This window comes from Cibotium barometz, chromosome 52 (assembly GCF_041138505.1).
Source record: "Cibotium barometz isolate CiBa-2024 chromosome 52, ASM4113850v1, whole genome shotgun sequence".
NCBI lineage: Eukaryota > Viridiplantae > Streptophyta > Polypodiopsida > Cyatheales > Cibotiaceae > Cibotium > Cibotium barometz.
Window position 1 is genome coordinate 3,550,708 of NC_141097.1, and position 144,179 is coordinate 3,694,886.

The following is a 144,179-nucleotide window of genomic DNA, read 5'->3' on the forward strand; positions in this document are numbered from 1 at the left end:
CGTGAAATAGTATATGGCCACCATGATCACATATTAGGTTTGTGAGATGGATGCGCAGCTGGACTAATAGGTCCAACAAAATCAATTCCCCATTTCTCAAAAAGTTCTTACAATAACAGGAGTAACTGGCATCCTGTCGGAATAGCAAATCGCTGACACTCTTCGCACCTTTTAACAAACTCCATGGCATCCTTGAATAACGTAGGCCACCATAGTCCTGCTTTGAAGCACCTTGTGAGCAGTAATTTCTCCCAACGAAATGTCCTCCAGCTATCCTAGAGTGTGCTTTATCTAATATTGTGACAAATTCATCTTCCTGCACACATCTCCTTAAGACATTGTCCTTACCTAGCTTGTATAGTTCTCAGCAATTAATTAATAAGGTGCAACCAAGTAAACAAGCTGACACATTTTATCTTTGTTCAAGGCTTGTTCTTGTGAAAAACCATAAGCTAGATAATTTGATATTTCTTCACTCCATTCGGGTACCATGTCTAGTTTGAATAAACAAGCATCTGGGAGTTCATCATCAACACCACTTTGTCGGTTCGCCATTTGGAATTCTCGACATATGATCGGCCAACGCATGTTGTGTTCCTTTCTTACACCATGACCATGAAGTTGAATTCCAATAGTAATAACAACCAGCATGTGATTCTTTCCGTGGTGCAAGGTTTGTATAATAAGGCCTGATGGTCCACAAAGAATACAAATTTATTGGCCAATAGGTGATGTCGATACTTCTTGACAGCATAAACCTTGGCCAACCCTTCTCGTTCTACGGTGGTAGAGGGGGAGGAGACACACACACATGAGCAAACCCTAATGTATATTGCAAACCCTAACCATACAGGGAAGCCATCTCCCTTCTCACACAATGCATAAAGCCATAATCCATAATACACAACACACACTATGTGTTGTGTCCACACACAGCTAACCCTAGCTAATGTCCACACACTATGACCAGTTGGACGCGGTCATTTATGTCTCACACATGCTGCTACCTAACATGCCAGCACATAGTGTAGCTGGCACAAGCTGACATCAAGCTTGAATCTCAACAGTCCCTCTCAAGCTCATGATGTACTGCCATAGATGAAGATGTAGATGAGCTTGGGCTATCAAAGCTCTCAACACTCCCCTCAAGATCACCCCACGTACTCCCAACATAATAGTACGGAAGTACTCAAACTTCTCCCTACTACGCTAAGTGGCTTTGTAAAGGTGTCGGTCTTCACATTCTACAAATCCACTGTACCATCCAACACTTTCTCTCTGACAAAATGATAGTGGACCTCTATGTGTTTGGTCCGTGCATGAAAAACTGGATTCTTGGCCAACTGTATGCTGCTCATGTTGTCACAATGAATGACAACCTTGCCATCAATAGGCTCACCCAAATCAGCCAAGAGACTCTTTAACCATACTCCTTCACATGTAGCAATGGCTACACCCCTGTATTCAGCCTCTGTAGTACTAGATAAAGCAACAGTAGGTCACTTCTTGCTACTCCAACTCACCACTGTACTTCCAAATGTAAAGGCATAACCACTAGTAAACCTCCTGTCATACGAGCTACCTGCCCAATATGCGTCTGTGTAGCCATGTACATCCAAGCCTTTACCATGCTCATAAAGAAGACCATAATGTGCAGTGGTCTTTACATATCGCATAATGCGTCTCACTACATCCAAATGAGGTTTTCTGGGGCTCTGCATAAATTGGCTTACTAGCCCTATAGCATAACTGAGATCCGGGCGTGTGATAGTCATGTAAATAAGATGCCACAACCATCTCCGGATTGCTCAATTTCACCAGCATTTGGCTGATAAATTGAATCTTGACAACATGCCCGCTCTACAATATATGATGTTAGAGTATCCTGGAATGGAAAGAGGGGTCTCACCACAGAGAAGGTGGTTAGAGACAAGGTGCTCGTTTTTTGTTTCACTGATGTCGGGAAGTTGCCACCACTTGTAGTTTGTTGAGGTGGATTTTGGTTATACACCAAAAAATCTTATATACAAGAATGTTGATTGAATGGATGTGGAAAGTCCACCCTTCTGGAAGCCATAGGGTGTCGAGAGCTCCCAATTCCAGAGCATATGGACATCTACCATTTAACTCATGAAATTGAAGCGACAGACTTGACTGCCTTGCAAGCTGTTGTGAATGTAGATGAAGAGAGGGTGAGACTTGAGAAAGAAGTCGAAATCTTGTCTGCCCAGAATGACGGAGGTGGCAAGCCTCTGGAAAGAATTTATGAGCGGCTGGAAGCTATGGATGCAACATCAACAGTAAAGAGGGTAGTTGAAATCTTGCATGGTTTGGGTTTCACAAAAAGCATGCAAGGAAAGAAGACCCGTGATTTTTCTGGTGGTTGGCGAATGAGAATAGCATTAGCTAGAGCATTGTTTATGAGTCCTACAATTTTACTTCTCGATGAGCCAACCAATCATTTAGATCTTGAAGCCTGTGTTTGGCTGGAAGAAATGCTTAAGAAGTTTGATCGTATCCTTGTCGTTGAATCCCATTCTCAAGATTTTCTCAATGGAGTCTGCACGAATATTATCCACATGCAAAACAAGGGGCTCAAGTTTTACACGGGGAATTATGACCAGTATGTGCAAACACGAGGAGAGCTGGAGGAGAATCAGATCATGATGAAAAACAGGTAGAGGGAGAGGAGACACACACACAGGAGAAAATCCTAATGTATATTGCAAACCCTAACCATAGATAGAAGCCATCTCCCTTCTCACACAATGCATAAAGCCATAATCCATAATACACAACACACACTATGTGTTGTGTCCACACACAGCTAACCCTAGCTAATGTCTACACACTATGACCAGCTGGACGCGGTCATTTATGTCACACATGCTGCTACCTAACATGCCAGCACATAGTGCGGCTGACACAAGCTGACATCGAGCTTGAGTCTTAACATAATTCACCTGTGTATCATTCAATTGGCGACTAGAGAAGCAGACTGGGTAGTCCAGTTTAAACTCACCAAGCTGTGCCAATACGCATCCAATAGCAAAGTTCAAGGCATCGATGTGTACATGAAATATAAGGTCCAAGTTAGGTGGTCTCAGAATTGGCGCACTGGCTAGTGTTTACTTCAATCTATCATATGCTTCCTAGCATTCTTCAGTCCATTCAAAGACAATAAGTAGCTTACATAATGGTCTGGCAATTTCAGCATAAAATATTATAAAGTGGCGATAATACCCAACGTGGCCCATAAATATATGCACACCTTTGTAATTAGTGGGTGGGGGCGATTCCAAGATTAACCGGACTTTGCCTTCGTCCATAGAGATACCGTTCTTAGAGACAATGTGTCCCAATATCACACCGTGTTTGACCTAGAATTGGCACTTTAAAGGGTAAGGATATACGATACAATCGACGTCGCTCAAACACTTTTCTCAAGCAAGCCAAATGGTCTATCCATCGAAAGTGTGCACACCGATCATCAATAAATACCTCCAACCACTTTTGCAAGTAGTCTTTGAAGGCTATGCACATTAATCAAATGTTGTTGGGACATTGGTGAGACCAAAAGGCATGACTTTGTAAGCAAACGTCCCCCACATTGTATTGAAAGCTATCTTATGCTGGACTTCGGGCGCTATAGAAACCTAAAAATCCGTTTAAGAAGCTGTAAGATTCTTCACCAGCTACTCTCTCCAAAATAACTTTTGTATAAGGCAACAGGTAATGGTCCTTCCTAGTAGCTGCATGTGACCTTTTTGAGATCGACATAGACCCTAAGTTTCCCATTCTTATTTGGCACTATTACGATTGGTGACAACCAATCTGTATGTTCTATCTCGTAGATGAAGTCCACAGCAATGAGTTTATCAATTTCCTCCTTTATAATTGTTGCATATTTAGGAATCATTTGGTATGGTTTTTGCTTGGTTGGTCTTGATTCTTCCATGATTTGGATCGTGTATTGCACCACTTCAAGTGGTACAGCCTTCATCTCTTTGTAGTTCGAGGCAAAACCATCCTTAAACTCCTTAAGGAGAGTAACAAGCTCCTTTTCTTCAGCCAGAGTCAAGTCCTTAGCGATATAAACAAGTTTGGTTTCCTCCCCTGGCTTTGCAATATCAATTTCCTTGACTTCAGCTGGGCCATCGTATGATGTGGATAACCCATCTTCCTTAACCCTTTTTGCCGTCCATTGGACCACTTTTTATTCGTCAATTGTGTATGTTTTGAAATGGTCTGGTACTGAAGGCAGGTATGGTTTATCCTCATCCTCACTTTTTGTTTTAGCCATCACCTTCTTAGCCTCTCGCTCAGCTTCTACCAAAGCTTTGTTTCGTTTTTGGCGCCTAGCTTTTGTAAGCTTAGGTGTTTTCGGTTCTCGAAGGGTGACTTGCTCCATATGCTTCCCTTCAAGGGATATCTTGCTCAATTCCTCACCCCAATTTCTTAGAAAACTTGTCGTGTACCTTAGTAGCTTCGAGGTATCTCAACCACCACTGGGCATCCATGGGTTTTCTTCGTAGTAGGGTATTTCATCGAGCGATATACCATTTCTGCTTCTGCCATCTTCTAAGGCGTTGGGCACTGTTACGGGCTTGTGATCCAGTCCCTTCTATGCTTGAAAATTCCTCCTCTGATTCCTCTTCAATGGGTTGCCAAATTGGCCATACAGACAGAGGTAGTGGGAACAGTCCCAAATTCAATGTATTGGGTTCCTCGAGGTTGCATCACATCTATGGTGGGTAGCACATGCATCCAGTTTTCACTGAAATCCGGAGGAGGAAGTGATGCATATATTTTCGCCTCTTCCTCTTTTGAAGCTTCCACTGTGGGCTGGCATATTTGTATGGATGTGGTTTGCTCGGTTGTGATCGAATCATTACCAAACAGCTGCTCTTCCATGCTGTGTGCTTTTCATGTTCGTAGATTTATCTTTAGAATTTTCGAGTTCCTTCAAACATACACATGGTCTAATTCCCAATCGTGCACCAATTTGGATTCCCTCATGAAGGGTCTCCCCAAGATTATGTCATATGAGTCTGGTTGGCGTAGAAAGTCCATTACCACAAATGTATGATGGTAGCAGAACATAAAGAGTTTAAGTTGCACATTCTCTAAAAGCCCAATGGGTCTTTAAGATGTTCCATCTGCCATTTTAACGATAAAATCTACTCTTTTTAAATCGAGTTTTTTCCAATTTTCCCAACATCGTTTTGTGATAATGCTGACTCCCTCTCCACCATCCAAGATAGCCAATGCTTGGTATCCATTATGATGAATTGGGATTGTAGCATTAATGTCGTCACTTTTGTTATAGCGCCCCAATTGATTAACCATTATTTTGACGAATCTAGGCATTCTTTCCCTTGCGTGTTTTAAGTTTGTTTCTGATAGAGGTGACTGAATCTCCTCTGCAGTGTTTGCTGGCTTTAGTCCGCTCTCTACTGAATCTCCTCTACAGTGTCTGCTGGCTTTAGTTCGCTCTCTACCCATTCTTTTATGTTTTCCCACAATGTTGGTGAACTGCGTAGAAGTTGTCTCAATGGCATTTGCACGGAAGTGGACAATACAACTGCGAGATTACCTATGTCTCTGGGCTCTCTAGCAAATGAGGGTTCCTTCCCTCTGTGCGTCTCATATCCATCCCTAGGGAATGAATGAATGGACTCATCTTGTGCAACCTCCTCAAACATTCTTGACATCAGGTTTCCTTGAGATCCTTCTTCTGACTCTTCTGGAATTGGAGGAGGTACGTCCAATTCTCTTTCCCTTGTCGGTTCGTTTTTTGGATACATTGTATCCCTGGCCCGGTTAGCCCATAATTTGGCTTCGTGAAATCATTGACACTCATCTACTAGGGCCCTGGCTTCTTCAAGTTTTCTTATCTCTTCTTTAGCATTTGGGTATTCACCAATTCCTTTAGGGGTTGATGGTTTTTCTCCTTGCGCCTCTTGGTGAGGCTCATTTGGTTTTAGTACTTGATCCCTCTCTTCTCTTGATTAAGAGGATCTGGTGTCGATAGTATCTTCTTCAGATCCAATCCTAAATTATGACCCTAGTGTCACCTTTACCCACTTTTTTCACCCTCCTCCTGCCAGTTCTAGAAGTGTTGGCATCTGCAGGTTCTTCCCTTTGTCCCCTAGTTGGGCTCGGACATTCAATGGCGTGATGTTCCCAGGTTGCACACTTATGGTCCGAACGGTGGCCTGGTTAGAGGTGGAAGCAGAACCACTTACGCGGTATGGGTAATCTTTGATCAAATGATCAATCCCACATTTAGTATTGGATTCATTAGGTGGTAACATTGTAGTGGACCTCTCCTCATTGGATTCATTAGGTGGTAACATTGTAGTGAACCTCTCCTCATATTTGCGTTTATGTCCTTACCTTTCCACTGTACCATGGTTTGAAACAAATGTACTAGTGTATTATTCTGTAAGACATAAAATTCTGGTGCAATCTCCATAGCTTCCTCATAGTAATCACCATTGATTTCTACCTCACGCACCATTTCAATATCCTCTGATGGCTCCTCAATCAGTACTTGGTTGATTTTAGCCTGTGGTGGTAGAATAGGTGGCGGCATAGGTGAAGTGTCCGACAGAGAGGAGTTTGGGTGCAAATTACTTATCCAGATGCTCCAAAATGATTGTGCTAGACATAAGGAATGTAATGCGAGTTCAAAACACAACCAATGGCTCCTTATTTTTATGATTCTTGTGGATTTTTTCAAAGAAACAAAAACAAAGTATCACCCTACTCGTTCACGTTCACAAATTTGGTGATACAAACATCAAAATTGAAAGAAAAAAACAGTGGAGCTTTCCTCTAAGGTCACTCCAGTACACACCCACACAATAAAAATGACCAATTTTTCACAAACTAGTTCCACTCAAACCTTATCCATTTATTCCATACACAATGCACTACCAGAATGCAAAGGCAATGATGAAACTGGTGTAATGGGAGCTGAAACTCAAAGAGGATGGAAGAAACAAAGGTGTTTCCACGGCAGTGGCACTAAAAATGTTATGGGCTACCACACCTCCAATAAGGAACTCTATGCATTCACCTTTGGAAGAAGAAGCAATATAACACAACTATCATAGGGAACTTACCAATGCTTCGAGCTTGTGTCCCTTGAGGTCTCCAAGTTCACTTGAGAAGCTCCAAGCCTCTAAGCTTCACCTCCACGCTGTCACCGTAGAGTTGCTCACACCACCACTCAAGGCAATCACTCTCTCTCACTCCTCCACACAAGCATATTGGCATACAAGTATAGAGAAGGCACATGTGCTAGAGTACTCTCTCTCACTATCTCTCTCAAGATAAAAGCAAGAACTCTTATAGCACAAAGGGGGATTATATCCATTCATATGAGAAAATGCCTTATATACAATTGGCCCTTATTCACACTTAGGTGCCCAAAACTTACTAGCTAAGGCCTTGGGTGGCCAATATGTCATAATGTACAACTTTTATAGTGCCTTTGCATGACACTTATTAATGTCCTCAAATGGAGGAGCATATTTGTTAATCCACAATGGGATTAATAATTGTTAAGAATAGTCGACAGCTTGCTTTACCCGCATAGTCAGGGAAACCTATGGCTTTGCCAATCCCACCAACAAGGCCTATGATTGCTATTGCACCTCATTTAGGGTAGCATCATGTATCCCAAAGAGGATTTTCTAGAGTTCTTGAGATACCTCTAGTGTTTTACCACCACAACCACCTCTCCTAAGAGTAACCCCAATGAACCAATTAACATTCAGTAATTTTCTAGACGCGATGAATAGGAGGGAGATGGATAAGAGACTGGATATATCAAGGGCTCCTAGATCCCCACCAACTTAGTGGCCATTACTATGTCATAGATGATGTACCCCCGCCATTTCCCATGCCATAGTGCAAACCAAAAGGAGTATGGATATCAATGATCTAAGAGCTAGCCATCAATGGTCCCTTGTAATGCCACCATTGAAAGGGACCTCACCGTGTGGCTGAGTGTTCCATCAAGTAATGTGAAAGGTATTAAACTTTTCGTCATACTTTTATTTTAATATTTAAAGAATATATATATATATATATATATATATATATATATATATATATATATATATATATAAAAACATTTAAAGGATTTACTACTCTCTATAGGGAGATAATATTCGGCATTATTGTACTGGCTTTAAAGCATTTACTACTCTCTATAGGGAGATAATGTTCATTTTTATTGTACTGGATTTAAAGCTTTATACTGGAAAAATTATGTGATCCTTTGTTTTTGGATATTATCTGTCGGACAGCAAAGGCATTAAGATATCCAAGGTTAACACAAAGGTCATCCATGAAGATACTCCTTATAAGTGTGCTACATGTCAATCTTTGGAACATCATAAGGGCATTTAATTTTAGTAACTTGTATGCATACATGTCCCATTTGGTTGTAAATGATGTATGTGTACCTTCCCCATTTCATTGTAAATGTCGTCGTATGCCAATTCTTAGGGTCTATCTCCACTTGACTATAGCCCAAAAATCCATTAAAGAATCTAGCTACTATAGGCTTCCTTGCCTTTATGAGGTTAACGTAAATTCCGATCGTCCCATTCTTCTTGGGCACTATCACTCATTCTATATGTTATATCTCATAAATAAACCTGACTTCCCCAAGCATATCGATTTCCTATGATAGATATGGCGATATTAATTTTCACAACTAACAAAGGGAAAAATTGTAAGGGAGGGAAATGAAAGAGGGGAAAACAAACATCGTGTTTCCATGTGATGATTATGTTTTGACATATTTGGATTATTTCAAGGTGAGGACAAAGTGATCCATCTAACATTCCCTCTTTTTTTATATATGAAGCCCCAATATCATATAAGATATGCTTGATCTTGTGTCACAAAATTCTAAAAGACCCACATGGATCTAGACTCTAATCTCTCTCATTCGATAATCCAAAGGACCCAGTCAAAAGTAAAATAAAATAGCTTAAAGAGCCCTATTTTGAGTCAAGAAAGTCCCTAATGTGTAGGATTCTTTCTTGCCTTCATCAAGGTAAGTTGCTCTTCCTACACACACAAAATTGGCACACAAATCTCTTCAGTGTGACAACAGAGTGGTGATTTGGATGAGGAACTAGCACATCCACACTTGGGAAGTTAGTTTGGTGGCTCTCAATGAAGTCCCCAGTGACACATGATTGGGCACAATTGAAGATGGGTTATCTTCATGGGAAAGGAGCATATAAGAATTACCACGACGATCAAACATCATCATGTTACTGATGTCGTCCAAAGGCTTCTTCCTAGGAGGCATTATCACAAGGTAAAGTGATACCTACAATAAAAGAAAGAACAAACAAAGGCATGATCAGCCCAAATAGAAGGGTTCTTTAAATAGGCCATATAATCTTTCTAGAAATAGATTCTAACAAAAATAGACAGAGCATAGACATGACGAGGAGCGCATGAAACATGTCGAAAAGCACCAATTAAAATTAGAGTTGAAAATAGAAATCACCTGAGAAGCACATAAACGTAGGAAAAGAAAGGAAGTTTAGAGAAGACCAACATATGACCGACAGATGCGAGAGACGACACCGCCATCTGCACCATAGCAAAGAAAAGCTGCAGTCGACGTAGAGCGGAGACGAAACCGACAGCACAGGAAAGAAAACCTGGAGGTTGCGTAGAGCGGAGATGAAACTGACAACACACCAAGCGCACGACGTGCAAAATCCAGGAGAGAAAGGCGCCATAATCCAGAATCCTTTAATCCAAAAAATTTGAGAATCATAAAAAAAATATTATTAAATTTGGAAAAAAGTAAAAAATCAAATCATATTAATAATATCAAGATGGAAAAAATTGCTTGACGACTGTGCCTTCTACTTCACTGCACGAAGGCTGCGAACCATCTGAGGGCCCTCGGGTGGTGTAACTATTCAAGGGCAAGGTGTATTTATTTCAGCTATGGGCACAGTCAAAATGGACGGGTTATCTTCATGGCAAAGGAGTAAAGAAGAATTACCACACGACGATCAAACATCATCATGTTACTGATGTTGTCTCCAAAGGCTTCTTCCTAGGAGGCATTATTATGAGGTAAAGTGATACCTAGGATAAAAGAAAGAACAAACAAAGGCATGATTAGCTCAAACAGAAGGGCTCTTTAAATAGGCCATATAATCGTTCTAGAAACAGATTCTAACAAAAATAGACAGAGCATGGCCATGACGAAGAGCGCATGAAACATGTCGAAAAGCACCAATTAAAATTAGCACATGAGAAGCGCTTAAACGTAGGAAAAGAAAGGAAGTTTAGAGAAGACTAACACATGACCGACAAATGCGAGAGACGACACCGCCATCTGCACCAGAAAGCGTAGCAAAGAAAAGTTGCAGTCGACGTAGAGCGGAGACGAAACCGATAGCACAGGAAAGAAAACCTGGAGACGATGTAGAGTGTAGGTGAAATCGACAACACACCAAGCGCACGACATGGAGAATCCAGGAGGGAAAGGCGCCATAATCTACAATCCTTTGATCCAAAAAAATTGAGAATTATTAAAAAAAATATTATTAATTTTGAAAAAAATTAAAAAAGTCGAATCATATTAATTAATTATTGAATTAATATCAAGATGGGGAAAAAAAATACCTAACGACCGTGCCTTCTCCTTCTCTGCATGAAGGCTGCGAACCGTCTGAGGGCCCTCTGGTGGTGTAACTATTCAAGGGCAAGGTGTATTTATTTCTGCACTGGAGACGATGTAGAGTGTAGGTGAAATCGACAACACACCAAGCGCACGACATGGAGAATCCAAGAGGGAAAGGCGCCATAATCTAGAATCCTTTGATCCAAAAAAATTGAGAATTATTAAAAAAAATATTATTAATTTTGAAAAAAATTAAAAAAGTCGAATCATATTAATTAATTATTGAATTAATATCAAGATGGGAAAAAAAAAAACCTAACGACCGTGCCTTCTCCTTCTCTGCATGAAGGCTGCGAACCGTCTGAGGGCCCTCGGGTGGTGTAACTATTCAAGGGCAAGGTGTATTTATTTCTGCACTGGGCACAGTTGAAACGGACGGGTTATCTTCATGGCAAAGGAGCATAGAAGAATTACCACAACGATCAAACATCATCATGTTACTGATGTCGTCCAAAGGCTTCTTCCTAGGAGGCATTATCACAAGGTAAAGTGATACCTACGATAAAAGAAAGAACAAACAAAGGCGTGATCAGCCCAAAGAGAAGGGCTCTTTAAATAGGCCATATAATCGTTCTAGAAACAGATTCCAAAAAAAATAGACAGAGCATGGGCATGACGAGGAGCGCATGAAACAACACCAATTAAAATGAGAGTTGAAAATAGAAATCACATGAGAAGCACAGAAACGTAGAAAAAGAAAGGAAGTTTAGAGAAGACCAACACATGACCGACATATGCGAGAGATGACACCGCCATCTGCACCAGAAAGCGCAACAAAGAAAAGCTGCAGGCAGCCGACGTAGAGCGGAGACCAAACTGACAGCACAGGAAAGAAAACCTGGAGACGATGTAGAGCGGAGATGAAATCGACAGCACACCAAGCACACGACGTGCAGAATCTAGGAGCGAAAGGCACCATAATCCAGAATCTTTTGGGAGGTTTGCATGTAAATTGGAATGGGTTTGCATGTGAATTAGAGACGTATCACTACTTCAATTAATGCAACCCAAAAAATTGTTTGGGGTGCATATTTGGTTGTAATTTTAGGAAAAAGTGACATGATTCCTATGCCCAAGCCTTGTATATATAAAAGCCTCATTATAATAGAAAAGCTCTCGGTGTGCTGTACGCCTCCAAATCGAAGCAATAGGACTGCCTGGTCGATCGCAGAAGAGCATCGAAGGGGTTATGGCAGGTGATTGGCACAAGGAAGAGTGAAGGAGGACGGCAGAAAACCATCCTATAGGCATGGCTAGGGTTAGGGATAGAGCTGGGACTGGAGGTGGAGCGGGCGAGATCGACATGGGCAGTTCTGCAGAAGCTTCGCAGGCCACTAAGATGAAGGGCGAAGAGGAGGAAGAGGAGGACGATGAGGTGTGTCGGATTTGCCGTACCGCCGCCGACATGCACAATCCGCTCTTCTACCCCTGCGCTTGCAGCGGCAGCATCAAATACGTGCACCAGGATTGCCTCCTCCAGTGGCTCAACCACAGCAACGCCCGTCAGTGCGAGGTACTTTGAGCAAATGACCCCAAATCCAACTTCTGCTAAGAATTTGTGATTAAAGCTAATTTAGGGCTTTTACTACGTTTTCTGCCAGTGATGGTCTCCATTCTGTGTTTTATTTGGGAATGATATAAAACAAAGCTGTAAGTGGAAGTATGAATGCCACAGTGGTACTATATTAACTTTATAATGTCTCTAAAGTTTATAAGGGTGGGCTCTAGCCTGAGGTGTGATACGTGCTGGTGGAGGGTTAAGAAACTGGCATCTGCGTATACATACACCAATGACGGAGCGCTCAGCATATGATTATGATGATTGGGCTACCCACGCATATATATGCGCCAATGCTATTTGTCGGTTTGTTTTATTGCTGTCGACTAGGTCCACAAACTGCCATGTTATCACCTGCACTTGCCCCATGGGCCTATCTTCTGTGTACCACAGGTGAGGTGTGCCACATTTTCCCCATTGCAGTTATCGACATCAAGTAGCACTGGTGCATATATATATGTGTGTGCTTCCACCACACTCTTTTTTCTATCTCTAAAAAACCCTAACACATAGGTGCAAGTGTTCTACGGTACTTCATTGTGCCACAGTCATAGGCAGTAGAAGAAGTCATCTTCAACATTCAGCCATCAGTCTCCATAGTCACAAGGGACGGGGGACGGGGACGGGGACGGGGACGGGACGGGGGATGGCCATAAGTAGGGAACGGGGATGGGGGAGGGAACGGCACTCAAAAAATACTTTTTTTTAAAATTTTTCTACTCTACACTTATTCTACTTTGGAAGTACATCAAAATGAGCACAAATTTACACTAAAATGGTAAGCTTTTGAGTCATATTAATAATTAAGTAGATACAAAATGAGTCATGACTCAAAGAGTCAGGAGTCAGGACTAAGCCTTAAGGAGGCAGAATACATGGACGGACTCAAATGAGTCAATGACAAAAAAGTGCTGAAGACTAGAGGCTAGAGGCTAGAGCTAAGTAGTAAGGCCCATGAATCATGATCCATGAATGTTCATCCACGTGAAGTGCTCGCCTCATGGTCATGGGTAGCTTGTGCCAAAGAAGCATCAAGCTCATCCTCAGTCTCATCCTCACTGGCATGCTGCTCCTGCACCTCATCCTCTTGTTGCTCTTCTTGTTGACTCATCTCCCACTCGGTGAAGGAATCTGCCTTCTTGGTCACGCTCTTGCAAAGCATTCGCAAGTTCGCGATGACGAAGACAAGGTCATTGGCACGCTCTACCCCGAGTCGGTTCCTCTTCCTAGAGGCAATGTGGCTGTAGGTACTCCAAAGTTGCTCAAGCAAGAGGAGCTGACGGCCTGGCTAAGTATGCGGATGGCAAGCGCTCCTGCAGCTCCGGTCCATCTGAACCAAAGTCCTCCCACCATAGAGCAGTACCAACTTTGGAGCGGTCAACCTGTGCATCATGACAGCCATAGGAGCCATGAAATGACCTGTACATCGAAAGCTGGTCCCTAATCTTGCGCCTAACCGATGCATCAGGCACAAGACGATCCAAGATGATCCTCCATCCAGCGCTCACCTCCCGGTCGCTCTCCTGCTTGTTGCCTTGGAATTCTGGGTCCACCACATAAGCTGTTGCATGCAATGGAGAGTAGTAGGAATTCCACCTTCCTAGATACAAGGCATGGATCTCCTCGTATCTGTCTTCGTCAGGCACGAAGTCTTTCAACTTCTCTATCATGCGATCCATGGCCTCGTAGACCTTGCCTATGCATGGTTGCATAGCGTCTACAATCCTCAATAGGTGGACTATGGGCCTCACCATAGCATCTGTGGTCTTCACACGCTTCCACCAAGAGGCGTCATCCGCCCGTAGCCTACACTCTTGGCCAGTGTTTGTGTGGGACTCTTGCATGGCGACAAACTCGTCGCTAAGGAAAAGCCCCCTCAAAGCACCGCTACAATCCTTCAACCGGCCCAACATGAGAAAGTTGTAGGCAAACCGGGTGTCGGAATATTTGAGGAGAGAGAGACGGGACCTCTTGTTGAACTCATGCCGAAGTCTTTGGTGGTTGAGGACAAAGGAGACCATGGTGTTGGCCTCCTCAACGAGCGGGCTGATCCATGGTAATGCCCCGATGTCCTTGAGGAGGTTGTTTAGGCAATGAGCCATACAAAAGGACACCGTGACATGTCCATACATACCTTGGAGAATAGCTCCCGCCGCCCTATTGGAAGGCTCCCCATCCGCAACAAAGCCCACCACATGCTCGGGGCCAACGATCTCCATGGTGGTAGCCCACTCCGCCGCAAGCACATCCGCGCTCTTCCCAGTGCCGGATGCATCATGAGATGAGATGAAGTACATCTCTCCGTGGGAATATGCAACCATGCTGTGAATACTCCTCTTGCGGGTGTCACTCCATCCATCCACAATGAGGGAGACTCCGTTCCTCTCCCATTGCCGCTTTGTGTTGTCGGCCGCTTGCTCTACAATGCGCTTCTCCTTCTCGAGCAATGAAGTGCACAAGCTCTCGGATGAGGGGGGCGTATAGGTTGAGCCATACTCCCCAATCTTCTTAACCATGACCTTGAAGTATTCCGACCTATTCAAGAAAGTAATTTACTAATGAGAAGGGGACTAGGATGATGAAAACATGAATGATGAATTGGCAATGATCGATTGCACTTACCTAGCCGCTTGAAAGGCAATGTGGTCGTGGAAGAAGAAGCGGGCCACCGCCATATCCACCACCTCCTTCAACTTGGGGTTCCAATTCTCCCCAAGTGTAGATTGTTGCCATGGGCCACGTATTGAGAGGCCGTGGAGATGGAGGGTGCCGGCGTTGTGGATGGAGTAACATTTCGACTTGATGGTGAAGGTAATGGTGTGCATGATCCCGATCCACCACATGACTCCATCGTAGAGGCTTGAGTTCCTCTCCCCATCGTCGCGGGATCCACGGCCACTCGTGGTGTCCTTCTTGTCGCTTCGACCGCTTCGTAGACGCTAAGCTTGTCAAGAAGTTCGTGTCTCTTCTCGGGCGTGACATTCGTGCAAAACCTCACCTCATGCCCACTCTCATGCAAGAGGTGGGCTCGCACTTAGTTGGCGCCACCCGTTCGCCGGTACGGGCAAAGCTTGCATACCCATGGCCAAAAACCGCCTCCATGAATGGATGTGGTGTAGTTAACCTCCTCCCACCATGTCCATCCCGTTGTCCTTCTACGAGAAGCCCCGGCACGTGAGGAGGATGCCATGGTTGAAGATGGCTTGACTCTTGAGCCTTGAGGAATGAGAGAGAGAGAGAGAGAGAGAGAGAGAGAGCCTAGAGGCTAGAGGCCTAGAGCCATAGTCACAGGGGACGGCGGGGACGGCGCCTAGGAACGCGGGGACGCCGTCACGCTACGGCGCAGGGACGGGGACGGACGGACGTCCCCTGTCTGGCGTTTCAAACCGGGGACGGCGCAGGGGACGCCGTAGGGACGGGGGACGGCTGTCGGGGACGGCTGTCGGGGGACGGCAGATAGCCGTTGCGCCGGCCCGTTTCTGGCCGTTGCGCCCGTTTCTGGCCGTTGCGCTTGCGTGCCGCGTGCCTGCCCCACTGTAGCCGTTTATGGCTGTTGGGCTTGGGCTCTACTAGCCGTTTATGGCTGTTGGGCCTTGGCCCTCTCTCTCTCTTGCCTATCTATATAAGAGCCCACAAGGCTACAAGCTGCCACACACAAGTTCATTGCTCATTGCTCATTGCTCAAGCTTCATTGCTCAAGCTTCATTGCTCATTGCTCATTGCTCATTGCTCATTGCTCAAGCTCTAGGGCCTAGGCTCTCACCTCTCCCTCAAGCCTCTTGAGTCTTGACTCTTCCAACTTCCAAGCCTCTAGGCTCTCTCTCTCTCTCTCTCTCTCTCTCTCTCTCTCTCATTCCTCAAGGCTCTCTCTCTCTCTCTCTCTCTCTCTCTCACACTCCTCAAGGCTCAAGAGTCAAGCGGCAAGCCATCTTCAACCATGGCATCCTCCTCACGTGCCGGGGCTTCTCGTAGAAGGACAACGGGATGGACATGGTGGGAGGAGGTAAACTACACCACATCCGTTCATGGAGGCGGTTCTCGGCCATGGGTATGCAAGCTTTGCCCGTACCGGCGAACGGGTGGCGCCGACAAAGTGCGAGCCCACCTCTTGCATGAGAGTGGGCATGAGGTGAGGTTTTGCACGAATGTCACGCCCGAGAAGAGACGGGAACTTCTTGACAAGCTTAGCGTCTACGAAGCGGTCGAAGCGACAAGAAGGACACCACGAGTGGCCGTGGATCCCGCGACGATGGGGAGAGGAACTCAAGCCTCTACCATGGAGTCATGTGGTGGATCGGGATCATGCACACCATCACCTTCGCCATCAAGTCGGAATGTTACTCCATCCACGACACCGGCACCCTCCATCTCCACGGCCTCTCAATCATTACGTGGCCCACGGCGACAATCTACACTTGGGGAGAATTGGAACCCCAAGTTGAAGGAGGAGGTGGATATGGCGGTGGCCCGCTTCTTCTTCCACGACCACATTGCCTTTCAAGCGGCTAGGTAAGTGCAATCGATCATTGCCAATTCATCATTCATGTTTTCATCATCCTAGTCTCCTTCTCATTAGTAAATTACTTTCTTGAATAGGTCGGAATACTTCAAGGTAATGGTTAAGAAGATTGGGGAGTATGGCTCAACCTATACGCCCCCCTCATCCGAGAGCTTGCGCACTACATTGCTCGACAAGGAGAAGCGCATTGTAGAGCAAGCGGCCGACAACACAAAGCGGCAATGGGAGAGGAACGGAGTCTCCCTCATTGTGGATGGATGGAGTGACACCCGCAAGAGGAGTATTCACGGCATGGTTGCATATTCCCGTGGAGAGATGTACTTCATCTCATCTCATGATGCATCCGGCACTGGGAAGAGCGCGGATGTGCTTGCGGCAGAGTGGGCTACCACCATGGAGATCGTTGGCCCCGAGCATGTAGTCGGCTTTGTTGCGGATGGGGAGCCTTCCAATAGGGCGGCGGGAGCTATTCTCCAAGGTATGTATGGACATGTCACGGTGTCCTTTTGTATGGCTCATTGCCTAAACAACCTCCTCAAGGACATCGGGGCATTACCATGGATCAGCCCGCTCATTGAGGAGGCCAACACCATGGTCTCCTTTGTCCTCAACCACCAAAGACTTCGGCATGAGTTCAACAAGAGGTCCTGTCTCTCTCTTCTCAAATATTCGGACACCCGGTTCGCCTACAACTTTCTCATGTTGGGCCGGTTGAAGGATTGTAGTGGTGCTTTGAGGGGGCTTTTCCTTAGCGACGAGTTTGTCGCCATGCAAGAGTCCCATACAAACACTGGCCAAGAGTGTAGGCTACGGGCGGATGACGCCTCTTGGTGGGAGCGTGTGAAGACCACAGATGCTATGGTGAGGCCCATAGTCCACCTGTTGAGGATTGTAGACGCTATGCAGCCATGCATAGGCAAGGTCTACGAGGCCATGGATCGCATGATAGAGAAGTTGAAAGACTTCGTGCCTGACGAAGACAGATACGAGGAGATCCATGCCTTGTGTCTAGGAAGGTGGAATTCCTACTACTCTCCATTGCATGCAGCAGCTTATGTGGTGGACCCAGAATTCCAAGGCAACAAGCAGGAGAGCGACCGGGAGGTGAGCGCTGGATGGAGGATCATCTTGGATCGTCTTGTGCCTGATGCATCGGTTAGGCGCAAGATCAGGGACCAGCTTTCGATGTACAGGTCGTTTCATGGCTCCTATGGCTGTCATGATGCACAGGTTGACCGCTCCAAAGTTGGTGCTGCTCTATGGTGGGAGGACTTTGGTTCAGATGGACCGGAGCTGCAGCAGCTTGCCATCCGCATACTTAGCCAGGCCGTCAGCTCCTCTTGCTTGGAGCAACTTTGGAGTACCTACAGCCACATTGCCTCTAGGAAGAGGAACCGACTCGGGGTAGAGCGTGCCAATGACCTTGTCTTCGTCAGCGCGAACTTGCGAATGCTTTGCAAGAGCATGACCAAGAAGGCAGATTCCTTCACCGAGTGGGAGATGAGTCAACAAGAAGAGCAACGGGAGGATGAGGTGCAGGAGCAGCATGCCAGTGAGGATGAGACTGAGGATGAGCTTGATGCTTCTTTGGCAGCTGCACAAGCTACCCATGACCATGAGGCGAGCACTTCACGTGGATGATCATTCATGGATCATGATTCATGGGCCTTACACTTAGCTCTAGCCTCTAGCCTCCAGTCTTCAGCACTTTTTTGTCATTGACTCATTTGAGTCCGTCCTTGTATTTTCATTTTGCCTCCTTAAGGCTCCTGAGTCCTGACTCTTGAGTCATGACTCATTTTGTATCAGATATCTACTTAATTATTATCTTTGACTCAAAATCTTAGCATTTTAGTGTAAACTTGTGCTCATTTTGATGTGCTTCCAAAGTAGAATAAGTGCAGAGTAGAAAATTTTTAAAAAAAATTATTTTTTGAGTGCCGTTCCCTCCCCCGTCCCCGTTCCCTACTTATGGCCGTCCCCCGTCCCGTCCCCGTCCCCGTCCCCCGTCACCGTCCCCCGTCCCTTGTGACTATGCCTAGAGCCTAGAGGCTAGAGCCTAGACTCTAGAGACTTGGAAGTTGGAAGACTCAAGAGGCTTGAAAGTTGAGGGAGAGGTGAACCGTGAGAGAGAGAGAGAGAGAGAGAGAGAGAGAGAGAGAGAGAGAGGCCTAGAGCCTAGAGTATTGGAAGTTGGAAGACTTAAGAGGCTTGAGAGAGAGAGAGAGAGAGAGAGAGAGAGAGAGAGAGAGAGAGAGTCTAGATTCTAGAATCTAGATAGTAGGGCGGCGGCCCGCGGGTCTTGTGTGAGAGCCTAGAGGCTTGGAACTTGGAAGTTGGAAGCTAGAAGAAGCTTGAGCCTTGAAAGCTTGAGCCTTGAGAGTTGTGTGTGCTTGTAGCCTTGTAGAGGCTTGTTCTTATATAGATAGGCAAGAGAGAGAGAGAGGAAAGCCTCAAGGGCAAGAGAGAGAGAGAGGGCCAAGCCTCAAAGGCTCAAGGCTCAAGGGCCAAGGCCCAAGGCCAAGCCAACAGCCATAAACGGCTAGAAATGGGAAGAGCAACGGCAAAAAACGGCGCCATTTGGACCATTTTCAGCACCATTTAAGGGTTGGTTTTGTTGTTGTAATGGCTGATTTACAGCCCTTGGTTGTTGTCCATGATGTCCATCATCATCAAAGATGACTCTGCCAGGCTCCTGTTGCCTTGCAGGCTCCTTATACATGCATGTTTCATCAAAAATGACATCATTGCTGCGTATAATCTTTCTATTCACTGGATCCCAAAGTCTATACCCCATTTCACCTCTGTCACCATATCCTAGGAATATGCATTTGTGAGACTTAGTGTCATGTGCATCATAGATGCCATGGACAATCTCAGGGCTAGATCCAGAGGGGGCAAACAGATAAATAGTATGAACCAGATAGAGTCAGAGTGTGGAGCACAAGATACAGAAGTGGCCAGGTTGGACTTGGAGAAAAACTAGGGGGCAGTCGGCTGAGTACAGGAGCTGTCGGCTGTACCAGGAAGCAAGGTGGCTGAAGGCGCATGATGACAAGGCAAGATAACCAAGTCGGCTGAGTTAAAAGTCATTTAATGTATTCAGAACTGGCCGACCAGCAGTCGGCCAGCTCCTACCTTGTCCAAGAATCTATAAAAGGCACCAAGTGCTCATAGAATTAATCATTCAATCCCACTAGGGGTTTGGATCCTTAGAGGTCCCATAGGGGACAGATTTTAGGGTTAACCACCTTTTTATGAAGGCAGCCAAGGGCTGCAAGATATGTACCCTTTTTGTACCATAGTATATACTGAATTTCCAGCACTTCTCACTCTCTCTCTCTCTACTCTCTCTCTACTTGCGTTTTTGCATCAGATGGTGCGTTTTTGCATCAGAAGGTTTCCAAGAGTGTTTAGGGCTGAAAGAAGACTACCCAGAGCTTCCGCGTGTTACATTGGTATCAGAGCATTAGGCTCAGCCAAGCTAAACACTGAATCAGTCCCAGATGATGGTGTACAGGTCCAAGGTACAGGAAAGTACACGGATTCAAAGCCCAAGGCAAGGAACACAGATCGGGAAGAACTCCCAGGAGGTTTGTTGGTGGTGTTCCACAGTGCTAGATGGGGATGGCAGTTCCGTGAGCCAGATAGGTTCTCAGGTAACGGTCCCAAGGGAGGTTGATCCTCCAAGGGTGATGTGAGAGTGCCAGACTTAGCTCCAGGAATGAAGACCAAGACGGTGTTCAGAATCAGGGCAGGAATGGATTGTGGACTAGAGGAAGACCAGATGCATAGATCTTCATCAGAGACAGAGTGGTTTGGAGAACAGGCCGGGTTTTCAGAGAAAAAGGTTTTGCCAGGGATGGATGATGACAAAGGGACTTCGGGACAGGATTGGGATGATGACAGTCATCCAAGAGCAGGTTGGATTCCCGTCATCAAGTTTAGCAGAGGGGGATGTCATGTGCATCATAGATGCCATGGACAATCTCAGGGCTAGATCCAGAGGGGGCAAACAGATAAATAGTATGAACCAGATAGAGTCAGAGTGTGGAGCACAAGATACAGAAGTGGCCAGGTTGGACTTGGAGAAAAACTAGGGGGCAGTCGGCTGAGTACAGGAGCTGTCGGCTGTACCAGGAAGCAAGGTGGCTGAAGGCACATGATGACAAGGCAAGATAACCAAGTCGGCTGAGTTAAAAGTCATTTAATGTATTCAGAACTGGCCGACCAGCAGTCGGCCAGCTCCTACCTTGTCCAAGAATCCTATAAAAGGCACCAAGTGCTCATAGAATTAATCATTCAATCCCACTAGGGGTTTGAATCCTTAGAGGTCCCATAGGGGACAGATTTTAGGGTTAACCACCTTTTTATGAAGGCAGCCAAGGGCTGCAAGATATGTACCCTTTTTGTACCATAGTATATACTGAATTTCCAGCACTTCTCACTCTCTCTCTCTCTCTCTACTCTCTCTCTACCTGCGTTTTTGCATCAGATGGTGCGTTTTTGCATCAGAAGGTTTCCAAGAGTGGTTAGGGCTGAAAGAAGACTACCCAGAGCTTCCGCGTGTTACACTTAGGATCAAGTTTGGTGCGCATTTCCTTGCGTATGTGCACGTACGCAACGCAACCAAACACTCTCAAGTGCTTGTAGGACGGAGGCTTCCCTGTCCATACTTCCTCTGGCACTTTCCCACCAAGCCTCGTGTTAGGTGACCTGTTTATAAGATGAACGGCTGTCATAACAGCTTCAGCCCAAAAACCATGAGGTAACGCAGCATGTGACAACATAGAACGGACCTTCTCCTGAATGGTCCTGTTCAGCCTCTCTGCTGTCCCGTTTTGTGGAGGATCATAAGGAGTAGAGAGCTCTCTCTTGATGCCTTTAGCATCACAAAAGTCCTGAAACTGTTTGGACATATACTCTCCACCATTGTCGGAACGCAAAGCCTTCAGTGTTTTGCCAGTTTGATTCTCAACAAGAGCAACAAACTTCTCAAACACTGAGAATGTATCACTCTTCAAACAAAGAGGATAAACCCACACCTTGCGTGTGGCATCATCAATAAAAGACACAATATTTTGCCCCTCCCAAAGAAAGCTGAGGCATCTCACATACATCTGTATGCACAAGCTCTAACTGAGCATCTTTCTGTCCAAGACTCCAAGAGCTTTCTTGTGGGGGCACTGGAGTTGCCTGCCATATATACAATGCTCACAAAACTGAAAACTTGAGACCTTTGGAGAAGGCAAGTAACCAAAACGAGACAATTGCTCCATTCCTTTGACACTCATGTGTCCCAACCGGCTATGCCACATAGAGATTTTTGGCAGCTCGGTTGCATTTACATTAGCATGGTGACAAACACCTGCATGCATAAAGTAAAGAGTGTCCACCTTAGAGCCTCTGGCAACAACCAGTGAGCCCGTACTAATCTTCCACTTTCCACGACCAAATGTGGTAACATAGTCAGCATCATCAAGCTGTCCAGTGGAAAGCAGGTTCTTCTTGATCTCAGGCACATGCCTGACATCATGGAGCATAAGCTGTGAGCCATCTGAAAACACAAGCCTCACATCACCTCTGCCAAGAATCTTGCATGCATGGTTGTCACCCAAATAAACTACGCCTTCATTGCCAGCAGTATACCTGACAAACAAGTCTCTGCAACCTGTGACATGAAAGGAGGCACCTGAATCAACGATCCATGAGTGCATACCATGACCATCTCCTGCAAGAAGTGAATGGGCATCAAGTGAAGACGTGAATAGGACTTCATCCTCACTGTCACCTGCATGTGACACATTGATTTCTTCGATCTTGACTCCACTTTTGCCCTTTGGCTTTGCATCTTTGGCTTCATCTTTGTCTTTGTCTTTTCCTTTGCCCTTTTCCTTTTGATAATTCTTCCATTTGTAGCATTGCTTTTTGATATGTCCCTTCTTGCCACAATAATGGCATTCCAAGTCCTTTTTGGAACGGGGCTTGCTCCTTCTGCGTTCTTGGCTTTTACCCCTTTGCTGGGATCTCCCACGTGCATTCATTGCATTGTACTTTCCAACAGAGTTGTTCTTCCTGTTCATCTCCTCTTGAAGAAGAGCACCCTCCACATCTGCATATGACAGCATAGCATTCGAATTGCTAGTGGCTGTCCTGAATGTGTTCCAACTCTCTGGTAAAGTGCATAAGAGAAAGGTGGCTTTGAACTCATCGTCCATTGCCAACTTTTGATTGATGACCTGGCTGACAACACCATTAAACTCATTTAGATGGGCTGTCATAGACGCCCCTTCCTTCATTTGAAGACCTATGAGTTTCTTCAACCAATACACTTTGCTTGAGGCACTTTGCTGGGCATACAAGTCCTGCAATCTTTGCCACATGCCCCAAGCTGTCTTCTCTTCACGAATGCTGAAAAGTAAAGAGTCTGACACAGACAACATGATAGTAGATCTTGCCAGCTATCCATATCTTCCCATTCTTCAGCAGTAAGAGAAGCGGGCATTACACTCCTTTCTTTGATGGGCTTGTGTTGCTTCTTCTGGAGCAACACATTATAGCACTGGGTTTGCCAAATGTCATAATTATGTGAGCCTTCAAGCTTCTTGATGTGAAGCAATGAAGAGCTCTCACCTGTGGTTGCCATAGCAATATGCAACCTGTCAATGCCTGACTCCCTGCAAGATGTGCAAACACTTCAACAAAAGCACACAAAGTGCTCACAGTTGTTCTCCCAAAGTTTTATCTCCCACTGCGGAAGCACAAATGCAACTCTACTCCCACTTTTTTTTTTTTTTTTTTTTTTTTGGGGGGGAAAAACGATCCTTCTATTAGTTAACGAGAAGACGCCATAAGGCTACAAAGCTCACCTCACAAGGAGGGATAATATATACAGTGAACACCGGAGCTCCACCCCCGTGGCTGGCCGCTCTCTGGGGGGGGGCTACCTAGTAGTACATGCGGGAGGTGAGAAGAGCCAAACTGGAGGCCTGTAGTGCCAAGTGACATCCTCGCCCCTCGCGGTGAGGAAAGGGCCAGGCTGCCAAGTGCGGAGGAACGCCTTGCGGCGATCTCTCATGCGATCCGAGTCGCCCTGAAGTTTCCCCCAGTGTCCTCTCAAGGTGTGAATGATGTCCACCCAGAGAGTCTGTATGACCTCCGCCGGTGGAATCGCTTGGCGGTCTATGGCCTCCCTGCATCGGGCTCTCCATATGTGCCAAGCCGTCATGTTGCTGATCATCTCCCATCTGTGCCCGTCCCCCCTCCTGGGAGATTGCCGAAGAGAAGTCTGGCGTCGGAACCACCGCCATCGCCCTGTCAGAGACCTGGATGGTCCCACTGCCAGGGACGTCCTCGTATCCAAGGGACGGGCCGCTGTCCGTGGCCCAAGCCACCGCACCCCACGTCACCATCATCTCACCTGGCGAGCCTGCAAAAACCATCCTGAGAGCGCGCTGCCAGACCTGCTCTGCCTGTGGGCAATCCCATAGGCAGTGCCGCTGCGACTCCTGTGCATGGCCGCACCGAGGGCAGGACGCTGGGTGTTTGCCAAAAGCTAGCCAAGCCCCCACAGCCAGTCCTCTATGCGCTGTAAGCCAGAGAAAAAGCGTCACCTTTCGGGGTCGGAAGCTGTTCCAAAGGCGCTGCCAGAAGTCCCTAAGGAATGCAGGGGAGAGCCCCTGTCGCCGCCAATGCGCGGCCGCCGCCGGGGTGCCCTCTATCCTGTGCCTCTGGATCCGCCGCCCCAGCCTCGCTGTGTACTGAAAAAAGGGGGTGCCTGGGCTGGTAGGGGCCGAATAGGGATCTCGCCAAAGCCACTCGCCTGGATCCCACTGAAGGCAAATAAGAGGCCTGCTGTCCCAAGCCCATAATCTCCAAGAATAGTCCTCCCCTATCGAGGCCGGTGAGGGGTCTACATGCCACTGTCTCCGATGAAAGCCGACCACCCGCACCCTCTGAAAGATACAACCCTGGAACTCATCCAAATCTAGTCGGGTCCTCTGAAGATGGCCTCCCTCTCCCACCTCGAAGGTGAGTGGGGCGACTCTCTGTTGAGCCGCAGACCGCTAGAAGGATCTCATGCCGAGTAAAGACGCCCATCCACTGTGGAGGTGGAGGGTCCTGTACTGGAGTCCGCCACTCCCGGGGGATGGCCGCCTCAATGTCTTGCCTCATCAACTCTCTGCCCCTCATCCTGCTGAGTCTCCTCTCCTGAACCTCTAGAGGCAGCTGTTGAAAACATATCCAGTCGTCTAAGGACTGGGCTAGGCCGGAGCTCAACGGGCCCCACGACACATGAGAACGCGATCCAACCATATGACCACTGGGAAGTCGGATCAAGGGGTTCCAGATCAATGGCTGCCTCAGGCGCTCCTCATCGGTGCCGGGGGGAGTCTGGAAGAGTGATGGCCTCAGATGCTCCCAGGCCCTCAGAAGGCTAGCTGCAAAACGCTCCTCGAAACCAAGGCCCACTCCTCTGGATCGCTGCTCTGTAAAGATCCACCTGATGCTGGGGGTCCAGGGGCCGCTAAGAGAACTCTACTCCCACTGTATGTGATAAAATCACCAAAATCTGGTTGCTGCAGATTTAGGACAGCACCTTAAATGTGCTCTGTTCCCCTTCCAAAGTACTGTACAACAGTACTAAGTGCTCACCAATGATGTACCAAATCTGTACCGGCAAGTACAGCAGCTGAAAATGAGCCTTTTGCTCACTCAAATCAATGTGCAGCCATGCCAAAACTTGTACAAAGCTGTACCAAATCTGTACCAGCAGGTACAGTAGCAATAAATGATCTCCTGGCTGCCCAAATGAGTGAAAATCAGACTTTTACAGTCCCCACCACTGCATACAACAGTCCCGAACAGAAATTGGGCAAAAGCCCCTTGACTGCAAGTGGATTTCTGAGGATTCAAGGCATAAAAGTCTTGCCTGCTGCTTTGCCAAGCTCAACAAGCATAAAATCTTGAAAAGCCCCTTGATTCAAGATCAATTTCTGATCATACATGGTACATTAACGCACATGAAGGCATCCAGAGTCTTCACAATGCTTCCCCCTGGCCACATATACATCCAATACATAAAAGCCCCTTGATTTACAGGCACATTGAGTGCTTGACAGGCATCAACACATTGCCCAAAGCATCAAATGCCAGTGCTTGCATGCAAATCAACCCAATCGGCACAAAAGCCCTTTGATTTGCACTCCAATTTCTTGCAATTTTGCCCCAAATGTGAGATTGCTCACATCATACAGCATGTATGAATGCCCAATGGCACAATTACATCAAAAACCCCAAATTTTGACATCCAATTTCTTGCAAATTGACTCTGAATGTGACCAATGTCACCCAATTTTGCCAATTTTGCTCAAAATTTGAGCAATTTGGCACCTGTACCTGCTCAATTGATGATTGTACCTGCTCAATTGCAAATCCCAAAAAAAAATTGAAGCATGTACCTCTGAAATCAGCTGATTTCTGTTGCAGAAAAGGGGGTGTCTTCGTATTTGATGATTCGTGTGAGATGCTGCTTGCTGCGTGAGATCGAGAGCAGCGGGCTGTAGAAGAAGCAATTTGAGCAGCGACGAACGTGGGCACAGTATCGCGAGGCAAAATGTTCCCGGACGGACGCTAGCAGGCGGAGCCCTGTTTGTTGACGCTGCCTCCGCCTGCGCTGCACGAGACTGGGCCTTCACGGGGACACGTAAGCGTGCCCTTTGTTACGCCTTGGCCAGCGCTACACGCGATGAGCTGAGCGCCGCCCGCCAGCCTGCATGCGCGTATCCGCCCAACGCTTGCATGCGCTAGTTCTGCACACGCAGCTCTTCGCCGCCTCCGCCTAGTAGCTAGCCGTCCAACGCCCAACGCGTTGCTGCCTGCAACTCCCTCTTGTGGCTAGGCGCTGACGCCCAATGGTTTGCTGCAAGCGCACGAGCTCAGCTGCGGTGACTTCTTGCCTCGCTTCTTGCACTTCCTTCTCTTGCAATGGGAGCCTACAAATACGGCATCTAGAGCCGTCAATTTTGCTGCCCTGCACTGGAGGTGTGTGAAGTGAAGGCGACAGAGGTGAAACCGGTGGCACTTGCTGTTGGCGTCAAAAATGCCTGTGGGCACACACCCTTGCTTCTTCAAGCAAATGCTGCAGTTGCAATCGCCATAGCTCTGATACCAGTTGAAGGGAGAAGAATTAGGGTTTCATGTGGGAGACATACACAGAGAAGAAGGGAGAGAGAGAGAGTTGTGGGGATAAGTCAACTCATCAAGTGTGAGTGTGTGACTCCCCTATCACACATGTATATTTGCTCCAGTACACACAGTGCACTTAGTACATTAAAAGTACTAAGTGTACTATGTACTATAACTTATGGGCTTGTACACACTACAAGGGTGGGCATTATGCCTTTACCCCAACACATGACAGCCGTGGGCAAGTCCACAGTCTTGGCTGTCCCCACCGAGCCACGAGCTGAGCTAACCTAGGTTGACATACCAACCAATCTCTGAAACCGATCCCGTCAAGTGGGAAAGACTCCGTTGGACACCCACATGCTTAATAGCACAACTTTAAAACCACAAATTTGAAATGGACAACTTAATACAACTTGAAATTTAAATGAAATGAAATGGAAAGATGGACACCAGCATTGGGGCCGGAACGGGCCGACCCCCCCCTCAATATATGATATATTTATTGGGAGTATTTAATGAATACAATGCTCCATGGGTTCCAAGAACCAGATAATGTCCATGTACATATGAAAACAGTACCAAACAAATAGGCTCGAATTTCGATGTAGGAGCTCGAAGCAGAACGACCACTAGTGTGGTCCAATCTCTACGGTCCTGTGCTTTCACTGGACTCTGCGGAGAGCGCCTCACTGGTGTTCCGAGACCACGCACAAACAGGCGCTCTCTTCATCTTCTTTTGACTTCCATATTGTTGTGACATGAAGATCAATCATCTCTTAGATCCCATGCATATTTTCAAGAATGTGGCAACAAATATTTGGGACCATTTAATTGGTAATCAGTAGGTAATTGGTCATACACCCAGCGATCCTGAGGTATGCGAATCCCATCTATAGTCACAGAGGTGTCGGCCCTGGGGGTACCGACGAACCAAAATAAACGGATCATCTTCAACTTCTCAATCCAACGAATCCGCTTTAGGTCGGTGGTGAGGTTCCCAATTCGATCTGCTCGGATGAAGAAATATCTCGGTCCACGACTCTAGAAATCTCTACCCCATCCTCTTTCAATACGAGATAAATGAGGGAGGGACATCTTCTCTAGTATCTGCACCATGGTGTCACGGAACTCGAAATTGGAGGAGTGACTTTCGAGTAGGCATCTTCCTCTTCCTACAATCATTCAAACATCAATTCAACTTATTTGTTTTAGTAGCATGTTTTTATTAATTAGCATTATGTTAGGTAAAACATTCATTGCAAAACACTCCTTAAATGGCAATTCCTAGGAGCTAAACTTGGCTCTGATACCAATTGTAAGGTTCCCCCTTCTAAAATAGGAGAAACACTTAAGATAGTCCACTAAGTCTTAACTTAGAGAAAATTTCCTATTTATCGACACCTTCACCATGTTGAGATTCAAGGATACGATTCATAGGAAAGACCTAGTTCTATCCCATAGGGGAAGCGTGATCTTCTAAAAGTCAAATCACCCATAGGGTAATTGAAAGCAGCAATATAATCTCTTCTCCCGCGCCCTAGCCTGGTCAATCAGACATCTCATAGTGAATATATGGTCAATAGTGGAGAAAGTTCGTCGGAATCCAGCCTGCCCTGGTGCTCGCAGTCCCTTCTTCTCTGCATATGAGCTCAACTCTGCCTCGAGCACTGCGCCATAAAGTTTGGCCAATGTATGACCAATCATGATAGTCCTGTAGTTGCTGGGGTCTAGGATGTCTCCCGCTTTGTGGAGAGGCACGATGGTGTGCATAGTCCACTCAGTTGGTAGGCCCTCCACTAGTGCCCTATTAAAGAGGTGAGCAACAAAGGGTCCCAGTGTGTCAGTTGCATAAATAAGATGCTCACTCTGTATACTTGTGTGGTCAGCCGATCTCCCATGCTGTAACCGGCGGATAGCTCTCTCTACCATCGAGGCGGTAAAGAAAGTAGAGGTGGTAGGGCGGGGTTCCTGTGGCTGTGGTATGGGCGGCTGTTGAGGGATATGGTAGAGGCTCTTTGCATATGTGCCATGTGTGTGGATCCTCAATCGGGGTACGAGGGCGTTGCTCTCTCATCCTGCGCCATGCAGTGGCTGCATCTCTGCTTATGAGTAGGTGGTATATATCCCAGTACTGTGCCGCCTCATATGCACGCCTCTTACGGCGTGTGAGGATTCTCATCTGTCGGCTCGCCTGCCTCTATGTAATGGTCCCCAGTGCTCTCTGGGCACGAAGGTGTCTATATAGCTCTCTGCACTCATCATCATACCACCGATTCTGGGGCATGCTCCCAGATCTATCTGTGTGTGCAATGTGTGTATGATGGGGGAAGCTGCGGGTGGCGGCAGTATGTAGTAGAGATGACAGCTGGGTGGTGAGTGTGTCTAGAGGTGCTACGGCATATGGAAGGTTATGATGGAATCTGTTCTGGAGTCCTACGACCTCGCTGTTCTGGAGTCCTACGACCTCGCTGATTTCGTCATTGTTGGTGTTCCACGGCCGGAAGTTGAGGAAGGGGAGTTACCGTCGACCCGAAAGGACCGGGAGGCTCAGACACACATGTGGAATCGTGTCAACGCCAGGGTCCGTTCGTTTATTTTCCTCAACTGCACACCACAGGTAATCAATCATGTAAAGCACATGACGCTGGCCAGAGGTATATGGCAACATTTGGCCTCACTTTACAACAGGGTATTGCCCATGAAGAGGATTTCCTTGGAAGTACAGATGCGGGTTATGAGCCCTGCAAAGTCGTCGACGATGCGGGAGCATATTAACAAGCTGCAGGCTCTTCAGCAGGAGGTTCTTCAGGTTGGGAAGGAGATATCGTCAGAGGACATGGCCATAACGTTGCTGTCACACGTGCCCTCTTCGTACTCAACATTTTACTCGTCTTTGATTACCAGTGGCAGGCTCAGCACCATCACGTGGGAGGAGCTTGTGCCCATGGTCGTGGACCAGGAGGAACGATTCACGAACCCTCCTCAGGGTGGAGGTTCGGAGGCCTTAACTGGCCAACGGTCGAAAGGCCGTAACTCGGGCAAAGGGAAGGCTTCATCGGAGAAGTCTTCTGAGAAGAAGTCCGACGTTGACCGCGAGAAACTGAAGGCAGAGAGGACTTGTAATGATTGTGGCGAGAAAGGCCTCTACTGGAGGCAGTGTCCCAAGTGGAAGACCGAGAAGGGTGAAGACTCCTCAGCAGCAATCATGAAGACTCCGGCTTTTGTGCACCTGGAGGTGATGGACACCGATGTTTCATTTTCTTTAGGCAGGGAGGAGATTGGAGGACTCTCCGCAACGGATACTCGGGAATGGATTCTCGATAGTGGTGCTTCCAGGCACATGACTCCTTCCCGTTCCGGTTTACAGGATCTCTGCAGGCTTTCTGGTCATATTCTTACTGGTGATACGTCCGCTATCCCAGTTCACAGTGAGGGCAGGATGGAGATAGTTCCCGATGGCAGAGGGGGGAAGCATTCCTCCCAGGTGTTGTATGTTCCGGCACTTGGTTTTCATCTGTTGTCAGTGCATCAGGTTTGCAAGACTGGCGTACGGGTGGAGTTTGATGTGCATTTTGTTGCTCTCCGAGACAAATCAACAGGCCAAGTGGTTTGGGAAGGCGGAGTGGAGAATGGAGTTTACAGGCTTTCAGCACTCTCTCTCCCAGGTCCTCAGGTTTGTGATGAGTGGCATTCTGGTAATGGCCACTGAAGTGTGGATACGCTGTAGGTGCGGGCTTTCCGGGACCAGATGGTGGATAGCTTGCCCGTAGATGGCAGGAGTTGGCAGGAACTTTCCAGTACTGATGTTGGTAGTTCTTGTATTCGTCAGTCAGAGGAAGCTGAACAGGTCACTTATGCTCTGATGTCTCGTAGTGTTCGGGACATAGAACTTCCAGTTGTTGAGGATGTTCTTTCCACGGGGACCTTTCGGAAAGCCAGGCAGGTGGCAGGTGCTTACTTGCAGAAGGAGGTGGTTTCTCCAAGCTTTGTGGTTCCGGATTCAGAGGGGGTGGTTGATAGGTTTCATCAGGTTTCGAGGACTTGTTTGTGCACCGTAACAGGTGTTGATCCTTGTGAGCAGTGTGATGCCTTTTTGACTCAGAAGTTGTATGGTTCATTGATCTGGTTGATGGACACCAGATTGGATGGGAGCTTCCTGATGAGGCTGTTGAGCTCATGGTTGCGGATGACTCTTTGGGAGGCAGGATTGCGTTTCCTGTGGTTTCTGCGGCATGCGAAGGATCATGGACTCTTGTACACAAGAGGGGGATTGTTGGATGGAGTCCGACTCCACGGTTGGAGTGACTTAGTTTGGGGAGGAGATCCGGACACGAGGGGATCTACTTCAGGCCCAGGAGCAGTTTTACGGAGCAGTTGGAGACAGTCATCTTTTGCCTTGTCGAGAACAGAGGCAGAGTACCGGGCTGTTTGTGAGGTGGTGAGGATGCAGTGGTTGCATAGCAGGTTTGGGCTTCCACTGGTGGAACCCATGGTCATCCAGAGGCACTTTGTTCGTGAATAGATCGTTGCTGATGACATCTTGCTGGAGTTCTGTTCGACGGAGGACAGTACGGTGGACCTCTTCACGAAGTCGCTCTCTCAGGATTTGCTCAGGCGCGGCACCCCAGCTCCCAGTGGTTGGTTTCACAGCCAGGAGCTGAGAGGGGGTGTTAGAAGTCATCTCCTGTCTAGATTTATACACCAGGGCCTTTGTTGTGGGTGTGTCCGCCCTTATCAGGTGTTTTATCATTTTTCCTCACTCCCCGCATTTTTCCCCTATTTTTTTCCATTTTTCTGTGGCTTGGGAGGCAGCCCATGTGCTGGCCGACTGCTGAACTGGTCCACGACTGCATCTGGGAGGTGGCCGACTGTTGATGATCTGGCCGACTGGAGATGTGTGCTGGTCGTGGAATTCTCAGGGCCAGTCGGCTGCCTACAGCAGGCCGACTACTGATGTGGGGGCATATAAATAGGCCCCCAGCCCCCATACCACACTTGTATCATATTCGGGATCTTCTTGTGTATATCAGAGCAGAGTTACACGCCTACATCTCTCTCTCTCTTGTGCTGTTTTTCTGCATGCGTTTTTTGCTCGTGTTCCCAGATCTGGTCATCATGTCCGCTGCGTATTTTGACATCCTTGTGTCCAAAGGGCCTATAAAATGCGCATATGCTCATTGTTATACTCATTCAACTCCTTTGAGTTGGGTCCTTAGAGTAGGACAGATTTTGGTGTATTCCACCTTTTATGCAAGGCAGCCTAGGGCTGTAGAATTAGGTATCTTTTTGTACCATATGAAATATATTGAATTTCCAGCATATCTTTCTCTCTCTCTCTACTCTCCCTTCTGTCTGCGTTTTTGCATCAGCATGTTCTCAGTAGTGTTTAGGGCTGAAAGAAGACTCCCTGAGCTTCCGCGTGTTACATTGGTATCAGAGCATTAGGCTTAGCAAAGCTAAACACTGATTTAGTCCCATATGATGGTGTACAGGTCCAAGGTACAGGAAAGTGCATGGGTACGAAGCCCAGGGCAAGGAACACAAGATCGGGAAGAGCTCCCAGGAGGTTTGTTGGTGGTGTTCCACAAAGCCAGTGGGGATGGCAGTCTTGAGAGCCAGATAGGCTCGCGGGCAACGGTCCCAAGGGAGGATTATCCTCCAAGGGGTGATGTGAGAGTGCCTGACTCATTTCAAGACCAAGACAGTGTTCAGAGTCAGGGCATGAACGGATTGGGGACTGGACGGAACAGATGCATAGATCTTATTCAGAGTCAGAGTGGTTTTGGATACCGGGCCAGGTTTTAGAGAAAAGGGTTGCCACAGAGACGGATGGATGAACGAGGGACTTCGGGAAGAGAGTGGGATGATGACAGTCATCCAAGAATAGGTTGGAATCCCGTCATCAAGTTTAGTAGAGGGGGATGTCATGTGCAAGAATTGCCCATGGACATTCTCAGAAGCTAATCCAGAAGGGGCAGCTAGAAAAAGAGCATTTAGAACCAGAAGTTGGAGCATAAGGTGCAGAAGTGGCTAGTGTGGACTTGGAGCAAGGCATGGAGGACTTGGAAGAGGCCGTCGGCTGCAGGAAAAGGTCTTTCGATTGGACCAGTTAGGAGTCGGCTATACCAGGGCTGCTGTCGGCTGTAGGCTCTGCGTTTTATGGAGAAGATGCCAAGTCGGCTGGCCGACCAGCAGTCGGCCAGCTCTCCTTGTGTCCAAAGGGCCTATAAAAGGCGCATATGCTAATTGTTATAATCATTCAACTCCTTTGAGTTGGGTCCTTAGAGTAGGATAGATTTTGGTGTTTCCACCTTTTATGCAAGGCAACCTAGGGCTGTAGAATTAGGTACCTTTTTGTACCATATGAAATATATTGAATTTCCTGCATCTCTCTCTCTCTCTCTCTCTCTCTCTCTCTCTCTCTCTCTCTCTCTACTCTCCCTTCTGTCTGCGTTTTTGCATCAGCATGTTCTCAGTAGTGTTTAGGGCTCAAAGAAGACCCCCTAGGTTGCCTTGCATAAAAGGTGGAATACACCAAAATCTGTCCAACTCTAAGGACCCAACTCAAAGGAGTTGAATGATTATAACAATGAGCATATTCGCCTTTTATAGGCCCTTTGGACACAAGGAGAGCTGGCCGACTGCTGGTCGGCCAGCTGACTTGGCATCTTCTCCATAAAACGTAGTGCCTGCAGCCGACAGCAGCCCTGATACAGCCGACTCCTAACTGGTCCAGCCGACAGACCTTCCTGCAGCCGACGGCCTCTTCCAAGTTCTCCATGCCTTGCTCCAAGTCCACACTAGCCACTTTTGCACCTTATGCTCCAACTTTTGGTTCTAAATGCTCTTTTTTTGGCTGCCCCTTCTGGATTAGCTTCTGAGAATGTCCATGGGCAATTCTTGCACATGACATTGGGTCTCTCTTTGGTTCCTAGTTTGCTCATTCTCATAGGCATGTTGCCTCCTGCACTTGTTGAGCATACATCTTGTCTATTGTTGTGTGGGAGCATATATTGATACCAAGTTCTACACCCACTATTGGGCACTGATGACGTTAGTGGGGATGTTGTAGTATGTAGTCCATACTATGCAATGTGCATGATGAAGTTGATGGTTTATTGTCTTGTGGATGACTACCATGAGGTTATAAATTGCACTTTCTTATAAGGTGAATTTGGGCATGTTCTTGGATTCATCTAGGTATATCTTTATGCTGTATTAGCGGACATGCAAATTTCACATTGTGAAGTTTTCGTCCAAGTTGCAGCCAGTTGATATTGTGTTAATTCTTTCTATCTTTAGTGGTGCATATGCCCTATCAACTACCTTGTTGTTGTAAAAATTCTTTCTATTTGTTATGATCCTTAGTGCTAGGCTTCATTATGGCTGAGTCTACCCTGCATCTCCGGAGCTTTGACAGAAACTTAGTACACAGACCTTTGTATGAATGTATGCTCTTATGTGTGTGCGTGCGTTGGAGCATATATTGATACCAAGTTCTACAGCCACTATTAGGCACTGATGACGTTAGTGGGGATGTTGTAGTATCTAGTCCATACTATGCATGATGAAGTTGATGGTGTAACACGCGGAAGCTCTGGGAGTCTTCTTTCAGCCCTAAACACCACTTAGAACATGGTGATGCAAAAACGCAGACAGAAGGCAGAGGAGAGAGAGAGAGAGAGAGAGCTGGAAATTCAGTATATTAATATGGTACAAAAAGGTACCGAGTCCTACAGCCATAGGCTGCCTTGAAGAGGTAGTGAGAAAACCCTACCCTAATCCTAGTCTAGACCCACACCCAAAGGGGGAGTGAATGAGTCTACCCTTGAGCACACATGCCTATTTATAGCCCCTTTGGACCCTTGGAGTGCTGGCTGACTGGTCATAAATCCATAAACGCTGAAGCGCCTGCAGCCGCCTTCCTCTGGTACAGCCGACTCTCCTCTGGTTCAGCCGATAGACCCCTTCATGCAGCCGATAGCATCCTCTTTATGTCCTTCTCCTAGTCCCACACTGCCACATCTGCACTTTGTGCTCAAAATCCTGGTTCTAGTCATCTTTTTCTTGGCTGCCCCTTTTGGACTAGCAGAATGTCCATGGCAATTCTTGCACATGAAAGATGGTTTATTGTCTTGTGGATGACTACCATGAGGTTATAAATTGCACTTTCTTATAAGGTGAATTTGGGCATGTTCTTGGACTCATCTAGGAATGTCTTTATGCTGTATTAGCGGACATGCAAATTTCACATCGTGAAGTTTTCGTCCAAGTTGTAGCCAGTTGATATTGTGTTAATTCTTTCTATCTTTAGTGGTGCATATGCCCTATCAACTACCTTGTTGTTGTAATAATTCTTTCTATTTGTTACGATCCTTAGTGCTAGGCTTCATTATGGCTGAGTCTACCTTGCATCTCCGGAGCTTTGATAGAAACTCAGTACGCACACCTTTGTATGAATGTATGCTCTTATGTGTGTGTGTGCGTGGGGTGTGTGTGTGGGAGCATATATTGATACTAAGTTCTACAGCCACTACTGGGCACTGATGACGTTAGTGGGGATGTTGTAGTATCTAGTCCATACTATGCATGATGAAGTTGATGGTTTATTGTCTTGTGGATGACTACCATGAGGTTATAAATTGCACTTTCTTATAAGGTGAATTTGGGCATGTTCCTGGATTCATCTAGGTATATCTGTATGCTGTATTAGCGGACATGCAGATTTTACATTGTGAAGTTTTCATCCAAGTTGCAGCCAGTTGATATTGTGTTCATTCTTTCTATCTTTTTAGTGGTGTATATGTCCTATCAACTCCCTTGTTGTTGTAATAATTCTTTCTATTTGTTATGATCCTTAGTGCTAGGTCTCATTATGGCTAAGTCTAATCTGCATCTCTAGAGCTTTGACAGAAACTCAGTACACAGACCTTTGCATGAATGTATGCTCTTATGTGTGTGTGTGTGTGTGTGGGAGCATATATTGATACCAAGTTCTATAGCCACTATTGGGCACTGATGACATTAGTGGGGATGTTGTAGTGTCTAGTCCATACTATGCATGATGAAGTTGATGGTTTATCGTCTTGTGGATGACTACCATGAGGTTATAAATTGCACTTTCTTATAAGGTGAATTTGGGCATGTTCTTGGATTCATCTAGGCGTATCTTTATGCTATATTAGCAGACATGCAAATTTTACGTTGTGAAGTTTTCGTCCAAGTTGCAACCAGTTGATATTGTGTTAATTTTTTCTATCTTTAGTGGTGCATATGCCCTTATCAACTACCTTGTTGTTGTAGTAATTCTTTCTATTTGTTATGATGCTTAGTGCTAGGCTTCATTATGGCCGAGTCTGCCTTGCATCTCCGGAGTTTTGACAGAAACACAATACGCATACCTTTGTATGAATGTATGCTCTTATGTGTGTGTGTGTGCGTGGGGTGTGTGTGTGTGGGAGCATATATTGATACCAAGTTCTACAACCACTATTGGGCACTGATGACGTTAGTGGTGGGGATGTTGTAGTATCTAGTCCATACTATGCATGATGAAGTTGATGGTTTATTGTCTTGTGGATGACTACCATGTTCCTGGATTCATCTAGGTATATATCTTAGCCTCACAATCATTCTCCAACCCTGTCTTTATCAAATAGGGCTCACAATGGTCACCCATCTCAGCTATTCTACCCTGTATGTGGTCTTGGTCGTCATAGCACATGCCTCTGAGGTTTGATGCATGGCAGGTAGGTAATGGAGCATGACGAAGTTGTGTTTACATTGCTTGCAAGTGTGGCGCAACAGACTGGTCTGAATTTTATGACTGATTTTCTGTTCTCATAAAAATGAGTTTCCGATGGCCTTTTGTATATGTTTAGGTGAGTTGATAGGAGGTTTTCATGCCAAAAATGTTTGACAATGTCGAAAAAAGGTGAAAACATATTTTTGGCTGTGTTTTCATGCAACTATGCTCCCGGTGGAGTCAAGCACTTGGAGCTGATTGCGTGACAATTTGAACTAATTCTGCTTCGCTTAAGATATTTGTGATTTTTCTAATGAAATTGTGATTAGAGTGTCTTGATGGGGAACTCAAATTTCATGTGTTTTAAGTAAATTTTTAAGTAAATTTGATGTTTTCTGATGGCAGGTTTGTAAACATCCTTTTGCATTTTCCCCTGTCTACGCGGACAACGCACCAACACGGCTATCTTTTCAGGAGTTTTTACTTGGAATGGTAGTTAAGGCCGGCAAAGGCATGCACTTCTTTTTCCGACTTGCCTGCGTAATCTCAGTGTGGTTGATCTTCATTCCTTTCACAACCTTCTGGATATGGCGGTTTACTTTTGTTCGAAGCATTTTGGAAGCTCAAAACTTGTTTCTTAATCGCTTTACACCAGTCTTACTCTTCACGGACTGCCTACATGGATTTCTTTTGTCTGCTGGTATTGTGTTCATATTTCTGGGTGCCACTTCTCTGAGAGAATACTTTCGTCACCTGAGAGAAATAGGTGGTCATGGTCTTGAAGGAGAAGATGATGTTATTGAGAGACAAGCTGGTGCTAGGGCGGGGAGGAGGCAAGGGCAAGGTGGTCCCGTATTAGGAGAAAGGCCTGTTGGTGCTGCTGGTCAAGCACAGCCTGGAGGAGGAAATAGAGAAGGCCAGGGCTTGGCTGCAGGCGCTGGACAGATAATCCGAAGAAATGCAGAGAACGTGGCTGTTCGCCTGGAACTGCAGGCTGCTCGTCTAGAAGCACATGTGGAGCAAATGTTTGATGGAGCAGATGACGTAGATGGGGCAGAAGATGTGCCTTTTGATGAGCTTGTTGGTATGCAAGGTCCAGTTTTTCATTTGTTAGAGAATGCCGTTACTGTGAGTATTCACTCCTTTAATCTCACTTTGATGATTGAGTGTTTGTATCCAATTTGTACCTTTTTTGAACTACTAAGCAAGGGTGTTTTGGTTACCTTTACAGGTTCTAGCAAGCAATGCACTTTTTCTGGGTCTCGTTGTTTTTGTTCCTTTCAGTCTTGGGCGCATAGTCCTCTCTGCTGCCTCTAACAAGATAAGTGCTGGCTCTTTCGGTGCAAAGCTTGCAGCCACAGCTGTTCTCAATGTCAATCACACAGTTCCTTTTGAGAATGTATCGGGGAGTATACATAATGCTATGCAAATTCTTACTACAGCAACATTGAAATTTGAGGGAATATCAGCTCAAGGCAGCATAGAGACCTTTCCAGGCACAGAGGTGGCTGCAGAAGCTTTGGCAGTGGCCTCATTGAAATTTTCTGATTCTGCCACTGTCGCAGTTGGTTACAGTGTTATTGTAATGGCCGTTAGTTTCTATCTTGGCCTCATAGCCTTAGTCAGATTGAGCAAGGGACAGCCTTTAACAGTAGGTCGAATCCATGGTTTAGCATCAGTGGTGGAGGCTGGTCCTTCCTTTGCCAGGCAGGTTATTGCAGGATTGAAGTATTTATTGACAATGTTCAAAGTTGCTTTTCTCTTGTTGGTTGAGCTTGGAGTATTTCCCCTCATGTGTGGGTGGTGGCTAGACATATGCACACTCAGTATGCTAGGAGGCAGTGTTGCAAACCGGGTTGCCTTCTTTTGGGCTTCACCTCTTATGAGCTCTCTTCTGCATTGGCTTACGGGAATTGTCTATATGCTTCAAATCAGCATGTTTGTAAGCTTGCTTCGAGAGGTACGATCTTTTTTTATATTTTCCTTTTTTAAGCGTTCGAAAATCTATGTGGTGGTTTATGTCTTCTGATTATTTTACAGGTCCTCCGACCAGGAATTCTGTACTTTTTGCGTGATCCAGCAGATCCAAATTATAATCCCTTTCAGGATCTTGTCAACGATCCCATTCACAAGCATGCTCGCCGTGTACTCCTATCATTGGTGGTTTATGGCAGTCTCATAGTAATGCTTATATTTGTACCAGTCAAACTTGCATTATGCTTTGCCCCAGCAATACTCCCTCTTGATATCAGGTATGTTACTAGTCATTTGGTTAAGTGACATTTCTTTTGAGATTTGAGGTTGGATGATGATGTGCATCCTTGGTGCAGCATTTCTGATCCCTTCACGGAAATACCAGCCGATATGCTTTTGTTCCACATCTGCATCCCTTTTGCTGTTGAGCATGTCAGACCCAGGGTCACAGTAAAGGCTATTTTCTTGCATTGGTTCTCGATAGTTGGCAGGATATTGGGACTCCATGAGTTCTTGCTTCCTGGTCCAGCAGAAATAGAAGAACAGGGAAGGGAAGCACAAAGGGTTGTACGGGGTGGTGCTGCTCCAGGCCTCAATCAAGTCAGGCTAATTCTACCTCCTGGTGTTCACGATGAGCTTGATGCTGATGATCAAAACAACTCAGAAGAGTAAGCTCTTTTCCCTGCGGAGGATTTAGTCAGAGCTATGTGGTCTGGTTTGTTTATATATCTAAATTTTTGTGGGAATGGTGATCAATAGGTACATGTTTGTGTTACGTATTGGCTTGCTGCTTTTTGGAGCATGGGTTACACTTCTTATTTTCAATTCAGTTGTGATGCTGTTACCTGTATCACTTGGGAGAGCAGCATTTGCATCCATTTTGCGTCTTCTAGCCGTTCATGGTGTTAAATGCAATGGTGAGTACACATAATAGAGTTTTTTTGGGTGAAACAGTAGAACTTATATCAAGTCTTTATCAAACCAGATACAAAATAAAAAGTCTATTACATTGGCCAGTGGCCAGTAAATCTAACCTGCTACTAGTACAGTAACCAAAAAGATACAACCATAAAGGAGCCCTAAAGTTCCTCCCAGTAATCATCAAGTAGACCTCTGAAGCCAAGTTGTGCATCTCTCCTCCAAGTGATTGTGAGTAGTCCTGGCCATGAAGACGGTCTACTTCCCAACACTGCCTCATTCTAGACATTGAAGCTTGGTACTGTCTGCAATTGGCTTCCATATTTGACATGTATTGACAGATTTACCGTGAGTTAACTGCGTCTGCAGTCAGCAGACCCGCCATAGCTCTTAGCTTTCCAACCATAGACCAAAGCATCTCCATCTATAGTGTGGGTCAATAATTCTTTACTTGGATCTCTGCAATCGAGGATTTCATAGGAAATGATTAGGGTGACCTAGAGCTTCCTCTGCTTCTACTTGTCTGCATCCTAAGTTGAAGGCGAGCCGCGAGCCTCAACAGAACAGACTTATTATTCTGCACCACTTCAAAATCCGTGATGGAGATGTTTGTAACACCACTAAAGATCAATTTTAGTGTTTTCAACAACATGAAAAATTAATGTTCTCAATAAAGAACATAAACCTGTGTTTGAGAAGTGTTTAATTCTAGCCGCAATAAGGATTAAATGTAATACATAATGGATATTTTGTAGCCTCAAACACTAGGGCATTTGTATGCAACCAGAGAGAGTAGCATGGCAGGCTACTCATCCCCTTCATTGGTACGTACCTAATGCTAATCCTCGGGATGAGTGGCCTAATCCGGTAGGGTTAGGGGAGCCCTAGGATTAGGAAAAGCAAGTTGATACATGCGGCTAACGCTCATGGTCAATAATACCAAGTATACTGGCTATTTATGACCGAACAATTATTTATAGCAGCAGGAGTCACTATATAAGTGAGACTTGGTTATTATTGTTCACAGAGTTATTCATTCTGTGGTCTCTGATGGACTAGGATTACCATCAGGAACATGATGGGATTTGACGGATCCCATATGGTCATGCTGAAGGCCTCAGCACAGGCAGGCGTTGGTGGTGTATGAGTGTTGACTGGCATGGTTCGTGGGATTGAAGCCTCAGCCTCCGGCTTGGGGGTGGTTCCGGATGGAATCTATGGTTGGGAGGTGGCTAGTTTGCACCCCTTCTATTTGGTACTAAGCTAGCTGTTCATGTTTAGGGAGATCTTGGTGGATCTTACAGTTGGTATTAGAAAAACACAAGTCCGTCAATCCTCTTGATGACCTGCTTTAGGAGTGTTGACAATCATAATAATTCTCCCCTAATCTCAGCACAACTGGCATATAGACTCTATAATTCCGGAACAATTAACCGTGAGCTTGGGCCGCTTGTAGCAGCTTGCTGTACCTAATCCTAGGGCTCCCCTAACCTTGCTAGATTAGGCCACTAATCTTGAGGATTAGAATTGGTACGTAAAATTCACCGAGCAGTGTTTATTAAAAATTTGCAAATGGAATTGGTCCTTGACAAGACCTTAGTATTCCAAGCCTCAAAATCCCATAGATCACACCCCATACTTGAACCCCCTTTTTTTGTAGACCATATGCCCTCTTTGTTGGGGTGAAGGCGTTATGCCCACCCTTATAGTGTGTACAAGCCCATAAGTTATAGTACATAGTACACTTAGTACTTTTAATGTACTAAGTGCACTATGTGTACTAGTGCAATATACATGTGTGATAGGGGAGTCACACACTCATGCCTCATGAGTTGACTTATCCCCACAACTCTCTCTCTCTCCCTCCCTTGCTTCTCTGTGTATGTCTCCCACATGACCTAACCCAAACTTTCCCACACAACTGGTATCAGAGCTTTGGTCCCTCCCTCTTCTCCTTGATGGCTCTTGCTGATTTCTGTCCTTCTGTTCTGGTCGTATTCAGCCCTGTCATGCTAGTCGCCTGCTGAATCCCTCTTGGAGCTGCCTGTATCCTTTCTGGTCGCCTTTTTTTTTCTGCCCAGCCACCAGTAGGCGTGGGCTGGCTCAGCTGCTGCCCAGCAGCTGGGCATAGGCAGCCCAGCCATTGTGGGCTGCTCAGCTGCTGCCCAGCCAGCAGCGTGGGCTGCCCCAGCTGCCCAGCAGCCAAGCGAGGGCTGCCCAGCAGCCAGGCGGGCTGCCCAGCAGCCACGAGCAGCCCTGCAGAGTCATTTTCAGCACACAGTAGCTGTATTTTCAGCACACGCAGAGAAGCAGGTCTCAGCAGCATTAAAGTAAACATCAAAGCATTCAACATCAGCAAGTTTCGCCCCCCTCACCTGCACAGAACAGAAGCAGCAATCATCAACCCCTCTTTTCCTGCAACAACAAAAACCCGCCTGCAAATCAGAGAAAAAATCAGAAAATTACAAGGTATTTTTCTCAAATTTTTTTTGGGATTTGCAATTGAGCAAGTACAGTAATCAATTGAGCAGGTACAGGTGCCCAATTGCTCAATTTTTGAGCAAAATTGGCAAAATTGGGTGAAATTGGTCACAATCAGGATCAATTTGCAGAAAATTGGCCAAATCAGGATCAATTTGCAGGAAATTGAATGTCAAAATTTGGGGCTTTTGATGTAATTGTGCAATTAAGCACTCATACATGCTGTATGATGTGAAAAATCGCACATTTGGGCAAAATTGCAGCAAATTGCAGTTCAAATCAAGGGGCTTTTGTGCCGATTGAGTTGATTTGCATGCAGGCAATCGCATTTGATGCTGTGGATAATGTGCTGATGCCTTACAAGCACTCAATGTGCCTGTAAATCAAGGGGCTTTCATGTATTTGATGTATATGTGGCCAAGGGGAAGCATCGTGAACACTCTGGATGCCTTTATGTGCGTCAATGTACCATGTATGATCAAAAATTGATCTTAAATCAAGGGGCTTTTCAAGTTCGTATGTTTGTTGAGCTTGGCAAAGCAGCAGGCAAGACATTTATGCCTTGAATCCTCAAAAATCAGCTTGCAGTCAAGGGGCTTTTGCCCAATTTCTGTTCGGAACTGTTGTATGCAGTGTTCGGGACTGTAAAAGTCTGATTTTCACTCATTTGGACAGCCAAGATAGCATTTATTGCTACTGTACCTGTTGGTACAGATTTGGTACAGTTTTGTACAAGTTTTGGCATGGCTGTACACTGTTTTGAGTGACCAAAAGGTTCAATTTCAGCTGCTGTACTTCCCGGTACAGGTTTGGTACATCATTGGTGAGCACTTGGTACTGTTGTACAGTACTTTGGAAGGGCAATAGAGCACATTTAAGGTGCTGTCCAAAATCTGCAGCAACCAGATTTTGGTGATTTCATCACGTAAAGTGGGAGAAAAGTTGCATTTGTGCTTCCGCAGTGGGAGATAAAGCTTGGGAGAAAAACTGTGAGCACTTTGTGTGCTTTTGGTTGGTGCAGTGTTTGCACATTTTTGCAGGGAGTCAGGCATTGACAGGTTGCATTTTGCTATGGCAACCACAGGTGAGAGCTCTTCATTGCTTCACATCAAGAAGCTTGAAGGCTCGCATAATTATGATATTTGGCAAACCCAGTGCTACAATGTGTTGCTCCAGAAAAAGCAGCACAAGCCTATCAAAGAAAGGGGTGTAATGCCCGCTTCTCTTACTGCTGAAGAGTGGGAAGATATGGATGAGCTGGCAAGATCTACTATCATGTTGTCTGTGTCAGACTCTTTACTTTTCAGCATTCGTGAAGAGAAAACAGCTTGGGGAATGTGGCAGAGATTGCAGGACTTGTATGCCCAGCAAAGTGCCTCAAGGAAAGTGTATTGGTTGAAGAAACTCATAGGTCTTCAGATGAAGGAAGGGGCGTCTATGACAGCCCATCTAAATGAGTTTAATGGTATTGTCAGCGAGGTCATCAATCAAAAGTTGGCAATGGACGATGAGTTCAAAGCCACTTTTTTGTTATGCACTTTGCCAGAGAGTTGGGACACATTCAGGACAGCCACTAGCAATTCGCATGCTATGCTGTCATATGCAGATGTTGAGGGTGCTCTTCTTCAAGAAGAGATGAACAGGAAAAACAACTCTATTGGAAAGTCCAATGCAATGAATGCACGTGGGAGATCCCAGCAAAGGGGAAAAAGCCAAGAACGGGGAAGGAGCAAGTCTCGCTCCAAAAAGGATTTGGAATGCCATTATTGTGGCAAGAAGGGACACATTAAAAAACAATGCTACAAATGGAAGAATTATCAAAAGGAAAAGGGAAAAGGCAAAGACAAAGAGAAAGATGAAGCCAAAGATGTAAAGCCAAAGGGCAAAAGTGGAGTCAAGATCGAAGAAATCAATGTGTCACATGCAGGTGGCAGTGAGGATGAGGTCCTATTTACGTCTTCACTTGATGCCCATTCACTTCTTACAGGTGGTCATGGTATGCACTCATGGATCATTGATTCAGGTGCCTCTTTTCATGTCACAGGTTGCAGAGACTTGTTTGTTAGGTATACTGCTGGCAATGAAGGAGTTGTTTATTTGGGTGATAACCATGCATGCAACATTCTTGGCAGAGGTGATGTGAGGCTTGTGTTTTCAGATGGCTCACAGCTTATGCTCCATGATGTCAGGCATGTGCCTGAGATCAAGAAGAATCTGCTTTCTACTGGACAGCTTGATGATGCTGATTATGTTACCACATTTGGTAGTGGAAAGTGGAAAATTAGTAAGGGCTCACTGGTTGTTGCCAGAGGCTCTAAGGTGGACACTCTTTATTTCATGCATGCAGGTGTTTGTCACCATGCTAATGTAAATGCAACCGAGCTGCCGGAAATTTCTATGTGGCATAGCCGGTTGGGACACATGAGTGTCAAAGGAATGGAGCAATTGTCTCGTTTGGGTTACTTGCCTTCTCTAAAGTTTTCAAGTTTTCAGTTTTGTGAGCATTGTATATATGGTAGGCAACTACAGTGCTCCCACAAGAAAGCTCTTGGACAGAAAGATGCTCAGTTAGAGCTTGTGCATACAGATGTATGTGAGATGCCTCAGCTTTCTTTGGGAGGGGCAAAATATTTTGTGTCTTTTATTGATGATGCCACACGTAAGGTGCGGGTCTATCCTCTTCGTTTGAAGAGTGATACATTCTCAGTGTTTCAGAAGTTTGTTGCTCTTGTTGAGAATCAAACTGGCAAAACACTGAAGGCTTTGCGTTCCGACAATGGTGGAGAGTACATGTCCAAACAGTTTCAGGACTTTTGTGATGCTAAAGGCATCAAGAGGGAGCTCTCTACTCCTTATGATCCTCCACAAAACGGGACAGCAGAGAGGATGAACAGGACCATACAGGAGAAGGTCTGTTCTATGTTGTCACATACCTCATGGTTTTTGGGCTGAAGCTGTTATGACAGCCGTTCACCTTATAAACAGGTCACCTAACACGAGGCTTGGTGAGAAAGTGCCAGAAGAAGTATGGACAGGGAAGCCTCCGTCATACAAGCACTTGAGAGTGTTTGGTTGCGTTGCGTACGTGCACATACGCAGGGAAATGCGCACCAAACTTGATCCTAAGTCTCACAAATGCATATTCCTAGGATATGGTGACAGAGGTGAAATGGGGTATAGACTTTGGGATCCCATGAATAGAAAGATCATACGCAGCAATGATGTCATTTTTGATGAAACATGCATGTATAAGGAGCCTGCAAGGCAACAGGAGCCTAGCAGAGTCATCTTTGATGATGATGGACATCATGGACAACAACCAAGGGCTGTAAATCAGCCATTACAGCAGCAAAACCAGCCCTTAAATGGTGCTGAAAATGGTCCAAATGGACAGCCAGAGATGGCAGAAGATATCCCTATGGATATACCACAGTTAGAGGAGATACTGGGCATGATTTTTCAGCCTTATGGCATGGAACATGAGCCACCAATGGGTGATATGCAGGCTGGACAGCAACCTGCAAATGATGGTCATTGGGTACGGAGGTCCACTAGACCCTCCAGAGCCCCTGACAGGTTTGTTCCAGGGGTTGACTACTTGATGCTTACTGACTGTGGGGAGCCCTCATGTTATAAGGAGGCTTTACAGAGGGCAGACAAAGCTCTATGGGAGCGTGCCATGAAGTCAGAGATGGATTCTCTGCAGAAAAATGGAACTTGGAAGTTGGTGCATTTGCCTGCAGGCAAGAAGGTTTTGCCATGCAAGTGGGTTTACAGGCTCAAAGTTGCACCAGATGCAAAGCCAAGATACAAAGCCAGGTTAGTGGCTAAGGGCTTCAAGCAAGAATATGGTGTGGACTTTGATGAGATCTTCTCTCCAGTGGTCAAAATGACCACACTTAGAGCTGTGTTAGCTTTGGTTGCGCATGATGATCTGGACTTGATTCAGATGGATGTGAAGACTGCTTTTCTTCACGGTGATCTCCATGAGGAGATATATATGCAGCAGCTAGAGGGTTATGCAGTGAGTGGAAAGGAGAAGCTTGTATGCAAGCTGAAAAAGAGTCTTTATGGGCTCAAACAGGCACCAAGAGAATGGTATCATAAATTTGATACATTCATGAAATCTCAGAAATTCAGGAGAAGTGACATAGATCACTGCTTGTACACCAAGAAAGCTTTGGATGGCAGTCTATTGATCCTCATCTTGTATGTTGATGATATGTTGATTGCCGGAAAATCTCATAAAGAGATGGATGCCTTGAAACAGAGGCTGCATCAAACCTTTGATATGAAGGACTTGGGTGATGCAAATCACATTTTGGGTATGCGGATACTTCGGGACAGAAATCAGCATGTGTTGTATTTGTCTCAGAAGGAATATATTGGCAAAGTTTTGCAGAGGTTCAATATGGACGGGGGGAAGAAGACTACTACTCCTTTGCCTCCATATGTGAAACTCAGTGCTATGGACAGCCCACAGTCAGATAGTGACAGGGCTGATATGGCCAAGATTCCGTATGCTTCAGCTTGTGGCAGTCTCATGTATGCCATGGTTGCTACTAGGCCGGACATTGCATTTGCAGTGGGAGTGGTTTCTAGATACATGGCCAACCCTGGCAAGAAGCATTGGGAAGCAGTGAAAGGTGTCATGAGATACCTGAAGGGCACACAGGATATGTGCATTTGCTTTGGCAAAAAGGATGCATTAGTGCATGGTTACACGGATTCGGATTATGCCGGTCATCCAGATAACCGGAAGTCTACTACCGGTTATGTGTTTACATTCACAGGAGGTGCTGTGTCATGGATATCCAGGATGCAGAACTGCACAGCCTTATCTACTACAGAGGCCGAGTATATTGCAGCCACAGAGGCTTGCAAGGAGGCATTATGGCTATCTCGGTTAGTGGTTGATTTGGGTTATACAGGGGATATTCCATTGTTGCATTGTGACAGTCAGAGTGCCATTCAATTGGCAAAGAACCCTGTCTTTCATGCAAAGACGAAGCATGTGGATGTGAAGTATCACTTCATCAGAGAGGTGATAGAGAACAAGCAAATTCAGCTTGTTAAGATTCATACAGATGACAACCCGGCTGATCTGTTGACAAAGAGTTTGCCTCCGGAGCGGTTTGCTCATTGCAGACACTTGATGGGCATTGGATGAGGCCAGTTTCAGCCTTGATATGGCCTTGTATATTATCATGTACATGCTGATTTTTCTTTTCCTTCATTTAAGGGCACTTTGCCTTTAAGTGGGAGGTTGTTGGGGTAAAGGCGTTATGCCCACCCTTATAGTGTGTACAAGCCCATAAGTTATAGTACATAGTACACTTAGTACTTTTAATGTACTAAGTGCACTATGTGTACTAGTGCAATATACATGTGTGATAGGGGAGTCACACACTCATGCCTCATGAGTTGACTTATCCCCCACAACTCTCTCTCTCTCTCTGCCTTGCTTCTCTGTGTATGTCTCCCACATGACCTAACCCTAACTCTCCCACACACTCTTCATGTCAATGCCCTCACTTGGATTGCAAGCTAACACGCAAAATTGAATGGGAGAAACCAGGAATTAGGGTTAAGAGTTCATGTGTGGGAGACATACACAGAGAAGAAGGGAGAGAGAGAGTTGTGGGGATAAGTCAACTCATGATATTGAGTGTGTGACTCCCCTAACACACATGTATATTGCACTAGTACACATAGTGCACTTAGTACATTAAAAGTACTAAGTGTACTATGTACTATAACTTATGGGCTTGTACACACTATAAGGGTGGGCATTATGCCTTTACCCCAACAACCTCCCACTTAAAGGCAAAGTGCCCTTAAGTAAAGGAAAAGAAAAATCAGCAGGTACATGATAATATACAAGGCCATGTCAAGGCTGAAACTGGCCTCATCCAATGCCCATCAAGTGTCTGCAATGAGCAAACCGCTCCGGAGGCAAACTTTTTGTCAATAGATCAGTCCCACTGCAAATGCAATGTCCGGCCTAGTAGCAACCATGGCATACATGAGACTGCCACAAGCTGAAGCATACGAAACCTTGGCCATATCAGCCCTGTCTCTATCCGACTGTGGGCTGTCCATAGCACTGAGTTTCACATATGGAGGCAAAGGAGTACTAGTCTTCTTCCCTCCGTCCATATTGAATCTCTGCAAAACTTTGCCAATGTATTCCTTCTGAGACTAATACAACACATGCTGATTTCTGTCCCGAAGTATCTGCATACCCAAAATGTGATTTGCATCACCCAAATCCTTCATATCAAAGGTTTCATGCAGCCTCTGCTTCAAGGCATCCATCTCCTTACGAGATATCCCGGCAATCAACATATCATCAACATACAAGATGAGGATCAATAGACTGCCATCCAAAGCTTTCTTGGTGTATAAGCAGTGATCTATGTCACTTCTCCTGAATTTTTGGGATTTCATGAATGTATCAAATTTATGATACCATTCCCTTGGTGCCTGTTTGAGACCATAAAGACTCTTTTTCAGCTTGCATACAAGCTTCTCCTTTCCACTCACTGCATAACCCTCTGGTTGTTGCATATATATCTCCTCATGGAGATCACCGTGAAGAAAAGCAGCCTTCACATCCATCTGAATCAAGTCCAGATCATCATGTGCAACCAAAGCTAACACAGCTCTAAGTGTGGTCATTTTGACCACTGGAGAGAAGATCTCATCAAAGTCCACACCATATTCCTGCTTGAAGCCCTTAGCCACTAACCTGGCTTTGTATCTTGGCTTTGCATCAGGTGCAACTTTGAGCCTGTAAACCCACTTGCATGGCAAAACCTTCTTGCCTGCAGGCAAATGCACCAACTTCCATGTTCCATTTTTGTGCAGAGAATCCATCTCTGACTTCATGGCACGCTCCCATAGAGCTTTGTCTGCCCTCTGTAAAGCCTCCTTATAACATGAGGGCTCCCCACAGTCAGTGAGCATCAAGTAGTCAACCCCTGGAACAAACATGTCAGGGGCTCTGGAGGGTCTAGTGGACCTCCGTACCCAATGACCATCATTTGCAGGTTGCTGTCCAGCCTGCATATCACCCATTGGTGGCTCCTGTTCCATGCCATAAGGCTGAAATATCATGCCCGGTATCTCCTCTAACTGTGGTATATCCATAGGGATATCTTCTGCCATCTCTGGCTGTCCATTTGGACCATTTTCAGCACCATTTAAGGGCTGGTTTTCCTGCTGTAATGGCTGATTTACAACCCTTTGTTGTTGTCCATGATGTCCATCATCATCAAAGATGACTCTGCCAGGCTCCTGTTGCCTTGCAGGCTCCTTATACATGCATGTTTCATCAAACATGACATCAGTGCTGCGTATAATCTTTCTATTCACGGGATCCCAAAGTCTATACCCCATTTCACCTCTGTCACCATATCCTAGGAATATGCATTTGTGAGACTTAGGATCAAGTTTGGTGCGCATTTCCCTGCGTATGTGCACGTACGCAACGCAACCAAACACTCTCAAGTGCTTGTATGACGGAGGCTTCCCTGTCCATACTTCCTCTGGCACTTTCCCACCAAGCCTCGTGTTAGGTGACCTGTTTATAAGGTGAACGGCTGTCATAACAGCTTCAGCCCAAAAACCATGAGGTAATGCAGCATGTGACAACATAGAACGGACTTTCTCCTGAATGGTCCTGTTCATCCTCTCTGCTGTCTCGTTTTGTGGAGGATCATAAGGAGTAGAGAGCTCTTTCTTGATGCCTTTAGCATCACAAAAGTCCTGAAACTGTTTGGATGTATACTCTCCACCATTGTCGGAACGCAAAGCCTTCAGTGTTTTGCCAGTTTGATTCTCAACAAGAGCAACAAACTTCTCAAACACTGAGAATGTATCACTCTTCAAACGAAGAGGATAAACCCACACCTTGCGTGTGGCATCATCAATGAAACACACAAAATATTTTGCCCCTCCCAAAGAAAGCTGAGGCATCTCACATACATCTGTATGCACAAGCTCTAACTGAGCATCTTTCTGTCCAAGAGCTTTCTTGTGGGGGCACTGCAGTTGCCTGCCATATATACAATGCTCACAAAACTGAAAACTTGAAAACTTTAGAGAAGGCAAGTAACCCAAACGAGACAATTACTCCATTCCCTTGACACTCATGTGTCCCAACCGGCTATGCCACATAGAAATTTCTGGCAGCTCGGTTGCATTTACATTAGCATGGTGACAAACACCTGCATGCATAAAGTAAAGAGTGTCCACCTTAGAGCCTCTGGCAACAACCAGTGAGCCCTTACTAATTTTCCACTTTCCACGACCAAATGTGGTAACATAATCAGCATTATCAAGCTGTCCAGTAGAAAGCAGGTTCTTCTTGATCTCAGGCACATGCCTGACATCATGGAGCATAAGCTGTGAGCCATCTGAAAACACAAGCCTCACATCACCTCTGCCAAGAATCTTGCATGCATGGTTATCACCCAAATAAACCACTCCTTCATTGCCAGCAGTATACCTGACAAACAAGTCTCTGCAACCTGTGACATGAAAGGAGGCACCTGAATCAATGATCCATGAGTGCATACCATGACCACCTGTAAGAAGTGAATGGGCATCAAGTGAAGACGTAAATAGGACCTCATCCTCACTGCGACCTGCATGTGACACATTGATTTCTTCAATCTTGACTCCACTTTTGCCCTTTGGCTTTACATCTTTGGCTTCATCTTTCTCTTTGTCTTTTCCTTTGCCCTTTTTCTTTTGATCATTTTTCCATTTGTAGCATTGCTTTTTAATGTGTCCCTTCTTGCCACAATAATGGCATTCCAAATCCTTTTTGGAGCGAGACTTGCTCCTTCCCCTTTCTTGTCTTTTTCCCCTTTGCTGGGATCTCCCACGTGCATTCATTGCATTGGACTTTCCAACAGAGTTGTTTTTTCTGTTCATCTCTTCTTGAAGAAGAGCACCCTCAACATCTGCATATGACAGCATAGCATGCGAATTGCTAGTGGCTGTCCTGAATGTGTCCCAACTCTCTGGCAAAGTGCATAACAGAAAAGTGGCTTTGAACTCATCGTCCATTGCCAACTTTTGATTTATAACTTGGCTGACAATACCATTAAACTCATTTAAATGGGCTGTCATAGACGCCCCTTCCTTCATCTGAAGACCTATGAGTTTCTTCAACCAATACACTTTGCTTGAGGCACTTTGTTGGGCATACAAGTCCTGCAATCTCTGCCACATTCCCCAAGCTGTCTTCTCTTCACGAATGCTGAAAAGTAATGAGTCTGACACAGACAACATGATAGTAGATCTTGCCAGCTCATCCATATCTTCCCACTCTTCAGCAGTAAGAGAAGCGGGCATTACACCCCTTTCTTTGATAGGCTTGTGCTGCTTTTTCTGGAGCAACACATTGTAGCACTGGGTTTGCCAAATATCATAGTTATGTGAGCCTTCAAGCTTCTTGATGTGAAGCAATGAAGAGCTCTCACCTGTGGTTGCCATAGCAATATGCAACCTGTCAATGCCTGACTCCCTGCAAAATGTGCAAACACTGCACCAAAAAGCACACAAAGTGCTCACAGTTGTTCTCCCAAGCTTTATCTCCCACTGCGGAAGCACAAATGCAACTTTTCTACTCCCACTGTATGTGATGAAATCAGCAAAATCTGGTTGCTGCAGATTTAGGACAACACCTTAAATGTGCTCTGTTCCCCTTCCAAAGTACTGTACAGCAGTACCAAGTGCTCACCTGTGATGTACCAAACCTGTACCGGCAAGTACAGCAGCTGAAATTGAACCTTTTCCTCACTCTAATCAGTGTATAGCCATGACAAAACTTGCACAAAGCTGTGCCAAATCTGTACCAGCAGGTACAGTAGCAATAAATGCTCTCCTGGCTGTCCAAATGAGTGAAAATCAGACTTTTACAGTCCCGAATACTGCATACAACAGTTCCGAACAGAAATTGGGCAAAAGCCCCTTGACTGCAAGCTGATTTCTGAGGATTCAAGGCATAAGAGTCTTGCCTGCTGCTTTGCCAAGCTCAACAAGCATAAAATTTTGAAAAGCCCCTTGATTTAAGATCAATTGCTGATCATACATGGTACATTGACGCACATGAAGGCATCCAAAGTCTTTGCGATGCTTCCCCCTGGCCACATATACATCCAATACATGAAAGCCCCTTGATTTACAAGCACATTGAGTCCTTGTAAGGCATCAACACGTTATCCACAGCATCAAATGCGATTGCCTGCATGCAAATCAATCCAATCGGCACAAAAGCCCCTTGATTTGCACTGCAATTTGCTGCAAATTTTGCAAATCAATACAATCGGCACAAAAGCCCCTTGATTTGCACTGCAATTTGCTGCAATTTTGCCCAAATGTGCGATTTCTCACATCATACAGCATGTATGACTGCTTAATTGCACAATTACATCAAAAGCCCCAAATTTCGACATGCAATTTCCTGCAAATTAATCCTGATTGTGACCAATGTCACTCAATTTTGCCAATTTTGCTCAGAAATTGAGCAATTCGGCGCCTGTACTTGCTCAATTGATTGAATTGATAAGAAATTCCCAAAATTGAAGGCAAATACCTCTTAATTTTTGAATTTCTATGAGATTTGCAGGCTGAATTTCTTTTTGTTGCAGGAAAAGGGGTTGATGATTTTTGGTGTTGCAGAAAATTTGATGCTGTTGCAGAAGGGGGGTGATGAAGCTGCTGATGTACAGAGGATCAAAACAGCAACCTATGCTCTCAGCTCCGCACTGTGGTATGCTTGCTGCTGAGAATGGATCGCCCAAATGCACTTCAAGCGTCCCCAACTCCTGTGCTTAATCGATTGTTGGAGACGAAGGGAGTACGAGACTGCAACAGAGAGTGTGCAGTGCTCAACTGCACGATGGAGATGGGCCGGAGCGGTCACCAAAGCGATGGTGATAGCGATGGCTGTATCCTCACGGCGCCCAACTCCTACGTGTTCCCAGATATTCGCGAGGCTACCCATTGAATGTCGCTCCTCGTCCGTTAGCGAACCGTCGATAGTGATGGCTGCATCAGAGGCCAGTTATGTGTCCACGCTCGACACCAGTGGAGCGAAGCGACATAGGCCGCCTGGTGACGATGAGGCGGGCCTTGGCGGACTGCACCTTCGGAGAGCCGTGTAGCGCTGGCGCCGCACAGCGTGTGATTCAACGCAGAAATACACCGCTGAACTCCTCCTTCGCTAGCCTGCCTACGACCTTCTACGCCATCGCTCCCAGTTGCCTTCGCCGCCTTCCTAGTAGCTTTACGCTTTATGTGGCCAGGCGCCTTGCTGCAAGCCTACGACTGGCTGTTGGCTGTCTGCACACTGTGCGCTGCTACTCTTGCACTGCATGCCACACTTGTTGCATAGCTCAGCAGCCAGGAGAGAAATCAGCGCCTGTATGGTTTTGCAGCGACTCTACCCAACAGCTGCGACTGAAATTCAACCGCAATTGCTCTTGCCTTTGCCTGTGCTCTGATACCAGTTGAATGGGAGAAACCAGGAATTAGGGTTAAGAGTTCATGTGTGGGAGACATACACAGAGAAGAAGGGAGAGAGAGAGTTGTGGGGATAAGTCAACTCATGATATTGAGTGTGTGACTCCCCTAACACACATGTATATTGCACTAGTACACATAGTGCACTTAGTACATTAAAAGTACTAAGTGTACTATGTACTATAACTTATGGGCTTGTACACACTATAAGGGTGGGCATTATGCCTTTACCCCAAGAAAAATGAATCCACCGCAACACCACTAAACCTCTCTTTCGTCCCTTTCCATGAGAGGAGAGTCTTATGAGCTTCCCATGCTTTCCAAAGATCAGATTCTTTGGCAAGGGCTTCAAACGTAGCAAACAATACAGACCAGGGTTGCAACCCCTTCCAAGCTGGACAACTTCGAGGACTAATCAAAGAAGTATTGTGTAATAGCAGATTGGCCCATGCCCTCATGATGATTGTCTAATGCTCTAACCATCCACTTGGCCCCTATTCTAATACCCAAGGCCCTAATATTGAGAGTTTCTGGACCTCCAATAGATATTGAAAGACAACATATTTCCCATTCGACTTTAGCCATCGTTCTTTTGCCGTTGTGCCTCCCCCATAACACCTCCCTAAGAATCTTTTGAAGTTTAAGAATTTGTTGCTCCTTTGGCCTCCACCAGCATATGAAATGAATGACACTGGAAATCAAAATACGGTTGAGGAGGAAGAATTTTCCTTATAAACTCAAGAATTAGACAATACTATTTAGAGCATTTTTTAATGATTCTTTGTTGCACCCACTGTTAACCATGAATACTCCTTCCCCCGTAGGGATACCCACCATTCTGATAATTAGTCCTCTCTCTACTTATTGAAAGCCCATGGTAGCACATAGAGCTTCAATTTGGCAATTGTAACCCCAAATATATGTCTTAGCATTTCTTGACCATAGAACCTGAAATGACATAAAAGTCCATCATTGACTTCTAGCTTCCATGAACTTTGGGATGTTACTACCCAAAGTAGCGTTATATCACTGTGAATGGTTCTAAGAACGGTGTTGTCCCACTGGGCAATTTGAATCCTCCTATTATAATTTCTTTTTTAAGCTTATTTTGCAAATCCCTTTCCAAAGCATTTATAACCAAATGAAAGAGCGTAGGAGTGAGTGAGCATCCTTGCTTTATAGTGTACACTTCTTTGTAATGGAATGGTTGTTGTTACGTCCCGACAAGCCTAGGATTAGGGCTTGGGGCGTGTGCTAATGCATCCTTGCCTTACACTTCTCTGTAATGGAATGGTTGTTGTTACGTCTGGATAGGCCTAGGATTAGGGTTAGGGTTAAGGCTTAGCTAGGGCATGGGCATTGGGGACAGAGGGTTCACATGTGGGCCAAGAGCACTAGCAGGAAGAGGTCTAGATTGGCTAAGAGCTTGTAATTAATAGTCTAGGTTAATAATGGCAAAAGCTTATAAATAAAGTAGGAAAGCTAAAACAAGGGTCAATAATAGCCGGTTATTGTTACCATTTGGTACCTTCACCAGTCTTAACTAGTGTTTCATGCATTGAGAGAAACCAAGGTGTGAACGAGGATTTTCCACAGAAGAAAGCTGAAGCATTTACCGGCAAAGTTTGGCCTGAAAGATGGCTTCTGAGCATAAGCAGCATGGGATTTTTATCATTTAAGTGATTTATAAGGTCTATAAAGTCAGTGTGTTCACACATCATTAAAACCAGGTTGGACATATTATTATTTTGGGTATGGGCAGGTGGACAAAAGGAGGCGCCTACATGAAACTTGGCCAACAAGCTTGGGAAAACCATAAAGTCGATATTTTTGGGCAAGCTCAGCTATTTTGGGCAAAAAGGAAAAAGCACAGCTATTATAGAGCTGGTCAACTCTATTAAGGGGGTTGTTTTTATCATGGTTTTTATCATCAAGCGCTCATCTCTCCCGGCCCGCTGCAACTCTCTCTCTCTCTCTCTCTCTCCCCCCTCTCTCTGCGCTGGCCGTACAACAAACCTTCTGGTGGTTCCTCTTGTGTTGGCCGTGCAACAGCTTTCTCTCCCTTCAGATGTGCTGGCCGTACAGCATGACATCTCTCTCTCTCTCTCTCTCTCTCTCTCTCTCTCTCTTGATGCGCTGGCTCTTGTCACCAATTGGCCGACCATTTGGTCCATCTCCAGTTTTTGCGTCTCGTTCACTTGAGGCCAGGCCGGTGTCTCATGTGAAGAGGCCAGTATTTTGCTGACATGGACGGGAGCCAGACTGGTGCCACCCGTGTGTTAGCAGGATGGTGTCGTATGGACGGGAGCCAGACCAGTGCCACCCGTGTATGACCTGGACTGTGTTCGACCCATGGGATTGTCACGCCATGGAAGAGCCAGTATTCGTGCCGTGTTTTGCCTATGGGACTGTCACACCATAGGGAGACTCGTGCCTGGAACTGTGTCTTACCTATGGGACTGTCACTCCATAGGAAGACCAGGTTTTTATGTTTTTATGTCGTGCCAGTTTTGTGCCGACAGATATTTTGTACTTGTTCCATGAACGGGAGATATGTCCATGTTACTATTTGCACATGCACACATATTTTGCATGTTTGAAACTGTTTTCGTATGACATGTATTTGTGTGTTTGCCTGCTTGACGTGTTACTTACTGAGCGGGGACGCCTACCAGTGAGTCGTGAAGTCTGCTCTGTATTCTGACGAGTTTTGGTGCATGTGAACATGTCGTAAGTATGTCGCACTTGTTGTTTTTAATATTTTATTCCTAACCTTTGTTTTATAAGGTTAAGTGTTCACATTCATTTAAAAGTGGGCACCCCCTTTGGGCACCCACTTAGGGGCCAAGGTGGGGAGCCCCACTTTTAAGTGAGTGTGGGGGTGGGCATGGTCACCTACCCACACTAGTTTCCCCCACATGCATGCGTGGAAATCTCTAGTTGTAACTTCACTTTAATTTTATTAAAAAAGACTCCCTCTTTCAAGCGTGGGGATCCATCGCTTCTACCTGGCGTTTGTTCATCACCCGGTGATCACCTTGGCTGGCTGTTCTATCATCTGCATCGCCAGGCGGCTGCTTCACCACCCACATAAGCGATTGCTTCTCCCTCTCCTACCAGGTGGCTGATGTACTGCTGCGCCTAACCCTTCCAGGCGACACTGAAGTGCTGCAGCTGCTCCCACAGGCGACTGTATACTGCAGCCAGGCCATTACAGCAGCACAGAGGCGACTGTTTCTACTCAGCGTACTGCCTCTGCTCCTACAGGCGACAGAATCACTGCTGGCTGCGCTGCTTGTTTCTTTTTGCAGGCCATCGTGGGTCACCTCTCCAGCTAGCAACGCATCTTTTCTTCAGCAGGCGGCTGTTCACAAAGTGTGTGTGCTCTCCCGCAAACGATGCGCTACAGGCCGGTGGCTGCAAGCTGCCTTCTCTTCTCCATGTAGCCTGGCAATCATACAGGCTGTGTGTCTCTTTTACACAGGAAGCTCCTTCTCAACCTCCTCGTCAAGCTGTTGTGGCTACAACTTGGTATCCCACTCAAGTAGCTACACATACGAATGCCTCGGGTATTGGTCTACAATCTGCAACCTTCAAGTAAGTGAATTTCAAATTTAAGTAAAGTCATAGTCACAGGGGACGGCGGGGACGGCGCCTAGGAACGCGGGGACGCCGTCACGCTACGGCGCAGGGACGGGGACGGACGGGGACGGACGGACGTCCCCTGTCTGGCGTTTCAAACCGGGGACGGCGCAGGGGACGCCGTAGGGACGGGGGACGGCTGTCGGGGGACGGCAGATAGCCGTTGCGCCGGCCCGTTTGTGGCCGTTGCGCCCGTTTCTGGCCGTTGCGCCTGTGTGCCGCGTGCCTGCCCCACTGTAGCCGTTTATGGCTGTTGGGCTTGGGCACTACTAGCCGTTTATGGCTGTTGGGCCTTGGCCCTCTCTCTCTCTTGCCTATCTATATAAGAGCCCACAAGGCTACAAGCTGCCACACACAAGTTCATTGCTCATTGCTCATTGCTCAAGCTTCATTGCTCAAGCTTCATTGCTCATTGCTCATTGCTCAAGCTCTAGGGCCTAGGCTCTCACCTCTCCCTCAAGCCTCTTGAGTCTTGACTCTTCCAACTTCCAAGCCTCTAGGCTCTCTCTCTCTCTCTCTCTCTCTCTCTCTCTCTCATTCCTCAAGGCTCTCTCTCTCTCTCTCTCTCTCTCTCTCACACTCCTCAAGGCTCAAGAGTCAAGCGGCAAGCCATCTTCAACCATGGCATCCTCCTCACGTGCCGGGGCTTCTCGTAGAAGGACAACGGGATGGACATGGTGGGAGGAGGTAAACTACACCACATCCGTTCATGGAGGCGGTTCTCGGCCATGGGTATGCAAGCTTTGCCCGTACCGGCGAACGGGTGGCGCCGACAAAGTGCGAGCCCACCTCTTGCATGAGAGTGGGCATGAGGTGAGGTTTTGCACGAATGTCACGCCCGAGAAGAGACGGGAACTTCTTGACAAGCTTAGCGTCTACGAAGCGGTCGAAGCGACAAGAAGGACACCACGAGTGGCCGTGGATCCCGCGACGATGGGGAGAGGAACTCAAGCCTCTACCATGGAGTCATGTGGTGGATCGGGATCATGCACACCATCACCTTCGCCATCAAGTCGGAATGTTACTCCATCCACGACACCGGCACCCTCCATCTCCACGGCCTCTCAATCATTACGTGGCCCACGGCGACAATCTACACTTGGGGAGAATTGGAACCCCAAGTTGAAGGAGGAGGTGGATATGGCGGTGGCCCGCTTCTTCTTCCACGACCACATTGCCTTTCAAGCGGCTAGGTAAGTGCAATCGATCATTGCCAATTCATCATTCATGTTTTCATCATCCTAGTCTCCTTCTCATTAGTAAATTACTTTCTTGAATAGGTCGGAATACTTCAAGGTAATGGTTAAGAAGATTGGGGAGTATGGCTCAACCTATACGCCCCCCTCATCCGAGAGCTTGCGCACTACATTGCTCGACAAGGAGAAGCGCATTGTAGAGCAAGCGGCCGACAACACAAAGCGGCAATGGGAGAGGAACGGAGTCTCCCTCATTGTGGATGGATGGAGTGACACCCGCAAGAGGAGTATTCACGGCATGGTTGCATATTCCCGTGGAGAGATGTACTTCATCTCATCTCATGATGCATCCGGCACTGGGAAGAGCGCGGATGTGCTTGCGGCGGAGTGGGCTACCACCATGGAGATCGTTGGCCCCGAGCATGTAGTCGGCTTTGTTGCGGATGGGGAGCCTTCCAATAGGGCGGCGGGAGCTATTCTCCAAGGTATGTATGGACATGTCACGGTGTCCTTTTGTATGGCTCATTGCCTAAACAACCTCCTCAAGGACATCGGGGCATTACCATGGATCAGCCCGCTCATTGAGGAGGCCAACACCATGGTCTCCTTTGTCCTCAACCACCAAAGACTTCGGCATGAGTTCAACAAGAGGTCCTGTCTCTCTCTTCTCAAATATTCCGACACCCGGTTCGCCTACAACTTTCTCATGTTGGGCCGGTTGAAGGATTGTAGTGGTGCTTTGAGGGGGCTTTTCCTTAGCGACGAGTTTGTCGCCATGCAAGAGTCCCATACAAACACTGGCCAAGAGTGTAGGCTACGGGCGGATGACGCCTCTTGGTGGGAGCGTGTGAAGACCACAGATGCTATGGTGAGGCCCATAGTCCACCTGTTGAGGATTGTAGACGCTATGCAGCCATGCATAGGCAAGGTCTACGAGGCCATGGATCGCATGATAGAGAAGTTGAAAGACTTCGTGCCTGACGAAGACAGATACGAGGAGATCCATGCCTTGTGTCTAGGAAGGTGGAATTCCTACTACTCTCCATTGCATGCAGCAGCTTATGTGGTGGACCCAGAATTCCAAGGCAACAAGCAGGAGAGCGACCGGGAGGTGAGCGCTGGATGGAGGATCATCTTGGATCGTCTTGTGCCTGATGCATCGGTTAGGCGCAAGATCAGGGACCAGCTTTCGATGTACAGGTCGTTTCATGGCTCCTATGGCTGTCATGATGCACAGGTTGACCGCTCCAAAGTTGGTGCTGCTCTATGGTGGGAGGACTTTGGTTCAGATGGACCGGAGCTGCAGCAGCTTGCCATCCGCATACTTAGCCAGGCCGTCAGCTCCTCTTGCTTGGAGCAACTTTGGAGTACCTACAGCCACATTGCCTCTAGGAAGAGGAACCGACTCGGGGTAGAGCGTGCCAATGACCTTGTCTTCGTCAGTGCGAACTTGCGAATGCTTTGCAAGAGCATGACCAAGAAGGCAGATTCCTTCACCGAGTGGGAGATGAGTCAACAAGAAGAGCAACGGGAGGATGAGGTGCAGGAGCAGCATGCCAGTGAGGATGAGACTGAGGATGAGCTTGATGCTTCTTTGGCAGCCGCACAAGCTACCCATGACCATGAGGCGAGCACTTCACGTGGATGATCATTCATGGATCATGATTCATGGGCCTTACACTTAGCTCTAGCCTCTAGCCTCCAGTCTTCAGCACTTTTTTGTCATTGACTCATTTGAGTCCGTCCTTGTATTTTCATTTTGCCTCCTTAAGGCTCCTGAGTCCTGACTCTTGAGTCATGACTCATTTTGTATCAGATATCTACTTAATTATTATCTTTGACTCAAAATCTTAGCATTTTAGTGTAAACTTGTGCTCATTTTGATGTGCTTCCAAAGTAGAATAAGTGCAGAGTAGAAAATTTTTAAAAAAAATTATTTTTTGAGTGCCGTTCCCTCCCCCGTCCCCGTTCCCTACTTATGGCCGTCCCCCGTCCCGTCCCCGTCCCCGTCCCCCGTCACCGTCCCCCGTCCCTTGTGACTATGAGTAAAGTATTTTGTGTTTAAGTAAGGGATTCCCGACTCCCTATACGGTCAACACCCGATCGGTGCCGGGTTGTCCAAGCTATATTGGCGAACCTCGGTCCAAAGGTGCTGAGATCGGGAGAGCCAGGCGTTAGTACGAGAGCGCCTGTTTGTGCGTGGTCTCGGAACACCAGTGAGGCGCTCTCCGCGGAGTCCAGTGAAAGCACAGGACCGTAGAGATTGGACCACACTAGTGGTCGTACTGCTTCGAGCTTCTACATCGAAATTCGACTTCGAGCCTATTTGTTTGGTACTGTTTTCATATGTACATGGACATTATCTGGTTCTTGGAACCCATGGAGCATTGTATTCTTTAAATACTCCCAATAAATATATCATATATTGAGGGGGGGGTCGGCCCGTTCCGGCCCCAGTGCTGGTGTCCATCTTTCCATTTCATTTCATTTAAATTTCAAGTTGTATTAAGTTGTCCATTTCAAATTTGTGGTTTTAAAGTTGTGCTATTAAGCGTGTGGGTGTCCAACGGAGTCTTTCCCACTTGACGGGATCGGTTTCATTGGTATCAGAGCCAGGTTGTTTCCCTCTTCCTAGTGGGGAAACGAACCTGTGGTTGTGGATTTTGGCACTCTGGTCCAGGGTCGAGCGCAGTGGATCATCCTTCGGGTTGGGGAAACCGCATTGGCTTTGTCAACTTCTACGCCCCTAATGGGGCGACCAGGAGAGCCGAGTTCTGGAGCACCATTAGGCAGTCCCTCCCCTTGGCTGACCACTGGCCCCTAGGGGGGGATGCAGAGGACAGGATGGGGGGCAGCCAGGAGACCATTCATGGGCCGGAGCTCGCTACCTGGGAGGAACTAGTGCCGCAGGTGAGAGGCCAGGATCCGTGGACTCTCTCGGAGTTTGGCAGGTTGCAGGGGAGTTTATCTTTCTCGCGCTCGGATAGACGGGCCACAGGAGTAAACCTTTCCCGCATCGACAGGTTTTACATTGATGAGTGGGCTGGTGATAGAGGTGGCACTGTGGGCATACTTGCAGGCTCCTCGGTTTCAGACCACTTTCCAGTGCTTCTCCAGATCGAGGACCCTATGAGAGGAGAGCGAGGCCAGAGCGCCGGATCCCAGATTGTCTCATAGAGGAGCCCGAGATTGCGACCAGAGTTGAGCAGGTCTGGCAGGAGCTGCAGTTCAGGAGAGGATCGGCAGCCAGCGATCTTGCCAGGGGCTTGCAGGAGATCAGTCGGATGCTCAGACAGGCTGCCCTGGACCGTCTGGAGGCCTTCAGAGAGCAGGAGAGGAGCCTGCGGAGGAGTCTAGCGTCCCTTCAGAGACTCCAGGAGAGGGATCCTACGAGTCCTTGGATCTCAAAGCAGATGGAGTCAGCTCGCACAGAGATCAGATCCATTGAGGAGAGGAGGGTGGAGTTCCGATTCCATGCTCGGGCTTCTTTTTGGACACAGGCTGGAGACAGAGTGACTCGAGATTTCTATGAGGCGACAGGGCCTCGCTTCAGACGAGAGGGTCTCAGGCGTCTTCGGCAGGCTGATGGCCAGGTTGTGGTGGATCCCCCCAGGGTTCGGGCGATAGCCACAGATTTTTACAGGGATCTGCTCTCTGCTGAGCCAGCAGATGACAGGGTGAGAGAGGCTCGGGAGGCAGTCTGGAGCTTCACGAGACCGGTTGTGCCGGCCCATTTGCAGCACTCCCTTCTCTCCCCCTTCTCGGATACGGAACTGGAGGAGGCTCTTCAGGCACTTCCTCGGGGCAAATGCCCAGGAGAGGACGGTCTCTCAGTGGATTTCTTCCAGAGGTACTAGGGTCTCTTACATAGGGGTTTCAGATTGGCATTCCAGGAGATTATGGAGTTGGGAGTCATGCCGGACAGCATGGCAGAGGGGTTGATTCACTTGATCCCCAAAGAGGGAGGAGACAGACTGGAGATTAGCCAGTGGAGACCGATCACCTTGCTAGGCACGGCCTACAAGGTCCTAGCTAAGGCGATCAGCACGCGGCTTCAGCCTCACCTTCCGGACATCATCCACTCCACGCAGACAGGCTTCATCCAGGATAGGAGCATCCTGGATAACATCTTCTCTTTCTGGGAGGCTACGGCTTTGGCTAGATTTCGGCAGGAGGACTTGGCAGTGCTCCTTCTCGACTTCGAGAAGGCATATGATCGGGTGGACTGGGCCTTCTTGGAAGGCACTATGGAGAGGATGGGCTTCCCCCCTCAGTGGATCCGTGGGGTCTCTGCACTCTACACATCGGCTCATAGCCAGGTGCTGATACAGGGCGTGCGCGGAGAGAGGTTCCAGCGCTCGGTGCGGCAGGGGTGCCCCTTGGCGCCCTTTCTTTTTCTTTTTGTGGCGGAGGCCATGAGCACTTTTTTGACGGCACAGGATACAGGTTTGCGGGGCCTCCAGCTCCCCATCCGCACCTCAGAGGAGCTCCTAGACTCGGAGTTTGTGGATGACACTGCTGTCTATCTTCAGGGAGGAGAGGAGAACCTCCGCCGCTTCGCACACGACTAGATTTGGATGAGCTCCAGGGTTGTATTTTTCAGAGGGTGCGGGTGGTCGGCTTTCATCAGAGACAGTGGCATGTAGACCCCTCACCGGCCTCGATAGGGGAGGACTATTCTTGGAGATTATGGGCTTGGGACAGCAGGCCTCTTATTCGCCTTCAGTGGGATCCAGGTGAGTGGTTTTGGCGAGATCCCTACTCGGCTCCTACCAGCCCAGGCATCCCCTTTTTTCAGTACACAGCGAGGCTAGGGCGGCGGATTCAGAGGCACAAGATAGCGAGCACCCTGGCGGCGGCCGAGCATTGGCGGCGACAGGGGCTCTCCTGCCTTTCTTAGGGACTTCTGGCAGCGCCTTTGGGCCAGCTTCCGGCCCCGGAAGGTGACGCTTTTTCTCTGGCTCACAGCGCATAGAGGACTGGCTGTGGGGGCTTGGCTAGCTTTTGGCAGACACCCAACGTCCTGCGCTCGGTGCGGCCATGCACAGGAGTCGCAGCGGCACTGCTTATGGGATTGCCCACAGGCACAACAGGTCTGGCAGCGCGCTCTCAGGTTGGTTTTTGCAGGCTCGCCAAGTGAGATGCTGGTGACGTGGGGTGCGGTGGCTTGGGCCACGGACAGCGGCCCGGCCCTTGGATATGAGGACGTCCCTGGTAGTGGGACCATCCATGTCTCTGACAGGGCGATGGCGGTGGTTCCGACACCAGACTTCTCTTCGGCAGTCCCTCAGGAGGGGGACGGGCACAGATGGGAGATGATCAGCAGCATGACGGCTTGGCACATATGGAGAGCCCGATGCAGGGAGGCCATTGACGGCCAGGCGACTCCACCGGCGGAGGTCATACAGGCCCTCTGGGTGGACATCATTCACACCTTGAGAGGACACTGGGGGAAGCTTCAGGGCGACTCGGATCGCATGAGAGGTCGCCGCAAGGCTTTCCTCCGCATTTGGCAGCCTGGCCCTTTCCTCATCGCGAGGGGCGAGGATGTCACTTGGCACTATAGGCCTCCAGTTTGGCTTTTCTCACCTCCCACATGTACTACTAGGTAGCCCCCCCCCAGAGAGCGGCCAGCCACGGGGGTGGAGCTCAGGTGTTCATTGTGTGTTTTTTATCCCTCCTTGTGAGGTGAGCTTTGTAGCCTTATGGCGTTTTCTCATTAACTAATAGAAGGATCGTTTTTCCAAGAAAAAAAAAAAAAACGAACCTGTGTACTGGACATCCCGCTTTTAGCAAACTTTAAACACAATGGACAGCCAAGGCAACCCTTTGGAAGTACCAAATTCGAGGGGTCCATCTAGTGCCTCTCGTGGGTCTGATGCCCTGCGAGGTAGACACAAGCCCCATGAAAGGGTTATTGATAGTGAATCCAAGGGTCAACTGTCTCCAGGGAAGACAGTTATGCTTGAACAAGAGCCTGATGCTATGAGGGCTGAAATGGAACATATGAGAAAACTTTTGCAGGCTCAAGAGCAAGAGTTAAAGTTTTTGCATGAAGATCCCCATCTGCAAAGTGCTATTGAAGCCAGGAAGGCTGATGCTATGGTTGATGTAACTTTTGAATCAATGGCTCGTGAAGTGGGCAAGAAACCAAGGGAGTTGGCACTTGCCTATCTCCTTCGCAAAGGTGATATCAAAGAGGGGGATGACGGAGAGCTGAATTTCAGAAATCCACCTCGTTTGAAGCATGGAGATCCCGCATCCCAGAGGCTGAAATCTTTTATGCAAAAGGAAGAGGTGACTGTCACCTCTCGACATGCATCTTCTCCCCAAGGCACTAAGCCTGGCAGATATATGTATGCCAGTGCTCATGGAGGGCATGAAAGTCACATGCATGCCAGACATGTATCTCATGGTGACAGGTCTACTTCCAGAAAAAATTTGCCTTCTGAGTTGTCTCATGGAGAGACCTTGCCATATGCAGGTAAGTCACATGCATCTGAGTTTCGAGTTCGTGGAGCACATGCCACCGTGCCCCATGAAGCTTCTATGACGGCCCATGGAGCCCATGCAAACAGGGCTACCCTGTTGGATAAGGGGAAAAGAAAAAGAGAAGACCATGAGCCTCATGCCAGGAAGCTCAAGGAATTCAAAGCAGGTGATAAATCTGTCAAATTTGATGTCTTTCATGGTGAACATGATGCTTCTAAGGTGTTAGCATTTGTGGCACAGTTTGACATTGCTTTTAGCGATGAGGATTTCACAGAAAAGTCAAAGGTGCGCCATGCTAGCATGTTTTTGAAAGGGACTGCTGCTCATTGGTGGATCAGTGAAAAGATCACCAAGGATCCCATTTCTACTTGGAAGGAATTCAAGGATAGATTTTATGCTCAGTTCTTGCCACCCAATGCAGAGCAAACTCTCACTCAAAAGTGGGACAGGTTGGAGCAAAGAGACAATGAAAGTGTGCAACAGTATGTTAATAAATTCTGGAAAGTGTTGCTGGAAGTGACTCCCTTTATGCAAATCACTGAAGATGAAAGAAAGAGGAAGTTTTGTTCTGGACTGCAACCAGCATATAGATCGGGTATTGAATTGCACCCGAAACATACGTTGCAACAACTCACAGCTTCTGCTCTTGCTATGGAGCAATTGGTGCTCAAGATTAAGCAGGATCAAGGAGGTTCCAAAGGGAAGGACAAGGCTGTCCCAAATCAGCAAAAGGGTGGACAACCACCTAAAAAGAACTTCCGGGAGTCCTACAAGGGTGGTAAAGCTGAAAATAACACATCTAAAGAACAGGGCCCAAGGAAGAACAAATTCGGCTTAACCCCGGAGCAAAGAGAGCAATATGCTAAGGATGGAAAATGCTTTTCTTGTGGTAGCAAAGACCACATGTTTCGACAATGCCCAGATCGCAAATCAAAGCACGAGGACAAGCACACCAAAGCTAATGTACATGCAGTTCCTGATGTGCAAGGAAATACAGGTCATGATGCAAAAGAGCGTATGGTTTGCAAGGCTTGGGGGCAAATCAAGGATCAGCCCGCACTCTTCATGTTTGATGACTGTGTAACTGACAATTTCATCTCTATGCAAATGGCAGCTGCATTGGGTATTGAGGTTGAAAACATGTGACCTCAGATTGAAGCCGAAGCTGCATTTATTGGTAAAGAGGTGCAGGTTACCCCTTTGATTGGGAAGTTGCGTATCCATATCCAGGGCTACCTTGATAATGAGCATTTCCTAGTTGCTCCACTGAATGGATGTGATGTATTGTTGGGCAAGCCGTGGCACCATAGGCTTGAGCTCCGCAAAGACTACAAGTCCAATATGATTTCTTTTATGCATAAAGACCGCATGCATTTTATTGATGCTGGCAAAGAAGGGGATTCCATCCCACTTGTATCACACATCCAAATTAATAAAGCAATGAAAAAGAGTCTTTCAGCGTACTTGGTTTTTGTTCGTGATAGTCTTGTGCCAAATCATCAAAATGTGGATGCTATGTCTAATGATAGGCTGAATTTTTTTAAATGCATTCAACGACTGTTTTGCTGACTCGTTGCCAGGTGAATTACCTCCCCAAAGGCCCGAAGATCACCGTATAGATCTTGTGCCAGGTAGTTCTCCACCTAACAAACCCGCATACCGAGTGAGTGCTGCACAACAAGAAGAAATTATGAAGCAGGTAAACGAGCTTTTAGAGAAAGGTTTGGTTCAGCCCAGTTCCTCACCTTACTGCTCTCCTGTGCTTCTTGTTCAAAAGAAGGACGGATCATTCCGTATGTGTGTAGACTGATGATATCTTGGTTTTCTCCAAGAATGAGCAGGAACACAGAACTCATTTGGTCACAGTGTTCGAAGAGTTGCGGAAGCATAAACTTTTCGTCAATGCCAAGATTCCTTTCAGAGATTCATTATCTGGGGCATATTGTATCCAAAGATGGAGTTACAATGGATCCTGCAAAGATAGAGACTATTCGGAATTGGCCCGAATTGCAAAACGTACATCAAGTACGTAGTTTTTTGGGATTATGTTCGTACTATAGGCGTTTCATAAGGCATTTTGCTATGATTGCCACTCCTCTACATGATCTCACGAAGAAGAAAACTGCCTTCAAATGGACTTCAAAGGAACAGGATGCTTTCTTGCAGCTCAAGCATGCGATCATATGTGGTCCAGTATTGATTGTTCTTGACTTGCACAAGTCATTTGTGGTTGAATGTGATGCTTGTGGTGATTGCATAGGAGCTGTCCTAAATCAAGAAGGGCATGCAGTTGCATACGAGAGCCGTCGTTTGCATGATGCTGAGCTTCATATGGATATCTATGAGAAAGAGCTCTTGGCTGTAATTCACGCCTTAAAGATTTGGAAACATTACCTTCTTGGGGTTGAATTTGTAGTCAAGATAGATCATCAAAGCTTGAGATACTTTCTATCTCAAACAAAGCTTTCAGAGAAGCAGATGAGAATGGCAAATTTTCTTTCCATGTTTTATTTTCAGATTGTGCATACTCAAGGAAAGAAAAATGTGGTGGCCGATGCACTATCTAGGAGACCTTATGTTGCTGCAATCTCAGTGGCCTCTCATGGAGATCTATCTGCTATGAGAGATTTGTATCATTTGGATGCTGATTTTTGCCATATATGGACTGATTTGATGGCTGGTCATTCACATGCCTCTTATCTTATCAACGAGGGTTATCTCATGAAGGATAATTGCCTATGTGTGGTGAAGGATTTGCGTCCAAAGGTTATGGACGAATGTCACGCTCCACCATATGCTGGTCATAGAGGTATTATGCCTACTACTCGCATGATTCAGAGGTATTTCTTTTGGCCAAGCATGCGTAAAGACATTGAGGCTTATGTGCGTGCATGTATTACTTGCCAAAAGGTGAAATTTGACAGGCAAAAGCCTCCAGGTTTGCTTTAGCCATTGCCTATTCCCTCGCAACCTTGGGAAAGTATCACGATGGATTTTATTATGGATTTGCCTAGATCCCAGCATGGGAATGATGCTATTTGGACTATTGTGGACAGGTTTAGCAAGCAAGCTCATTTCTTGCCCATCAAGAAAACCATTAAAGCTGATCATATGGTAAAGCTTTTTCTTGCTAATATTTTCAAGCATCATGGTATGCCTAAATCCATTGTTGGGGATAGAGATCCCAGGACTACAAGCCTATTTTGGAGGGCGTTGTTTGATAATATGGGTACTAAGCTTGAGTTTTCATCAGCTTATCATCCCCAAACGGATGGCCAAAGTGAAGCTGCAAATTCAGCCTTGTTGGATTTGTTGAAGTGTTATGTGGCAGATCAAAAGAGTGCATGGGAGAAGTATCTTCCACTTGTTGAGTTTGCCTACAACAATACAATCCATGCTTCCACAGGAAAGGCTCCGTTTGAGATTATTTATGGCAGAGTGGTATTGCCACCCATCCTTCGTACTAAGGATGAGATTTTTGCAGCTGATGAATATGTTCGTGACTTGGATGTTGCCTTTGGTCAGGTGCGGACAGCCATTGCAAGATCTCAGGATAAGCATAAAATGGCTGCTGACAAGCATAGAAGGGACATGGAAGTCAAAGAAGGTGATTAGGTATTGCTGAAATTTGAGAAGGCTAGGCTTCGGAAGAGGCCAGGACGAGAAGGATCATATCCTAAGCTTTCTCCTCGCTATTATGGACCCTTCAAGGTGATTCACAAAATCAATGAAGTGTCCTACAGGCTTGCTTTACCTAGTCATTGGAAGATTCGCAATGCTTTTCATGTGAGTCTATTTCGGAAATATGTGGGGCCAGATCCTGATGAGCCTGTCACAGAAGATCCGCCAGAGATTGAAGAGCTTGAGGAGATCCTCCAGCCAGAACAGATTGTTTTTCACAAGGAGAGAAAGCTACCTGCAGGAAAGCTTTCCAGGAGATACCTTGTGAAGTTTAAAAATTATTTGCCTATTGATGCCAAGTGGGTAAATGAGGATTATTTTGCAGATTATCCTCAGTTGTTGCAGGCATATCTTGAGGCTTTTCAGTTGAGGTCAACTCTTTAGAAGCCCGGGGGGATGTCACCAATTGGCCGACCATTTGGTCCATCTCCAGTTTTTGCGTCTCGTTCACTTGAGGCCAGGCCGGTGTCTCATGTGAAGAGGCCAGTATTTTGCTGACATGGACGGGAGCCAGACTGGTGCCACCCGTGTGTTAGCAGGATGGTGTCGTATGGACGGGAGCCAGACCAGTGCCACCCGTGTATGACCTGGACTGTGTTCGATCCATGGGATTGTCACGCCATGGAAGAGCCAGTATTCGTGCCGTGTTTTGCCTATGGGACTGTCACATCATAGGGAGACTCGTGCTTGGAACTGTGTCTTACCTATGGGACTGTCACTCCATAGGAAGACCAGGTTTTTATGTTTTTATGTCGTGCCAGTTTTGTGCCGACAGATATTTTGTACTTGTTCCATGAACGGGAGATATGTCCATGTTACTATTTGCACATGCACACATATTTTGCATGTTTGAAACTGTTTTCGCACGACATGTATTTGTGTGTTTGCCTGCTCGACGTGTTACTTACTGAGTGGGGACGCCTGCCAGTGAGTCGTGAAGTCTGCTCTGTATTCTGACGAGTTTTGGTGCATGTGAACAGGTGGTAAGTATGCGGCACTTGTTGTTTTTAATATTTTATTCCTAACCTTTGTTTTATAAGGTTAAGTGTTCACATTCATTTAAAAGTGGGCACCCCCTTTGGGCACCCACTTAGGGGCCAAGGTGGGGAGCCCCACTTTTAAGTGAGTGTGGGGGTGGGCATGGTCACCTACCCACACTAGTTTCCCCCACATGCATGCGTGGAAATCTCTAGTTTTAACTGCACTTTAATTTTATTAAAAAAGACTCCCTCTTTCAAGCGTGGGGATCCATCGCTTCTACCTGGCGTTTGGTCATGACCCGGTGATCACCTTGGCTGGCTGTTCTATCATCTGCATCGCCAGGCGGCTGCTTCACCACCCACACAAGCGATTGCTTCTCCCTCTCCTACCAGGTGGCTGATGTACTGCTGCGCCTAACCCTTCCAGGCGACACTGAAGTGCTGCAGCTGCTCCCACAGGCGACTGTATACTGCAGCCAGGCCATTACAGCAGCACAGAGGCGACTGTTTCTACTCAGCGTACTGCCTCTGCTCCTACAGGCGACAGAATCACTGCTGGCTGCGCTGCTTGTTTCTTTTTGCAGGCCATCGTGGGTCACCTCTCCAGCTAGCAACGCATCTTTTCTTCAGCAGGCGGCTGTTCACAAAGTGTGTGCGCTCTCCCGCAAACGATGCGCTACAGGCCGGTGGCTGCAAGCTGCCTTCTCTTCTCCATGTAGCCTGGCAATCATACAGGCTGTGTGTCTCTTTTACATAGGAAGCTCCTTCTCAACCTCCTCGTCAAGCTGTTGTGGCTACAACTTGGTATCCCACTCAAGTAGCTACACATACGAATGCCTCGGGTATTGGTCTACAATCTGCAACCTTCAAGTAAGTGAATTTCAGATTTAAGTAAAGTATTTTGTGTTTAAATCTGGTAAGGGATTCCCGACTCCCTATACGGTCAACACCCGATCGGTGCCGGGTTGTCCAAGCTATATTGGCGAACCTCGGTCCAAAGGTGCTGAGATCGGGAGAGCCAGGCGTTAGTACGAGAGCGCCTGTTTGTGCGTGGTCTCGGAACACCAGTGAGGCGCTCTCCGCGGAGTCCAGTGAAAGCACAGGACCGTAGAGATTGGACCACACTAGTGGTCGTACTGCTTCGAGCTTCTACATCGAAATTCGACTTCGAGCCTATTTGTTTGGTACTGTTTTCATATGTACATGGACATTATCTGGTTCTTGGAACCCATGGAGCATTGTATTCTTTAAATACTCCCAATAAATATATCATATATTGAGGGGGGGGTCGGCCCGTTCCGGCCCCAGTGCTGGTGTCCATCTTTCCATTTCATTTCATTTAAATTTCAAGTTGTACTAAGTCGTCCATTTCAAATTTGTGGTTTTAAAGTTGTGCTATTAAGCGTGTGGGTGTCCAACGGAGTCTTTCCCACTTGACAGGATCGTTTTCAGCTCTACAACAGGGCGGCACTTTCTCTCTCTTCTAGCCTTGTTATGGGCAGATTTAGGGCTGTTTTGGGGGAATCTGGGACATTTTTGAGAGCTCTTCTGGGGCTGATGTGAGGCTCTGTTTTGGGGCTGTTTTGGCACGGAGTTTGGGGCTGTTTTTGGCTCCGTACTGGGTTGTTTCATAGACTGTTTTATGAGCCGATTCATGGGACTGTTTTGAGGCAGTTTTCGGATGGCTTTTGGTGTTGTGTTTTATCTTGGCACTGGATGGATATCTGCGCAAGAGATTTGCTGATGCTGTGTGGAAAATTCGGTGCTGTATGCACCCGCACCTTGGTTTATTGTAAAAAGCTTCTCTTTGAATAAAGAAGTTCCTAGGGGGGAGTGGCCGTTCCGGCTCAGTGTGGTGTTATTATCTTGTTTATGGTTCTTCCGCTGTGCTTTCATGCTGTGGTTGGTATTTGAAGTGTTGGTCTATCGTTCCGGGTCCCCCGATTTCGGAAAAGTGTCCTTGTGGTCACTTATTAGTAGATAAAAGAGGTCAAGAAGTCACGTGGTGGCCTGGGGCTCCAAGGAAGCATGCATGATCTCATAGCCACGGAGCTGCAAGGTAGTGGTTCGCCTAGTGGTATGGGAGCTAGGTTGGGGCTATCAGTACCAAGCAGGCTTGCAGTAATTAGACTCAGGCTTAGGGATGGTTCGAGGCACTGAACCTAAGGTTGGGAGGTGAGTTGCTAGCCATAATCCATCACGGCGATGTGATGGGTACAACGATGTCGGATCTATGAAATATCGTGAGGGTTTCGGTTCTAGGTTAGATAATCCTTGGGCGTGGACTCGTTTCCTTTTTGCCGCTACTTTTCTCCAAGTTAGCACAAATGATTTCGTGTGCACCAGAGACGCATGGAGTTAGTGGGTAGTAACTTTGTCAAGTCATCCAATAGTAATGACGTGGAGTCGGCAACTTTGAGCAAGTGAAATGACTAGGATTTTACCCGCCTATGCTCTAATGGTGCATCATAACTGGAAGGAAAGTCCACTTATCTTGCACAAGATTTACTGATGCAACATCTTTCCCTGCAGGTATTGAAGAAGAATCTACATTCATGCCGCTTTCCTTTCTCTTTTCCTTTGCAAGCCTTTTTCTGCACTCATTCAAGTAGTGACTAGTAGTAAGGTTGAAAGATAAATTGGAGCGCATTATCCAGGATCTCCTGAGGGAGGATAGTGTTGGGTGCTCCATGTCTTCGCCAACCGCTGATTACCATCGAGTTGTCAAGTGGTGTCAAGAGGCTCTAGCTAAGTGGGATTCAAGCCTGAATTCGCATACATTGGTGGATCCAAGAATAGCTCAATAGTCTTGACTGCACATATCCTAAGTTGTGACGCTTGTTTTCAAGTACTTTTTTTTATAAAACCCCTAATTAATAATTTTTAATTTTACGAGGTATTTGCCGAACTGTGATGGAATCTAATTTGCTGCATGCCCTTACTTCTCCACATAAGTAAAAAAAAAAAACGGTGGAGAGATCATACCTAGTTTTACCATGAACTCTTCATGTTATCTGGTTAGCCACTTGGTGGTAGATTGGTAGACAGTCTTGTAGGAAATTGGGAGAACCTAGGATAGGGTGCCAAGTTAGGTAGTCTTGTGGTGACAGTCATAATCCAAGATGTCTAGGCCAAGGTTTTTGGCTGGCTTACAAACAACCAATTGTGTTGACTATGAGAGACCGAAAGAAGGATTGGAGTGTGAACATGGTGGTATTCATCATCCTTGACTTTGCATGGATCAGATTGATCCTCAAGTTGACCTAAGGTTTAACCTTGGTGTTCAGAGAGGTATTCGGTCGCTTCAAGGCTGGGTTGTAGGAGGTGAACTTGGCCATTCCACCTATGATCATGTGTAACGGGGGTTAAATGTGGGGTGTGTTCTGGTGGTATGGGATACTAGAGTGTATTCCCATGTAGGATCTCCTGAGGCGAGGCCTGGTGGGTTTCTTGTTTGGGACACTCTATGCTTTGGCATAGTTACCAATCAGAACTGTGAGGAGTAGTGCTAGTCTGTGATTGACAGCAAGATAAGGTATCTTCTTGGTTGTCTGAGCATTGGCATGTCACTCGTAGGGTGATAAGTTTTATGATTCATCACATACTCCCTCGTGATGGCCAAATGATATTGATGCACGAGGCAGTCTCGGAATTGCACAAGAGAGAGATGAGAAGTTTGAAACTTCTCGGTCTTGGACTGAATGTCTAGACCAGTTGATGGTTGGACCATTTGATATACTAACTTTGTGTATGATTATACCTATCATTGGCAAGTTGCGCATACACATTCAAGGCTATGTGGATCATGTAAACTTTCTTGTAGTGCCTTTGAATGGATGTGATGTATTGTTTGGAAAGCCTTGGCACACGCACATTGATCCGCGTAAGGCTTACAAGACCAACATGATCACCTTCATGCATAAAGGCCGAGAGCATGTGTTTGATGCTGGTGAAGAGGGTGATACCATTCCCCTTGTATCTCATGTACAAATAAAGAAAGTAATGAAAAAGAGTGTTTTTGCGTACTTGATTTTTGTACAGGATCATGTCGAAGAAACTAATATGCATGTAAACACTCTAGTAATGATAGGCTGAAATTCTTGCAAGAGTACGATGATTGTTTTGTTGATGAGTTACTTGTAAGCCCAGCGGGGCGTGCCATGACAGACTCAACCACGTGTCCAAGAAATAAAAATATAAAGATATAGAGAGAGGGGGGGGAGAGAGAAAAGGGAATGGGATCTTGCACAGTACACCACATTGAGCGGGGAACAGGCCCCGCCCCCTTTTAGAAATTTATTTAGGAACAATCCACGGGCACGCTGGCCAGGATCAATACAATCAATGAATACAAAACAAACAAATATGCCGATGTAGGATATCCAAGTCGATGTCGATGTACAAGATCTCTGATGTCGAGCACACCATGGGGATGACCCACAAGTATCTCTCACCGGGTTAGTACCAAATCCAAATATCCAAATCCAATCCCAATCCAAAATCCAAGCTCCATGTTTAACCTTTGTGTTCCATGTTCATGTCCAAGCTTCATGCCCAAGCTCTATGTCTAAGTTCTTCATGTCTATGCTCAAGTTCAAGCTTCCATGTCCAAGCTTCATGTTCCATGTGCAAGGTCTATGCCCAAGTTCCATGTCCAAGCTCTAAATCCACTCGCTCATCCCATGAATAATCTCCACAACTCCTATAGCCTTGTCGATGATGAAAACTGTTGGGGTAAAGGCGTTATGCCCACCCTTATAGTGTGTACAAGCCCATAAGTTATAGTACATAGTACACTTAGTACTTTTAATGTACTAAGTGCACTATGTGTACTAGTGCAATATACATGTGTGATAGGGGAGTCACACACTCATAATTGGTGAGTTGACTTATCCCCACAACTCTCTCTCTCTCTCTCTCCCTTGTTCTTCTCTGTGTATGTCTCCCATGAATACTCTAACCTAACCCTAATTTTCTGTTTTCTCCCCATCAATTGGTATCAGAGCCTCAACTTCCAACATGGTTGTGTCGAATTTGCTGTAGAGGAGAAGAAGGTGCAGGCGTTGATTTCTCTCCTGGCTTAGGTAGCAAATCAAGTGTGCTGCTTGTGTTGAACGCCAGGCAAGGCGAGCTCTCTGCTTCAACCTCCACACCAGGTGCTACAGCAAGGCGCTGGTGGCCTTAAAGTGTAACAAAGAAGCCTTGGTTCGGTGAACGTGGAGTGGCGAGTTGATCGGCTGGTCCACAAAGCGAGCGAAGGCAGCAGCCGTAGGCTGGGCGTCAACATAATTAGGCGAAGCTAGGCGAAGGCAAGGCGTGTAGCGCTGGGCGAAACTGAAGCGCCCGGCGTTGAGCGAAGGCTGCTGGGCATATGGAGTCGGCCGGCCACCTAGGCGAGTAGCGCTAGGCGAATACGTCAGGCGAACGTGAAGCGAAGGCTATCACGTCATCTGCAGTTCAGCACTACTAGGCGAAGGCAGGCGTTGGCGCTCAGCAGCATGTGAACCAGGCAAAGCGGGTGGCCCTTCAGCGTGAGCAGCGAGCGAATACACAGGCGACACATCAACTGGTAGTTCGCCTCTTCGAGTTCCTTCAGTCACGTCTGCAAGCGCTCCTGGCTCCACAAAACGATGGTAGTCCCCGGGAAGGGCAAACGCAGGCCTTGAAGAGGCTGATACATTCATTACTCAATTCCAAAGCATCCAATGCCCATCAAATTTCTGCAGAGCAGCACCAAATTCATCACCCCCCTTTCCTGCAACAGAAAATCAGAAATCAAGGTATTTGCCTCAAATTTTTTTTGGGGATTTGCAATTGAGCAGGTGCAATCATTAATTGAGCAAATACAGGCGCCGAATTGCTCAATTTTTTGAGCAAAATTGGCGAAATTGGGTGACATTGGTCACAATCAGGATCAATTTGCAGGAAATTGAATGTCGAAATTTGGGGCTTTTGATGTAATTGTGCAATTAAGCACTCATACATGCTGTATGATGTGAAAAATCGCACATTTGGGCAAAATTGCAGCAAATTGCAGTGCAAATCAAGGGGCTTTTGTGCCGATTTGGTTGATTTGCATGCAGGCAATCGCATTTGATGCTGTGAATAATGTGTTGATGCCTTACAAGCACTCAATGTGCCTGTAAATCAAGGGGCTTTCATTATTTGGATGTATATGTGGCCAGGGGGAAGCATCGTGAACACTCTGGATGCCTTCATGTGCGTCAATGTACCATGTATGATCAGAAATTGATCTCAAATCAAGGGGTTTTTCAAGTTTGTATGCTTGTTGAGCTTGGCAAAACAGTAGGCAAGACATTTATGCCTTGAATCCTCAAAAATCAGCTTGCAGTCAAGGGGCTTTTGCCCAATTTCTGTTCGGGACTGTTGTATGCAGTGTTCGGGACTGTAAAAGTCTGATTTTCACTCATTTGGACAGCCAGGAGAGCATTTATTGCTATTGTACCTGCTGGTACAGATTTGGCACAGCTTTGTGCATGTTTTGGCATGGCTGTACACTGTTTTGAGTGACCAAAAGGTTCAATTTCAGCTGCTGTACTTGCCGGGACAGGTTTGGTACATCATTGGTGAGCACTTGGTACTGCTGTACAGTACTTTGGAAGGGCAAAAGAGCACATTTAAGGTGCTGTCCAAAATCTGCAGCAACCAGATTTTGGTGTTTTCATCACATAAAGTGGGAGAAAAGTTGCATTCTTGCTTCCGCAGTGGGAGATAAAGCTTGGGAGAAAAACTGTGAGCACTTTGTGTGCTTTTGGTGCAGTGTTTGCACATTTTGCAGGGAGTCAGGCATTAAAGGTTGCATATTGCTATGGCAACCACAGGTGAGAGCTCTTCATTGCTTCACATCAAGAAGCTTGAAGGCTCGCATAATTATGATATTTGGCAAACCCAGTGCTACAATGTGTTGCTCCAGAAAAAGCAGCACAAGCCTATCAAAGAAAGGGGTGTAATGCCCGCTTCTCTTACTGCTGAAGAGTGGGAAGATATGGATGAGCTGGCAAGATCTACTATCATGTTGTCTGTGTCAGACTCATTACTTTTCAGCATTCGTGAAGAGAAGACAGCTTGGGGAATGTGGCAGAGATTGCAGGACTTGTATGCCCAACAAAGTGCCTCAAGCAAAGTGTATTGGTTGAAGAAACTCATAGGCCTTCAGATGAAGGAAAGGGCTTCTATGACAGCCCATCAAAATGAGTTTAATGGTATTGTCAGCCAGGTTATCAATCAAAAGTTGGCAATGGACGATGAGTTCAAAGCCACTTTTTTGTTATGCACTTTGCCAGAGAGTTGGGACACATTCAGGACAGCCACTAGCAATTCGAATGCTATGCTGTCATATGCAGATGTTGAGGGTGCTCTTCTTCAAGAAGAGATGAACAGGAAAAACAACTCTGTTGGAAAGTCCAATGCAATGAATGCACGTGGGAGATCCCAACAAAGGGGTAAAAGCCAAGAACGGGGAAGGAGCAAGTCTCGCTCCAAAAAGGATTTGGAATGCCATTATTGTGGCAAAAAGGGACACATTAAAAAGCAATGCTACAAATGGAAAAATGATCAAAAAGAAAAGGGAAAAGGCAAAGACAAAGAGAAGGATGAAGCCAAAGATGTAAAGCCAAAGGGCAAAAGTGGAGTCAAGATTGAAGAAATCAACGTGTCACATGCAGGTGGCAGTGAGGATGAGGTCCTATTTACTTCTTCACTTGATGCCCATTCACTTCTTACAGGTGGTCATGGTATGCACTCATGGATCATTGATTCAGGTGCCTCCTTTCATGTCACAGGTTGCAGAGACTTGTTTGTCAGGTATACTGCTGGCAATGAAGGAGTTGTTTATTTGGGTGATAACCATGCATGCAACATTCTTGGCAGAGGTGATGTGAGGCTTGTATTTTCAGATGGCTCACAGCTTATGCTCCATGATGTCAGGCATGTGCCTGAGATCAAGAAGAATCTGCTTTCTACTGGACAGCTTGATGATGCTGATTATGTTACCACATTTGGTAGTGGAAAGTGAAAAATTAGTAAGGGCTCACTGGTTGTTGCCAGAGGCTCTAAGGTGGACACTCTTTATTTCATGCATGCAGGTGTTTGTCACCATGCTAATGTAAATGCAACCGAGCTGCCGGAAATTTCTATGTGGCATAGCCGGTTGGGACACATGAGTGTCAAAGGAATGGAGCAATTGTCTCGTTTGGGTTACTTGCCTTCTCTAAAGTTTTCCAGTTTTCAGTTTTGTGAGCATTGTATATATGGTAGGCAACTACAGTGCCCCCACAAGAAAGCTCTTGGACAGAAAGATGCTCAGTTAGAGCTTGTGCATACAGATGTATGTGAGATGCCTCAGCTTTCTTTGGGAGGGGCAAAATATTTTGTGTCTTTTATTGAGGATGCCACACGCAAGGTGTGGGTTTATCCTCTTCGTTTGAAGAGTGATACATTCTCAGTGTTTGAGAAGTTTGTTGCTCTTGTTGAGAACCAAACTGGCAAAACACTGAAGGCTTTGCGTTCCGACAATGGTGGAGAGTATATGTCCAAACAGTTTCAGGACTTTTGTGATGCTAAAGGCATCAAGAGGGAGCTCTCTACTCCTTATGATCCTCCACAAAACGGGACAGCAGAGAGGATGAACAGGACCATACAGGAGAAGGTCCGTTCTATGTTGTCACATGCTGCATTACCTCATGGTTTTTGGGCTGAAGCTGTTATGACAGCCGTTCACCTTATAAACAGGTCACCTAACACGAGGCTTGGTGGGAAAGTGCCAGAAGAAGTATGGACAGGGAAGCCTCCGTCATACAAGCACTTGAGAGTGTTTGGTTGCGTTGCGTACGTGCACATACGCAGGGAAATGCGCACCAAACTTGATCCTAAGTCTCACAAATGCATATTCCTAGGATATGGTGACAGAGGTGAAATGGGGTATAGACTTTGGGATCCCATGAATAGAAAGATCATACGCAGCAATGATGTCATTTTTGATGAAACATGCATGTATAAGGAGCCTGCAAGGCAACAAGAGCCTGGCAGAGTCATCTTTGATGATGATGGACATCATGGACAACAACAAAGGGCTGTAAATCAGCCATTACAGCAGGAAAACCAGCCCTTAAATGGTGCTGAAAATGGTCCAAATGGACAGCCAGAGATGGCAGAAGATATCCCTATGGATATACCACAGTTAGAGGAGATACCGGGCATGATATTTCAGCCTTATGGCATGGAACAGGAGCCACCAATGGATGATATGCAGGCTGGACAGCAACCTGCAAATGATGGTCATTGGGTACGGAGGTCCACTAGACCCTCCAGAGTCCCTGACAGGTTTGTTCCAGGGGTTGACTACTTGATGCTCACTAACTGTGGGGAGCCCTCATGTTATAAGGAGGCTTTACAGAGGGCAGACAAGGCTCTTTGGGAGCGTGCCATGAAGTCAGAGATGGATTCTCTGCATAAAAATGGAACATGGAAGTTGGTGCCTTCGCCTGCAGGCAAGAAAGTTTTGCCATGCAAGTGGGTATACAGGCTCAAAGTTGCACCTGATGCAAAGCCAAGATACAAAGCCAGGTTAGTGGCTAAGGGCTTCAAGCAGGAATATGGTGTGGACTTTGATGAGATCTTCTCTCCTGTGGTCAAAATGACCACACTTAGAGCTGTGTTGGCTTTGGTTGCGCATGATGATCTGGACTTGATCCAGATGGGTGTGAAGACTGCTTTTCTTCACGGTGATCTCCATGAGGAGATACATATGCAGCAGCCAGAGGGTTACGCAGTAAGTGGAAAGGAGAAGCTTGTATGCAAGCTGAAAAAGAGTCTTTATGGGCTCAAACAGGCACCAAGAGAATGGTATCATAAATTTAATACATTCATGAAATCTCAGAAATTCAGGAGAAGTGACATAGATCACTGGTTGTACACCAAGAAAGCTTTGGATGGCAGTCTATTGATCCTCATCTTGTATGTTGATGATATGTTGATTGCCGGGAAATCTCGTAAAGAGATGGATGCATTGAAAAAGAGGCTGCATGAAACCTTTGATATGAAGGATTTGGGTGATGCAAATCACATCTTGGGTATGCGGATACTTCGGGACAGAAATCAGCATGTGTTGTATTTGTCTCAGAAGGAATACATTGGCAAAGTCTTGCAGAGGTTCAATATGGACGGGGGGAAGAAAGCTAGTACTCCTTTGCCTCCATATGTGAAACTCAGTGCTATGGACAGCCCACAGTCGGATAGAGACAGGGCTGATATGGCCAAGATTCCGTATGCTTCAGCTTGTGGCAGTCTCATGTATGCCATGGTTGCTACTAGGCCGGACATTGCATTTGCAGTGGGAGTGGTTTCTAGATACATGGCCAACCCTGGCAAGAAGCATTGGGAAGCAGTGAAAGGTGTCATGAGATACCTGAAGGGCACACAGGATATATGCATTTGCTTTGGCAAACAGGATGCATTAGTGCATGGTTACACGGATTCGGATTATGCTGGTCATCCAGATAACCGGAAGTCTACTACCGGTTATGTGTTTACATTCACAGGAGGTGCTGTGTCATGGATATCCAGGATGCAGAAGTGCACTGCCTTATCTACTACAGAGGCCGAGTATATTGCAGCCACAGAGGCTTGCAAGGAGGCATTATGGCTATCTCGGTTAGTGGTTGATTTGGGCTATTCAGTGGATATTCCATTGTTGCATTGTGACAGTCAGAGTGCCATTCAGTTGGCAAAGAACCCTGTTTTTCATGCAAAGACGAAGCATGTGGATGTGAAGTATCACTTCATCAGAGAGGTGATAGAGAACAAGCAAATTCAGCTTGTTAAGATTCACACGGATGACAACCCGGCTGATCTGTTGACAAAGAGTTTGCCTCCGGAGCGGTTTGCTCATTGCAGACACTTGATGGGCATTGGATGAGGCCAGTTTCAGCCTTGATATGGCCTTGTATATTATCATGTACATGCTGATTTTTTCTTTTCCTTTACTTAAGGGCACTTTGCCTTTAAGTGGGAGGTTGTTGGGGTAAAGGCGTTATGCCCACCCTTATAGTGTGTACAAGCCCATAAGTTATAGTACATAGTACACTTAGTACTTTTAATGTACTAAGTGCACTATGTGTACTAGTGCAATATACATGTGTGATAGGGGAGTCACACACTCATAATTGGTGAGTTGACTTATCCCCACAACTCTCTCTCTCTCTCCCTTGTTCTTCTCTGTCTATGTCTCCCATGAATACTCTAACCTAACCCTAATTTTCTGTTTTCTCCCCATCAGAAAACCCTAGAAAAGCTCTTTCTAGCAAGAAAACTGATATAAAACCTGTTTTAATGGTTTTCGGGTGATAAAAATGCATCATTTGCGTCTACTGGGTATTCCAGGTACTGGCCAGGTAGTCTGGAGCCCAGTGGACTATCACATGCCATAAATCCAAGCATTGTCCATACATCTAAAACAGCACACAAAGTCAAAGAAATTCGAACCATAGCAGCTATAAAACGCGTATTTTATAAAAAATACTCGACGGGACGTTTTTTTGGATAAAAAACGTCCTTTTGAAAAAAAACGTGAGGTTTTTTTTTTATTAAAAAATTTGCCAGGCTAACGTTTAACGTTATGCCTGGATTTTTTTCTGATCCGCGTGCGCTCTGGATTTTTTTGTGATCCGCGTGCGCGCTCTGCTGCTTCCCGAACTTGCACGCCCACGTTCACGCTCGCTTCCTCGCTGCCGCCCCCTTTCTCCGGTACGGTACCCGGTACGTCTCTCTCTCTCTCTCTCTCTCTCTCTCTCTCTCTCTCATTCATTCATCTCTACCCGCAGGGGGTCGTTCGCCCCTGCTCGCTGCTCCCCCCTCTGTCGCTTAGTTCGCCGTTCGCAGTGCTGGCCCCTGCACGCCCACGTTCACGCTCGCTTCCTCGCTGCCGCCCCCCTTTCTCCGGTACGGTACCCGGTACGTCTCTCTCTCTCTCTCTCTCTCTCTCTCTCTCTCTCTCACATTCATTCATCTCTACCCGCAGGGGGTCGTTCGCCCCTGCTCGCTGCTCCCCCCTCTGTCGCCTAGTTCGCCGTTCGCCACCCTTGCTGGCCCCTGCACGCCCACGTTCACGCTCGCTTCCTCGCTGCCGCCCCCCTTTCTCCGGTACGGTACCCGGTACGTCTCTCTCTCTCTCTCTCTCTCTCTCTCTCACATTCATTCATCTCTACCCGCAGGGGGTCGTTCGCCCCTGCTCGCTGCCCCCCCCTCTGTCGCCTTGCCACCCGTTTTCCCACCCACCCTTGCTCAGGCCCCCAAGGCAGCAACATAACTCTCTCTCTCTCTCTCTCTCTCTCTCTCTTTCTCGTCTCAATACATATTACATACTATCTACACACACACTCACACATGCATACTTATTACTACCTACAGGCTACGCAGGCGGCGGCACTTGTGTGAGACACAACATGGGGAGAAAGAAATTAGCAGTATGGGATGAAGTGATCGAGAACAAGGCCGACAAAAATTGGCGGTGCAAGCATTGCAACATTGTCTACACCGGCAGTGCACCACGTGTTAGAGCTCACCTTCTCCACATTACTGGCCAGGGAGTTGATGTGTGTCCCAGCGACATTCCCGATGATGTCATTCAGAAATTGGGTGAAGATCCAAGTGTTGTTCGTGCCAGAAAGAGAGCCCGAGTTGAGGTTCAAGGTACGGCACCTTCCATCATAGATTCCTCCCAGACTTCACCACAACAGGATGTTCCCGCATCATCAGTTGCCGGTTCTTCTCGAGCTCTAGCCTCTTTTCATCCACATAGCGGTGGTGCACATCCATCTTTCACCCCAAGCCCTCCACCTCCAAATGTGCCAAAGAAGTCTCTTCAACAAAGTTGGGCCAAAATCAAGCATGAGAATGCAAGACGAAGAGTTCGGCAATACTTCTTCGAGTGCAATGTGCCCTTTGACCATGCTCGCAAGCCGGCTTTTCTACACATGCTTAGTGCGGTGGCGGATGCGGGGCCCACATTCAAGCCTCCATCATATGAGGTTCTTCGCACCAAAGAATTGAAGGCAGAGGTCATGGACATTGAGAAGGAGCTAGCACCAATACGGGCGGCATGGGCAAGGTATGGGTGTACTATTATGTGTGACGGGTGGTCGGACACCAAACGCCGCCCACTCTTAAATATCCTTGTCTCTTGTTGTCTCGGCACCATGTTCTTGACTGTCATAGATGGCTCTGGGGAGGCACATACAGCTGAATTTATCTATGGGCATCTAAAGGCAGCAATAGAACAAGTGGGAAGCGAGAATGTGGTTGCAGTAGTCACAGATAATGCATCCAATTGCAAGGCTGCCGGCGCACTAGTGGAGAGAGACTATCCACAAATCAGTTGGGTTCCTTGTGCTTCGCATTCGATTGATCTTCTAATTGAAGATGTGGGAGCCATACCATGGGTGGCGGATGTGGTGAAGAAGGCTGAGTTTATGGTAAACTATGTGACAAGAAAGCAACGAGCTCTTGGTATCTATCGGGCAAATTGTGAGACCGAGCTCGCAAAGCCTTCAAGTACCCGCTTTGCCTACCTCTTCATTGTCCTCCAAAAATTGGTAAAATGTCGACGTGGTTTGCGGCGTATGATTACGGATGACAGATGGATTTCATGGGATGGTAGCCGCACCGAAAAGGGCAAAAGATTTGAGGATCTCATCTATGAGGCAGTCTTTTGGCATGATGCGGAGTGCATTGTAGCATTCATGGAGCCATTGATCGCAGCACTACGCCTTAGCGACTCGGAGGGATGCACCATGGGCCTCATCTACGAGTTCATGGAGAAGGTGGGCACGGCCTTCAATGCAAGCAACCTCTTTGATGATAATAGGTATGCTACTTGCAAGTTGTAGGATGTAAGTCGTTCTTTGCTTTTGACTCTTGAGTCTTTTTTCTTATAATGTATTCTAGATTCTAATTTATTGTCTTTTGTTCTAACCTTCTATGTCAAAAGGATGGATGAAATCAAGGAGATATGGCAAACACGATGGGATTGGTTTCATCGTCCAATTCATGCTGTTAGCCACATCTTGCATCCACTTTGGAGACAAGATGCTCAGAGACATGATCGCGAGCTAAATGTGGGATGGAGAGAGTACACCACCAAAGTGGAGAGAGACCCAATAACGCAAGATCTTCTCGAGACCCAGCTTCTTCGGTTTCGCGACATGCATGATGTTGATTTTGGCTCACCACGAGCTAGTCTTCGAGATGCCCAGCTTAAACCTGTCAGTTGGTGGGAGAAGTATGGTGGTGACTGTGCCGAGCTACAGCGCATTGCTATGAGGGTTCTCTCACAAGATTGCTCCTCCGGCGCTTGTGAGAGAAATTGGAGCTTGTTTGCGGCCATACACACAAAGAAAAGAAATTGCTTGTTGCCTGCACAATTAAAGCGTCTTGTCTTTGTCAATTCCAATCTGAAGCTTCTTCGAAAGAGGGAAAAAATGAAAGCAATCAATGAGATCAATCCCGACACTTTCAAGGTTGAGATTCGCATGGAGGAGCTAGTGCACCCTCGTGACGAAGAAGATGAAGTGTGGGCTTTCCTTGCAGCAGAGAGAGCCTCTTTTGCACATCAGACTCGCACGAGGACCGGCACCATAGGCAGGGGCAGAGGCAGGGATAGAGGCAGAGGCAGGGGCAGAGGCAGAGCCAGGGGCAGGGGCCTTGAGACAGAGGCAGGGACAGAGGCAGAGGCAGAGCCCGAGCCAGAGGGAGAGGCCAGCATTAGTGATTGGAGTGTTAGTGAGGAGGATGAGCATGACCGTGACCATGGTGGGGATGATTCTAGCTCAGAGTCCGAGTCTTGACTCTGATGAATGACTCATGAGTCACATTTTGTATGCCACATTCCAGTATCTACAGACTAGTGGCTCATTTTTATGTATGACATATGTTCATTGTTATTATGTTGCGGGCCACTTGCGGCTTCGTCCTTATTTATGTTAGGATTCAGGATTCAAGATTCCCATTTTGTGATTTTAGATTCATGAGTACTCAGTACATTTCATGATTATCTTGTATTCTCTAATCTCTTTAAGCATGATAATGATTCATAACTCAAGTCTCTCCTTGTCTTTCAAAATTAAAGTTTAAAGTTTAAACGTTCATAAGTTCATAAGTTATAACTCCAGTCTTGAGTCTTAAAGTTCAACACTTCAAGTTTCAACTTGTAACATGTATGTGGCATGTCTCGACCAAATGTAATTAAACTAGTGTTTTTTATTTTTAAAAAAACGGCGTTTTTTATTTTGGCCCCGCGAAAAAGACGTATAATACGCGTATTATACTTTGCCGTATTATACGTCCCGTCCCGTACCTGGCTGCTATGATTCGAACATCAGTATGCGATACACAAATAATGATTCTCCTGTGCATAGATTGTCTTGTCTGGTTTTATCAAAACCGTGCTGAGCCATCTGGTCACTAGGACTGCTCAGACTTTTCCTCAAGGCCATCTGGTCACTAGGACCGCCTGAGAGTTCATCACCAGTCATCTGGGCCATCTGGTCGCAATGACTGCCGGATTGTGAAATCCACTAGTCATCTGGGCCATCTGGTCGCAATGACTGCCCGACTGCAAAATCCAATACAGTCATCTGGCATCGTTGCCTCCCATATACAAATCTTGTTCAGGTATCGTTGCCGTCCAATAGGTCATCTGGCATCGTTGCCTCCCATATACAAATCTCGTTCTGGCATTGTTGCTGTCCATATACAAATCTTGCTCCTTGGGCTTTCTAGCATCGTTGCCACCTTAACTAGAGCATGTCCAAATAACCATTATATAAGCAGAATAATGGTTAGTTCCAGTCCAATACACACACACACACACACACACACACACACACACACACACACACACACACACACACAATGAAGAGGGCTAGAGGTACAATCCCTTCCTGAATCTATCTTGATCGCAAGACATCCATATCTGTACTTCAAATACATATGGACCAACCTCTTCCTCATAAGCTTGAAGTATATCTGGATAGTCCTTGAAGTACTTCCCTGGCATCCATTTTGCAACCAATAGCGAATAATTCTCGAAGTCCAGGAGAAACTTTCTGACCTTTGTCTTTTCTCTTTTTCTCACAGAATGAAACACAATCTGTTCTGGCTTTTCCATTCCTGATGGATCCTTCAAAACAAGTTCCTCTGGGGATAACCTGTACATGGTTTCCATAAACCGTCATGGAAAACATTATATCTCCTCCAGTGATCTGAAAGGTTCAACCGATGACATACATGGTTGATCTTCTTGGTATCCTGGAAAGGTCCATATACCATCATTCCCTGACTTTGGCAATCCAAAGATAAAATGCATAGCAATATTCTCCCATAGATCATTCAATGGGTGCAATAATCCTACTGGTGTTTGTCGATCAAACTTGACCTTCTGACAAAACAAACATTCTCGAATCATAAAGCTCAATGTCTTTCTCATACTAGGCTAATAAAAATAGCTCTCCAAAGCTTGAAGTGTAGTCAAAGTGTCTCTATGCCCCATGTATGGAGAAGCATTGCACTCTTCCATTACTTTGGCCTCAATTCCTTGTGTTACACATGACTTGGGTTTGTATCATAAGAAAACCCTTCTTGATGACATAAAAAGTCACCAAATTTCTATTCTACAATTTGTTCCAAAACATCTTTGAAATCCTCTTTGGTAGCATAAGGATCCTTCATCAAAGTGAAATCCATATGCATGGTTGTTTCCGTACGACGTACGATGGCATATCGTATGGAATACCGTATGGTATGATACCGTACGTACTCGTACAGATTTTTTCAAGAAATTTTTTTCTCGATTTTTTTTCCAAAAAAATAAATTTTTTGGTAGGTAATGGTCTTTCTTTTGCTTATCTATGGTTGTTTGAGCTTCCTCTATACTATGATGCTTCCCTTCTTTCTAAAATACTCCATATCTGGACTTGGAAAGACCTAAGTTTATAAGTATTTTTTTAAAACACCGTATTTTATCGTACGATAAGAATTTTTTTATATCGTACCGTATTTTTCCGTACGGTATCGTATTGTATGAACCGTACAATATTGTACCTGACAACTATGTCCATATGGTAACCCATAGAAACCGCATGGCTCAAGGGTCTCCGAGATAATGCATCCGCTTCCTTGTTGACTTTGACATTCATCGGCCACAACATGGTCTTTTTGGTGCAAGTCTACTCCAATGCAAGCTCATCATGTTAAACCACAAAAAAAGGTCTAGAATATCCAACATTGGTCCTTTGTTAGCATAAAGTCTCAATGCTTCAAAAAGGTTTTGTTTCAGCTTTGGTCCACAAAAATTCCATGGCTTTATTTGTCGAAATATACATTGGGCTAAGCCCCACTACAAACCATTTGTCGAACTTCTTGGCATGATGTCAATCTGATGATCTTTCGATCTCTCTGGCTTCTTTTTGAAAGTGCATGATAAATAGAGCTGGTAGCTCTAGATCCTTCTGCAATGGTCACTCGAAAATAGGCTTTAGCAGCTTCACTCCTCCGGCTTCAGTGGCTCAATCCGTGATGAAATCTGCAAACATTTGAGCCCTTCTTTGCTCTTGTTCTCTTTTGGTTCTCCAAGAAATAAATTCTTGGTCTCTGAGAGGTCATATGAACTGCTGAAAGTCATGGTACTCTTCTGATGTCATGGCCGCGGTTCCCATCAAGAATTTCTGTAACAACCTCATGGTTGTTCCCTTCATGAGGCCCATGGTCTCCCTTTGCTCTCGACATGGCTCTGTCATCCCAAGAAAGTTTCTTCAAGAGAAATCCTGCTCTGATATCATTGTAAGCCCAGCGGAGTGTGCCGTGAGGACAGACTCAACCATGTGTCCAAGAAATAAAAATATAAAGATATAGAGAGAGAGGGGAGAGAGAGAAAAGGGAATGGGATCTTGCAAAGTACACCACATTGAGCGGGGAACAGGCCCCGCCCCCTTTCAGGAATTTATTCAGGAACAATCCACGGGCACGCTGGCGAGGATCAATACAATCAATGAATACAAAACAAACAAATATGTCGATGTAGGATATCCAAGTCGATGTCGACGTACAAGATCTCTGATGTCGAGCACACCACGGGGATGACCCACAAGTATCTCTCACTGGGCTAGTATCAAATCCAAATATCCAAATCTAAATCCAATGAATCCAATGAATCCAAAATCCAAGCTATATGTTTAAGCTCTGTGTTCCATGTTCATGTCCAAGCTTCATGCCCAAGCTCTATGTCTAAGTTTTTCATGTCTATGCTCAAGTTCAAGCTTCCATGTCCAAGCTTCATGTTCCATGTCCAAAGCTCTATGCCCAAGTTCCATGTCCAAGCTCTAAATCCACTCGCTCATCCCATGAATAATCTCCACAACTCCTATAGCCTTGTCGATGATGAAAACCCTAGAAAAGCTCTTTCTAGCAAGAAAACTGATATAAAACCTGTTTCAATGGTTTTCGGGCGATAAAAACATCCAAAAAGCAGTTTTAGGGTTTTTTGAGCAATTTTAGGGTTTTTGGAATTTTTAGGGTTTTTGAAATTGTGTCCGTACAGCTATACGGATCCGTACAGTCGCACGGAAAATGGTGACGTGGCATTGCAGTTGCTGGAGGCGCTCTGAAATCAGTGGGTAGTGATGAAAAACTTCATGATTTGGTTCATAGATGATGATGAAGAAGATAATCTCCATGCTTGAACGAAGATGGCAACGCGATGAAGAGGTTCTTCTTCAACTTGATGCTCAAGAGAGACTCATGCTTCTTTTATACTTGGGGAAGCCTTGCTTTTTGCCAAAAAGTAATGCTTTTGCTTTGCTTTTGTCTTTTTATTAAATATTATTAATAATAGCCAAAGTTCTTGATTTGTGCTTTTACAACTTCAGGGCCTTGCTTTTTGGCCTTAGAGCTGCTTTTTGAGAAAGCGGCTTTTAGCTTTTTGGTCTGGCTTAGTCTCCTCTTTCCAATGGTGCCCTTGGCTCATGGTCAACCTTGTTTGACTTTTTGCTTTTTCTTGCTTTTTGACCAAGAATGGTGCTTTTTCTTAATCAATCCTTATGGACCCTGTCCCCATGTCTTCTTCCACCTGTCTGGTATCCGGGCATGGATTTCATTATGTGAAATAGAGCTAGGAGGGCCAAATAGTTACATTACCAAATGAGTTGCCACCTGTACCCGGAAGATCATCGCATTGATCTTGTGCCGGGTGGCTCACCACCTAATAGGACATGCAGTGGAAGTATTTACCAATGTAACATGCAGTGGAAGTATTCGTAATTGAGGATTTTGTCACACAAATGCTCACACCGTCTTTTGTATCCTGAGTTTCGCGAGTTTAGCAATCCACTTTAAGACTTCAAACTTTAAGAGATTTAGAGAGAGAGAGAGAGAGAGATGGAAACTGTACACCGTATGGGGTCCCAAATTACCCACTGAAGGGTCCCCTATCCTATCACCGGAATAGTATTTGCTTTATTATCTTTGAAGAGACTGACAGTGGACTGACGATAAGCCAAACGCAAGATATCTGAAGACCAAGAGTCGGGTTGAACTGTACACGGCTGTTGAAACACCAATGATGTGCAATCTCGAGTCTATGCACTCTTCTCAATGGAATTTGGGCTGCAAATTTGAGGCTGAGATAGGGGCTGTTTGGGACTGTTTCTAGTCTATGTATAAATGCTGTAAATCGATATGAATGCTGAGTTTTACCACACCAATTGGCTGTAGCGAAACGATGAAGAGATGAATGCTGAAAACGGGTTGAATGCAGAAAACACAAGGTTTACTGATGGCTGAATGCTGAAAACTGCTATGTTTTGTTGATGGAGGGCTGGATGCACATGTGTTGATGCTCCTATGGCTGTAGGATGAAACGCTTCTCCAAAACGCAGGTTGCTGAAGTGAACTATGGACTGAAGACTGAAATGCTGAAGCGCTTGAGGCTGATTTCTGAGATATGAGATGATATGAATGAATGAGCAAAGCATCTCTATTTATACTACACTGAGGGTTGGTCGGTTGGCATTAAATGCTGTCCGAGTGGATAGAAAATGTTACATGACTGATAAATGGTGTTTAAATGCTGAAAATTATGGGAAAAATACCAGATAAATCCTAATAAATATTCTAATAAATACTAGATCATATCTGAGGGGTTCTGCAATGATCTAGATGCAATGGATGAATGATATGCAATATGCAGAGTGCTTTCTAATGCAAACCCTAAGGTTTCTACTGACGCTACATGAATGAATGCATCTCTTCCAGTGGGTTAAGGGATTTACACTGACTGACTAACTGTCTAAGGCTGAGAATGACCTACGTAGCTCGTACCTGACTTATCCTGGACTGAGGATTACAATGGGGTCACGGCGTACGAGAAATATCATCCTGAAAGGGACTAATACTATACAATGTTGCACTGATGATGATGAGCCAGCTTGTCACCATGCACTACAGTGCAGAGTGCATGTGACAGAAGACATAACAAGATACTCATAAAGCCCAAAAGTTGTCCTGAAAACAGTTTTATATACATTCTTAGGCACCACACGCACTTGATGATACCCACTCTTGAGATCAATTCAGCTAAAGCATGTCGATCCATCCAACTTGCCAAGGATGTCGTCTATGCGTGGAATCAGAAACCGATTCTTGATGCTAAGCTTATTCAGAGCTCTATAATCCACACACATACGAAAAGATCCATCCTTCTTTTGGACCAAGAGGATGGGTGAACAATATGGGAAAGAGCTTGGTTGAACCAAACCCTTCTCAAGAGGCCCATTTACTTGCTTCATGATCTCCTCTCCTTGGGATGCACTCACACAATAGGCTGGTACATTGGTATCAGATTCAGCTTGTCCACACACACCGTATCCTATCGAGAGGGCATCCTTGGATGGTCAGATTGCGTTCCGGCTCGACCACCGACTTCAGCATCATGTCTAGAGAAGAGAGTACCAATCAGCCGGAAGAAGTCTCCCCCGAAAGAGACCTTGCTCTTCCGACTACAGCAGACACCATAGCTCTACTCAGAGCTCAGAACCAACTTCTCGTGGAGCGTCTCCAACTCTTGGAGGCAACAACAGCACGTCCGCCTCCGCCTCTAGCAGCCCTCGACTACATCTCCCTCTTCTTTTAGATGGAACAACAAAGAAGAGAAGAGGAGGCCAGACGGAGAGAAGAAAAAGCAGAAGGAGAAGCAAGAAAACAACAAGAACAAGCAGATAGACGGGACTATGAGGAAGCCTAACGCAAGATCGACGAAGACCGACGTCAGGCTGAACTCGTCGCTCGGGAGCACCAACGAGAGCTCGATCGAGAACGTATGTTACTTGAGCACCAAAGGGAAAAGGAGGCCATGCATCTTAGATACCAGCTCCTCTCTTCAGCTTCCCTAGCCTCAGGTGCCACCAGCTGCAGCATCAACTACGGTCATTCAAAGTCAACCAAATTTTAGTAAGTATGATGGTAAGTGTGATCATTTAGCAGTTAATAAGTTTATTCATCAATTTACTGCTCATTTTCCATTAGCTAGGATCACAGATCCTCAAGATCGAGTCCACGTAACGGCTCCCCACCTCACAGGTGAGGCAATCACTTGGTGGCAGCATTGGTCTAATCTTCATTCAGACCAGACTATAGGTGTCACAGTTTTTAGCTAGGATACATTTGTTCATGACCTGAAGACCATCTCCCGCCCTAGTATATGACCGGTCTGGCAGATGAGTTCTATGGACTGAGACAGAATGGGTCTCTAGTACTTCAGTTTTCCGGAAAGGTTATCACTTTAGCACAACAGTTAGAGCTATCTGAGCAGGCCAAGATGGATCGATTCATTCGTGGATTAGATCCCAACATCCGATTCACAGTTCGCAACTTTGAACCCAGTACATATGACCGGGGTTTGACTCTCGCTCGAAATGAAGAAATGAGAATGAATGGAGGCAAGCCTAAACAACCACAGTCTAGTACCAAACCCTAACCGGGGAAGGGTAATTCGTCTTCTAAAGACACTAAGACAGAAAATAGTCCTAGCCCTAGTTCGGGGGGTAAGGAACCCAAGCCTAAGAAATCCCCCAAGGAAAAGGCTAACGCAGGCATCAAATTGGACTTCTCATCAGCTTATCACCCTCAAACGGATGGGCAAAGTGAGGCTTCAAATTCAACCGTGTTGGATCTCTTGAAATGTTATGTGGCGGATCAGAAGTCTTCTTGGGAGAAGTACTTACCGCTTGTGGAATTTGCATACAACAACACGGTGCATGCATCTACGGGAAAGGCCCCGTTTGAGATTGTTTATGGTAAGGTGGTTTTACCACCCATCCTTCGCACAAAGGATGAGATATTTGCAGCTGATGAGTATGTAAGAGACTTGGATATTGCTTTTGCTGAGGTGTGGACAGCCATTGCAAGGTCACAAGACAAGCATAGAAAGGCTGTTGACAAGGATAGAAGGCAATTGGATGTTAAAGAGAATGATTAGGTATTGCTGAAATTTGAGAAAGCAAGACTTGGAAAGAGGCTGCATATCCTAAGCTTGCAACCAGGTACTATGGGTCTTTTGGAGTGATCGAGAAGATCAATGAAGTGGCTTTCAAATTGGCATTACCTAGTCATTGGCATACACAATGCTTTTCATGTGAGTCTCATTCGCAAGTATGTAGGGCCAGAGCCCAGTGAAACGGTCATTGAGGATCCACCAGAAGTGGATGAGCTTGAGGAGATCTTGCAACCAAAGCAGATTGTGTATGATAAGGAACGCAAGCTTGCTGCAGGCAAAGTTGTCAGGCGTTACCTTGTGAAGTTTAAGAAATATCTTCCCATTGATGCTAAATGGGTAGATGAATATTTCTTCAGAGATTGCCCGCATGTGCTTGAGAAATATTTTGATTCTTTTCAGTTGCGGACAACTGTTTACAAGCCGGGGGGATGTCACCATTTGGCCATCCAATTGGTCCACCCGTGCTTTCTCATCATGTATGTACATTGGACTGGTGTCCATGGCAGTTGTATATGCCGGGGATTGATGCCACTCATGTGATACTCTGGACTTGGCTTTCCGTTGGGACTTGTGTCTCCGTGTACATGCCCGAAAATGCTTAGTGGATTGGTGTTCCATTGGGTCTGGTATCTCGTGTACTTGGCTGGAGCACGTCTATTTTGGTATAGTCTCATGAACGGGGATTGCCTATACCAATGCTGCATTGCATAGCATCTTTATGTGCTTGCTTGTAATTGAAATTGCATGCTGTTTTCATGCTTGCTTGACCAATGTGTGGTACCCGGTAAGGGGATGTCCGCCTCCGAACCGTGCGTGTGAAACTGTCTGCTGACATGGGTATGTGGCATGTGATAGGTGGTAAGTATTGGTCATAAACGTAGCCTTAGGAGTTAGCACTAATTTATAAGTGAGTGTGTACACACTTCATTATGTTTTGGGTGACCAAAACTCACTTATAAATTATGACCAGCTCGGTGTTCACACACACTGATGTCCCGAGGTGTACAAAACCCAATGTCCACCGCCTAGACCTTATCCCCTTTGTACAAAGGGAGTAACCAGCCATGTGTCCACTCTACCTTGCTCCACAAAGCACCTATCTGCCACCTACACTGGACAACTCACCACCTCACTCCTCTCTCTAGAGATTGGCGCCTCCTTCTCATGAGGGCTGTTGGGCTGCATTTTCTGCTCCTGTAAATCCCCATTTAAGAATGCAGTTTTGATATCCAATTGATGCACTTTCCATCCTTTATGGGCAGCCAATGCAATCACTGATCTTATTGTGGTCATTCTCGAAGTAGGAGCAAGTGTCTCTTCATAATCTATTCCATTTTTCTGGGAGTAGCCTTTAGCCACAAGTCTTGCTTTGTACCTGTCAATAGTACCATCAGACTTTCTTTTGACTTTGTACACCCACTTTGTTCCAATTACATGCTTGCCTTTAGGCAATTCCACAAGATCCCATGTATTGTTCTTCATTATAGAAGAAATTTCAGCTTGCATAGCTTGCAACCAATGCTCATTCTCATGTGCTTCATAATAAGAAGAAGGCTCTTCTGAATCAAAGAGACCACCCTTTGCGAATGCAGACTCCCCACGATGTACATTTAAAGCATGGCTGGAACTAGCCCTTGTTCTACCTGTGAGTGGAGCTGCAAGTTTGCTTTCTTGCAAAGTTTTCAGCAACCATCTTGGCACTGACTTGGCTGTGTCTATGGCTGTTTGCTCTTCCCTGACAAGATCTTCCACTTCTTCCACATAAGGGGGCTGAATGGCTGGCTGTTCCACATGTTCTACATGTGGATTTTCTTGTGTAGGGGCTGGCTGATCTGAATCCCCCCTAATTGCAATGGGTAAAAGTCCATCAAACATGTCCTGTATGCGTGTATCATTGCTTTTATACAAGCTGTACATGGGCTGTTCTGAATTTTCAGCAAATACCACATCTCTACTGACAAAAATCCTTCGTGTAGTTGGATTATAAAGACGGTATCCCTTGCTCTCATTGCTGTAGCCCACAAAAATGCATTTAATTGCTTTGTCATCTAGCTTTGTTCGGAGTTGTTCTGGCACATGTGCATATGCCAAACACCCAAATGTACGCATATAATCCACTGTTGGCTTTCGGCTATACCAAGTCTCAAATGGTGTTATGGTTTTCAAAGCTTTTGTTGGACACGTGTTCAACACATGAGTTGCACACACCATGCATCTTGCCATCTCCATGAGAGATCTATTTTTCCTTTCAGCTACACCATTCTGCTGCGGTGTATAAGGCAGAGTACATTGGTGTTTGATGCCCTTTTGAAGCATATAGTCCTTGAATGCATTTGACATGTATTCTCCACCTCTATCTGAGCGGAGTGTTTGGACTTTACATCCACACATATTTTCAGCCATTGCTACAAAGTGTCGAAAGCATGTAAACACATCTGCTTTCGCTTTCAAAGGGTAAGCCCAAGCAAACCTGGAGTAGTCATCAATGAATGTGACAAAGTAAAGATGCCCCCCTATGGATGGTGTCCGCATTGGACCACATACATCACTATGTATGAGCTGTAATTTACTTTCAGCTCTAACAGCTCCATCTTTGGGGAATGGTTTTCGTTGCATCTTTCCCAAAATACACCCCTCACATACATGTCTTGGTGGAGACTCAAGAGGCGGCATATTATCAACCATATGATGCTTCTGCAAAAGCATCAAACTCTGAAAATTTACATGTCCAAAACGAGCATGCCATAGCTCTGCATCATGCATAGCAGGAGTGTGGGCAGCCACTGTATTTACATCATAAGTGCGCTTGTCAAAGCTGTCCAGCTTATACAAGCCTTTGTATCGTGTTCGAGAAGTGACTATTTCATAACCCTTTGATGGGTCTTTTACCAAACACTTCCCATCTTCAAATTCAACCTTTAAACCTTGGTCGTTTATGGCTGAGACGGAGAGCAGATTTTTCTTTATTCCTGGAACATACAATACATTTTTCATACATATATTGGCACCATTGGTTGCAATAAGTATGACATTACCAATTCCCTTTACTGGATATGTGGTATGATCTGCACATGATATAGTGCGGCCTTTTGAAGCATAAACCAAGTGCTGAAATACATCTTTGCATGAAGTGATGTGGCTCGAAGCACCACTATCAAAATACCATGATGCATGCTATCTGTCAGATGCAATGCAAGACATATCAGTGTCTGAAGCACTTGGTGTGTCACTAGTGCATGTGACCAAAAAAGTGTACTCTTCCTGGATTACAGTAGCTGATTGCTGTGCTTTGTCATCAGAAGAGTCTGCTACTGCATTGCCTGCTTCTTTCCTTTTCTCTTTTGCAATCCGCTTCCTACATTCACTGATGTAGTGTCCAGGCTTATGGCAGTAGTAACATTTGTCCTTCTTTTTGGGCTTGTTTGCATCCCCTTTGTCAGACTTTTCACCACTAGAAGAGGGCTGTCCATGACCAGCCTTGCTAGACTGTTGTCCCCCATGCCTAAAGCTCTTTGCTTTACCCTTATCCTTGGCTGTAAATGCCTTTTCTCCACCACGGTTACTCGATAAGTTTGCTCTTGTTTGCTCTTCCTGCAAGAGTAAACCCACGAGCTCTTCAAAAGTGACGGGATCAGCACCTCCTCTCATTGAGAGGTTGAGAGAGGTGTGAAAACCCAAGTAGGAAGGCGGTAAAGAATGAAGAGTGTTGGTGACCATCTGTCTGTCTGGGATAACCTCATCAATGTTGAGCAATTGTTCCTGCAAATCTTTCACTTTGGTGAGATGATCTGCCATGGAGTCACCCTCATCCATAGAAAGAAGATCCAATTGCCTCTTCAAGTAGGCAACTCTTGCCTTGTTGCGTACCTGATACATTGCTTCCAATGTGTCCCATGTAAGCTTCGATGTCTTGCATGAACGAATGTGCGGAATAATCGTCCTTTTCACTGAAAGGGCTATCAATGACATGGCCTGTGTATCTCTAGAGTCCCATCTCTTCTGCTCTTGTGTGGGAGCAGGATCTACATCAGGAGCTCTTTGAGCTCCTCCCCTTTGAGGCGTGGCTGGCTGTATGGTATGTGGGCGTGTGTCATCACCACACACGATGCCCCAAAGCCCTTTGGCTACCAGCAAATTACGGATCATGAAACTCCAGAGAGAGTAGTTAGATCCATCCAGCTTGTCCTCCTGGGTGAGCACACCAAATACATCTGTAGCATTCTGTGCCATGTCAACAAAATATATCTGCAAGCAAACCAAGCACCAATGTGCACTGCCAGGCAACCAAATGTTCTGTGCAAATGTATGCCTGCAAACCAAAGCAAGTGTAAACCTGCACCAAATTGTCCAATTACACACAATGTGTATACATACGCGACAAATCGCAGCTGTAATGCCCAATTACATGCTCCAATTAGAAAATCCGCAATTTTTATGCACTCCAATCGCTTCAATGTGCATCTAATTGGCCAATTTTGACCTCAATTTTGAAAACCCCCAAATTTTTGCAAATGAAAGAGATTCAATTTGCTGATTTTGACCTTAATTTCGAAAACCCCCAAATTGCAGGCAAAGCAAAATGCCCAATTTTTTCAATTTGTCATGAAATTGATAAATCCCCCAAATTGGACCTGCAATTTTTCTTTCAATCTGACTTGCACAGAAGTGTGTGCAAAATCTGCATATGACCTGCACTGGTATGGCTGCAAATTTTGTATTTGTGTTTGACCGAAAATTTGTACTGAGAATACCTTTGGCAGCACTTGTGAGGAAGCAGGTGCTTGGTGGTGAGCAGACAGTCGAGTAGAGGTAACGGGCCAGTAGGCTGGCCAAGTCGTGCAGAACAGTTGTTGGAGGGAGTCGTTGCAGCTGGAGAATCAGCGCTGAGGAACACACGGAGCTGCAGGCGGGTGCGTGTACCTGGCAGCCAGATGAAGTTGTGCAGAGGTTGCTGGAGCTGCAGGTCTCGGGCCAGTCATAGGCGGGGCCAGGTGCAGGCGTCGGACCCCATTCAGAGGCGGGCGAACAGTAGGCGGAAGCGAGCACGGCGCTGGAGTCGGCTAAGTCGAACAGGCGTGCTGGAGTCGCTAGCGACGAGGCAGGCGGAGGCGGCAGCCGTGGGCCAGCACGAAGGGCCTGGAACGGGCGACGACGGCCGGTACGAGACGGTAGTCGTGAGCAGACGACGACCGGAACGGAACGGAGGGGCGACGCTGGACGTGGTCGGCCGGAACGGAACGGCGAGGGGGTCGAGACGGAGCAGACGGACGCCGCATGGACAGAACAGCAACGGTCGACGGAAGCAGGACGGACGGCGGGGCGGGTACCTGCAGGCCGGAACGGACCACGTCGACGCCTCTTGGACGGAACGGGACGGCAGGTGGGAGGCGCACCTGGGCGGAGGCGGTGCTGGGACGCCAGCTGCAGAGGGCGGTGCTGCCCGCGAGCTGGGCGGCGGCGGTGGGCTCCCCACTAGTGCCACCCGTTTCTGGTGGCTGGACGGAGGAGCGCCGACGGAAGCAGGCAGCCCGGCGACGGAAAAACGCAGGCGACGGACGGAATTTCGCAGGTTTCTTCCAGCAGCAGAATTTCAGGGCCAGCTCCCAGCTCTGATACCAAATGTTGGGTGTTGGACTCACACACTCACACACACAAACCTGCACATTAGGGTAAGGTGCAGGGTAGAGAAGCTCACACACAGAAATGAGAGAGAGAGAGGGAGAGCCAAAAGTGTGGTATCCACAAAATGGAAGTCAACTCCATATAATATAGAAGTACAAGTGTCCTTTCACACTTGATGTCCAAGGGGAAAAACCACATGGGAAAAAGTGCCCTTGGTTAAGCCCCGTTCACACATAGCACTACCATAAGTGAGCATATGCCTACACTGTCCAGCTTGTCGGGAAACCCTCACAAATGGCACGATTAAACACATGTTGATGCACCCATCTTGAGATCCCCCAAGTGGAAGTAGTCAATCGAGCGTGTGACAAACAGCGAGCGAGTGGAAAAAGTGAGCAATAGTTCGCTGGTGGGCTAGTTTTTCAAGCGAGTGAAGCATTAGGAGAGATGTTGCCAATGCTCTTAGGAATAGAGAAGCATTCTTTTGTACTACAGAGGAAATGGAAGTAGACAAGGGAATCAAAGAAGCTCAACTGTGAATACAAATGCTTACTCCAAGAAAGCAAGGCTTGGATGTGCGAAGAGCTGGAGAAACACTGAGAGACTACAAGCTCAGAATGAAGTGAGTTTCAGCTGAAGCTTCAAGAACATGCGGCTACACAAGCCCACAATCTAGCCCAAGCCTTGGAGGAGGGTGTGCTGGCTTATAGGAGGCGCTTGTTGTAGAGTCCTCCATGAGGGATGGGCCTCATTCTATGGGATGCTACCCTAAGTTAGCCAACGGCTATCCTCATAGCATGGGACATGAAGGCGTCGAGATAACTTGGTCTCGGTATGAAACCATCTGCTGTGAATCTCAGGAAATGATCTCTGTAGTACTGCATCTTGGTAGGCAATGGGCCTACCGGTGTGATCTGTGTGTTACGTGCGTATAGCCCCAGTAGGTCGTATCAGATCATGGAGTCTTGTCCTCATGTGTAAGCCTAATGTATGAGAGAGAGAGAGAGAGAAAGAGCCGTACGTGTGCTAGCCCCACCCCCCTCGCAGCCCGGGTCGCCCTGCCCCGCCCCTCCTCTGTGCCTCCGTCCTCCCGCCAGCAGGCTGCCTTCATGTTTCCACCCACCCTCCTTGCACAACTGTCTCCCCACCATGGCATGGCCCACTTCCCCCTGCCACTCCACCTTCACCTGCTGCCGTCCTGTTGTCCCTTTCCCGTCACCTCGCCTTTGCCCGATAGGCTCTCCTGCTCCGCAGCTCTCTGGCTTCACCTCTCCTAGTGGTTTTGCACGTAGAGACTGGCAGAGGGCAGGACATGTAGACTCTGTCAGACGGGGTTTGAGGAGCATTGTTTGCTAGTGCCTAGTCTACTATGAGATCAGAGGGAGATTTCACTGTCTATTCAGAGAGGGCTTTGGACCCTTATCCCAGATCATGGATTACTCAGATCAGAGTTGCCTTGGACTCTTCCTACTGGAGCTCAGCCGACACAGTCACTACTCAGAGATCCTAGACCTCCACAGCCCTCCTCTCAGCTTACCACCATCAGTTTTTTCCAGCCTAGAGGGGTGGATAGGGAGGTATCAGAGCACATCACAGTGGATACGGGAGCCTATGCCACAGTGGCCCCTCGCAGCAGGCCCATGAGAGTCGCATCAGATTGGGCACGTACACTCCAGAGAGCTAGACACCCTCGTCCCTTCAGACGCTGGCCACCTCCAGCTCATTCAGGAGATCCTGGCCAGCCAGACTATCGAATATCTAGCTTTCTTGTATCACCCATGATGGACATCTTGGATGGGCCCTTGCCTGGCATATAGGGTTGATTGACTGTTTTTATTCAGCTCTCACATATCTTATCACTTATTGTACCCTATACTTGTTATAGTAGTTTTTCATCTTCTATAATCTGAGAGTTTGAGATCTTAGCTTTCAGTTTTCAGTTAGTTTACTGTTGCTTTCTCTTATTTGTGTTTGATTAACATGTTTTTGGTTTTTGAAACTGCAGACCTATATGCCTTCAGTATAGGTTGCTACATGATATGGGCAATGGCTGCTGCAATCTGGTATGCTGTTGACTATCTGAAAAAACATGATATCAGAATTGTAGCGGCGCAGATCTTAAAATGGTCTGCAGTTGTAACAAAATGCTTCATGCTGCTTTCATTCTGGGTAATTTTTAATCTTTATGTATTCTGGTTGCGTCGTAGAAGTCACGGCATGAAGTGCTTTTGTGTCTCCTTACCCCAAACCTCCAAAATTCTCTGCACACACATATTTCAGTGAACTTGGGAGCTCTTTTGTGTTTTTTTCAATCTTGGATTTAGTGGCTAATCCTGTTTCATGTGGTTGCAGATAGTGCTTATTCCAGTCCTTATAGGCCTTCTATTTGAGCTTCTGGTGGTTGTACCTTTGCGTGTGCCAATTGATGAGAGTCCGATTTTCCTCCTCTATCAAGATTGGGCTTTGGGACTCGTGTTTCTCAAGATCTGGACGAGATTGGTCTCTCTCTCTCTCTCTCTCTCTCTCTCTCTCTCTCTCTTCTGCACGTGATTTTATGAACGTGTGTACTTTTCATTGTTTGGGATTGAAACTTCCAGTTCCACTAGCAGTTACAAGAGAAGGTTTTTGGGGTAATTGATCTTGCTTTTTGGTGCTATTAAAGTTTTCCTGTATGAGCCATTCTGAACCTTTTAAGAAGCCTGGTGAGTTTGTTTAAAGTATTAAAGTATTATTACATCGTTTTGCAGGTAATGTTGGACCAGATGACTCCTTTAGCAGATGAGACTTGGCGTTTGAAGTTTGAGCAAGTCAAAGCAGATGGGTTCTCCAATCTTCGCGGATTCTGGGTCATGCAAGAGATTGTGGCCCCAATTCTGCTGAAGTTGTTGACAGCTCTCTGTGCTCCATATGTGTTTGCTCGTGGGTTGTTTCCAACACTTGGATATTCCCAGATTGTCAATTCTGCTGTGTACCGCTTTGCTTGGTCTGGATGCCTTCTGTTGGGGGTGGGGTGGTATGGAGTCCAGCGTATACGACGATGGTGTTTGGACCTTCATAATGCTATTCGAGATGATCGATATCTTGTTGGGAAGAGGCTGCATAATTTTAAGGAGAACAGCCCACCTTCCAGCAATCCATCCTCATTAAGTGAGGTCTGCATGGAAAGCTCTGAGGATGGTGAGAATGCAGTGGAAACAATGGAGAGGATATCACAGGACGAAGGTTTGCTGTCGATTGGAAGACATGAAGACTCCGCAAGATACACAAGGGTAATCAGAGCACATGCTTGCAACATGAAAAGAGACGGTGGTGAAGTAGTTCAGCAACATGAGGTTAATACTATATGAAATACTACTTGAAGTAGAATTGACATTGTACTCTGTTTTAATCAAAGATTAGCTCATTCATGTAGCAGCTTAGTGAGACTCTGTTGGCTAGTTAACTTAGCTAGTAAAAACACTAACACAACCACCTTAAAAAAAGGCTGGTCTTTGATCCTAGTGCCTTGTCATCATGGATGAAAAGCAATGTTAATATTTCCTAGCCTCGTATGCCTGCTCCTATGCCTTGTGTGCTTCCTCCACTTTGTCTCTTTTGCTATACAAAAGCATAATCACATCTCACATCTGTAAATAATAGCATACAATACCTTGGATCAATAAACGCGCCTCATGCAAGTCAATTACATATGCACGACAACAAAATACTTGTATTATTACATTTGCCATTGTGCAACCTATCTTTTTGCGCAGTCTTTAGTACTTACCCATTTTTTTGCACATGCATGTACCTATTCCCAATTTATGCAGTCAAAGTCTGAGGTCCTTAAAGTTTGGTTTGCACTTGATGAGTAGGAGATAATGCAAGAATGGTGCAAAAGGAGATTGTGAAAGGCATGTTGAAATTCTTGATGACACTGTGTGGCCCTTGAAAAACCCTTTGATGTTTGCATTGACGCTCATAGGGAGGACGATAGAAAAACCCTAGGATATTGCTCGCATTGAACCCTTTTTTGAATGCTAAGAAAAACAAGGCAGGTGAAAGATAAGAGAAGGTAGATGATAAAGTTAATAGTAAAGAAACATTTGATTTAAATTGAGCCTTGACAATAAATTGGAATAAGAGAAAAAATAGATTATTGAGTATTTGGATAATTGTTGCTTCTAATGACCATTGATTATAATGCACTATTATAATATTATAATTTAATTAGGTTAAAAAGTCATCTAATAATTAGAAATTGATGTTTTGAAAGAGGTAAGTTCTAGATAGTGTGAGCTGCAACCAAAACTCTAAAATGCCTTCAATGTAGGGAACAACTTACTTGGGTGGAGTTATGTGCTAGTAGTAAGATTAGAAATATAGAAGATAACTTAAATACTAATAACGAGTATTAAAAGGTGGCCTTGTATGAGTCAAAAATATAGAAGACGACCTCGTAAACGACATCATGATAATGGGTCTTATAAGCCATGCAATTGTTTGATCAGTTAGGAGGATCTCTTTGTTGAAGGCTAGGAGAGACAAAACATTTATTGATAAGTACTTTTTGAACACGCGCCCACACACACACACACACACACACACACACAAACTCTCTCTCTCTCTCTCTCTCTCTCTCTCTCTCTCTCATACAACATGAGGACTTATAGCAACTCTTCCTAAGCGAGAGTTCCAACAAGGTTTGGCGTAGGATTTGGGAACGACCCCCATCATAAACAAACATATATGGCACTCATATGCACACTCATTATACCACAGACCCCACCAAGCCCCCCTTCCATAGCCACCTCACACGTCCCACCACATCCACCTTCTTTATAGGTGACATGGTGGTTAAGGCTATATACAGGCTTCATAACGGTCGATCACATGATCATGAGGGGCTTACCGTCAAGCACCTCTCTTATGCAAGTGAAACCCTAGCACCCCTCCTAGCCCACGTGTTTAATAGGGCCCTCTTAGAGGGCTTTCTCCCTTTTTGGTCATCACACACTATTGTGCCTATCTGTACGGGGGGAGACCCCATGGATCCTGATAACTATAGAACAATTGTGATTGGCCATATCGTAGCCAAGCTCTATGGATATGTACTTGATTCTGAGCTTAGCACACTAGCAAAGAGAGACAGATACAAGGCACCAAGGCACACGAGATTCAGGAGGATCTTTTCTATGTTGGATCACATATTCATGCTAGGGCTATCATGAGCACACCAAGATACATGGCCACGTCGACTATACTGCTGCTTTGATAAAGTGCCTTTAGCCCGTCTCATATAGCGCTTACAGCATCTCGGGGTCCCATTTGACATGATATGGGCTATCATGCAGGGTGAGATGCCTAGGAGGACTCTTTGAGGAGTTCTCTAGCACCATTGGAGTGAAAAAAGGATGCCCACGAACTCTGAGCCTCACTAGAGATGAGATCTCAGACTTCATTGATAGAGCCAGAAGTGGAGGAGCTTCTGTAGGATGTATTATTGTTTCCATCCTTTTATATACTTATGATATCGTACTCATTGTAGATTGTTATGAGGAGGGGCTCCAGAAGCAGCTTATGATATCGTACTCATTGTAGATTGTTATGAGGAGGGGCTCCAGAAGCACATGGATGCTTTACACGACTTTTGCACACAGAGGGGGCTCTTGGTCAACCTTGGGGGTTGAGTGACTATTTTTGTTGAGCTCTCCCAGATCCCATCACTTATTGTACCCTATACCTTGCATAGTAGGATCTAGATTTTTCATCTTGTATAATCTCTCTCGAGTATGAGATCTTAACTTTCAGTTTCCGAGAGATCTTAACTTTCAGTTTTCCGTTTTAGTTTACTGTTGCCTTTTGTTTTTTCATCCGTGAGACGATATTTCATCGACACTAACTCTTTGGGTATTTTGAAGACGTTAACATAACTTATCTTTCTTTTTTGTCTCTCAGTGGGTGCATGCACGTGCACACAGGGACACACATACACATGATATGTTGCAAAAAAGAAGATTACTAAGGTCATACATTTATGTTAAATCTCCTGTAGAATTAATTGGGATGACACTGGGGAGAGGCAATTTTTATCGTCGATGAAGAGCTTCTGAAGGTTTTTTTTTTTGGTAGGAGGTAAAAATAGCTTCTTGGTTAGTCAACACCCACAAGTCACCATAGAGCAGACCACCAATTCAACGAGTTGCCCCTAGAACTTCCTCACCAAGAAGAGAGCTCTATTTCAAGAGTGAGCTCCCTTGAATTGATAGGTTCACTTTTGTTAGCTGTAAATCAGTTAGTTCGTTGGAGAATGTACTAGTAGGATTGTAGTTACATAATGTCCACCCTTTAATTGTACGGGGACGCCCGGACGCTAGTGTGCCATCCTAATGAATTGGTATCGTGGGTGACCCGCCATGAAATACTGGTTACCTAGTGTTATTGGTATAGTTTGAGACCATGCTTGATGGGTGTATGTTGTTGAGGTATAACAAGTAGTGCCATGCTTGACAACAAAGTGAAACAAGTGGACTATGCTAGACAACTTCACACGGTCGAAGTGTAACAAGTGGTTTATGCAATTGGTGTGCCATGCTAATTATAGTGTAACAAGTGGTATACCATGCAATACATGCCATGCTAGATGATGTGTATAATGATACTCTCATCGTACTGAAACAAGTGGTAAGTGTATGTTGTGTAATTGAAACAACTAATGTGTTTATGTTTGTGAGATAGGTGATGAGCAGTGCACGTGTCACATATGGAGGCTCTTGTCTATATCGTAAAAGAAAAATGCTTTTCCCAAGAAGCCAATGACACCCGAAACCTCGACATCAACGTTTTTGAAGTCTAAAATCTTTCCAAAATCATTTGATACATCTCTAATGACAATAAAATAGGTATTGACACTAAGGGAGATGATTCATATAACAAGCTAATAAACATGATTCAAAAAAGTGTTACAAGGTGTAACGAGATTGGACATATCGCATTGAATTGTCGACGGAAGTCAAAGTTTATTTCATTTGGATTAAACATGATCGATGATGATGAACAAGAATACTACGGAAGTCAAAGTTTATTTCACTTGGATTAAACATGATCGATGATGATGAAGAACAAGAATACCATGACGACTACTTTGACTCTTGAGGTAACATATTCATTTCATTTGATTATTTTTATAATAAATTTTATTTAAGACTTTTTGTAAATTTAAAGGAGAGTTTTTATGCAACAAAAGTAGAACTTCTTGGAGGAATTGGCCCTTCCATCTTGAACTATACTTTATGAATTTTTCACTATGTATTAGTCTTGTGGTATGGGACACAAAGATTAATCATGTGTGAAGGATTCCGATGCATACTCATTCCTAGACTTGTATGGGATAATTTCTGGTGGTATGGGATGCTAGAATTTATTACACATAGAAATCCTTAATACAATGTCTCTTTGTTATAATTAAAGAAGATACTTGAATTTATGTATTACAAGACAATTGATTTCCTTTGCTCGCAATAAGCAAACACGCAACTGAGGTCAGTTCCTTATTCAACTAGGAGGGATGTTACATAATGTCCACCCTTTAGTTGTACGGGGACACCCGGGTGCTAGTGCACCATCCTAGTAAATTGGTATCGTGGGTGACCCTACATTAAACCAGGAGGGATGTTACATAATGTCCACCCTTTAGTTGTACGGGGACACCTGGGAGCTAGTGTGCCATCCTAGTGAATTGGTATCGTGGGTGACCCCGCATTAAACACGCAACTGAGGTCAGTTCCTTATTCAACCAGGAGGGATGTTACATAATGTCCACCCTTTAGTTGTATGGGGACACCCGGGCGCTAGTGTGCCATCCTAGTGAATTGGTATCGTGGGTGATCCCACATTAAATTTATTGGTTATCTAGTGTTATTGATATAGCTTGAGATCATGCTTGATGGGTGTATGTTAAGGTGTAACAAGTAGTGCTATGCTTGACAACTGTATTGTGGGTCAAAGTGAAACAAGTGGACTATGTTAGACAATTGCACACGATTGAAGCGTAACAAGTGGTTTATGCAATTGATGTGCCATTCTAATTGTAGTGTAACAAGTGGTATGCCATGCTAATTGAAGTGTAACAAGTGGCAATAGACACCATGCTAGATGATGTGTATAATGATACTCTCATCGTAGTTAAACAAGTGGTAAGTGTATGTTATGTTTGTGCCTATCAACGTTTCGTATTGGGATTAATTGTAGAGAAGGAAAATTAATTGAAACAACTAATGTGTTTACGTTTGTGAGATAGGTGATAAGCAGCGCGTGTGTCGCACATGGAAGATCTTGTCTATATCATCTCGGAATATTATTATTTCAAATTATTTTGTTGCCCATGTGACAAATGATTGTCCATATTATTTATGCACGCTTGTGCGTGGTCTTGCTCACTCTGTATTATAGGCATTCAGGACAGCCTACAAGAGTGTGACAGGACTCACATCTGTAAGATTCCTCCCCAGCCTCTCAAGATGTCCAGCATCTTTCCCTGTAATCAATCCCCTCTTCAGAAATATAAAAGATCTTGTCTCTGCCTATTTTGACATAGAGAGAGAAAATATTTTAGAGAGAGAATATTTAGATTTTGAATATTTTTACATAAAAAAATTTCTCATATTATTAAAATGAATTCCCCTGAAACAGAAATTCAAAAAGAACTTTCCAATGTGCAATTGGAATTTATTGGAAATGGGTATAAAGGACCTTAGCCTAAGGATCTAGATTTTCAGAAATTTTTGGATTATGGTCCAATTAAGGTTCCTATGGGCCAATAGCATCAATCCATGTGTAGGGAGGAGATAAATCTAATTTGTAAAAGAAGATACCCAAAAATGAGTAAATGCTCACATAAGATGAAGAGTTGACTATGTACAAGGTTTATTAGTAAGAAACTATGAGCAATATCAAAAATATAAGATATTTTGGGTATCCAAAAATGCGTAAATGCTCACACAAGATGAAGAGTTGAAAATGTACAAGGTTTATTAGTAAAAAACTATGAGCAATATTAAAAATATGAGATATTTTGGGTATCCAAAAATGAGTAAATGCTCACACAAGATGAAGAGTTGAAAATGTACGAGGTTTATTAGTAAAAAACTATGAGCAATATTAAAAATATGAGATATTTTGGGTATCCAAAAATGAGTAAATGCTCACACAAGATGAAGAGTTGAAAATGTACAAGGTTTATTAGTAAAAAACTATGAGCAATATTAAAAATATGAGATATTTTGGGTATAATGATTCCATTTTGACACATATGTAAGGATGGGGAGTCCATTAAAGGATGCATATTTCACATGCTTGAATGAGTTTTAAACTAAAAAATAATGTGATATTTTTATCTCTCCTCTCTCTTGAACCAAACCAAATCAAAATGGAACTAAACCGAATCAAAAAGTAACCAAACTAGGTCCAAATCTAGTCCAAATTCAACCAAACTGAATTTGAAAAATTCTAGAATTCAGTTAGCTTTGGTTAGAGCTTCCCTCTCCTATAAATAGAACATGAGTCCTTTGAAAAAAAATAGAAGAATTTTACTATACTAGAGTTATGCTCAAATAATGCTAATTTCTACTATTCTCTAAAATTTTCTCCAAATTGAAAAAATTAGAGCTTCCCTCTTTCTTCAATCCCCATTGGTGGCTCCATTAACATACTTAACCAATTGATTGGTTGGGGGCCTCTATAAAAATTACGCATAAAAAAATTTCATTCAAAGCATGAAAAGAGGACTTACTACCATATTCTAGGAATTATCATCCTAGATTAATTGAAAGATATTCATTGTAATCATAGAGAAATTGATTTTTATATTATGCATAATTGATTTTCATGCATAGAGGTATGCATAAAAGATTATTATTTTAACATAAAAGTGTTACTTTTATCATATTTGGATTTCATGCATAGAGGTATACATAAAAGATTATTACTTTAATGTAAAAGTGTTACTTTTATCATAATTGGATTTCATGCATAGAGGTATGCATAAAAGATTATTATTTTAATGTAAAAGTGTGACTTTTATCATAATTGGATTTCATACATAGAGGTATGCATAAAAGATTATTATTTTAATGTAAAAGTGTTACTTTTATCATAATTGGATCTCATGCATAGAGGTATGCATAAAAGATTATTATTTTATTATAAAAGTGTTACTTTTATCATATTTGAATTTCATGCATAGAGGTATGCATAAAAGTTGATTATTTTATTATAAAAGTGTTACTTTTATCACAATTGAATTTCATGCATAGAAGTATGCATAAGAGTTGATTATTTTATTATAAAAGTGTTACTTTTATCATATTTGGATTTCATGCATAGAAGTATGCATAAAAGATATTCTTTTTATACTAAAAGTGTGATTTTTATCATAAATGGATTGTATGCATAACTTAGATGCATAAGAGAAATTCTTTTATTCTAAAAGTGTAATTCCTACCAAATTGAATTTATGCATAGGAAGATGAGATTGATTCAAAAGTGTCATTCTCATCTTAATTGAATTTATGCATAGGAAGATGCATAAAAGATTGAATTTTAATTCAAAAGTGTCATTTTCATTTAAAATGAAATTATGCATAGGAAGATGCATAAAAGATTGATTTTTACTTCGAAAGTATTAATCTCCTTAAATGGAATTTATGCATAAATAAATGTGTAAAGAAATCTTATATCAAATATAAGAATTCTCTTGTATTCTATAAATAGATATGAGATGTGATAGGATGTGATAAGAGGTGTATAAGATGTGATAAGAGGTGATAAGATGCTTATGAAATAAGTTAGCAGGTGATAAGATGAATTAAGATGTGATAAGATGTGTATGAGATGAGGTAAGAAGTGTATGTGATAGGATAAGATATATATGAGATGAGGTAAGAAGTGTATGTGATAGGATAAGATGTATATGGGTCGTGTGATAGGACAAGAATGGATGTGATGTAAAAGATTAGATGTGAAGGCATATGGGGATATATGAATGGGAATGTGGAAATGGATGTATGTATGTGGATGTGTGAATGTGGAGATGGGAGTGTGGATGTATGACTGTGAAAATGGATGCATGCATGAAGATCTATATGCGTAGATGTGAATGTGGATGTAGATGTGGATGTATGTATGTGTGTGGATGTATAGATGTGAATGGGAATGCGGATGTGGATATATGTATGTATGTGGATGTATGTATGTATGTGGATGTGGATGTGGATATATGAATGAGGACGTGATAATGGATGTATGCATGTAGATGTGGATATATGGATGTGAATGTGAATGTGGATGTGGATGTGGATGTATGGATGTAGATACGGATGTGGATGTATGTATGTATGTGGATGTAGATGTGGATGTATAGATGTGAATGGAAATGTGGATGTGGATGTATGAATGTGAATGTGGATGTGGATGTGGATGTATGGATGTGTATGTATGGATGTGGATATGGATGTGTATGTATGAATGTGGATATGGGATGTGGATGTATAAATGAGGATGTGAAAATGGATGTATGCATGTAGATGTGGATGTATGGATGTGAATGTGAATGTGTATGTGAATTAATGTGTCGTCGATATGAGGAAATGGATGAGAATGAGTACACATTGAATGGAATGTGGAATAAGTAATGTGGACTAAGGAGGGATAATGTGGAAAGACGAGAGTTCGATTTAGAAACTGTATTTTGTGACTATTTGTAAATGACTGTTTTATGTCAAGAATGTTGGGGAAGCATTTTGACCGTCTTGTGGATTAAGGTCATGAAGACCTAACTGTTAAAGTTGCAACTGCTAAGCGGAGAGTCAATGGAGGACGTCTCGCGTAGCAAGGTCAACGGAGGTCTAGCAAGGTCAACGGAGGTCTTGACCAGCCTCGGTTTGATTTAAATGGTGAGCTTCCGGTACGGTGGATGAGGGACCAAGGAAGCGGCCTATGAGTGAAGCGCTAGGTCACCTGTGAAGGATCCTAGAGGGTGCTGACCATACGGTGCTCGGGCTCTGGGTCGCCTAGGATACCCACACGTGCGTCGAGGAAGATATTGGAACAAGGAGTAAGAGTTGTTTTCTGAAACCGGGCATGGATCTGATTGATTGACCTTGCTGGTCTTCAATGGATGAGTCCATGGCTCTTTATATGGATCTCTTGGTTGATCTTGCTGATCTTCAACGGAGAGTCCATCTTGATAAGTGATTATATTGCCGAGTATTATGGGCTAGGAACTATTGAAAAGGCCCCTGAGTGGACAGGTGGTGACCGTTCTGGTTGCCAATGATGCCATAGATACTCTGATGAAGGAATGATGGGAAGTTAAGAATCAACCGGATAATTTGGAAGATTGTGATCAGTGATACTATGGTTCATTAAAGGGTTGTTTTAAAACTGGTTGAATCTGTGAAAAAGGCAATTTCATATTGGGTGTGTAAGTGGTGTGACTAGTTTTATTTTTGCATGAACATCCGGCTAGGGGGCCTGGGAACTCTTTTCCCTGGTACCCGGGACAAAAATCAAATTCTAAATTGGATCCCATCACTACACTGGTTGGGCGGTTGGCTAATCCATGGGACTGGATGGGGTTAGGCTGGACTGATAGATCCGTAAATCGAGACTCAATTTTTGTTACTACGATAGATAAAGTAAATCCCGGATAGTAATTGTTCTATGGATAGGAATCAACGGCTGTGCCTCTTGATGGGGAAAAAAGCGTTGATCCCAATGATCCAAGTGCAAGTTTTTTCCTTGATCTGACCGAGTATCTTTATAGGTGCAGTCGGATCAGCTTGATCAGAAATGGTCTTGACTACGTTAGAGTAAAAAGTTATCCTGGAGGAATCGCCTGTGCTTTCCGGATAAGGGAAGTTTTTTCGGGTTCGGTTTTGGAAAAAACCGACGGATTAGTCTTTTGTCCGGATATCCGTGGATGAGGCCCCGAGTGTGGGACTCTGCCTCGTGCATGAAGTGCTACTTCCGCTGCTAGTACCCCGAATCCGTTGCGCGGTGGGAACAGGGATCTCACAACACCAGTTAGCATGGTGTATGGTTAGAAGCAATGGAACCTATGGAATTCCTAACCCAAAGTCTCAGAATTTCTATGGCAAAAAGGTTAAGCCTGGAAGAATTAGAAATTCATAGGGTTGAGCAACTCCTGAAATTAGAAGAAAAAATATTATATAGTGCATGGACAGCTAAAATTGTTCAGAAGAGAAGAAAGCTCCAAGTGGACAGGAATAGAAAATTCATAGGATTGAGAAACTCCTAAAAATAGACGAAAAAAGATTATATAGTGCATGGACAGCTGAAATTGTTCAGAAGAGAAGAAAGCTCCAAGTGGATAGGAATAGAAATTTCATAATCTTTGAGGAAGGATATGCAGTTTTGTTATTCTCCTAAAAAATGGGACCTCATCTAAGAAAACTCAAAATGAGATGGATAGGCCCATACAAGATTATCAAGAAAATGGGGACAAAAACTTTTGAATTAGAAAGCCTGGATGGAGAGAAGTTAAAGAGGTTGGTACACGGATATAGGCTAAAGCCCTATCATGGAAGGGTGTCAGAACGGAAAAGGACACAAGCAGGGCAAGCACATCAAGAACCTAAAAGGATTAAGGAAACAGAATCCGCATCCAGATATGATGCAGAATCGAGATCGGGACAAGATTCCAAAGAGAGGAAAAAAGGAGAAGCAAAAAATCTAAATTCAGAAACTATTGATGTATGTGTAATTTCAACATGCATAGAAAGGGAAGAGCTACACATGGAGGCGGCGGGAAAACCAATGGTGGTACCTTGTTAAAGAATGCATGGATGGAAAGGTGTCACATTGGTCTTGTCCCACCTCTACCCCATCATAATCAGCCTCGTAAACTATGCAATAGGCAGTAAGAGACCATATCTACAAAGAATTTTGAACAATCATAAAAGCATTAGCAATTATGGCCGTACAAAGGTGGGAGTGGATGAAGTGTATGATGATCGTGCATCTGCCATATCTGCAAACATAGATATAGCATTAGTAGGTTTATGACAGGTCAATCTAGTTCTTGATTGTATACGGATATTTCTCCTCTTTTTGTGCTCTTGCTCTTTTTACTATTTTTTGATTTTCTTTTCTTTGTTTTTTTTTTAAAATGTATGAAGCTATATATATACATCCCCTTGAATTTGGCAATTACATGGTCAGGGGAGAAGGTTAAGGAGGAAGCATTAGAATGTCGAGCGTGAGTACATGCTCCCCCTTTCCTTGGGTAGATCATATTATTTGCAATGATGTTGCAGCCTCTTAGAACCAATTCGTCCAGCGGGTCATAGGTTGTGATGTGGGCAAATAGCTTTTTATGACCCTTGTGGCCACATCCAATTGTAGAGATGGTAGTGTACGCTCCCATTGACGAATGGAGGAAATAGTTTCCGACGATACTATTACAAGGGGAGACGTAGACTCATCGGTTTTTTGTTGGGTGTTGACAAGAGTAGGTGTAGAGCATGTAGAAACTTCTATATGAGTGTGTGCCTGGCATGAGGAGCTAGAAGCTTCATGTGGCTCCCCCCTTCCTGAGCTAGGTGGTAATAATTAATATCATTTGGGAATCCAAACTAGCTCTGGAGGAAGTGGTGCGGAGCACTCTGTTACCTTTCCCTTACCACGGTCTTGAATTGTCATTGGGGTGGCAACAATTGGTTTGCAAGGTTTTACAGGTGATGTAGAGGGATTCACCTTATGTTTAGGGACCCAAATCTGGTCATTCCCCTCGTAGTACCCTTGGGCTACTAATAATTTTTTAGGGATCCATCGCGATGTTACATTGCCCTTTCTCGGGTAGGTAGCTGCTTTCCTTTTACGAGGCTTCTTGGTGGCTGAACGAGATTGAGCAGGGGAAGTAGCTGTTAACGAAGCTTTAGGGACCCATTTGTATGTATTTTTTGGCATAGTAAGCGGAGCTTTAGAGACCACTTTGCCTGTTTCCACTCTTGGCGTTGGCCAACAATCGAAGATGGTTTTGCCATTGGACTTTGTGATTTTTCATTATCTAATATTTGAGTGGATGACTTAGGTGCGGGATTTTGAGCGGTCAGACCTAGTGTTGGTTCTTGCGTTGTGACTTGTCTGGTTGCCCAATCGATATTGCACTTGGTGGCCATCATCCATTTGCGCCCTAAGATTACAGTCCCTTCCATGGTACCAGTAGGCATAACCAAAAAGCTTTGAATTATGGTTCCCTTGTCATAAGCAACCGGAGTGTGCAGAATTCCTGAGACAGGAGTTTTCTTCTTGTTGATTCCTTGAACTTGGATAGAACTCTTGGATAAAGGTGGTTTTCCCAGTTGACACCACACGCCATATGATAGCAAATTGTGTTGAGCTCTTATATCCAATAATGCATTATACAGCACCTCCCCGTAAGGACTCTGTAACTCAATTGGGTATCTTAGAGGTGGGTCAGATTCCAGTGCATCCTCCTCTGCTTCCTCGAAAAATACTTGCGTAATTCCCAAGTTGGCTTCTCGTTGTCTCCTAGCACGCTGTTGACATTCTTTGGCTTCGACTCTCGCTTGTATCTTTTTAAGCTCAGCTTGTTCTTTAGCTGCCTTCTTTTGATGGATTGCATGTAACTCCTCCTGGCTCAGGGGGTCATAGTATCTTTTGAATTTACTCCCATTAAGGAATCCAATGGTTTCAACTCCGTCGAGAGTCTCCACTCTGATGGTACCTTGCGGGGTAATTTCACATACTCTATATGGTCCCTTACCAGCATATTTGAGCTTCTTCTTTTCGTTTCGTCTCCATACATCAGGACTTTATCCCCAACCTTGATGTCCTTGTCCTTGAGGTGGCGATCAAACCATTTTTTCCTTCTATCCTTCTCTACAAGGGCATTGTACACAGCCAACTGTCTTTCTTCGTTTAGCCGCTCAAGGATATATAGACGCTCTACTAAGGGATTACCATCCCAACCCTCTTGAGTAGCAACACGAAGACTAGGAATGACAAATTCCCACGGCATGACTGCTTCTTGGCCATATACCATTTTGAATGGTGTGCAATTAATAGCCACTTTGTACGCAGTACGATAGGCCCATAAAGCTGTCGTAAGCTTTAGATCCCAATCCGTGCGATGAGCTTCAACTGTCTTTGTCAAAATAGAGATTAAAGTCTTGTTGGTACTCTCGGCTTGGCCATTCGCTTGCGGATAGTAAGGAGTAGATTTATGATGGGATATCATGAAATTTGTTGTGAGCTCCTTAATCACTTCATTTATAAAATGCGTACCATTGTCGCTCACAAGTTCAAAAGGACAACCGAATCGTGTGATTATGTTTTCAAAGAGGAACTTGGCTGTTGTCCTCGCATCTGCCTTACGTGTCGCTTTCGCTTCAGCCCATTTGGTCATATAGTCAGTGGCCACAATAATATAGCGAGATTGTGTGTTTCGGGCTGCTGGACTAATTGGACCTACAAAGTCTAAACCCCACTTTTCAAATGGTTGGTTTAATTTGATTGGATGTAGGGGCATCTAATCTTTCCTCTGGGGTTTCTTGTATCGTTGGCATTCATCGCAACCCTTCACAAAGAGTGATGCATCTTGGAACATAGTGGGCCACCAATACCCTGATTGTAAGATCTTTCGCGCAGTTAAGTCTCCTGAGAAGTGACCATCGGCTACACCCATATGTGCCTCTTGCAAAATGTATAGATACTCATCCTCTCGGGCACAACGCCTAAGAACGTCATCCTTTCCTCTTTTATAAAGAGTCCCGGCTATCAGGCAATATGGTTCGCATTCTTTAATCAGCTTTCGAGCTAGATCTTTACAAAGCTCCTTGGGTGGAAAGCCATTAACCAAAAAGTTAACAATCTTCTCACTCCATTCAGGCATTGTCTCCACCATGAACAGGGAAGTGTCAGGTAAGTCATCATCAACCCCCGTAGGAGCCTCACCATTAGGTATGCGAGACAAATGATCAGCCATAACATGTTTTTTTGCCAGGTCTCACAACAACAGTGAAATCAAACTCAAGAAGAATCAATAGCCATCGTGTGATTCTTCCTGTGGAGCATGGTTTGTTCACCAGATACAACAATGCTTGATGATCCACATAGAAAACAAACTTGGTGGCAAGGAGGTAATAACGAAATTTCCTTACTGCATATATCATTGCCAACCCTTCTCGCTCCGTAGTGGTGTAGTTCATCTCAGCATCGTTCAACTGGCGAGACTGGCAAAGCTAATGGGGTAGTCTAGCTTGTGTTCTCCAACTTGAGTTAACACACACCCAATAGCAAAGTTTGATGCATCAATATGCACATGGAAGAGTAAATCCCAGTTAGGCATTCTCAAGATTGGAGCACTCGCCAAGGCCTTCTTTAATAGCTCATAAGCATGGTCACATTCTTCGGTCCAAATAAACTCGATGAGAAGCTTATACAATGGTCGAGCTATCTTGGCGAAGAATAGAATAAACCTTCGATAATAACCAACATGGCCCATAAACCGTTGGACTCCCTTGTAGTTGGTGGGTGGTGGTAGTTCCAGAATGACCTTGATTTTACTCTCGTCCGTGGAAATCTACACCTTTCAAATGTTTTTCGTAAACACATCAAGTGCTCATCCCAAGAGGAATGAACACAAAGATCATCTAAGAAAGCTTCACAGAAGTCCCTTAGATATTCCTTAAAGGCCGTGTTTATCAATTGTTGGAATGTTGCAGGTGCATTGGTCAAGCCAAAAGCCATGACGCGAAAGGCAAACACTCCAAACTCCGTGATAAATGTTGTTTTAGCTTGGTCCTCGACTGCAATTGTGATCTGATTGTAACCCGAGTACCCATCTAAAAAGCTATATGCCTCCTTGCCTGCCACTCTTTCAAGCACATGTTCAGAATATGGCAAGGGGTAATGATCCCTTCTGGTGGCTGCATTAACCTTTTTGAGATCAACGCACACTCTGAGTTTCCCATTCTTCTTTGGTACGATGACTATCGGAGAAACCCATTCTGAGTGCTCAATAGGATATATGAATCCACATTTTACAAGCTTTTCAATTTCCTCTTGTACAATCTTTGCGTACTTAGGATTCATTGGGTAGGGATGTTGCTGGACTGGTTTAGCAGTGCTAATCATTGGAATCGTGTGTTGCACCACCGAGGGTGGGACACCCTTCATATCATGATATGTCCAGGCAAATATGTCCTTGAATTCCTTAAGAAGCTTCGTAAGTGCAGCTTCTTCCACCTTGGTGAGATCTTGAGCAATAAAAACTGGTTTAGACTCCTCACCCGGATCTGCTAAGTCTATCTCCTTAACTACCGCAGGGCCATCGTAGACACCGCTACTCCCATTGGTAGGCATTCGTTGGGCTTTTGTGAAGACTACTTTACGTTCCCCTGTGGGGTGAATGATTTGAAATGCTCGGGTGCGGGGTGTAAGTCTACTGGTTCTTGTTGTGCTAGGCTTTTTTCTTTCAATTCCGCCTCCTTTTGTTGCTGAGCTAACTCTTGGTTTTGCCGCCTTCTTGCAGTACGACTTAGTTTCGGCTTCTCATCAATTTCTAATTGGGCGACGTCATGAGGTTGCGGAATACACCACATGACACTTTGGAGGTATTGTCCCCAATTATCTGCTATCTTCCGATGAGCGTCAATGGCTCCTACATAACTAAGCCATTCTGCAGAGTGGATCTCTCCTTATTTATTGCAGTTCGTACATTAGCTCGATAGCGTTGGCGCTTATGTCTCGTTTTCTTCTTACCAAGTTTTTGATTTTTGTTTCTATCAGATTCGGACTCACTTGGTCGATCTTCACTTTCGGATGAACTGCAGGAGTCCACTGTCCTAGGCCTTGATCACCTTGCTTCCACATTTGGGTGAATATTTGATTCATTTTCCCCATCAGGCTCAGGGTCAGTTTCTTCTTGAGATTCATACTCAGAGTTGCATTGGTCAGAGTCTTCGCTACTTTCAGTGTCGGTGGAGTTTGCCACGTTCTCGCCATCAGGAGTCAAGTGCATAACACCTATCATGTTTATTGGCACTAACGGTGGCATATCTTGCCCCTCAGCAGGTGTTACCCAGCTTGTGCCTCTATTTTCCCATGTGTCTATGGTTGCCGCTAGGTGTACCCAATCCACGTTATCCGACTTAGTCATACCCGGTAGTAGGACATCCATGTAAGGAGAATCCTTCCCATCATCAGTCTCTTTTTTGCATGTATAGCAATACCTTAATTGGGCAGAGTGAATAGTGGTATCCGACCGATCGATTATCGATTATCGATGATAACCTTGCTTCCTAAAGGATGTGCACGACCATTCTCAAGATCAACTCGAATGACAGAGTCCTGGAATTGTAGGTAGACATGGTTTTTCGACCAGTCATGTACCATTTGTGCTTCCCTCATGAAAGGACGTCCTAAGATCATTTGATATGACATAGGATGCTTGGAGAAATCCATTACAATGAAGGTATGTCTTACCTTGTACCCCAGAACCTTGATCTTAAGGTCCCTTAACATTCCAATAGGCTTAGCAATAGTTCCGTTTGCCATCTTAACCACTATGTTTGTGACTTCGAGGTGAGGTCTTCCCATAGATTCCCAACAGTTTTTAGTCACAATGCTCACGCCAGCACCACCATCAAGGATTCCCTTTAGAGTTAACCCCTTGGTAGTAATGGGGAGGGTTGCATTAGATTCGTCCCCTTCAAAGTACTGTCCCAACTTGTTAACAGGTATTTCCACGACCGAGTTTTCATCTAGGTTGGGTTGTAGATCCCAATGTTCCTCCTCATCTTGAAGCGTGTCGGCTCTATCCATATTTGCAAATTGTGGTAGCCCCGCCTTTAGTTCTCCATTGAGAAATGCTCGAAGAGCTAAGAATAGCTCAGGATCTCCGTATAATTTGGATATGATCGTGGTTCTGATCTCAGAGGACATGAAATCCATTAGCTTGGACACATTCAATGGTGCTTTTCGAGACATCGCCCCTTGACTAGGGACTGGTGAAGATGGAATCACTTCCTCTTCGATGGGGTCAGGCATTTCCTCACTAAACATTCTTTCCAGCAAGAAGGGTGTTTGCCCACTTCCGGATGTCTATCCTCACTTTCCTCCCGAATGATACTCGGTATAGCTAACGGTTTATGGTTCCTGTGAGGCTGAACTTGCGTAGGAAACACGGTGTCTGGAATTTTGATTTTTCTGGAGTTTGGCTCCAGTTCTCTTTGTGTTTCTTCCACCAAACCCCTTAAGTGTTGCACTTGTTCAATCTCCTCAACTGGGTTTGGGTAAGTTCCAATATTTTTCTTGAGGGTTTTTGGCCCACGTGGCTTGTCTTGGGGAGTCTCAGTCAGTTTGGGTGGTCGAGAGGGCATTAACTGACTTGGTTGTGGAGCTGAGGAAGTTTCCTTCTGTTTTCCCTTATTTATGTACTCGCTTGATTCTCCTTCATTGAGCTCCCGAGTGGGTTCCTCCCTTAAGGTAGTGGCTTTGGTCCCCATGGTTTCTATTGAATCAGAATCATCTTCAGGATCATTCATATACACGAGGTCGTCTCCTGTCCCTATGTTAGTCTTTGAACTAGGCTTGGAGCTCGTGGCATTAAGCGATCTCTTCCGCCGCATTTTCTTTTTCTTTGCCTGAGCGATTGATGCGGTATCCCTCTCTTCAAGAATGTAGTTTTGATTTTGAAGCATTGACCGTGTAACTACATTCGCGGGTACAACGGGTGTGGTTCCTCGTGCTTGGTTGGTGACCTCAACCAAATTCAATGGCGTAATCTTGGGTGCATTAGGATTATGTGGACATTGAGCGATCAAATGATCTATGCCACAATGATTACATGTAAGTACCGGCATTCCCGATGTGCTCCCTTGATTTGGTTGCATTTGAGTAGCGATCTTCTGCAGTCTATTAGGGCACTCCGCTACACGATGCGGTCCACCACACTCATAGCATTAAAGAGGTGGTCTCCTCGCCAAGGTATTAAGGTTTTGCCCTCTTGTGGTGAGAGCAGCCGCTTGATATACAGGCTTAACTTGCCCGAAATGATCCTCCATGTAGTACTGGGGAATCATTTCAAACGTATCAATCTCGTATGGAGCAGTGGGGTCTATCTCCTCTTCATAATCCCCACACGCACTATGTGACTCACAACCAATCTGGTTTATTGGGGTTATCCTGGATGTGGAGGTTGTGGTCCTAGCACTGGCGGTGGTAACGGCACAGAATGGTTTACATTCGGATTCCTTGGAACTATGTGCTGTGACGGTTGCTCGACAGGTTGTGCAGGCATTAGCGCGGGTACTTGAGGTGTGTTTGACCAGGCTAGTGGTGCCTGATTTGCCAACATTCGCTTAAGTACTAGGCAATCCTTAGATTGATGGTCGTACTTACCAACATGCATTGCAATTCCCATTGAATTTAACTCTGAATGTGGGACATTCACTCATGCTATGTGGTCCTAAGCACACCGAACACCATTGTTGCTCTCTCCTTGGGTACATATGGCTATTCTGAGGAGCTCGATTACCCCTAAAGTATTCTTGGAGAGCCTTAGTAAGGTCAATCACAGACATTTTAGATATATTGGGTTCCTTGGCAATAGGTTTTACCGTCATTGGCTCGTGCCCAGATACTTGCAAACTAACGGATTTTGTTTCTGAAGACACCTTTTTACCTGCAATCATCAAGTTGTCTTCTAACTGGATTGCATTGGCAGTGACTGCTTCCCACGTTGTAAGAACTCTAATGACTAGGCCATTGTAAATGTCCTCGTGGCGCAATCCTCAGATGAATCTATCGAGCAGTTGGTTATTATTGAAGCGCTCATCGGGAATGCAGCGAGAATTTAGATGCTTCAATCGACTTACAAAGTCTCTCACTGACTCCCCTTCCTCGCGTTCAGCCTTTTGGAGTTGAGATGCTACCCCCCAAAGCACACCCTCGCGTATGTATTCTTTCAAGAACAATCTCTTGAGAGTGGGGTAGTGAGTGCGCTCTTCAACCCTTAAGGTTCGATACCAATCTCCGGCCTTCCCACTCAAGGTTAAGCCTAAGGCTTTACACTTATGCAACTCATTGTGCTCTTCCAAGGAATCACACACGTGTTCAAAGACTTCAATGTGCTTCCTAACATCCTCGTTACCACTGAAGTTTTGAGTGAGCTTAGCCACTTGTAGTGCCTTGCTTCTAGGTTCTCTCTCAGGCATGCCCCGCATGTTTTCCGCAATGGATCGTCCGATCGTCTGAGCAAACACTGCGAGATCACCTAAGTGAGCAGGCATAGTGGGTGGAGGCACTTCTGGGATAGCCTGGCTGATAGGAGTTGGCGTTGGTCTGAGTATGTTGGCAAATGACGTAGGATATGATATGTGACTAGGCCTAGCTCCTCTTGGATAAGGGTGGTGATAAGGCGGTCATGGAGCATACGCCATTGGCATACTAAGAGGCGTAGGAGCTACATGAGCATGAGTAGCGATAGGTACATATGGTTGATAGGCACTGGCACGCACTGCTGTAGGTACTGTTCCACTAGGTAGCGGTGTCGTACTAACTACAGCGGTAACAGCTATGCTCATCATTGGGGTAGGCATTGCGGATTCCCTAGAGGAAAGTTGAGCCAAGGTTGGAAAGCTAAAGTTACTACTCGTGGGCTCAACCTGCATTGAGACTCCAGGCGAAACAACATACGAAGGGTCTATGGGACTCACCGAGGGAGTCTCCAATTGTGATAGGGTTGGTTGTTTGGCCTTGGCCGTATCCAAAAACCTCATAGGGCCAGTGGAAACTAGGTCCACTCCCCTATTTTGCCTCTCAATTTGGATAATTCTATGAATAACCTCACATATCATTTGCTGTTGCTCTTCTAGATTAGTGGCGCTAGATGTAGATCGTAGGACTTCTAACCAACCTACATGGTATGTGTAACCCGTGTATAGGTCCGTTAGAGTCTCTGTGTGTAGATCATATTCCCAATTTTCATTGAGAAATATCCCATTTAGACTTGGTGTGCCAAATGGTTCTCTTGAAGTGGACGCAATGTCACTTCTTACGGATTGGCTTCTAGGGACCTCTACTTTAGGAAGAGCATCGGAATGTGGTAGCTCAGTAGGGCCCTCATTAAACGAAGTGGGTAGAATATCCACATGGACACTCTTTGGGAGGGTAGGGTATACATAAGATGTGAATGGCGAATCTACTACCCCTCCTTCCTCATTTACTTCGCTTGTCGCATGTTCAGAGCGTGTAGCTCTACTAAAGGTCTCTATTAGACGACTAAACATGCTAGATCCGGGTTGTGGGGCCCACACTGGCATGTTTTGGCTTGCCTCCTCAGGGTTCTTGGTAAGGTGCCCTTCCATGGCTTCTGAGTCAGAGGATGAGTCACTATCCACTATTCGTGGATCTTGGGTTGCACTCCCTTGGGTTCCAGCCGAAGGCCAAGATGCCAACGTGGAGGGATGGTGTGAGCCTGCGTAGGCTGAAACGCTTTCTAGTGGTTCAAGCTCTAGCACCCGACCAGAACGTAGATGCATGTGATGTGGGTACCCTACGTGCGTTGGTAACTACCCTTGAAACTCACACAAGTGGTTTCTTAGGTGTTTCGCACCTTGTTTTTAGATTGTTTTTAACTCGTTTTTGACCCCCTTACTTACGGTCGAACTTGGACTAGGGCGTGTGATAGCTCGAAACGAGCGTATCGTTTAAAGGGTCCTATTGTGCTTTACAGCACCGTGTTCGCCTATCCAGAGCTCCTGTGGTCCTCAAAACAGTCCGTTTTCCTATGGGGGAAGGGGCAAAAGCCTATTTGCTTGTGGAGGAAAGGGTGAGGGCTTTATCCCACATGCTCACTTTACTCCTTGGGGAGTGGGCTACATATAGGGCACAACTTCCCATAAGCTCTCACTTGAAAGAAAGCTATGGAGGCTTACTCTCCTATATATATATATCAAAAGACCGAGGCCGGGGCCGGGGCCGTGGCCGTGGGTCGATTGGGGTTCTTTCTTTTCAAAAAAAATTTCTCCAATTAAAAAATCTTTCCTCTCCACACGTTTGGTTCGTTCTTTAAAAATAAAATTTAGTTTTTTATTTTTTATTTTTTAGATTTTTTTAATTTTTATTTTCTGTTTTTTTTTGGAGATAAGTTTTCTAGGGTTTCTTTAGGGTTCAGCCTTGGCCGCGGTGCAGTTCGCACACAGCACAGGTCTGGGGATTCAGAAATCCCTCCCTCACATGCAGAAAACCAGATAACAGAACACACGCCCGCATGCGAAGCGAAAAAATAACAGAAATGCAGAAGACAAATTACAGAAACAGATTGCAAAAAAACGGAAACAACTCAACAACAAACACACAGTCGCTTTCCTGCAGTGTAAATTAAACTTCATGCAGCAGCCCGAGCTGCAAACTGGAGCTTGGTGCAGGGCAACTCCCCGGCAGCGGCGCCAAAAATGTGCGCTTTTGCCGCACAGGTCGTAGCTGGGGACTTGCCAGACACCGTATGCGAGCCACGAATGGCTACAAGCATACAACCAGGGAAGGAAGCTTAAACAGAATGCAAAGGGTGTGTCACTCATCGCTCAACCGTCACCTTGAAGGATTCCCGCGTCGCAGCCGTGAAGAAGGAGCCGCCGCCGCTCTACCGCCTCTCCGCCGCTGTGCCGCTACACAGTGCTCAATCGCTCTCACTCTCTCTCTCTCTCTCTCTCTCACACACACACGCAGGAGAAGGAAACCAAAGAGATAAGGCAAGAGCACTCTTGTATTCACAACACATGAGAATGAGGATTTTAGGGTTACATTTGACTCTTATAGGTGACTTGGTCGTTCACACTTGGGCGCCCATACATGGTCGGCCGATCCTAACCCTTATCCTACTGATATTCACGGTGCGCCTCTCATCGGCGATCACCCAATCCCTTTATCCTTAACATATGGTGCCGACAAGCCCGGCCCATGACTCAGAATATTTAAATTAATGACGTAAAACATAGTATGTCTCAATGTCCGTCTCATGGGTTAACAAGTTTCATTCCTTGTTTCAACAAAACCTGGTCTTTCAAGACTCTTCATTTCCTTGAACCACTCACCATGACTTGTTATATGGTTTGAAGCACCTGAATCAACATACCACACATCATCCTTACATGCTGCTACATCATTTCCAGACACAGCATTAACTACATGTTGCATAACAAATAACCTCTCATTATCCTCATTATTTCTGCTCGAGAACAATGTACTTTTCCATTTCGCATGTCACTATGTTTCTTATAGCAATCTGCCTGCACATGTCCAGGCTTACCCCACAGTAAAAATAGCCTCGTGTATCATTATGACGCCTTTGCCAATTACCAAGACCTCTAAATTGGCCTCTTCCACCTGTGTGTTGTTGTTGCGAATCATCCTGGGACTATTGCCTGCTTGTTGACCATAATTCTGATTACCTGTTTGGCCACCACCTTGGCCACGTCCATGACCTCTACTTTGTCCTCTATCTACACTCGTGTAGAAGGCCTGCTACTTTGACTTGTTTTTCTTTTGTGAAGACTGTTGATCTTCACCCAAATTCTTCTCTTCAATGATCAGCATCATTGACACTAAATCTATGAAGTTGGGAATGTTCTCCCAAGTTTGAATAGACGTCTTGAACACCTTGTATTGTGGCCCGAGATCACGTAGACACACTTCCACCTTATCATCATCATCAACAAAAACACCAATTGATGCAAGAGATTCCACAACGCCCTTGATCTTCAAGGCATAATCATTCATAGACATATTTTTCTTCTCTAGAGTATGAAGCTCGTTCTTCAACTGAATCTTTCGTGCCTTGGTGTTAGTTTCATACAACTTCACCAAGGTGTCCCATGCCTCCTTAGGCGACTTGGCATCATGTATATGCCCAATCATGGTGTCATGTGTACTAATAAAAATCCAATACATGACTTTACTTGCTCCTTGATTCTAATCCTTGAATTCTTTTACATCTGCAGCAGTTGGATTAATCTCCGGTATCTCAAATGCCTCCTCATGTTCACCTTCAATGTAGTCTCGGTAACCTTTTTTCATCAAGAAATTTGTCAATCTAAACCTCCAAGCATGGAAGTTGTTCTTGGCAAGCTTCTCTGCAACAATTTGGTTTATTCCATCATTCGACATCTTGTCTACAACACAAATATACCAAAAATAGCACTCTTGTTTGACCTACACAAACTGATGTTTTCTCTCCAACAGTATTATACTGCACCCAAACTGTCATAACCAGTGACCTCAATTTGCATACATACACCCAATGGCAACTTTAAGACCTCTTTGCAATACACATAGTGTCTACACAACCAATTGCCCTTCCTACAGTTCCAAAAACGGAGTTCTCTAGAGAATTGAAACTTACAAACTTACCCGCCAGTGCCCGTGAACGCCTACAAACTAAAAAATGGAGGTCCAAATGCACCCGAAACATGTTTTTAGCCCAAAAATTTATCTAATGGACTGTATAATTACCCTGTAGCTCTGCTCCCACCCCGAAGAAAGCTCCTCAATCAAAGTTTGTTTATCGGTGCCTCCGAAAGAGCTCTCGCGGCGACAAGGGTGTAGTAGCCAACACAAAGGGGGAAGAGTAGATGAAGCTCTTACCCTCATACCACTTCCTCTGCTTCTCTTACTTGCCGCTCAGCCCTTAACATGACTTAGGCTCTGATACCATGAAAAGATGCAGGGGAGAAGAGAGCTTGAGCTCTTGCAAGCACACACATTCACACAAACCGTAGAAGAGAACACACAAGGTGAGAGGCTGAACACACACACTCACACAAACCCTAGAAGAGAACACACCAGGTGAGAGACTGAAAATTCTTATTCTTCTTCACATAACAAAAGAGGTCTACAAAGAAGATAAAGTGACTAACACACATAATAGAGTATATACAAGCGGTCCATAATGTGAACACGCTAAGTGGGTAGGTGTAGACTAGTCAGTATAATCCAGCTGTAGAATCTCTAATGAAGATATGTCAGTGCCAGCTACCAAACCCACTAGTGATGTAAATGTTGAATGGTCATACACGCATCTCGTGAGTGTCAGCTCATGATGTTGAGCTTGACATCTCAACATGCGAAAGGACTAGCAGTGGACACGGCGAAAGTAGAAATCATAGTAAAGTTGCTCGCAACACTATACTACCACTCAAGCCATTCCAAAAATGGGGTCTGGACTTTGTAGGCCCGTTTAAGCTAGCAACTCAAAGGATAGGAAACAAGTATATATTAGTGCATATGTTAGAAGAGTTTTTATATTTACACTTAGGGTGTGATTCGGCTCTAGTGCTTGAGCTATTTTTTGTAAGAGTGGAAAAACAAGCCCAAAATTGTATGCACAACTATTATTAACTCCTTAGGGTATTTATTCAATGCAATTCTCAAAATGTTGCGAAAGTGGGAGCTATATGAATGAGCGGGGAGATTGTACCCAATAGTGTGTTGATGGTGGTGTTGCTCTATTTCTCTTGTTTTATGCTATGCTATGCTCTATCATATTGTTGAAATATACAAGTGAATAGGGTGTGTGTGGGAACAAGCCCTTAGCAAGAGGCTGTAAACGAGAATCTGTAAATGAGTGAGAAGATGTGAAAAGGTGAGAAGTATCTACTAGGAGGGAATAAAGGGTAGCATGAGAAGATTTAGAATGTGTCGAGATATTCTGGGAAGAGGTGGAGAGAATCAAGCAAAAGAGGTGGAGTGAATCAAGGAGAGATCAATGGGATTAGATGCTTGGATGTAAACTCTATAAATTGAGGCATTGGCCTAATGAGACTTTGCTGGTTTTTAATTATCCATGCCTACATTAAGCTATCAGTTAATTGATCACTAATTACATCTTACTTGCTCACTAATCACATTTTAATTATCGTCTAATCTCTTTGCTAATGATATTGATTCTTGCATTTGATCCACCATAGCTCATCACATTGTTGCAAATTTAACATGGTATCAAAGCCTAGCTTAGAATCCATCAAATTTATGAGCCCATTATCTTGCTAATCATCTAGTTAATTAGGATTAAGAAAAAAATCAAATTTTTAGCTCTTTTTCAATTAACCTCTGTACACCCAACTGGTGGAGGAGCTCTCTCTTCCTTCACACATAACATTGGCCCAAACCCTTTTAGCCAAACATAGCCATACTCCTTGTGCTTCAGCCCATCTAATCAAATCAGCAAACCGTCGGCGCATGCTATAGATTTTCGCGATTTCTCAGGCGCCTTTTTTCTGAAGGGAAATGGAGATCTTGTCTTCCACAAATACAATGGGTCTAATTCCTCTTGGCCCTAGGGGTTTTCAAGGGTGCTCTACAAGCTGGTGAAGACAGTTTTTGATTTCATTAAGTCTACAGTGAGATCCAAGCTCTGCATCAAATCTGCAGGTGACTTTGGTAAAACAGAGATTAAGCATTCAATGTTTGGTCAAATCTTGTGTTTCTTGGCTTAATCCTCTACTAGAATAATTGCTATTGATGGCTTTGAAAGGAGTTGAGCTCATTTGAACTCTAAGGCCCCAAATCTGGACTCCTCACATACTCTGTTTTTTGCACATGAAACAAAGGATTATTTTGCTAATCAATGATTAATCGATACTAATCACTATATTTTGGTGCAATTGAGGGTTCAAATTAATCATTGGTATCTAATACAGATCCCTATAACTTCAGATTGCAATTCAGAGATTGTTTGGTACTCCAACCATTCAGTACAGATTTGTTACCCTTGGTTTTATGTACTTTTTAGGGTGAATTTATGCTGATAAATCTATTGTGATCATCACCTAAACACCAAATTAAGTTGTAAAAGGGTAGACACTGTCCTTGAATCTTGAAATTAGATCAAGAGGTAAGACCCCCTTCATATCATCAATAATGAGCACCCCATAAGAGATAGCCAAATTTGTAGTTTTATACATGGCAAACAAAAACCATGTATCTACTCATAAGGAAAAATCTATGGGGGCTAGTTGAGGGAAGAGATGATTGCCCAGAGGTGAGTGGGGGAAATGAGTGGAAGAGTAAGAATGAGAAAGCATTAGGACTTATCGCACTCAGTTTAAATGATGAAATCATTCATCACATCACAGGAATACAATGGGCAAAAGATGCATGGGATGAACTCAATAAATTATTTGGCACTCAAGCAAAAAATTCAAAGATAAATATGTTAATGCAATTCTACAAATTGGATATAAAGGAAATTGAACCTTTAATCACACACTTGAACAAATATAAAAGCATGAAGCAATAACTGGTAGCCATTGGCAAGAAGGTAGAAGATGATGAGGCACTAGCAGTGCTTCTGAAGAGTGTGGACAAAGGTGAATATGAAAACATTATAGCAACATTAAAGAATGTACCTGAATTGAAGCTGCACAAGATAGAAGGAGCTCAACTAGAGCAAGAGACCAAGGTCAAAGAGAAGAAATGGCTGGACTCAACAATTGGAGAAGAAGAAGCATTCTTCACCCGAGGAGGATTCTCTCGAGGACGAGGACGAGGACGAGGACGAGGAAGAGGCAGAGTAGGAGGAAGGACCTTCACTTGCCACAACAATGGAAAGCTAGGACACATGGCAAGAGACTACTTACAGCAAACCCAGTGGTGGAGAAGGAACAACATCGGCAAACTTCATGGAGGCTCCTAAGGAAGTGGAGTCAGATCATCTTTTCTGAGAGAGAGAGAGAGAGAGAGAGAGAGAGAGAGAGAGAGAGAGAGAGAGAGAGAGAGAGAGAGAGAGAGAGAGAGAGAGAGAGAAACCCCACAACCCAATGTAAGCTGCCCCAACAGAGTAAAACCACCTCTGAGCCATAGATGATGTAGGCTATGTGGTAGATGTATGTGTGAGAAAAGAAATAGATTAAAAAAAAAAGCCTACAATAAATGGCAATACAAGTCTATGATGTGCTTTAATGTTGGCCTATCGCCTTATTGATACTTGGTAGGCGAGGAGTATTCTACTCCAGACCGATGCCTTGGTTGGTAGGGGGTAGCCTTGCTTAAAGTGAGCTAATAGATTCCTGGATAATGCCTTGTGTTAAACATGGTACCAGGATCGATGTTAGTTTTGCTTTAGGAAGGTCGCCATTGTGTGTAAAAATTGTCACGTGCATTAAAAAAAAAAAAATAATGGCAAAAGGCTCTTGTAACTCTGATGTTTCTTGTGTCCCTAGGCTCGTGGTATTAACTTGTTCTTAGAGTAGACACAGTGTGGTCATCTGTTTATTTATTAAGCTTGGTTATTTTCCTTGACTTAGGCCAGTTATAAACCTTGATTAACCTTGGACACCTTGCTAACTCTTGATTTACTTTCAATAATCTTAAACTCCTGTTAATTTGCTACACTAGCTCATTCATGTGACCCTTAAACTAAGTTCTCATAGCAACATCCATTGTGGTCTAACATTACACTATATCTTTTGAATTCCAACATACTTTCACTCTACTTCCCTGTTTTGCAGATGGTCCACCACAACAACCCTATCGAGCTTACCATACCATAGCTTCCGAGGACAGAATCTACATCAGGAAGGGGGGCATGTTAACCCATGAACGGACATTGAGACATACTATGTTTTACGTCATTAATTTAAATATTCTGAGTCATGGGCCGGGCTTGTCGGCACCATATGTTAAGGATAAAGGGATTGGGTGATCGCCGATGAGAGGCGCACCGTGAATATCAGTAGGATAAGGGTTAGGATCGGCCGACCATGTATGGGTGCCCAAGTGTGAACGGCCAAGTCACCTATAAGAGTCAAATGTAACCCTAAAATCCTCATTCTCATGTGTTATGAATACAAGAGTGCTCTTGCCTTATCTCTTTGGTTTCCTTCTCCTGCGTGTGTGTGAGAGAGAGACAGAGAGAGTGAGAGCGATTGAGCACTGTGTAGCGGCACGGCGGCGGAGAGGCGGTAGAGCGGCGACGGCGGCTCCTTCTTCACGGCTGCGACGCGGGAATCCTTCAAGGCGGCGGTTGAGCGGTGAGTGACACACCCTTTGCATTCTGTTTGAGCTTCCTTCCCTGGTTGTATGCTTGTAGCCATTCGTGGCTCGCATACGGTGTCTGGCAAGTCCCCAGCTACGACCTGTGCGGCAAAAGCGCACAAAACTGCTCATCCGATTGCCCATGTTGGAGATGTGCCATTTTCTATGTAGGATGGTAAGGTGAAGTACCTTGCAGATGTACTTCATATTCTGACCATTACACAGAATATGGTTTCTGTTGACCAGATGATTGAGCAAGGTTTATAAGTCCGGTTTAACCCTGATGGTGGCTGTTATATAGAAGACTTTAAAGAGAAGTGCAGGTTGGTTGCAAAAGGCAACAGAGTGGGAAGAATGTTTACATTGAATGTAAATATGCGTGAAGTGAGTGCTCTAATGTTTGCAAATGGTTTAGGAGTTGTTGCAGATACAGACATTTGGCATAAGAGAATTGGGCATGTAAATGTGCTCTAATGTTGCAGATACAGACATTTGGCATAAGAGAATTGGGCATGTAAATGTGCAAAGAATGAATTCTATGCAGACTAAAGAAATTGTGATAGGGCTGCCTAAGTTTAAAGTTGAAGGTATGTAGAAAGTATGTGAAGCATGTCAATTCGGAAAGCAAACAAAACATGCATTTTCGCATGACAGAAATGTGAGGAGGAATATACTAGATGTTGTGCATTCAAATGTATGGGGTCTTGCAAATACTATGTCTATGGGTGGTTGTAGGTACTACGTAACATTCATTGATGACCACACGAGGAAAGTGGGTGTATTTCATGAAGGAGAAGAGTGAAGTGTTCACTCATTTTTAAAATTTCAGAGTGATGCTGAAAAACAGACAGGAAAGCATGTGAAGTGCCTAAGGTCAAATGGAGGAGGAGAATACTTCTCCAATGAGTTCTTTGAATTCTTGCAAAAGAATGGCATTTAGAGACAATTTACATGTAGATACACTTCGTAGAAAAATGGAGTTGTTGAGCAAAAAACAAGCACATTGCAGAGATAGCACGGGCATTGATGGTAGAGAAGAATAGCGCATAGCTATTGGGCTGAGGCTGTGTATACAACAATTTATATCATGAACAAGACTCCTACTATAGCCATACATGATGTAATGCCAGAGGAGAAGTTTACTGACAGGAAACCTGATTTGTCTCACTTGATTTTTTTTTGGATATATTGCATATGTGCATGTGCCATACGAGTTGTGTACCAAGCTGGATCCAAAGGCATAAAAATGTGCATTTATTGGGTATTCCATTGAGCAAAAGGGATATAGATGCTGTAATCTTGCTACATGTGAATTGAGGGTAAGTAGGGATGTTGTATTTGATGAGATGAGTAGCTGGTATGGTGCTGAAAAAGATGCTATTTGGGGTTGATATAAGTGGAAACGTGGTTACACAAAATGCAAGTCAGCAATCTCAGTCATCATTGAGTGGACCAAGAGAGTCCTCATCCAGTGGCTCTATTGATAGACCATGGAGTGGCAGGCTGCATCATAATACCAGTCCTGGAAATGTTGTTGGTACATCACATTAATGTAAAGAGAAAGTGATTGAGCCCCTTGGTATGCCTGATATTTTTGCAAGGCATTCTCTTGTTGATGGAGAGTCTAGTGTCTTGGAGATGAGCCTTGATGAGGAGCTTAGGATTCCAGCAATGAGGACACCTGGTGTGAAAGAGGCTATGGAAGCCATGAATGCAAAGTCACGAAGATCTGGAAGAGTCAAAAACCCTGTGAAGAGGTTGACTTATGATGGTTATGTGGCACATCACTATGCTTATATGGCAAAAATTGTGCAGGTTGTAGAACCCACATGTTTTGAGATGAGGCTATTCGAATGTGTGTTGGGAGAAAGCTATGGATAAGGAGATGGATGCATTGTATGGAAATGAGACTTGGGATTTGGTGCCATTACCTGAAGGCAAGAAAGATACTGGCTATAAGTGGGTGTATAAGGTGAAACATAACAGTGATGGTAGCATAAGCAGGTACAAGGTTAGATTGGTAGCCAAAGGGTATGTGTAGACACATGGGATTGATTATGAGGAGACATTTTTCACGGTTGCAAAGATAGAAATTGTGAGAGTTGTGATTGCGGTGGCTGCAAAGCTAAGGGTTGGTTTTTATATCAGATGGATGTAAAAAATGTGTTCTTGTGTGACGGCTGGCAGGAAGAAGTGTATATGGATCAACCACCTAGTTTTGAGGATATAGGTCACCTAGAGTATGTATGTAAGCTTTGTAAGGCTTTGTATGGGCTGAAGCAAGCTCCACGAGCATGGCATGACAAGATTGCTAAGTATCTTGTCACTATTGGTTTTCATATGGCATATGAAGATCACTGTTTATATGTGTGTAGAGTGATAAGGGTATTGTGATCATCGCCATATATGTAGATGATATTATTGTTGGGGGTGACAACTTGGATGAGATTGAGCATGTGAAAAGTCTTCTCAAAAGGAAGTTTGAGATGAAGAATTTGGGAGATCTACGCTACCTTTTGGGAATTGAGGTCATTCGCACACCTGAGGGTATTTGGCTGTCACCACAGAGACAATATGTATTGGACATGTTGTCCAAGTATGGGATGGCTGATTGTAAATCCATCTTGGTGCCATTAGATCAAAATGGTAGGTAGATTGTGGGGAGTTTGATCTATGTCACGATTAGCAGGTCAGATTTGAGTTACATTGTTAGCTTAGAGAGCCAATTTATGTAGATGCCGTGCAAACCACATCTTGACAGCAGCGTGTGGCACACACTTCGGTATTTGAGGACCACTCTTGATTATACATTGTTTTATGCAGCAGGTGTAACATTTGAGCTATATGGGTACATAGATGTAGATTGGGAAGATAGCATCTCAGAGACAAGAGATCTACTAGTGGATTTATGTTTTCATTGGGGAGTGCTACTGTGAAATGGAGCAGTAAGAAGCAGCCCACAATTACCTTGTCAAGTACAGAGGCAGAGATGGCAGCCTGTGAGGTAGCTTGGTTACACAAGCTACTTGTTTGCTGATTTGGCATTGCATGTGGAAAGAAAGGTTATCATATATTGTGACAATCTTAGCAATATACAGTTGGTCAGGAAAACCCAGTTTTCCATGCGCGAAAAAAAACACATTAAGGTACATTACCACTTCATCAGGGAGAGAGTCTTGGCATGCGACATCAACTTGGCCTACGTCAGCACACAGGATTAGGTGCCATTGATATCTTCACGAAGGCCTTGGGAGCTGAGAAGCTCCACAAATTTTGAGATATGTTTGGAGTTCATGAGCTGGAGTTGATCTTGAGGGGGAGTGTTGAGATGTCAAAGCTCAACATGAGCTGACACTCACGAGGCGCCTGCATGATCGTTTGACGTTTACATCACTGGCGGGTTTGGTTGCTGGCATCGACATATCTTCGCCCTAGAGATTGTACAGCTGGACTACACCAACTAGTCCACACCTACCTACTCCACTTAGCATGTTCACATTATGAACCGCTTGTATATACTCTATTCTGTGTGTTAGTCACTTTATCTTCTTTGTAGACCTCTTTTGTTGTGTGAAGAAGAAGAAGAATTTTCAGTCTCTCACCTTGTGTGCTCTCTCTAGGGTTTGTGTGAGTGTGTGTGTGCTTTCAAGAGCTCAAGCTCTCTTCTCCCCTGCATCTTTTCATTGCACACACTATGTGTCCCAATAAGGATCCACTTGTGACTGCAAAGGCACACTTGTGTTAAGACTCAGTCTAGCTTTTTTTTTTTTGGGCATTTTTCTAGACACATCATTAACTACTTTATGTTATCTTTCTTTTTCCCAAACACACTGAAGTCATCCACAAATACCCTCACGAAGGTGGTGAAATATTCATAGAGTATTTCCTGCACCATTGTCAAGAATGTAGCTAGAGCATTCAGTTCAAAGATCATCACATTAGAGGCGAATGCACCCAATTTGGTCACAAATGCTAATTTTTCTTTATCTTCAAGAGCCATGCAAACGTGATTGTTGAATCTATCCAAAAATGAATATCTCATGTCTCATGTACAACATTCCCAATAGTGAGTCTATGAATGGAAGAGGGAACAGATCTGATATTGTAGAGGCATTCAACTTCCTGTAGTATATGTAGACTCTAAGCTTCCCATTTTTCTTAGGGATAATGACTATAGGTGACAACCATTCTGCTCTATCTATATTAGGTAGATGAATCCACCATTAAGAGCTTGTCTTCCTTGACTTGCTTGGCATAGTTGGGATTCATCTTGTACCTATTCCGCCTTGTTGGAATTGCATCCTCCTTCAGATTTATTTTATGCTGATAGAAGTTGGGATAAATTCCCTTCATATCGGCATAGTTCCAAGTGAATACATCTTTGTAGGATTTCAATAGTTCCCAAAGTTCTTCCTTAAATTCTTGAGTCAGTTTTGCACTAAATTTGATTGTCTTAGGCTCTTTTTCATCTCCTAGGTTTATTTCTTCAATTTTATCTTCTTTTACTCTGATGTTGTGTCTCTTCATTTTCTCTTCTTCTTGCTTGTGAACGAACATAGCCTTTCTTGCTCTGCATGTATCTTTGTTATCTCGTCCTGACTATCTTTAACTTCCCCCCCATCCTATTTTTTTTTGGTTTCCTTCATTCATTGGCAATTCTAGTTGAGTGATTAGGACTTCTGGATCATACCTTTGAATACTCCGTTATATCCACTTCGAAGAGTTACAACAAGTCCGGATTCTTTCTCACGATATGTTCTTCTTCTTCATCATCTTCTACTCTTTCTTCGAGTAGTTTAATCCTTCTGCATGTAATGGTCGCGGTTGGCCAGACTTATCTTGCCCCTTTCATACAAAACCAAGATGCGGACCTTCTTCTTTCCTTTCTAGAACGTGATCCTGTCAATTTCCCAATTATGTTTGATTTTTCCATTCCTGAGCCATGGTCTTTCCAACAACATGGGATATGCTCCCAAGATCTCAGCCATTTTTAGAACTGTCGATACAATAGTGAATATACATCCTGCCACTTCAATCTACTCTCCTTTGATAATTTCGACTCATCGGGCCCTCCTTTGATCATCCATCTTGATATGGAGAACGGAGTAGGTTGCATTTCTATGATTCCTTTGCCAGACTATCTGATATTATGTTGACTCTAGATCCCCCATCTAGGATGACTTGTGACAGCATCTTCTCTCATATTTTTATAGTCACTTTAGGAACAACTATGTCGTAGTCTTAAACTGTTTCTATATTCCTACACTCCGTAGTCAGAGTCTGAACTTTCAAAACGGGCACTTGCACCAACTTTTCATTTGGCACTATGGCCTAGAGAACCTTTTGCTTGTAGTTGGATACTAGATTCACCATTTGATTGAGTGTTATATTCAGCTTCATTTTGTTGAGATCCTCCCATAGGTCATATTCTTCTTCAGGGTTGCTGCTTCTTACTTTTTGATTTGGCATAATTTGGCTTTTGTTCATCTTTCCTTCTTCCTTATTGACTTCTTTTCACTATCCTGGCCTTCCCCTGTCAGTTCTTTTATTCAGACTTGCGCCAGATTCTTTTTCAATTGCTTTTGCAAGATGATTTTTTGCTCTGGGGGCTGGCTCCAGTTGGTACTCCTGCACCCCTTCTTGAGTCCTCTTCATGTTGCCTAGTGGCTTTTTGCTTGCTGCAATCTTTTGTCACTTTTACTGACCAGGCTTGTCATGTCCAGATTAGTGTCGGTGTGCTCATTCATGAGTGGGTTTCCTGCATTGTCCGTACCACTCCTTGTGTACTCTGTACAAGCTTAATGATTTGTTATTGGCCCCTCTACTGTGCTACCCATTGTTTTGGCTTCTACTTTTCTTTTGGATCAGCATTCTTACCTGTCACATTGTCTTGACAGGTCCTTGTGACCTTTTCACTGCCATTACTATTGGTGGCTTCTCTTGATGCTTCGTTGTCCATTCATCCACTTTCACCATGTTTACTGTTGCGTCAACTCCTGCTCGGTTTACTTCCTTTTGTGGTCTTACTAGTCGAAGTCTGGATCCTGTGTGTCCTCTAGCTAGCTTGGCTAGGACAGCCTTCGATTCTTCTTGAACATCCACTACTTGCTTCTTGCCTTTCCTCTTCTGGGGCTTCAGCTCTTCCACACTTGAGCCTTGACTGGATTCTGATTCCAAGGTTTCTTCACACCAGATTCTGACTCCTGACTCTAATTTTCTTCTTCCTTCCCTTTTCTTTTGTCAGTCCGTTTCTTTTTCTTCTTGGGGTCTTTCCTTGTTTGCCTCAAGATTCCTTTAGCCCTAGTTGCTCTTGCCAACCACTTGTAAGACAGGAACCAATGGACCTCGAGAAGCGTGTCAAATGAAAAATATAGACGCAAGAGAGAAACACCAGATTCAGTCCCAACTACCCCCCAAGCATGTGCCAAAAGCATCCCCTCTTGAGTATTTATAGATTTTATTACTTCAAAAATAGGTTACATGGTTATTTAAGCCCTTTCTTTCCATAAGCTTTTCTTTTACAAAAATTGGATAGTAAAATATCTAAAAAAATCCTTGCTTGCTCCACGAGCTTTTCTTTTACAAAAATTGGATGGTAAAAAATCTAAAAAATCTCACTCCCATGATAGTCCTCCTGGTTGAGAAGACAACCGTCCTCGATTATAAATATGAGTGCACATGGATGATTAAACACATTAATTGTTCCCACATTGGATTCACTCCACAGTGTCTTTACATGCATCGCATGTGTCTTAGAGTTGATTGGATTCACTCACAATCAAACTCCCACATTGGATTCACTCACAAAGTCTTTATACGTATCACATGTATTCATAGAGTTGATCAAACTCACACCACACGTCTCACACGTCTCAGACGTGTCATAGCTGGTTGGATTCATTCACAACCAACTTGGGTCACCCTCTCAACACTTGATTGTGATAAGTTATCTGTCATCATGACACTGGATAAACATGTCTTTCTCAAGTAGAACACGTGGATTCTCTTCTCTTAGAAAAGTGTCCCATCTTCCCAAGAGATCTTCAAAGGGGTCCACAAATCTATCAATCACATTAGATAAACTATGCTTCAACTTTTGGATTTCCTACCATAGAGAATCTAGGGATTCACCCTGCTTATAATGCTACACCAAGGCCCCTTTCATTTCTTCATATGCCTAGCCTTGATGTAGCTAAGCTCTCCATGTTTGCAGCCACAGTTTGGCATCTCCCTTTAACAACATAGAAAGCAATCCTCATCTCTATCCTTCCCAAAGGTAAATGCTACCAATTCCATCCCTGCCAAAAACTCCTCTCGATCCTCTCAAGCATGTCCATGGAACATTGGATATGACATCATGGTCTGATGTGTTTGATAAATTTGTGGACCACTTTGAAGATCTCTTGGGAACATGGGACACTTCTCTCAGAGTAGAGTAACCACGTATTCTACTTAAGAAAGACATGTTTATCCAGTCCCTTCATGTTGATTTTTTGAAGGAGAAAGTAGAGTTGAAGATACTGTTGAGAGGTAGCTACATTGATGGGTAATGGGTGAGTGAGAACACCTCACTTAAGAGGGGGTGTTAAAATATGTAAGCTCGGTTTATGAGTGTGTGGGAAAGCACCCTAGAGGTGCAAGATATTGTGGTAAGATAAGAATGCCACATGTGATATTGTATGGTATGTGAGTGTTGACCAAAAGAGTGGAAAAGAAGTTGCCACTTGGATTATGACATGTAAAGTGGGATAAGGCTAGTGTAAAGTTCCCCCTTTCAAAATAGGGGAAACACTTAATATAGTCTACTAAGTCTTAACTTGGAGAAAATATCCTACTGGTTGATACCTTAACCATGCAAAGATTCAAGGATACGATTTGTAGGTAAGACCTAGTCCTATCTCGCAGGGGGAGCGTGGTCTTCTAAAAATCAAATCACCCCCATAGGGTAATTGATCATAATTTGGGCAACTACTAATCTTGATTCCTAGAGACAATGCTTTTTTCCTCATCCATATAAGGCACAACCGCTGGCCTAGTCTTCTAGAATAGAGTTGTCTGAGAACCTATTTATCTAGCGTAGGGCTTTCACTTAATCTGTTGGAAAGCTACCCGACTAATCGGGTCCACCCATCCGTAGCATGGTGTCGTCAGGGAATTCCCTCCTCCCACTTTCCACCCTACTCACGCATCAATTTGTTTTCTAATTAATCCTACCACACTGTTTAACATAAATAAACAAGTTCCTTAATTAGAGCCCTTTCACAAGAAGGTTCGTTAAAATAGCCTCTTTCCAAAGTATAATAATGCTAAAGACAAGATATATATATAAAATGTTTATACAAGAATCAATTCCATACAAGCCAAACCAGCTCTCTTATTCTTTTCCTTTATATTGACGATGATCTAGAATATGGCCTTCCAGTCTCTACAGACTGGGCAAACCCTATGGGACCATACACCTCGTTCGTCGCGGTAGAAAGCTGGTGAGGACTCAAGCCGGCATGTCGCCCCCTCTGTCGCTCGATCCTCCCGCTCCTCAGAGGGATGTCTACGCGCTAGGGTAGGCTTATTCACCGCACTATCTTGAGCCCTTAGAACTGGGCAGTATCACAATTACTCGCCTCAATCGGCAAATCTCATTCTCCTAATGGTATGAGGGATACCATGGGCCGACTTCGGGCCTTGCTAACAACACCGCCCGGCTACATAAGCACGAAAACGGAGTTGGCATCGAAGCAAGGAGAAAATACATGTATTCATTTTCTTAAAAATAGCAATTTCAATACTAACTATCGATTACAGAATACAACATCATTTCAAATAATAGCTTCATAGAATTTCTAACATTTTTCAATGGAAATATTTGCATCTTCTTTCTTGATTTATTGATATTAATATTAAAGAATAAATTAAAACTACTTTTAAATGATGACCAAGCTTAACTTGGCCAAAGTTCCCTTATGGAGCTTGCAATGGGAGGGTTGGAGCTGCATTAGGAGTTTTTTCTCTAGTCTCATCGTTGCGTGCATCTCTTGAGGTGACATTTTAGCGTTTCCAAGATGGGGCCATCTTGATCACCACCTCGTAGTGCTTGACGCTGTGATCACAGTGCTTCAATCGGATCTCGATTCCGAGATCGTTTGCTCACTCTATGAGCAAAAAATCGCAGCATGTGAACCTCGTCTAAGCTCAAAGACCTCTTATTAAAGTCTATGCAAATGTGGAGGGAATTGTGTGATGTCCTAAACGGCAAAAATGTTTTGCTTCAAAGGGTTGAGGGCTGTAAGTCCCTTCACACCGCGGGGGGAGGGGGGGGAGAGAGGGGAGAGAAGAGTTAAGGACACCCTCTCCTCACAAGGGTGGGATGACTAAAAAAAGGGCTTGTCTGAGAGATGGTTGATTAGGGGGTGCTGTGAGGAAGGCAGTGAGGGCTGCAAGGCATGGCTGTAGGTACAGTAAGTAAGTTGGGCACGGTTGCAGGTATAACAAGTGTACAGTCGGGCAACAGCTTCTACACAATATGTAGACTAATGCCTTGTGGCGGTAAGGATTGGCGGTACAGCCTCGTGCTGGGTGTCGAGTGCAGCCTAGGGGTGTACTCTACGCAATGTGCTGCTGGCCATGCAGTACACGCGGGTTTATATAGGTGCAGGGTATAGTTGCAGGTACATAGTAAAGTACGGGTGAAGGGATGGTGTATCATCAAAGTGCACCGGCACTGGTCTACATGAGCCTCGAGAAAGGTACGGTGGTGGTGCACAGGCAAAGATGTGTGGCAGAGGCAGCATGGGCATCCACATGGCGGTACATGTGGACCATATAATGGGTAGTTAGCCTTTGGTCCTTATGCGGCCATGGTACGGGCGCCCTGATGAGTGTGTATGGTCTTTTTGGGTGGGGTCTCCAAATTTGCAGCACTGGTCTCGATTTACGTGCCGGAGTAGCCACGGGAGTGGGTGAATTTGTTTTTCAGTGAAAATCTCCAGGATGTTTCCTTGGTTGTTGGGGTGTAGACCGTCCGTCAATTGAATGCCTGGTCGTGCATTTATTAAGGTTTAAAGGTCGTCGTTTTTAAACTAAAAATAACTAACATTCGCGTATAAGCTTGATCTGGTGTCCGTTTATGGATGGTGTAAAATCCTATATTAGGATAAAATCATGCGGAGATTCCAAATTTGGACTCATAATTTGAAGATTCTAAGTGGAAATGGCTTGTTTAATAAAATCACTGATTTTTACACTATAAAAACTCATAAATTCATCTATTATAGGAAAATTTTTTTAATTAATAAAGATGGACATGTTACATCCTTCCCCCCTTAGAGAAATTGAGATATCCTCATCTCGTTCATGAATTGGGGGTAATCCTTTAAGAGTGTAGCTTCATCTTCCCAAGTTGCATCCTCTTCAGGGTAGTCTTTCCACTATACTAGATGTTCTACAAGAGTTCTATTAAAAGAGTTGCCTTTCTCTAGAATCTACGATCCTACTAGGTTGTAATTCAAGGATTCCTTGAGTAGGGATTACAACTTGGATATGATTGAGACTGGGTGCATAAGGATTTAACAAACTTGGATATGATTGAGACTGGGTACATAAGGATTTAACAAACTTACATGAAGTACATTGTGGACTTTGATATGGGCTGGGAGCTGGAGTTTATAGGCACATTTACCTAGACACTTGATAACTATATAGGGTCCACAATACCTTGGGCTGAGCTTCTTATATTTCCCAAGTGACAGAGAACTATGTTTGGGTCTCACTCATAGAAGAAATTTGTCTCCTTCCTCCTTGAAGATCCTTTCACACCTCTTGGTGTCAGCATAATGCTTTTGCCGATCTTGAGCAACTTTAATATCCTTTTAGATTGCCTTGGTCTGTTCCTCCATCTCTTCGAGCATTTTCTTGAATGCCTCAACTCGTATGGTCGGATCAGAGAAATTTAGAGGAGATAAGTATTCTTGCCCATAGAGTGCTTTGAATGGTGACATTCCTATAATCTGATGATAAGATGTATTGTAAGCAAATTCTACCAGAGGAAGGTATTGAATCCATCTTCTTGGTTCCCATCCACAATATGCTCTAAGAATGTTTTCAATTACTTGATTGACTCTCTGAGTCTGGCCATCGGTCTCTGGATGATAAGATGTGCTAAAGCAAAGTTGAGTGCCCAAGGCTTGAAATAAGGGACTGCCAGAACTTTAAAGTGAAGTCAGAATCCCGATCACTTACTATCCTCTTTGGGAGACCATGAAGTTTGAAGACTTCCTTGATGAATAATCAAGCAACATATCAGAAGCTTTGAAGGTCTTTTTTGCTGGTATAAGATGAGCTACTTTGGTAAGAAAGTCCACTACTACCAAAATGGAGTCCTATCCTCCTTGTACAATGGGGATACTTGTGACAAAATCCATACTAATGCATTCCCACTACTACCAAAATGGAGTCCTATCCTCCTTGTACAATGGGGATACTTGTGACAAAATCCATACTAATGCATTCCCACTTCATTTAGGGAATATCCAAGGGTTGAAGTTTCCTAAGCATCTTGACCCTTTCAGCTTTGATCCTTTGGCATGAGAGACATTGCTTCAAGTACCGAAGGACATCATTTTTCAGGCTTGCCCACAATGAAAGCTCCTCCTTACAGCATTTAATGTTTTCACATAGCAGCCTGGGTGCCTTGCAACGGGACTATCATGAGCTTTATGGAGGATTAGTTTCTTTAAAGCAAGATCCTTAGGGATATATAGCCTGTGATGATTGAAGTAGACGTTTCCTTCATGAGTGTAGTATCCCTTGATTAGATTCTTCTCCTTCTCTGAATTTCCCCCTTCTTCTACTAACTTCACCATCCTTTGATAATCTGGATCGTGAAATGAGACTTCTTTCACCTTGACCAATATGGGATCATTTGGCATCAAAATTGCACTTAAGAAAGATTTACGGCTAAGTGCATCTGCTACCACATTATCTTTCCCAAGGCGGAATTTGATGTCGAAGTCATATTCTTCTAGGATTTCAATCCATCTCCTTTGCCGCATGTTGAGGTTAGGCTGGGGTGAAGATCCACTTCATACTTTTGTGGTCAGCTACAAGCTAGAATTTTCCCCCCAAGAGATAATGTCTCCATAATTTGAGGCAATGAACAACTGCTAAGAGCTCCAAATCATGGGTGGTATAATTTGCTTCATATTTCTTCAGCTTTGCAGCGGGAAGTATAAGCGACTAGTCTTCCTTCTTGGCCTAAGACACCACCAAGTGCTAGACTACTGGCATTAGTAAAACCACTTCAAATTCCTTGGTGAAATTAGGAAGTTTCAATACTGGGGTAGAAGTAATAATGGCCTTGAGCTAATCAAAACTGTTTTGATGGATTGGCAGCCACACTATTTTGCAATCCTTCTTAAGAAGATCCGTCAAGGGTGCAGCTACTACCAAGGCATAATCTTCTTAAAATTACATTGATGGGTAATGGGTGAGTGAGAACATTTTGAGAAATTTTTGGATTATGGTCCAATTAAGGTTCCAATGGGCCAATTGGATTAATCAAAGTGTTGGGATGAGATAAATCTAAAAGTATTATATTAAAAAATCATATTTTCTATTATCCCTTTAATTTTTCTCTCTTCGTAGCTTGGAGCTCTCTCTATCCAAAAACTCTTGGAGTTGCTCTTCTCATCTTGGTGGATCAATTGATTGGTCGGGGGCTTCACTACTAATAGAGAATCAAGCGAAACTTGGAGGTAAAATCAAAATTTATGATTTTTTCCAATTTATCTAATGACTTTCTTCTTCTCAACCCTTCTCAAGCTTGAGAAGCTTTCTAAATAATTATTTTAATTCAAATCAAGCTTTCACTTAAAGTCTTAATGCTTAATTAAGAGAAAGTTAATCTTTATACTTAATTGTAATGCTTTCTTTAAGTAAATCTCTCTCTCTCTCTCTCTCTCTCTCTCTCTCTCTCTCTCTCTCTAAAAGAATAGCCATCTTTATGGCTAAATCCCCTGAAAAAGGATGCTTCTCAATGATAGTCTCTTAATTCAAAGCTAAACTCTAGGCTTGATAAGCTAGAGATTAAGAAAATGGTATTTTTATGATTTTGTGTTAACAAAATAATGCTTATTTCTTTTAGATTATTTATAATAAGCAGTTAAAAACTACTTTGATTGATTCTAAATGAGAAATAGATTATCCTATCAATTTGGAAAAAGAGAAATAATGGAATTAGCTTAATCTAGTGGGATGATCATAATTAAGTTTATGATTATGGTTAAAATTATGATTTAAAATCATAATTTGATTTTAAGCATAAAAGAGGAACTACTATCATATTTCCATTACAAGTTTTTATTCTTTAGAAAAATTTAAGAATTATCAGTAATAGCAGCGAAGCTATGGCAAAATTTTCAGAAAATAATGCATATCTTATTTTTATGCATAATGCTAAAAGAGGACTTCCTACCATATTCTAGGATTGGACATCCTATGCAAAAAGAATGATTTTCATCATATTCATGAGAAATATTTTTTTTTTGTAATTATGCATAATTAATTGATTATGAGAAAAGAGTAAATTTTGGTAAATTTATTTTTATACAAAAAGAGGAATTCCCATGATATTTGAGATCCAAGTAATTAAATGGTAAAAGAGAAATTTTTGGTAAATTTATTTTATGCAAAAAGAGGAATTCCCATGATAATTGAGATCCAAGAAATTAAATGGTAAAAGTGAAAATTTTGGCATAATTCAAATTATGAGTATTTATCAAAAGTGGAATTTTGGGCATTATTAATTTTATTGGGAAATATGGATAGAATTGATTTTTGTAAATCCCATGAATCTTTTACTAAAAAAGAATATTGAACATATTTTACTTGAGAAATTTGAGAAAGAATATGAAAATATCCATTGAGAAAAAGTACGGTCAAGCAATTGGCAGAAACTTAGAAAAGTCCCATCGGTGTATCGAAAGTAGAAAACGGTACTAAATGTTAATACGATGTGATAAGATGTGAATGTGATGTGAGTGGATGTGATAAGATGTGAATGCAATGTGATAAGATGTGAGTGCAATGTGATAAGATGTGAGTGGATGTGATGAGATATGATGTGATGCAAATAGATGTGGATGTGAATGTGATGAGATGTGATAATATGTGAAAGGATGTGATGTGATGTAAATGGATGAGAATGAGATGTGATGTGATAGATGTGTATGTGAATGAATGGATGGATGGATGTGGATAGATATGCATGTGAATGAATGGATGGATGTGGATGGATGTGAATGTGAATGAATGGATGGATGTGGATAGATGTGAATGTGAATGAATGGATGGATGTGGATAGATGTGCATGTGAATGAATGGATGGATGTGGATAGTTGTGCATGTGAATGAATGGATGGATGTGAATGTGAATGAATAGATGGATGTGGATAAATGTGATGAGATGTGAATGGATGTGATGAGATATGGATAGATGTGGATGTGATGTAATGTGGATGGAATGAATGAGATGTGATGTGGATAGATGTGGACGTGATGTAATGTGGATGGAATGAATGTGATGTGATATGGATGGAATGAATGTGATGTGATAAGCATAGATGTGGATGGAATATATGTGATGTGATGTGGATGCAATGAATGTGATGGATGTGAATGGGTGTGATGGATGTGAATGGGTGTGATGAGATGTGAATGGATGTGATGTGATGTGAATATGATATGATGAGATGTAAATGAATGTGAATGTGATGTGATGAGACGTGAATGGATGAGATGTGATGTGGATGGATATGATGTGGATCTAAATGAATATAAATGGATGTGATGTAATGTGAATGGATGGATGAGATGTAAGGTGGATGAATGTTATGTGATGTGGATATAGGTAGATGTGAATGAATGAGATGTGATGTGAATGGATGTGATGTGGATCGGGGTAGATGTGAATGGATGAGATGTGATGTGGATATGGGTAGATGTGAATGGATGAGATGTGATGTGAATGGATGTGATATGGATCGGGGTAGATGTGAATGGATGTGATGTGGATATGGGTAGATGTGGATAGATGTGATGAGATGTAATATGATGTGACTGGATGAGAATGGATGAAGACGTTGGGAATACATATGACTCGATGTGGAATAAGCAATGTGAATTGATGTAGAAGAATGTGGAATAACGAGAAATGATGTGGAACAATGTGGAAAGATGAGAGTTCATTAGAAACTGCATTTATGGCCTGTTTTTAAATGACTGTTTTA

General features: G+C 44.6%; 2 protein-coding genes across 2 annotated transcripts; both read left to right on the forward strand.

Moving 5' to 3' along the window:
- The first annotated feature begins 11,712 nt into the window (after positions 1 to 11,712).
- On the forward strand, positions 11,713 to 101,400 carry LOC147608694 (putative E3 ubiquitin ligase SUD1). Its single transcript, XM_086788472.1, has 9 exons — positions 11,713 to 12,254; positions 37,160 to 37,882; positions 37,986 to 38,714; positions 38,795 to 39,006; positions 39,085 to 39,396; positions 39,488 to 39,645; positions 99,845 to 100,008; positions 100,192 to 100,338; positions 100,587 to 101,400. Exons 1-9 carry the CDS (start codon positions 11,991 to 11,993, stop codon positions 101,184 to 101,186), a joined length of 3,309 nt encoding a protein of 1,102 aa, XP_086644598.1. The 5' UTR covers positions 11,713 to 11,990; the 3' UTR covers positions 101,187 to 101,400.
- LOC147608695 (uncharacterized) lies at positions 82,001 to 84,771 on the forward strand. Its single transcript, XM_086788474.1, has 2 exons — positions 82,001 to 83,538; positions 83,662 to 84,771. Exons 1-2 carry the CDS (start codon positions 82,118 to 82,120, stop codon positions 84,515 to 84,517), a joined length of 2,277 nt encoding a protein of 758 aa, XP_086644600.1. The 5' UTR covers positions 82,001 to 82,117; the 3' UTR covers positions 84,518 to 84,771.
- Positions 101,401 to 144,179: the final 42,779 nt, after the last annotated feature.

Excerpts from the sequence above, each read along its gene's own strand:
- LOC147608694 (XM_086788472.1), top strand. The coding sequence starts at position 11,991 with ATGGCTAGGGTTAGGGATAGAGCTGGGACTGGAGGTGGAGCGGGCGAG. Across the intron at positions 12,255-37,159 it reads GCAACGCCCGTCAGTGCGAG|GTTTGTAAACATCCTTTTGC; the intron begins GTACTTTGAGCA and ends TTCTGATGGCAG. Across the intron at positions 39,007-39,084 it reads ATACTCCCTCTTGATATCAG|CATTTCTGATCCCTTCACGG; the intron begins GTATGTTACTAG and ends TCCTTGGTGCAG.
- LOC147608695 (XM_086788474.1), top strand. The coding sequence starts at position 82,118 with ATGGGGAGAAAGAAATTAGCAGTATGGGATGAAGTGATCGAGAACAAG. Across the intron at positions 83,539-83,661 it reads AACCTCTTTGATGATAATAG|GATGGATGAAATCAAGGAGA; the intron begins GTATGCTACTTG and ends CTATGTCAAAAG.